Genomic DNA, 138,254 nt, shown 5'->3' with positions numbered 1-138,254 from the left:
AGTGTCTAGGGGTGAATGTTTACAGCTCCTGAAGCCCCAGTGGACATGTGTTAACAGGGTGCTCTTTTAGTTCTGCCGTCTATAGGCGGCTTGTGTTAACCAGCTCAATTAGACCCTCTACTTGTCGCGTGGACAGAGGGCTTTCTGTATCCCGGGTTCTCGCCTTGGTGTACCAGAAGAATCAGATCACACCTGGGCTTGGAGAATGAGTGCAAGGTTTTATTGAGTGAAATAGCTCTTAGCAGAAGCTGAAGGGGAAGTCAGAAGGGGATGGAGTGGGAAGGAATTTCCCTGGAGTTGCGCTGCTCACCAACCCTGGGCTTTCCTCCAACTGCCCTAGCCAAACTGCACCTTATTGAGCTTCACCAGCGCGCTGGTGCCTGTCAGTGCCTTCCTCTGGATGTCCAGCTACCTGGGTATCGCTCCCCTCCCCTCAACGTCCAGCGACCTCTGTGTCTGCCAGCTAGGGTCTCTGGGGGTTTTTATAGGCACAGGATGGGGGCGTGGCAGGCCAGGGTGGTCTTGGAAAATACAACACGTGGGCAGAAAATGCCTGTCCTCGCCTAGGTCCGTGGGGGTGGAACCCTAGCCAGGGACCACGCCCTCCTCTACCCAGCACTTCCCTTCCCCTCTTCCATAGCATTTAAAGGGACCACATCCTTCTCTACCCAGCACTTCCACCTCAACATTAGGCTGGGCGCGGTGACTCACGCCTACAATCCCAGCACTCTGGGAGGGCAAGGCGGGCAGATTGCTTGAGGTCAGGAGTTCGAGACCAGCCTGGCTAACATGGTGAAACTCCATCTCTGCTAAAACCTGTCTCTACTAAAAATACAAAAATTAGCTGGGCATGGTGGCGCATGCCTGCAGCCCCAGCTACTCAGGAGGATGAGGCAGGAGAATTGCTTGAACCCGGGAGGCGGAGGTTGCAGTGAGCTGATATGGCACTACTTCACTCCAGCTTGGGCAACACAGAGTGAGACTGTCTCAAAAAAGAAGGGAAGGGAAAGGAAGGGAGAAGGGAAGGGAGGAAGGAAAGGGAAGAAGGGAAAGGAAGGGAAGAAGAGAAGAAGGGAAGGGAAGGGAAAAGAAAGAGAAAATAATGACATTGGCAGACAAACAAGATCTGAGAAAATTTGTTGCCAAAAGATCTAAACTAAAGGAAATACTAATGGGCTTTTATCACGTAAAAATAAAATGTTCTCAAGTGGAAGCTCAGAGATAGAGAATGGATGAAATTCAACAAAAAGGATATATTGGTAAATCTAAATGAAAGTTAACTGTATGACACAAAAATAATAAAGCCTTCTGGGATTACAAATATGTCAGAATTTAAATATATAAAATCTATAATAAGTCAGAAGTGGGGTAATCCAGGCATCATCTGAGAAAGGGGTATAAAAAAGGTTAGATTTGTAGTTGATTGAATAATTGGTCTCAAGTCTTAAGGCCTTGTGAGAGTTCTATTCCTCTACACTCTTGCCATGGCTTTGTGGTGGATTGCGGGTGCCTCTTCACCCCTTGGTTCCAGGTTTCACCCTGTGCCTTGCTTCAGCTCACTGGATGTTAGAAGTGCGATATGAACAGAAATTTAACTGTCCTGCATTGTTTGGGTTGCACTCTTGCACTTTTGTTGTATCTGTGAGGAGAATTTGTGCCCCCTAGCCATTGCCTTTTGAGCTTGGAGCTCAGGATGGCATGTGTAAAGTAGATCTCAGCCCAGTCTGCATCTTGGATGCAAGATTAGCTAAGATTGGCCAAACTCCAACTGAACCACTGACCTGTGAGTGAGAAAAGATAAATAAATGAAATTATAAACCACAGAGATGCGGAAGTTGTTTGTTATGTGAAAATAAGAAATTAAAAATCAAAGTGGTTGGAACTTTAAATTATTTTGAGCCTTAAAGAAATGTGGTTATGAGACCCAAGTCACATGACAGGCAGCTGTAACCTTTGTTCCTTTAATTATGGATTAACTTTTTCTTTACCTACATTGTTTTATAAAATGTTGTAAAAGACTAAAGGATGCCGGAGAAGACCTTTTCCCTCTTAACTGTTGATCTTCATTATAGATTAGCTTCATTCTTTCTTCTCTTACACAATGACCTCACAACTATCACACTGTCTACAATAAAATGTTAAATATACTTTTTTTTTTTTTTTTTTTTTTTTTTGAGACGGAGTCTCGCTCTGTCACCCAGGCTGGAGTGCAGTGGCCGGATCTCAGCTCACTGCAAGCTCCTCCTCCCGGGTTCACGCCATTCTCCTGCCTCAGCCTCCCGAGTAGCTGGGACTACAGGCGCCCGCCACCTCGCCCGGCTAGTTTTTTGTATTTTTTAGTAGAGACGGGGTTTCACTGTGTTAGCCAGGATGGTCTCGATCTCCTGACCTCGTGATCTGCCCATCTCGGCCTCCCAAAGTGCTGGGATTACAGGCTTGAGCCACCGCGCCCGGCTAAATATACTCTTATACTCGTTTAAATTGGGAAAGAAAACAAGTTATAACTAATAAAATTGCATTAACTCATAAACTACCCTTGTATGAAAAATGTAATTCTGTTAAATTTGTTTGCTGCCTATATAAGTAAGACCATACTTTTTAGCTTTGGAGCACCGACCCCGTTCCTTTGGGGTCTGTATTTCTGGATATTCATCCTCAACTTTGTGCTTGAATAAACTCTTAAACTGGATTCTGATGCTTTAAATTATTTCAGGTTGACATACTGGTGACCCAGATGTGACCTGAAGTTAGCTTCTGCCACTGACTCCTGCTGTTTTGCTAACAGATAGGCGGTACCAGTACAAACTGTTGCTGGAGTTTATGGGAGCCCTAAGCAAGACCCCTCTTGCATTTTGAATCTCCTTGGCTTAGGTGAGATTCATACATTGTTCAAATGACCTGATATCATTCTCAATGGGGCTGGAATTGAAGTTCTACTTTAAAGCTTTAAGGTAGGAGTTTCATTTCTTACCTCTCTAGAGTTTCTGTTGTTTGCAGGTTTATGGCTTCACTCTTTTTTTAAGGTTAAGGTTTTGTTTGCCTTACTTGCTAAAGTTTGCTTTCCTCTCATGCAAAATCTGGTTAAAGGAAAAGCAGTTTCCCTTTAATAAGATGTGAATTTCTGTGGCTTAAGCAAAATTGTGACCTTAAATTAGCCAGGTTTTGAAGCTCAGTTCAATTTGGCACAATTAAATTCTTTTTTTTGAGTGACCAAAAATTTATAAAAGACCTTTATTGGCAGGGCACAGTGGCTCACTCCTGTAATCTTAGCACTTTGGGAGGCCAACGCTGGAGGATCACCTGAGACCAGGAGTTCAAGACCAGCATGGGCAACATAGTGAGACCCTGTCTCTGGAAAAAAAAAAAAAATTAATTAAAAAAAATCTTTATGAGAATGTGGTAAGTCCTGAAGCCCTGAAGGCAAGGGATACTATTCATCCTGGCCAAAAGACCTTAGGTGACTGAGATCTTGTAGGAGTATCAGAGCTTATCATTTGTGATGAGAAATGGTCGCATAGGGGATCCCCAAAGAAGAACATACAGGGAAATCTGCTTAAATACAGTAAACACATATAAGGTACTGATGTCCCAGTGCCTTAAGCTCCCAAAATTTCTGGGTTTCACTGAGACACATAAGAGGAAAGAACTGATGCAAGGGTAACACACTGGGGAGCTATTCCCATAAATAATACGTTTGATCAAAAACATCTTTCCCTTTCAGCTTTTGGTCACTTAAGAGGAGAATACAAATTATAGCTGATCAGCCATCTAAAACAGACCTCCTTGCGGAGAGGTCCATCTTTAGAGACTCCAGCTGGATTCATGTACGATACTTACGGTTCTACTTCCTGTCACTATTTAGAAAAAATTTTCTCTTGAAGAACTCACAAAGAACCAAAATTGCAATGGCCAAAGTAGGGTACTTTGAAATGCCTAAACTAATTTATTTGTGTGCTCAATTAGAAAAATCCGGTTCTAGCCGGGCACGGTGGCTCACGCCTGTAATCCCTGCACTTTGGGAGGCCGAGGCGGGCGGATCACGAGGTCAGGAGATCGAAACCATCCTGGCTAACACGGTGAAACCCCATCTCTACTAAAAAAAATACAAAAAATTAGCCGGGCTTGGTGGCGGGCGCCTGTAGTCCCAGCTACTCAGGAGGTGGAGGTAGGAGAATGGCCTGAACCCGGGAGGCAGAGCTTGCAGTGAGATGAGATCACACCACTGCACTCCAGCCTGGGTGACAGAACAAGACTCTGTCTCAAAAAAAAAAAAAAAAGAAAAGAAAAGAAAAAAGAAAAAAAGAGAAAAATCCGGTTCTGGCTGGGCGCGGTGGCTCATGCCTGTAATCCCAGCATTTTGGGAGGCCAAGGTGGGCGGATCACCTGAGGTCAGGCGTTCAAGACCAGCATGACCAACATGGAGAAACCCCGTCTCTACTAAAAATACAGAATTAGCCGGGTGTAGTGGCACATGCCTGTAATCCCAGCTACTCGGGAGGCTGAGGCAGGAGAATAGCTTGAACCTGGGAGGTGGAGCTTGCGGTGAGCTGAGATAGCACGCCATTGCACTCCAGCCTGGGAAGAGTGAAACTCCGTCTCAAAAAAAAGAAAAATCCGGTTCTAGGATAAAATAAGATAATCGGGAGATTTATTTTTAGAGGTATTTAGAAGCATCCAGAGAGGTTCTGATAAAGTTACTTCACTGCAGGAGGAAAATAAAAGATTGCCTAAAACAATTTCTGAATTAAAAAGGCTGCCAAGGCTTCTCTTTCTCGCTCAGCCTCTTTTTATTCTTACTGATCTGCCTTCTTTTCCTCCACTTCCCACCCCTGCTGTTCTGGCTCTGTTTCACAAACAGCCAGTGTCTGGTAGCGGGGGACCTGCCTTGGTTTATCAACCATGGTCAAAGGTAGAACTTATAGACATAAGGATTGTCCTGACCCCCATCAGGACCCTATTTGCTTTGCCAGGGAATTTAAACTAAATATTCAAACTTATGACTCTGGCTTTTCTGATTTACATCAACTAGTTCACATGTTAGTATCAGAAAGTAAAGCTAAAGTCGGGTGGGTAAAGTCCAACGGGTAAGTCCCCTGGAAGATTTCCATAAATGTTCAGGAGAAGGCCACAGGAATGCCCATTAAACTACAAAGGCTCTGTTTACAGCCATTCCTTTAGTCTTCCAAAAGATAGTCAACTGGCATAAAATATAACCATATGTACAAAATCCAGATGAGTCAGTTATGTTATACTTTGAAAGATGTGAAAAGACTTTTAGGCAATATTCAGGCTTATCTGAGGTGAGTTATGCTAATAATAAAAATGATACTTTCCTGGGCTGGGCACGGTGGCTCACACCTGTAATCCCAGCACTCTGGGAGGCTGAGGCGGATAATCACCTGAGGTCAGGAATTCGAGACCAGCCTGACCAACACGGTAAAACCCTGTCTCTACTAAAAATACAAAAATTAGCCAGGCGTGGTGACATGCGCCTATAATCCCAGCTCCTTGGGAGGCTGAGGCAGAAGAATCGCTTGAACCCGGGAGGTGGAGGTTGCAATGAGCCAAGTCACGCCATTGCACTCCAGCCTGCGTGACAGAGGGAGACTCCATCTCAAAAAAAAAAGATACTTTCCTCAACTCCAATTTTATAAATGTTCTAGATGAAGAATTCACTGTGATAGTAAAGAGACAGTGCCTTAGTTGGGCCACTTCTTAAACCCATGATTTAGTTAATCTTGCTGACCAGTTGTTGTGTACTTTAAAGAAGAAAAAGATAAAGAGGCCAGATAAAATAATAAAGGAAGTAAAGTTATGAATTTGCAACTAAAACAAGTATCCAACAAGTGTAGACGGTCAAAATACCCCAATAAACCTTTGAACAGGTCTAACCCTTCAATTTGTAATAACTGCAATAAAACTGGCCACTTTAAAAAAAAGATTACTGAAAACTAAAACAGAAGGAATGACAACAGATGAAGGAGGAAAATATGGAATAGAGGTGCTCCGATAAATTTAAAGGGAACTTTCCTTTTCTGCTTACTAATATTCTGGGAGAAATAGAATTTATTTATTTATTTATTTATTTATTTATTTATTTATTTGAGATGGAGTCTCGCTCTGTCTCCCAGGCTGGAGTGCAGTGGTGCAATCTCGGCGTCCTGCAACCCCCACCTCTCGGGTTCAAGTGATTCTTCTGACTCAGCCTCCTGAGTAGCTGGGATTATAGGCGTGTGCCACCACGTCCAGCTAATTTTTGTATTTTTAGTAGAGACGGGGTTTCACCACATTGGTCACGCTGATCTCAAACTCCTGGCCTTGTGATCTGTTTGCCTTAGCCTCTCAAAGTGCTGTGATTACAGGTGTGAGCCACCATGCCCAGCCTAAACAGAGATTATTTTAAGTAAAGAACAACCCCAAGTCCTTGTTGATACCGAGCAACATTATCTGTAATAAATCCCACCTTATCACAAAGTCCCATTCCTCAGGGTAAACACTCGGTCCAAATGGTAGGTGTCCTTCCATATCAGCACACAAGTCTCACCCTGCAACTTCTCAACTAGGTATCTCACAAGGGAATCATGTTTTCCTTTTGGTTCCATCAGCCCCCATCCATCTGATAGGAAGAGACTTCTCAGAACTATATAATACCTTTATTTTTTTCTCTCAGAAGCGGGAAATATATTCAGAATTACATGGTATGGATGATACCACAGAATTAACAGATACAAGCAAAACAATTTTCAAAATTTAATCCAGTTACTATCCATCTTGCCACTGAGGACACTGAATTATTAAGCAATAAAGAATTAGAAAACCTAATAAAGGTGGTACTTGATTGATTGTGGTCAAAGTCCTTCACTGACACAGAAACTATTGTTTCAGCTACTTCAATAACATCTCAAAAAATTTCACCAAAACCCCTTCCAAATATCAGGTACTATCCCACGATAACTGAAGCCTTAGAAGGGATAAAACCTATAATTTCAGATTATATAAAAAGAGGACTGATCAGGCTGTGCACAATGGCTCACACCTGTAATCCAAACACTTTGGGAGGCTGAGGCAGGCAGATTGTGTGAGGTCAGGAGTTTGAGACCAGCCTGGCCAATGTGGCAAAACCCCATCTCTACTAAAAATACAACAAAAACAAAAACAAAAACAAAAATTAGCCAGGTGTGGTGGCACACACCCGTAGTCCCAGCTACTCAGGAGGCTAAGGCAGGAGAATCACTTGAACCCAGGATGCAGAGGTTGCAGTGAGCTGAGATTGTGCCACTGTACTCTAGTCTAGTGACAGAGTGAGACTCCACCTCAAAAAAAAAAAAAAAAAAAAGAAAGGAAGGAAAGAAAGAAAGAAGAAAGAAAGAAAGAAAGAAAGAAAGAAAGAAAGAAAGAAAGAAAGAAAGAAAGAAAGAAAGAAAGAAAGATCCCTGATCATTCTCTATATAAGCCCTTGTAATACACAAACTCCCCTGGTAAGAAAACCAAATGGTAAAGGATGGGGGTTTGTACAGAATTTGATAGCAATGAACAACATAATTCCACAGCATCCAGTAGTGCCTAATCCTCACACATTGCTCATATCTATTCCATTGAATGCAGAATTTATTTTATTATTTTTGTGTGTGTGTGATGGAGTCTCGCTCTGTTGCTAGGCTGGAGGGCAGTGGCGTGATCTCTGCTCACTGCAACCTCCGCCTCCTGGGTTCAAGCGATTCTCCTGCCTCAGCCTCCCAAGTAGCAAGGACTACAGGCGTGTGCCACCACGCCCCCCTACAATAAAATTATTGTATTTTTAGTAGAGATGGGGTTTCAGTATGTTGGCCAGGATGGTCTTGATCTCTTGACCTCGTGATCTGCCTGCCTTGGCCTCCTGAAGTACTGGGATTACAGGTGTGAGCCACTGTGAATGCAGAATTTTTTATAGTCATAGATGTATGCAGTGCATTCTTTAGAATTCCTATAGATAAAACTAGCTAATTTCTCTTTGCCTTTACTTGGGAAGACAGACAATATACTTGGACACTCATGCTCCAGGATACACTGAAGGCCTCACTTACTTTTCACAAACATTAATAAAAGACCTCTCAGATGATAACTTCATTGAGAAGCCTGTCTTTTTTTTTTTTTTTTTTTTTTTTTTTTTTTTTTTTTTTGACACAGTTTTGCTCTGTTGCCCATGCTGGATTGCAGTGCCACAATCATAGCTCACCATAGCCTTGAACTCCCAGGCTCAAGTGATCCTCCTACCTCAGAGTACATGGGACTACAATACAAGCCACCATGCCTGGCTAATTTCTGTTTGTTTTTTTGTTTTTTTGTTTTTTTTTGTAGAGACAGGGTTTGCCATGTTGCCCAGACTGGTCTCAAGTAAACTCACAGGCTCAAGTAATCTGCCTGCCTTGGCCTCGCAAAGTTCTGGGATTACAGGCATACCACAGCTTTTCTTTTTTCTTTTTTTTTTTTTTTTGAGACAGGGTCTCACTCCATCGCCTAGACTGGAGTGCAGTGGCACTATCACGTATCCCTGTAGACTCAGCCTCCTGGGCTCAAGTGAACCTCCCACTCAGGCTCCCAAGTAGCTGGGGCCAGAGGCATGCACCCCCATACATGGCTGCTTTTTTAAACTTTTGTAGAGATGGGCTCTCGCTATGTTGCCAAGGCTGGTCTTGAACTCCTGACTGATCCTGAGTGATCCTCCTGCCTTGGCCTCCCAAAGTCAAAGTGTTGGACTTACAGGTATGAGCCACCATGCCTGGCTGAGAAGCCTATCTTAATACAATACATAGATGATTTACATATTTGCTTAGATAACAAATAGGCTTCCTCAGTAGATGGAATACACCTGTTACAATTGGCCCTAATGGATCATAAAGTGTCTAAAGAAAAACTTCAATTTTGTAAAAACAAAACAAAACAAAAAACCCAAAACAACTACTTATGCCACCTAATATCCAAGGAAGGATTTTCTATTAATCCAGATAGATTGAATGCCATTGCAGCTGTTCTGAAACTGAGAACCAAGAAACAGTTAAGGTTTTAGGGACTAGCAGAATTTTGTAGCAATTATATTCTAAACTTTTCCTTAAAAGCTCGGCCCTTATATGCTCTCTTAAAATAAGACATGCCAGACTCTCTAGACTGGACAGAAGAAATTCAACTAATATTAGAAATGATCAAAAATAGGTTGGGCGTGGTGGTTCACTCCTGTAATCACAGCACTTTGGGAGGCCGACGTGGGTGGATCACTTGAGGTCAGGAGTTTGAGACCAGCCTGGCCAATGTGATGAAACCCTATCTCTACTAAAAAGTACAAAAATTAGCAGGGTGTGGTGGTGCACTCCTGTAGTCCCAACTACTCGGGAGGCTGAGGCATAAGAATCACTTGAACCTGGAAGGTGGAGGTTGCAGTGAGCCAAGATCATGCCACTGTACTCCAGCCTGGGCGATAGAGTGAGACTCTGTCTCAAGAAAGAAAGAAAGGAGAGAAAGGAAAGGAAAAGAAAAGAAAAGAAAAGAAAGAAAAAGGAAGAAAAAAAATGATCAAAAATGATCTTGCGAACACTCCAGCTTTGGGGCATCCAAATGATAACACTTCATTATTTGTGTATGAAAGTGGTGGAAACACTTTAGGGGTCCTAACTCAAAAACAGAGCTCAAAATAGACCTATAGGGTATTAGAGCCAACAATTATAGCAAAAGGGACTCCCACCTTGTATGAGAGCCATAACAGCCACCACTTTGTTCATTAGGGCAACTGAAGAAATTGTCATGGGAACATCCCTTACTATCTTCGTCCCTCATTCTGTGGAGGTATTGCTATACTCACACCGTACTCAACATTACTCATTTAGTAGACTGACTTCATATGAGGTCTTGCTTATGTTAGCTTCTCATATCATCTCTAGTGTAACGATGTGAGCCCTGCATTCTTTTGCCTTCATTTTTACATGAAATACCACACAACTGCATAGCTCTAAGTGATCAATATTTTTCTTCTAGATCAGACCTCCAAGAGACTCCCTTTACAAATATTGATGTTTAGTTCACAGATGGATGTTATTGAAGGATGAATCTTGAATCTACCAAGCAGGTTGCACTATCGTGTCTTTAATTGAAGAAAATAGAAAGTGCCTGTTTTCTGAAAGCCATCTCAGCTCAACAAACAGAATTAATAGCATTGATTAGGCCTGTCAATTGGCAAAAAGAATATCCGCTAATATTTATACAGACAGTAGACATGCTTTTGGAGTAGCCCATGATTTGGAAATGTTGTAGAAGCAAAGAGTGTTCTTAACCTCTTAAGGTCAATCCATAAAAGATGAACTTCTTATTTCATAACTACTACAAAAAAATCCCTGGCCATTATTAAAATTTTGGGTCATTCCAAATCAGATACTCCAGAAAGCAGAGAATATCACCTAGCTGATAAGTAGCAAGTAGAGCTGCTCCAAACACATCTAAACAAGAAAACTAACCTGCGTTAACTTTTAAGGAAGCACCTGAATTTGACATAAAATTAGCTCAATTCAGAGCCCTAAAATCAGAACAAAAAGATTGGGAAACAAAAGGGGGGATAGATTCCCCGAAAGATGAGGTGTGGTATGGGCCAAACAAGTTGCCCATACTTTCTCCTGAATTTTAGTTGTCATTCTTTTTTTTTTTTTTTTTTTCTTTTTTTGAGACAGAGTTTCACTCTTTTTGCCCAGGCTGGAGTGCAATGGTACAATCTTGGCTCACTACAACCTCTCCCTCCTGGGCTTCAGTGATTCTTGTGCCTCAGCTGCCCAAGTAGCTGGGACTACAGGCACATGCCACCACGTCTGGCCAATTTTTTTGAATTTTTGTACAGATGGGGTTTCACCATGTGGGCCAGGCTGGTCTTGAACTCCTGACCTCCTGCTGTGGCCTCCCAAAGTGCTGGGATTACAGGCGTGAGCCACCGCACCCGGCCTATAGTTGTCATTCTTTTTTTTTTTTTTTTTTTTTGAGGCGGAGTCTCGCTCTGTCGCCCAGGCTGGAGTGCAGTGGCCGGATCTCAGCTCACTGCAAGCTCCGCCTCCCGGGTTTACGCCATTCTCCTGCCTCAGCCTCCCGAGTAGCTGGGACTACAGGCGCCCGCCACCTCGCCCGGCTAGTTTTTTTGTATTTTTAGTAGAGACGGGGTTTCACCATGTTAGCCAGGATGGTCTCGATCTCCTGACCTTGTGATCCGCCCGTCTCGGCCTCCCAAAGTGCTGGGATTACAGGCTTGAGCCACCGTGCCCGGCTAGTTGTCATTCTTATGTGCATGATCTCACTCACTGGAGTCCTGACAAAATGGTTGCTTGGGGAAAAATATTATTTTTTATTTTTTCAAGACAGAGTTTTGCTCTGTCGCCTAGTCTGGGGTGCAGTGGTACAATCTTGGCTCACTGCAACCTCCACCTCCCAGGTTCAAGCGATTCTCCTGCCTCAGCCTCCTGAGTAGCTGGGATTACAGGCACACACCACCACGCCCAGATAATTTTTGTATTTTTAGCGAAGACGGGGCTTCACCATGTTGGCCAGGCTAGTCTCAAACTCCTGACCTCAGGTAATCCACCCCCCTCGACCTCCCAAAGTGCTATGATTACAGGCATTGACAGGCATGAGCCACCGTGCCCGGACTTTTTGTTTTGTTTTGTTATTTTATTTTATTTTTTATTTTTGAGATGGAGTATTGCTCTGTTGCCCAGGCTGGAGTGCACTGGCACAATCTTTGCTCACTGCAACCTCCACCTCCCAGGTTCAAGCGATTCTCCTGCCTCAGCCTCCCGACTAGCTGGGATTACAGGCACCCGCCACCACACCCGGCTAATTTTTGTATTTTGAGTAGAGATGGGAGTTTCACCATGTTGATCAGGCTGGTCTCGAACTCCTGACTTCAAGTGATCCACCCACCTCGGCCTCACAAAGTGTTGGGATTACAGATGTGAGCCACGGTGGTCTGCCAAAAAATATTACTGGAAACCTTCTCCAACAATAGCTCATAAGATACATAACCACTGTCATATTTTCTGAAAGTGTAATCCAGGAAAACCATTACATGGTTCTCAAGGACACTTTCCTTTACCCCCTTTGAAATATGGCAACTGGAGTTTATCCAGTCACCACTCTCACAAGGCTACATACATGTTCTGGTAATGATTTGCATATTTTCTCATTGTATAGAGGCATTTCCGTGCAAAAGAGCAATGGCTTTAGCAGTCATTAAATTATTTTAGAAAAATTATTCCAACCTGGGAAGTTCCTCTGGAACTTTATAGTGACAGAGGCACCCATTTCACTGGACAAACAATTCAATCAGTATGTAGAATCTAGCCTATTATTTTTATTTATTTATTTATTTTTGAGACATAGTCTCACTCTGTCACCCAGGCTAGAGTGCAGTGGCACGATCCTGGCTCACTGCAACCTCCACCTCGGCCTCGGCCTCAGGTTCAAGTGATTCTCCTCAGCCTCCCGAATAGCTGGGATTACAGGTACACACCACCACGCCCAGCTATTTTTTTTTTTTTTTGAGATGGAGTCTCGCTCTGTCGCCCAGGCTGGAGTGCACCGGCACCATCTCAGCTCACTGCAAGCTCCGCCTCCCGGGTTCACACCATTCTCCTGCTTCAGCCTCCCAAGTAGCTGGGACTACAGGCGCCTACCACCATGACTGGCTAATTTTTTGTATTTTTAGTAGAGATGGGGTTTCACCATGTTAGCCAGGATGGTCTCAGTCTCCTGACCTCGTGATCCACCTGCCTTGGCCTCCCAAAGTGCTGGGATTACAGGTGTGAGCCACTGCACCTGGCCATTTTTGTATTTTTAGTAGAGAAGGGATTTCACCATTTTGGTCAGGCTGGTCTCAAACTCCTGACCTTGTGATCCACCTGCCTTGGCCTCCCAAAGTGCTGGGATTACGGACATGAACCATTGCACCCAGCCTAGCCTATTCTTTAACATTTCCATTGTGCCTATCACCTTGTCATCTGGATTAGTAGATTGCACAAACAGAATAATCAAAACCCAGTTGGCAAAATTAACAGAGGCTTTTAAAATTCCTTGGCCAGAAGCTCTTCCGTTGGTCTTGCTGAACCTATGATTGGCCCCTGTTGGTAAATACCAGTTATCTCCATTTGAAATTGTAACAGGCAGATGTATGAAATTATTTCCTGGAAATTGTGCCTCCTTAATAGTAAAAGGGGGCCAGGCGCGGTGGCTCAAGCCTGTAATCCCAGCACTTTGGGAGGCCGAGGCAGGTGGATCACGAGGTCAGGAGATCGAGACTATCCTGGCTAACATGGTGAAACCCCGTCTCTACTAAAAATACAAAAAACTAGCCGGGCGTGGTGGCAAGCACCTGTAGTCTCAGCTACTTGGGAGGCTGAGGCCGGAGAATGGCGTGAACCCGGGAGGCGGAGCTTGCAGTGAGCCGAGATCACGCCACTGCACTCCAGCCTGGGAGACACAGTGAGACTCCGTCTCAAAAAAAAAAAAAAAAATAGTAAAAGGGAATCTAGTCACCTACTGTAATCGTCTTATGAAACAATTACAAAATATGAATTGGTAAAAGAATATTTTTACTGCCGGGCATGGTGGCTCATGCCTGTAATCCCAGCACTTTGGGAGGCCGAGGCGGGTGGATCACGAGGTCAGGAGATCGAGACCATCCTGGCTAACACGGTGAAACCCCATCTCTGCTAAAAATACAAAAAATTAGCCGGCTTGGTGGCGGGCGCCTGTAGTCCCAGCTACTCGGGAGGCTGAGGCAGGAGAATGGCATGAACCCGGGAGGAGGAGCTTGCAGTGAGCCGAGATCGTGCCACTGCACTCCAGCCTGGGCGATGAGCAAGACTCCATCTCAAAAAAAAAAAAAAAAAAAAAGAATATTTTTACAGTGAGCTCCCAGGAGACAAAAATTTCAAGAACCATAGACTTCAACTTGGGCTTTTTTCTTTTTCTTTTTTTTTTTTTTGAGAAGAGTCTCACTCTGTCACCCAGTCTGGCATGCAGTGATCTCGGCTCACTGCAACCTTTGCCTCCCAGGTTTAAGCAATTCTCGTGCCTCAGTCTCCCGAGTAGCTAGGATTACAGGCAGGCATCACCATGCCGAGATAATTTTTCTTTCTTCTTCACCCTTTTTTTTTTTTTTTTTTTTTTGAGATGGAGCCTTGCTTTGTTGCCCAGGCTGGAGTACAGTGGTACAATCTTGGCTCACTGCAACCTCCACCTCCTGGGTTCTAATGATTCTCCCATCTCAGCCTTCCAAGTAGCTGGGATTACAGGCAGGTGCCACCATGCCCTGCTAATTTTTTTGCATTTTTAGTAGAGTAGGTCATGAGACATGCCTGAGCAGGCATAATAAAACTGTCATAGTTTGATTAACTGCCTTTGTTCTGCTTCTGTACACTTGCTTTGACACCACTACACTTCATGCCACTGTAAGCTTGTTTCAAAGTAGCCAACCCCTTTTCAGAAGTGTGTATAAAAGTCAAGTTCTGTCTTTGTTCTAGGCCCAGTCTTTGGATGTTAATCCACTAGGCCTGAGTGTACTGAATAAAATCCCCCTGTTCCACCTATTGGTCTCTCTAGTCTCCTGATTCCCGTAACAGTTCCACTGGATCTTTCATGGTCTTTGTAGTTTTACCTTTTATAGATGTCACTTGGGTGGGGCGTGGTGGCTCATGCCTGTAATCACAGCACTTTGAGAGGCTGAGGCGGGTGCATCATTTGAGGTCAGGAGTTTGAGACCATCCTGGCCAACATGGTGAAACCCTGTCTCTACTAAAAATACAAAAATTAGCCGGGCATGGTGGTATGCACCTATAATCCCAGCTATTCAGAAGGCTGAGTCAGGAGAATCACTTGAGCCTAGGAGACGGACGTTGTGATGAGCGGAGATCATGCTGCTGCACTCTAGTCTGGGTGACAGAGTGAGATCCTGTCTCAAAAAAAAAAAAAAGTCGCTTAGTTGGAATCATATTTTTCAAATTGGCTTCCTTCACTTAGCAATATCCATCTGAGGTCTTCCATGTCTTTTCATGGCTTGGTAGCTCATTTCTTTTCTTTTTTATTTTTCTTTGAGATGGAGTCTCGATCTGTCGCCCAGGCTGGAGTATATAGTGGTGCAATCTCAGTTCACTGCAACTTCAACCTCCTGGGTTCTCTTACCTCAGCCTCACAAGTAGCTGGGATTACAGGTGCGCACCACCACACCCAGCTGATTTTTGTATTTTTAGTAGAGAAGGGGTTTCGCCATGTTGGCCAGGCTGGTCTTGAACTCCTGACCTCAGGTGATCCACCTGTCTCAACCTCCCACAGTGCTGGGATTACAGGCATGAGCCAGTGTGCCCAGCCTGAGCCACCACCCCCAGCCGGCTCATTCCTTATCATTGAATAATATTCCGATGTACAAATGTGTCAGTTTGTTCATTCACCTATTGAGGGGATATCTTGATTGCTTCCAGTTTTTGCAGTTTTAAATAAAGCTGCTATAAACATTCGTGTGTAGGTTTTTGTGTGTATATAATTTTTCAACTAATTTTGGTATATACCTAGGAGTGAAATTGCTAGGCCATATGGTTAGGCTATGTTTAGCTTGGAAGGCACTACCAGATCATCTTCCAAAGTGGCTGTATTCTCAAGAGCAATGAATTAGAATTCCTGTTTTTCTACATCCACATCCTTGCCAGCATTTGATACTGTCAGGTTTTTGGATTTTAGCCTATCTAATAGGTGTATAGTGGTTTCTCATTGTTGTTTTTGTTATTTATTTATTTATTTATTTGTTTTAGAGATGGGGTCTTACTCTGTTGCCCAGGCTGGAGTACAGTGGTATGATCATGGCTCACTGCAGTCTCAAACTGCTGGGTTCAAGAGGTCCTCCTGTTTCTGTCTTCTAAGTAGCTGGACTACAGGCACATGCCACCATATCCAGCTAATTCTCATTGTGTTCTGAATTTGTAATTCCCTAATGACATATGATGTAGAGCATCTTTTCATATGGTTGTAGCCATACATATATCTTCTTTGGTGAAGGCTCTATTCAGATATTTTGTCCATTTTTCTTTCTTTCTGTTTTTTTTTTTTTTTTTTTTTTTTTTTTTTTTTTTTTGAGACAGAGTCTCGCTCTGTCGCCCAGGCTGGAGTGCAGTGGCCGGATCTCAGCTCACTGCAAGCTCCGCCTCCCGGGTTCAGGCCATTCTCCTGCCTCAGCCTCCCGAGTAGCTGGGACTACAGGCGCCCACCACCGCGCCGGGCTAATTTTTTGTATTTTTTAGTAGAGACGGGGTTTCACCGTGTTAACCAGGATGGTCTCGATCTCCTGACCTCGTGATCCGCCCGTCTCGGCCTCCCAAAGTGCTGGGATTACAGGCTTGAGCCACCGCGCCCGGCCCATTTTTCTTTCTTTCTTTCTTTCTTTCTTTCTTTTTTTTTTTTTTTTGAGATGGAGTCTCGCTGTGTCTCCCAGAGTGGAGTGCAGTGGCACGATCTCGGCTCACTGCAAGCTCCACCTCCCGGGTTTACGCCATTCTCCTGCCTCAGCCTCCTGAGTAGCTGGGACTACAGGCGCCCGCCACCATGCCCGGCTAATTTTTTGTATTTTTAGTGGAGATGGGGTTTCACCACGTTAGCCAGGATGGTCTCGATCTCCTGACCTTGTGATCCACCCGCCTTGACCTCCCAAAGTGCTGGGATTACAGGCGTGAGCCACCACGCCCGGCCTATTTTGTCCATTTTTAAACTGGGGTGCTTATTTTCTTATTTTTGCATTTTAGAGGTTATTCATATATATTGGATACAAGTCCTTTATCAGAAAAGTTATTTGCAAATATTTTCTCCAAGTCTGTGGGCTTTCATTCTCTTAACAATGATGTTCTCAGAGCAGCAGTTAAAAATTTCTGTCTAGATTGTTTTTTTTAATTTTTGCATGTGTAAAATGCAAAACTTCCTGAGTAGCAGGGACTACAGGTGCATTTATTAAAGCAGTATTTATTGAAAAGACTAATATTTTTCTATTGAATTGCCTTTGCTCCTTCATCAAAGATCAGCTAATTTCATTTGTTTGGGTTTATTTATGGGTTCTCTATTCTGTTCCTTCACCAATGTCACACTGTCTTGATTACTGTAGCTTCATAATAAGTCTCAAAGTTGAGTAGTGTGAGTACTCTGGCCCTGCTTGTCTTCAATATTGAGTTGGCTATTCTGCATCTTGTGACTTTCCATACAAACTTTAGAATTTGTTTGTCAATATCTGCAAAATAACTTGCTGGAATCATTATTGGGATTAAATTGAATCTATAGACTGGGAAGAGCTAACACATTAATGGCGAGTCTTCCTACCCATGAACATGGAATTTATCTCCATTTATTAATTTAGATTTTTGATTTATTTCATCAGAATTTTGTAGTTTCCCTCACATAAAGCTTGTATATATTTTGTTAGATTTATACCTATTTTGATTAGTTGGTGTTTATGTAAGAGGTATTAAATTTTCAATTTCAAATTCCAGTTGTTCAGTGTTGGTTTACATAAAAGCAATCAACTTTTGTATCTTAACCTTATATCCTGCAACATAACTATAATAACTTACTGGTTCTCAGAGTTTTTTGTTGATTCTTTTGGATTTTGTACATAGTCATGTTATCTGCATTTTTTATACTTTATTTCCTTCTTCCTAATTTTTATACTTTTATTTCCTTCTTTGTCTTATTAGCTAAGACTTCTAGTACAATACTGAACACGAGTGGTGACAAGAGACGTCCTTGCTTTTTTCCTGATATTAGGGGAAAAGCGTCTAATTTTTCACCATTAAGTATTGTATGATGTTAGCTGTGGAATTACTGTAGATGTTCTTCATCAATTGAGAAAATTCCCTTCTATTCCTAGTTTGCTGAGAGTTTTCATCATGAATAGGTGTTAGATTTGTCAAGTGCTTCTTCTAAATGTATTGATGTAATCATGATTTTCTTTTTTAACTTAATTGATGTGATTGATTACAATAATTTATATTCAATCATTAAACAAGTATGCATATCTGGAATAAATCCCATTTGGTCATGTTGTATTTTTTTCATACAATGTTGGATTTGATTTGCTAATATTTTTATCATGGATAAAAGGGGTGTTACATCACAGTGGAAACTGAGATAGTAAAGGAATATTATGAACTACTCTATGCTCAAAGGGGGCATGATCCCTATGACAAAGGGATCCATTCTTCAAGAAGACATAAAAGGCTGGGCATGGTGGCTCATGCCTGTAATCCCAACATTTGGGTAGGCTGAGGCAGGAGGATCACTTGAGCTCAGGGGTTCGAGACCAGCCTAGGCAACGTAGTGAGATCCTGTCTACAAAAAAAGTTTAAATTGGCCAGGCATTGTTGTACCTGCCTGTAGTCCCAGTACTTACAAGGCTGAGCTGGGAGGATCAACCTGAGCTTGGAAAGTCAAGGCTGCAGTGAGCTGTGGTGACACCACTGCACTCCAGCCTGGGCGACAGAGTAAGATTGTCTCAAAAAAAGGGGGAAAAGACATGACAATTATTATGTTTCACTGAAGATTTATGGGTTGCAAATAAGCAGATGAAAAGACGTTGAACATTATTAGGTATTACGGAAATGCAAACTAAAATTACACCTGTCAACATGGCTAAAATTAATAGTGACAACAAATGCTGACGAGCGTGTGGAAAAACATGATCACTCATCTGTTGTTGGAATGTAAAATGGTACAGCTTTGTGGAAAATACTTTGTCATCTTGAAAAAAACTGCACATGCAGCTACCATAAGACCCAGTAGTTGCCCTCTTGGGAATTTATTCCACAAAATCAAATGCTTATGTACACACAAAAAATTTAATTTCAGGGTTTAACTGTAATCACCAAAAACTGAAATTAGCCCTGATGTCCTGAGCAGATGAATGGTTAAATTAACAGCACAGCAAAACCATGAAATACTCATTAGCAATAAATAAAAAATAATGAAGTAATACTATATACAACAACTTGAATAAACTCCAGATAATTATCCTGAGTGAAAAAGAAAATTCCAGTAGGTTAGGTAGGCATGACGTTGACAATTGTTGAAATCAGGAAATTACAGAAGTGGAAGACAGATTGGTGGTTAGCATGGGTTACGAAAGTGGAATGGTGAAAGGGAAGCAGCGTGGCCATACGTGAGCAACATAACCCCACTTAGGTAGAATACACATCTTCTCAAGTGGACATGGAACATTCTCCAGGGTACAGCATATGCTAGGTTGTAAATCAAATGTCAGTAAATATAAAGGATAGAAATAATACAAAGTATTTTAAAAAACATAATGGAATACAATTAGATCAATAACAGAAAGTTGGGAAGTTGGGAAACCCACATAGGTGTGGAAATTTAGCAGCACACTGTAAATGACCCATGGGTCAAAGAAGAAATCAAGAAGGAAATTAGAAAATACTCTGTGCTTCCAGGCCGGGTGCAGTGGCTCACACCTGTAATCCCAGCACTTTGGGAGGCTGAGGCGGGTGAATCATCTGAGGTCAGGAGTTCAAGACCAGTCTGGCCACATGGAGAAACCCCGTCTCTACCAAAAATACAAAAATTAGCCAGGCACATGCCTGTAATTAGTGGCTCATGCCTGTAATCCCAGCTACTTGGGAGGCTGAGGCAGGAGAATCGCTTGAACCCAGAAGGCGGAGGTTGCAGTGAGCTGAGATCATTGCACTCCAGCAGCCTGGGCAACAAGACAGAAACTATGTCTCAAAAAAAAAAGGAAAGAAAAAGAAAAAGATAAGAAAAAAGAAAGAAAATACTTTGCACTTCCCATGGCCTGGGTAATATTTTAAAAAATAAAAAAAGAAAATACTTTCAGGGCTGGGGGTGGCTCATGCCTGTAATCCCAGCACTTTGAGAGGCCAAGACAGGGAGACTGCTTGAGTCTAGGAGTTTGAGTCCAGCATGGGCAATATGGTGAAACCCCACCTCTACAAAACATACAAAAAGTAACTGGGTATAGTGGCGTGCTCTATAGTTCCAGCTACTCAGGAGGCTGAGGTGGGAGGATTGCTCGAGTCTGGGAGGCAGAGCTTGCAGTGAGCCAAGATTGTGCCATTGCACTCCAGCCTGGGCAATACAGTGAGACCCTGTCTCAAAAAACAAATAAGGCTGGGAGCGGTAGCTCACGCCTGTAATCCCAACACTTTGGGAGGCCTAGGCAGGAAGATCATTTGAGGTCAGGAGCTCCAGACCTGCCTGGCCAACATGGTGAAACCCTCTTTCTACTAAATAGTAAATACAAAATTAGCTGGGTGTGGTGGTGTGCGCCTGTAATCCCAGTTACTCAGGAGGCTGAGGCAGGAGAACTGCTTGAACCTGGGAGGCAGAGGTTGCAGTGAGCCGAGATTGCGCCATTGCACTCCAGCCTGGGCAACAGAGCAAGACTCTGTCTTGAAAAAAAAAAATCAATAAAAATAAAAAACACATTCATGAAATAGAAAATAGGAAAACAATACAGAAAGGAAATCAAAAACTGGCTATTTGAAAAGATCAACAAAATTGACAAACCTTTAGCTATACTGACCAAGCAAACAAGAGAGAAAACTTAAACTACTAGATCAGGTGTGAAAGAGAGGACATTACTATCCACCTTACAGAAATAAAAAGGGTTATAGCTGGGTGTGGTGGAGCACGCCTGTAGTTCCAGCTACTTGGGAGGCTGAGGTGACAGGATTGCCTGAGCCCAGGAGTTAAAGGCCAGCCTGGGCAACAGATCTTTAAAAAAAAAAGAAAGGATTATAAAGAAATATTATGAAAAAAATTTTTAATTAAAAAAATTAAAGAAATACTATTATATATATACAAGGAGGGTTAAAAAAAAAAGAAATACTATAAAAAATTGTAGCTTAGATGAAGTGAACAAGGCCAGGTGTGGAGGCTCATGCCTATAATCCCAACACTTTGGGAGGCTGAGGCGGGTGGATTACCTGAGGTTGGGAGTTCGAGACCAGCCTGGCCAACATGATGAAACCCCATCTCTACTAAAAAAACCCCCACAACATTAGCTGGGCGCGGTGGCAGGTGCCTGTAATTCTAGGTACTTGAGAGGCTGAGGCAGGAGAATCACTTGAACCCGGGAGGCAGAGGTTGCAGTGAGCCGAGATTGCACCACTGCACTCCAGCCTGGGCAACAAGAGCGAAACTCTGTCAAAAAAAATAAAATAAATAAATAAATAAATAAATGAACAAATTTCTAGACAGACATAAGCTTCCATAAGTGACTCAGAAGAAACAGACAATCCAAATATGCCTATAATAACACATAATGAGATTGCTTTAGTAATCAAAAAACTACCCACAAAAAACTGTGGGCCCAAATGGCTTTACTATTGAATTCCACCAAATTTTTTTTTTTTTAAATACCAATTCTTCACAAACTCCTCAAAGAAAAATAGAAAAGGAGGGAATACTTCCCAGCTCATTCACGGACTCTACAAGGCAATATCACCCTGACATCAAAACCAAAGACCTAACAAGAAAATAACTCTTTAGACAATATATTTTATAAATATGGACCCCCAAAAACCCTGAAAAATACAATGACATGTAAAAAGTATTGTATACCATAGCCAAGTGGAATTTATCTCAGGAATGAACAGATGGTTCAACATAAAAAGTCAATTAGGCTGGGTGCAGTGGTCACGCCTATAATCCCAGGCCTTTGGGAGGCCGTGGCAGGAGGATCACTTGAGCCCAGGAGTTCGAGACCAGCCTGGGCAACATGGTGAGACCTCACCTCTACAAAAAAAATCATATTAGCTTGATGTGGTGGCACAAGCCTGTAGTCCCAGCTGCTTGAGAGGTTGAGCGGGAGGATCACATGAGCCCAGGAGGTCGAGGCAGCAACTGAGCCATGGTTGCACCATTGCACTCCAGCCCAGGTGACAGAGCAAGACCCTGTCTTAAAAAAAACAACAACAAAAAAATCAGCCAGCCACGGTGGCTCATATCTGTATTCCCAACACTTTGGGAGGCCAAGGTGGGTGGATCACCTGAGGTTAGGAGTTTGAGACCAGCCTGGTCAACATGGTGAAACCCCGTCTCTACTAAAATAAATGCAAAATTCAGCTGGGCATGGTGGTGTGTACCTGTAGTCCTGGTTGCTCGGGAGGCTGAGACAGGAGAATTGCTTGAACCCAAGAGGCAGAGGATGCAGTGAGCCGAGATGGCATCACTGCACTCCAGCCTGAGTGACAGCAAGACTCCATCTCCAAAAAAAAAAAAAAAAAAAAAAAAAATCAGGTAGAATTAGAAGGGAACTTCCTCAGCCTGATAAAGGGCATCTGTGAAAAGCACACAATTAAATATAATACTTAATGGTGAAAGACTGGATGCTTTCCTCCTGAAATCAGTATTCAGACAAAGATGCCTACTCTTAGCACTTCTATTCAACATTGTACTAAAGGTTTTGGCCACAGCAATTAGGCAAGAAAAAAAAGGCATCCAGGTAGGAAAAGAAGTAATACTGTCCCTATTCACAGATGACACGGTCTTGTATAAAGAAAATTCTAAAGAGTCTAGGAAAAAACTATTAGAACTAATAAATGAGTTCAGCAAGATTGCAGGATACAAAATCAATATACAAAAACGAATATATTTTTATACACTTGTAATGAACAATCTGGAAGTGAAATTTTAAAAACACTTCCTTAGCCAGGCGTGATGTGTGGACCTGCAGTCCCAGCTACTTGGGAGGCTGAAGTAGGAGGATTGCTGGAGTTCAGGAGTTCAAGACCAACCTGGGCAACATAGCAAGATTCCATCTTTTGAAAAAACCAAACACCTCCATTTACAATAGCCTCAAAAAGAATAAAATACTTGGGAATGAATTTTACAAAAGAACCATAAAACTTGTATTCTGGAAACTTCAAAACATTGTTGAAAGAAATGAAAGAAAATCTAACTAAATGGATAGATGTTTATGTTCATTGATTGGAAGACCTGATATTGTTAAGATAGCAATCTCCCTAGATTAATCTATAGATCATCACAACCCCTAGAACTGCAGTTGATTTCTTTCTAGAAATTGACCAATTGGCCGGGCGCGGTGGCTCAAGCTTGTAATCCCAGAACTTTGGGAGGCCGAGACGGGCGGATCACGAGGTCAGGAGATCGAGACCATCCTGGCTAACACGGTGAAACCCCGTCTCTACTAAAAAATACAAAAAACTAGCCGGGCGAGGTGGCGGGCGCCTGTAGTCCCAGCTACTCGGGAGGCTGAGGCAGGAGAATGGCGTAAACCCGGGAGGCGGAGGTTGCAGTGAGCTGAGATCCGGCCACTGCACTCCAGCCTGGGCGACAGAGCGAGATTCCGTCTCAAAAAAAAAAAAAAAAAAAAGAAATTGACAAATTGATCCTAAAATTTATAAGGAGACTCAGAGGCCCCAGAATAGCAAAAACCACCTTGAAAAGAACAATTAGATCGGAGGACTCACACTTTCTTATTTCAAAACTTTCTATAAAGTAACAGTAATCAAGACAGTGTGCCATAGACATATGTTTCAACAGAATACAACTGAGAGTCCAGAAACAACCCATTGTGTCTGTAGTCTTCTGATTTTCAACAAGGGTGCCAAGACCATTCAATGGGGTAAAAATAGTCTTTCAACAAATGATGCTGGGACATCTGGATTGCCACACGCAAAATAATGACGTTGAATTCTTCACATAACATACAAAACTTTACTCAAAATGGATCAGAGTATTCAATGTAAAACCTAACATTATAATTTTTTTTTTTTTTGAGATGGAGCCTCGCTCTGTTGCCCAGGGTGGAGGGCAGTGGGGCAATCTTGGCTCACTGCAACCTCCACCTCCTGAGCTCACGCCATTCTCCTGCCTCAGCCTCCCGAGTAGCTGGGACTACAGGCACCCTCCACCGTGCCTGGCTAATTTTTTGTATTTTTAGTAGAGACGGGGTTTCACCGTGTTAGCCAGGATGGTCTCCATCTCCTGACCTTGCGATCTGGCCGTCTCGGCCTCCCAAAGTGCTGGGATTACAGGCGTGAGCCACCGTGCCCGGCTGCTGTTTTTTTTTTTTTTTTTTTTTTTTTGAGACGGAGTCTCGCTCTGTCGCCCAAGCTGGAGTGCAGTGGCCGGATCTCAGCTCACTGCAAGCTCCGCCTCCCCGGTTCACGCCATTCTCCTGCCTCAGCCTCCCGAGTAGCTGGGACTACAGGCGCCCGCCACCTCGCCCGGCTAGTTTTTTGTATTTTTTAGTAGAGACGGGGTTTCTTTCTTTCTTTTTTTTTTTTTTGAGGCGGAGTCTTCACTCTGTCGCCCAGGCTGGAGTGCAGTGGCACCATCTCGGCTCACTGCAAGCTCCGCCTCCCGGGTTCGCGCCATTCTCCTGCCTCAGCCTCCCGAGTAGCTGGGACTACAGGCGCCCGCCACCGCGCCCGGCTAATTTTTTTTTTTTTTGTATTTTAGTAGAGACGGGGTTTCACCGTGTTAGCCAGGATGGTCTCGATCTCCTGACCTCGTGATCCGCCCGTCTCGGCCTCCCAAAGTGCTGGGATTACAGGCTTGAGCCACCGCGCCCGGCCTGTTTTTTTTTTTTTTTTTTTTTAAGTAAAATATGAGTCATCCTTTTTTTTTTTTTGAGAAAGAGTCTTGCTCTGTTGCCCAGGCTGGAATGCAATGGCATGGTCTCGGTGCACTGCAACCTCTGCCTCCCGGGTTCAAGTGATTCTCCTGCCTCAGCCCCCCAAGTAGCTGGGACTGTAGGTGTGCGCCACCATGCCTGGCTAATTTTTTGTATTTTTAGTATAGACAGGGTTTCACCATGTTGGCCAGGCTGGTCTCAACTCCTGATTTCAAGTAATCCACCCGTCTTGGCCTCCCAAAGTGCTGAGATTACAGGCGTGAGCCACTGTGCCTAGCCATAATCTTTTTTTTTTTTTTTTTTTCTGAGATGGAATCTTGCTCTGTCACCCAGGCTGGAGTCCAGTGGTGCAATCTCAGCTCACTGCAACCTCCACCTCCCAGGTTCAAGCGATTCTCCTGCCTCAGCCTCCTAAGTAGCTAGGACTATAGGCACCTGCCACTACGCTTGGCTTTTTTTTCTTCTTTTTTTGTATTTTCAGTAGAGGCAAGGTTTCACCATGTTGGCCAGGCTGGTCTCGAACTCCTGGTCTCAAGTGATCTGTCTGCCTTGGCCTCCTAAAAGTGCTGGGATTACAGGCGTGAGCCATTGTGCCTGTCCTGAGCCATCCTTCTCCTGAGGAAAACATACTCTATCTTGAGAAAAACCAACAGACCTAGGAATAGAGTACCTAGGTTATACAGCAAGTATATGTTTAATTCTATGAGGAACAATCACGCTGTTTATCAAAGTAACTATTCTTCCTACCAGCAATGCGTGTGAGTTCCAGTTGCTCCACATCCTCACTAATACTCATTATTGTCTTTTTAAAAAATGTAAGCCATTCTGATAGATATGTGTTGGTACTGTTCTTTTGCTGTACAGAAGCTTTTTGGTTTGTCTAATTTGTCTACTTTTTGTTGTATTTGCTTTTGAGTTCTTAGTCATAATTTTTTCTTTTTTTGAGACAATCTCGCACTGTCACCCAGGCTGAAGTGCAGTGACATGATCTCGGCTCACTACAACCTGTCTCCTGGGTTCAAGTGATTCTCATGCCTCAGCCTCCTGAGTAGCTGGAATTACAGGTGTGTGCCACCATGACTGGCTAATTTTTTTTTTTTTTTTTTTTTTTTTTGAGGCAGAGTTTCACTCTTGTTGCCCAGGCTGGAGTGCAGTGGTGCAATCTTGGCTCACTGCAACCTCCACCTCCTGGGTTCAAGTGATTCTCCTACCTCAGCCTCCCAAGTATCTGGGATTACAGGCATGCGCCACCACACCTGGCTAATTTTGTATTTTAGTAGAGAGGGGGTTTTACTATGTTGGTCAGCCTGGTCTCAAACTTCGACCTCAAGCGATCCACCCACCTTGGCCTTCCAAAGTGCTGGGAATACAAGTGTGAGCCACTGTGCCCAGCTGTAGTGATAAATTCTTTGCCTAGGTATTTTTGTATTCTTATACATCATGTCAAACTTTGCTTTGCAAAGTAATTAAGTCACTTGGAAACAGTGTGATCACTTTAGGTCTTGCTTTTATTTTTTGTTAGGTGGATCTGAAGCAGTGCTGCCTTAGTCTCCTTGGACTCTCAGCTCCATTTCCTCAGCTCAAGTAGTCCACTGGGCTCTACCTCAGTTCTGCCTTCTCTTGCTGTGGTCCAGAAATTCTCTCTGGATATCAGAAAACAAAGGACAGTAATCCCTGCCAAGATGGGATACAAACAAGGCGAGCCCCACGATTGCCCAAGCGTACTACCTGGGATATCTTTTTCTGTTTTTTCCTTTTTCTTTTTTTTCTTCAAGATGGGGTCTTCCTGTGTTGCCCAGGCTGGAATGCAGTGGCGTGATCATAGCTAATTGCAGCCTTGAACTCCTGGCCTCAAGTGGTCCTCCCACCTCAGCCTCCCACGTAGCTGGGTCTCCAAGCACATGCTACTGTGCCCAGCATGGTATTCAGTGTCTTGAAACCACCATTGCATGTATTTTGACTGGCTCCTTTGGTTGTTTCAGGTAGAAGGGTCAACCTGGTCCCTGTTACTCCATCTTGTCTGTAAGTTGAAGGCCTTGATGTTTTTCTGCTTATCTCTTCATCATCTCCAGTGGTGGTAGAGTCACTCACGACTGCCATTTCCTTCAAGGGAGGAAACGTGCCAAGACTTTGCCCACACAATCCCAATTTGTCCTCATAACGATGCAGATTTTCTTTTTTTTTTTTTTGGAACAGAGTCTTGCTCTGTTGCCCAGGCTGGAGTGCAGTGGCGCGATCTCGGCTCACTGCAACCTCTGCCTCCCGGGTTCAAGCAATTCTCCTGCCTCAGCCTCCCGAGTAGCTGGGATTACATGTGTGTGCCATCACGTCTGGCTAATTTTTGTATTTTTAGTAGAGACGGAGGTTTCACCATATTGGCCAGGCTGGCTCGAATTCCTGACCTCGTGAGATTAGAGGTGTGAGCCACTGTGCCCAACCCCAGTGCAGATTTTTTTAGTCTCAATCTCTGTTTGACAGCTAAAAAACTGAGGCCCAGACAGGCCTGTTGGCATATATTGCTTCCTGGAGCTCCACAAAGCTCTCAGTGTCTTGCTGCATAGTTGCTAGGGGAGCTGCCTGACCTGCACAGCAAGTCTCTGGCTCTTCATTCCTTAAGGAAAAGTCCTGCGTGCAGCCTGGCTTTTTATGTATACACACACACACACACACACTATGCTGGCTTTATTTGGCATGCACATGTGCCTGGGTCTCATCCAGTCACTTGACATCCGAGTGAGACATGGAGTAGAATGGCTGCTAGGCCAGAGATCAGTGGTCAGTTACCCAGGCCTCTGATTCCAAGTCCAAGGCTCCTTCCCCAGACTCAGACCCACACACTAGGTGGTGGTGATAAAGATCAGGACCCAGGAGTGGGTGGTACTCAGTCCTCACTGTGCTTAAAGATTCTGTGATTCTATCTCTTCTCCTGTAGATCATTTGGATCACTTTCTAATAAAATTCTAACTTTCCTGATAATTCTCCAATATGTCCAAGACTGTAAATACTGATTTCCTTTCATGAAATTGTCCAAACAGCTGCAACCCTTGGTGCACAGTATGATCTGAACCTGGGACACAGCAAGACCAGAACCATGAACCATGATGCCTTGCTTGGGAGATGACATGTGCAAGGTAACCTGTGGTGCTGTGTGACCACAGAAGTGACCACTCTACACTGTGAAATGAATTTCTGCATGGGGGATATATTAGGGTTCTCTACAGGGACAGAACTAATAGGAGATATATATAATATATATGTAAGTTTATTAAGTATTAACTTACACAATCACAAGGTCCCACAGTAGGCTGTCTGTAAGCTGAGGAGCAAGGAGAGCCAGTTCGAGTCCCAAAATTGAAGAACTTGGGAGTCCAATGTTCGAGGGCAGGAAGCATCCAGCATGGGATAAAGATGTAGGCTGGGAGGCTAAGCCAGTCTCATCTCTTCATGGTTTTCTGCCTGCTTTATATTCGTTGGCAGCTGATTAGATGGTGCCCACTTGATTAAGGGTGGGTCTGCCTTCCCCAGCCCACTGACTCAAATGTTAATCTCCTTCGGCAACACCCTCACAGACACATCCAGGATCAATACTGCATCCTTCAATCCAATCAAGTTGACACTCAGTATTAACCATGACAGGGGGGAATGAGATGACACAAAGGATCCCTTCTGGCTCTCATGTTCTGTCACCACCTACTTCAGGAGAGAGATGCACAGTGCAGGGAGGATGAAAGTTAGAAGGAAAAGGCAAGAGAAATCAGGAGGGTTTGGTATTCAATGCGTGTTCATTTATTTTACACTTACAAAAGAAATCGCCCACCCCTTTGCCCCATTCCCCCAAAACAGTCTCTTTTTACAAACATTTAAAAATTAAAACCAAATGAAGATAGACAAGTTAATTTCAGTACAATTATTTTTCAGTGTAGCTGTCATAATTAGAGTTTAAATTTCCTACAAGTGACCAATGTCCAAGTGACTTATAGGGAAATCCTGATTATCGGCCAGAGGAAATTCCATATTACAAGTTAGCAAATTCTAGTACAAAAATAGTCCGTGTGTTGGAACAGCTTTCCTTTTACATAGGTCTCAGGTCAGTCTGCTGACTGCATAATACCTAATGTTTCCAGATTCTCTCTCACAAATGGCTCAATCGTCACCGCTGAAGCAGCACGGCACCTGCAGCAGCAGGGGCTAGTGTCCACCTTGGGGCCGTGCTGGAGACGGCAGGCCTGGGAGTGCCTTGCTGGCCCCAGGGCACCTGGGTAGAGCTCCAGCCCTAGCTCCGCACGCGGGGCTAGGAGGGAGGGACAAGCTTCCCCCTCCTGAGGCAATGCCAGGCCCAGGACACAGGGCACATCTGCCCAGGGAGCTGGGCTGGCGCTGGTGCAGGACAGCACATCTCCTGCCAGTGTCTCCTCCCCCTACAGCCTGGTCAGGTGAGAGGTGGCCCTGCGTGTCATCAGCGGCGAGAGTGTGGCCCTGCCCTTGCTGCAGCCAGGGCAGGCCGGGGCAGGCTACTTGTCCCTCAGGATGTCGAGCTGTTCCTGACACTCGGTGAAGAGGCGCTGGAATCGGAGGTTCTGCCCGATGACTGGCAGCAGCTCCTTCAGCAGCTCCCTCTTCCGCAGACCCTGTGGACAGAGTGACAGCTGAGTGCAAGTGTCAGTGAGGAGACCTAGATTGTGGGGACTTTCCTGGCCTGGCAGAGAACCTTGTGTCTGCTCACGGGAGAAGGAAAGAACAACTCCTCTGCAGGTGAGAAACTGTGAGAGAGCTGTGGGGCAAATGTGCAGGATGAAGTGGCAGGTGGAGTGGGAGCAACACAGCGTGGGGATAAAGGAGGATGAAACCAGTGCTCCTCCATCTGTGGGCACAGTCACTGCTGACCTTACAGTGACTGAGCAGGGCCCTGACCATCCAGGGCAGGATGAGAGTAGAACATCAAGGCTTAGGGTCAGGTGGCTGGCCATTCAGGAGGGGCTGTTCCCTCATGCTGATGTTTGCCAGGGGTTTGGGGTCAAGCCCCAGGGCAAGGACATGCCTGGGGGGCACTGACTGGCTTTAGTTTTCCAGTAAAACAAATGAGGTACCAGTATCCCCTGATGTGGAGGATGTTTGGATGCTGACGAAACTATGTTTAGTTGCCCAAACATCCTCCACGTCAGGGCATATTGGCACACCACAGTCTGAAACAAGCATTGCCAGTTGGGGTCTCTGCTGCACAGACCAAAAGAGCAGACTCCTGAGCAGTACGGCTGCTCCAAAGGGAAAACTACCAGTCAGACAACTTTAACACTGGAAGAGAAGGCCTAAGATCTTGAATTAACAGTGACAGATACACTTGCAACAAGACTAGAAGTGACAGTAAAGAACAAGTGTAAATAGGAGGTTTGAGTAACACAGAAGTTGTTAGAGATGGGATAAGCAGGAGAATGGCTGCTGCTGACAACCAACTTTGATGGAGAAGCAGCCCACGCTCCAACAGGGAGGCTCTGACACCAGAGTGCTGTAGTCAGACCAGAAATTGTATGGTTTTGCAAAGCCTGAAATGTTTACTATCTGGTCCTTTACAGAAAAGTTCGCAAACTCCTAAAATACATCATGTTTTCTGACTAAAATAATTGAGTAAAACTCACAAGTCAAAGGGGAATTCAAATTAAGTGAAATTAAAAATGACTTACAAGAGAATGGTTAAAAAAAAAAACACAAAATACTCCAAAAGTGGCGAGACTCAGCAAAAGTGGGCACTTTAGAGGCATTTAGAAACAACAGCTTATACTGTATTAGAGAACATGAAAGAATGACAAACCAAGACTCCAACCTAAAGCCATCAGGGGAAAGGAAAAAAAAAAAAAAAAGACTAAAGAAAAAAACAACACGAAAAAAACCCCATTTTTTAAAAAAAGGAGATAATAAACATTGAAATAAATAAATATAAAACAAAGATTTAATAGAGAAGATTTATAAAAACAATTTTATTTTATTTTTTTGAGACAGGGTCTAGCTCTGTTGCCCAGGCTGGAGTGTAGTGATGCAATTGTAGCTCACTGCAGCCTCAACCTCCCAGGCTCAAGTGATCCTCCTGCCTCAGCTACTCGAGTAGCTGGGACTATACTTGTGTGCCACCATGTCTGGCTAATTTTTATATTTTTAGTAGAGCGGGGTTTCACCATGTTGGCCAGGCTGGTCTCAAACTCCTGAGCTCAAGTGATCCTCCTGCCTTGTTCTCCCAAAGTGCTGGGATTAAAGGCATGCATGAGCCACTGTGCCTGGCAAAAGTCATTTCTTGAAAAGACTAATAGAGAAACGTCCGGCAGGATTAATCTAGAAAGAGAGAGAAAGCTTAAAGAAATAATATTAGAAATAAAGAAGAGACATACCTACAGATATAGAAGAAAGAAAAAGTTATGATTACTATCAACTTTATGCTAAGAAATTTGAACATTTAGAGAAAATGGAGAGATTCCTAGAAAAATATAATGTATCAAAACTAGCTCACAAAGAAATAGAAAGGAAGAGTTAATTACTACCACAAAGAAAACATCAGGAATACTATTTTAAAACTGACATCTAAGAAACTTCCAAGGATGAGATTTTCTCTTTGTCTTTCTCACAGTTTGACTATAATGTGTCTCAGTACAGGTTCCTTTGGGATTTTCCTACTTAGAGTTCACTGAGGCTCTTGTATTAGTAGATCCACATCTTTCCTCAAATTTGGAAAATTTCAGCCAGTATTTCTTCAAATACTCTCTCTCTCTTACACTTCCAGAACTCCCATTATGGATACATGGGTATACTTGGATGGTGTCTGATAAGTTTCTTAGACTCTGTTTGCTTTTATTCATTCTATTTTCTTTTTGCACCTCATACTTGACAGTTTCAAATGACCTATTTTTAAGTTTGCTGATTCTCCCTTTTGCCTGCTGGAGTCTGCTGTTGAACCCTTGTAGTGAACTTTTCAATTCAGTTATTGTATTTTTAAACTCCAGATTTCTGTTTAGCTCTTTTTTTGGAATTTCTTTTTTTTTTTTTTTTTTTTTTTTTGAGACGGAGTCTCATTCTGTCACCCAGGCTGGAGTGCAGTGGCCGGATCTCAGCTCACTGCAAGCTCCGCCTCCTGGGTTCACGCCATTCTCCTGCCTCAGCCTCCCGAGTAGCTGGGACTACAGGCGCCCGCCACCTCGCCCGGCTAATTTTTTGTATTTTTTAGTAGAGACGGGGTTTCACCGTGTTAGCCAGCATGGTCTCAATCTCCTGACCTCATGATCCGCCTGTCTCGGCCTCCCAAAGTGCTGGGATTACAGGCTTGAGCCACCGCGCCCGGCCTTTTTTTGGAATTTCTATCTCCTTGTTGATACTCTCATTTTCTTTTTTTTTTTTTTTTTTCCTTGAGATGCAGCCTCGCTCTGTTGCCCAGGCTGGAGTGCAGTGGCCGGATCTTGGCTCACTGTAAGCTCCGCCTCCCGGGTTCACACCATTCTCATGCCTCAGCCTCCGGAGTAGCTGGGACTACAGGCGCCAGCCACAAAGCCCAGCTAATTTTTTTGTATTTTTAATAGAGACAGGGTTTCACTGTGTTAGCCAGGATGGTCTTGATCTCATGACCTTGTGATCTGCCCGCCTTGGCCTCCCAAAGTGCTGGGATTACAGGCATGAGCCACCGTGCCCGGCCCTCATTTTCTTTTTTCTTTTCTTTTTTTTTTTTTTTTGAGACGGAGTCTCGCTCTGTCGCCCAGGCTGGAGTGCAGTGGCGCGATCTGGGCTCACTGCAAGCTCTGCCTCCCTGGTTCAGGCCATTCTTCTGCCTCAGCCTCCTGAGTAGCTGGGACTAGAGGCGCCCGCCACCTTGCCCGGCTAGTTTTTTGTATTCTTTTGAGTAGAGACGGGGTTTCACTGTGTTAGCCAGGATGGTCTCGATCTCCTGACCTCGTGATCCGCCCGTCTCGGCCTCCCAAAGTGCTGGGATTACAGGCTTGAGCCACTGCGCTCGGCCTCATTTTCTTTATATATAGTTTTCCTGACTTTGTTTAGTTGTCTGTATTCTCCTTGAGCATTTTTTAAGACATTTATTTTAAAGTCTTATGTCTGCCGGGCACGATGGCTCATGCCTGTAATCTCAGCACTTTGGGAGGCCAAGGCGGGCAGATCACTTGAGGCCAGGAGTTTGAAACCAGCGTAGCCAACATGGTGAAACCCCATCTCTACTAAAAATACAAAAATTAGGCCAGGCACGGTGGCTCATGCCTGTAATCCCAGCACTTTGGGAGGCCGAGGCGGATGGATCACTTGAGGTCAGGAGTTCGAGACCAGTCTGGCCAAAATGGCGAAACCTCATCTCTACTAAAAATACAAAAATTAGCCAGGACAGGACTCCATTTTCTCTAAATGATCCACCTGCATTGGCCTCCCAAAGTGCTGGAATTAAGGCATGAACCACCGCACCTGGCAGTCCTTTTACTTTTAAGCTATTATATTATTACATGTAAGCTGGGTTTCTTATAAGCAATGTACAGCTGGTTGTTTTTAAATCTGATCTGATAATCTATGCTTTTTAATTTAGACTTATATTTAATGATTATTGATATATTAGGGTTTAAATCTACCATCCTATGTATCTGTTTTTCTGCCTTCTTTTGAATGAATTTATTATTTTTCTATCATTCCATTTTGTCCATTTGTTAGCTTTTTGGCTATAGTTCTTTTCACTGTTTTGGGATTTGCATGTGTATGTGCATGAGTTTTATGTTTTGTTTTTTTTGGTGGTTGCTCTAGGGCATATAACATACAGTATATAACATACGGTACATGGCTTTACTTATCGTAGTCTCTCTTCAACTATTATGATATCACTTTGCATAATGTGTAAAAATCTTTTAATGGTATACTTTCATATCCCCACTCCTGGCCTCTGTGATACTGCTGTCTGCTGTCATGCCACTTCACTTCTACATATGTTATAAAATACAAACTACATTTTCATTATTTGGCTTAAAAAGGCAGAACTCTTTGACTTTTTTTTTTTTTTTTTTTCTTAAGACAGGGTCTCGTGCTCTGTTGCCCCGGCTGGAGTGCAGTGGCATGATCTTGGCTCACTGCAACCTCTGCCTCTCAGGTTCAAGCAATTCTCGTGTCTTAGCCTCCTAAGTAGCTGGGATTACAGCTATGTGCCACCATACCCAGCTAATTTTTGTATTTCTAGTAGAGATGGGGTCTCGCCATATCGGCCAGACTGGTCTTGAACTCCTGGCCTCAAGTGATCGGTCCACCTCGGCCTCCCAAAGTTCTGGGATTACAGGCGTGAGCCACCGTGCCCAACCAGAACTTTTTTACATTTTGACATTTAGATGAACACTTTTGACATTTAATTCTTAACCCTTTGGAGGTATATTTTTATGAACTGAAGATCTACTTCTCAGTTACATATAAATAACCAGTTTGCCAAACTCCATTTATTATTGAATAGCTCCCCCCAATTTTCCCCATTGTATCTGTTTTGTCTTCTTGCTCATATAGCAAAGTGTCTAAATTATCCCTGCTTCATAATAAACCCAAATATCTGGTAGCATAGTGAATGTCTCAACTATTCTTGGCTTTCTTTTTTTTTTTTTTTTTTTGAGACGGAGTCTTTGCTCTGTCACCCAGGCTGGGGTGCAGTGGCGCGAACTCGGCTCACTACAAGCTCTGCCTCCTGGGTTTACGCCATTCTCCAACCTCAGCCTCCCGAGTAGCTGGGACTACAGGCGCCCGCCACCTCGCCCGGCTAGTTTTTTTTGTACTTTTAGTAGAGACGGGGTTTCACCGTGTTAGCCAGGATGGTCTCGATCTCCTGACCTTGTGATCCGCCCGTCTCGGCCTCCCAAAGTGCTGGGATTACAGGCTTGAGCCACCGCGCCCGGTCCCTATTCTTGGCTTTCTACACCTACGTATAAATTGTAGAATTAGCTTGTCAAGTGTCACTGAAACCTCTAGCTGGCATTTGATTAGAGATGCATTGAGTCAGCAGGTCTATTTAGAAATGGTTGGCATCTTTACTGTACTGCACTTTCTCATCATTTGTCCAGGTTTTCTTTAATGACTTTAAGTAAACGTTTATAATTCTTAGCATATAGGCTATGCACATCCTTTGTTAGATTTATTCTTAAGATACTTTATTATTCTCAAAAGAGACAATCTTGAAAGTGGCGAGAGAAAAGTGACTCATGAGAGGAATTTGAAGTTTGTGAAGAACTACATGCACAATTGCTGGCTTCAAGAAGATGGAGGAGGCCGGTGGAAAGCTAACAAGGAAATGAATTCTGCTATTCCAATAACGACTGAGCTTGGAAGAGGACCTTGAACCCTAGGTGATCTCATCTGGTCAATAATTTGAGTGGAGAACTCAGGAATCACTGCAAAAGCAAACCAGGAAAACCGAAAGAAATCACAGATCCTTTGAAAGAAGTGGCAGGCTGCTATAAATTCCACAAGACAGGTGAAAAACTCTGGTGCTCTCTCAAAAGTGCCACCTACTGGCTGGAGGCCAACCAACTCAGGACATTACAGCAAGTCATAACAGAACAACCCTACTCCAAGGAAGGACAAAAACAACAGCTAATTCCACTGCCTGCAACATCCTTGCTAACCAGCGGTCCCGAGTGTGTCCACGTGATAACTTCACTGGTAGCACAACCAGCATTTGAGAAAGCCGGCACACTAAACATATCTACAAACAAGGACACTCACAGAGTCTATGCCATTCCCCTGGCACCTCCACTACAGCAGGTGCTGGTTATCTACAGCTGGGAGACCTAAAGATGGATCACATCACCAGATTCCTTGCAAATGTTCCCCAGCATCAGCCCAGAGCCAGGTAGCCCCACTGGGTGGTTAGACCCAGAAGGGCAATAATAATCACCACAGTCTGGAAGTAACCAAATCAAGGGATTACCCTGTGGGACAAAATAATCTGAACAGCAGCCTCTGAGTTCCAGATTTTTCCACTGAAGTGTTCTACCCAAATGAGAAGTAATCAGAAAAGTAATTCTGGTAATAAACAAGGTTCTATAATACCTCCAAAAGACCACACTAGCTCCCCAGCAATGGATCCAAACCAAGAAGACCAATTACAAAGTAGATTTTCATTATTTGGCCTAAAAAGGTAGAATTTTTTGGTTTCTTCTTTTTCGTTTTTTTTTGAGACAGGGTCTCGCTCTATTGCCCAGGCTGGAGTGCAGTGGCATGATCTCTGAATTGCCAAAGAATTCAGAAGGCTGATTATTAAGCTACTCAAGGAGATACCAAAGGTGAAAATCAACTTAAAGAAATTTTTAAAAATATATAGGATATGGATGAAAAATGCTCCAGAGAAATCGACATCATAAAGAAAAAAATCAAAAAATCAAAAATCGAAACTTCTGGAAATGAAAGACACACTTGAGAAATACAAAATGTACTGGAAAGTTTCAACAATAGAATCGAAGAAGCAGAAGAGAGAACTTCAGAATTCAAAGACAAGACTTTGAATGAGACAAAGACAAAGAAAAAATAATTTTTTAAAAAAATGAACAAAGCCTCCAAGAAATTTGGGATGTTAAATGGTCAAACCTAAGAATAAAAATAAGTGGTATTCCTAAGAAGAGAAATCTAAAAGGTTGAAAAACATATTTGGGGGATAGTTGAGGAAAGCTTCCCTGACCTTGCTAGACATCCAAATCCAAGAAGCTCAAAGAACACCTGGGAAATTTATCACAAAAAGATCATCACCCAGCAGTCATCAGGTTATCTAAAGTCAAGACAAAGGAAAGATTCTTAAGAGCTGTAAGGCAAAAGCATCAGGTAACCTATACACAAAAGCCTATCAGATTTTTTTTCTGAGATAGAGTCTTGCTTTGTCCTCCAGGCTGGAGTACAGTGGTGCAGTCTTGGCTCACTGCAATCTCTGCCTCCTGGGTTCATGCAATTCTCCTGCCTCAGCCTCCCGAGTAGCTGGGACTACAGCTGCCTGGCACCAGGCCTGGATAATTTTTGTATTTTTATTAGAGGTGGGGTTTCACTGTGTTGGCCAGGCTGGTCTTGAACTTCTGACCTTAAAATGATCCACCCACCTTGGCCTAAGTGTTGGGATTACAGGAATGAGCCACTGCGCCCGGCCAGAATACCTATCAGATTAACAGCAGATTTCTCAGCAGATACCCTACAAGCCAGAAGGGTTTGGGTTCCTATTTTTAGCTTTCTCAAACAAAATAACTGTCAGCCAAGAATTTAGTGTCCAGCAAAATTAAGGGTCATAAATGAAGAAGGCATAAAGTCTTTTTCAGACAAACAAATGCAGAGAGAATTTGCCACTACCAAGCCAGCAGTACAAGAAATGCTAAAAGGAGTTCTAAATCTTGAAACAAAACCTTGAAATACACCAAAATAGAACTTCCTTAAAGCACAAACCTCACAGGGCCTATAAAACAATAACAAAATGAAAAAACAAAAAAACAAGGTATTCAGGTAAAAACAAGCATGGTAAATAAAACTACCTCACATCTCGATACTAACGTTGAATGTAAATAGCCTAAGTGCTCCACTTAAAAGATACAGAATGGCAGGATGCATACAAATCCACCAACCAAATATCTACTAACACATATGGACTCACGTGAACTGAGGGTAAAGGGGTGAAAAAAGATATTCCATGCAAATACAAACCAAAAGCGAGCAGAAATAGCTATTCTTATATAAGACAAAACAGACTTTAAAGCAACAATAGTTGAAAAAGACAAAAAGGGACATTACATAATGATAAAAGGATCGGTCCAACAGGAAAATATCACAATCCTAAATATATATGCACCTAACATGGGAGCTCCCAAATTTATAAAACAATTAGTACTCAACATAAGAAATGAGATACACAACAACACAATAACAGTGGGAGACTTCAACACTCCACTGACAGCACTAGACACGTTATCAAGACAGAAAGTCAACAAAGAAACAATGGACTTAAACTATACCCTAGAACAAATGGACTTAACAGATATATACAGAACATTCTCCCCAACAACTGCAGAATATACATTCTTTTCATCAGCACATGGAACATTCTCCAAGAAAAACCGTATGATAGGCCACAAAACAAGTCTCAATAAACTTAAGAAAATCGAAATTATATCAAGTACCCTCTCAGACAACAGTAAAATAAAATTGGAAATTAACTCCAGAAGGGACCCTCAAAACTACACAAATACATGGAAATTAAATAATCTGCTCCTGAATGATCTTTGGATAAACAATGAAATCAAGATGGAAATTAAAAAGTTTTGTGAACTGAATGATAATAATGACACAGCTTATCAAAACCTCTGGGACACAGCAAAAGTGGTGCTAAGAGGAAAGTTCATAGCATTAAACGCGTACATCAAAAAGTCTGAAAGAGGCCAAGCACGATGGCTCATGTCTGTAATCCCAGCAATTTTGGAGGCCAAGGCAGGAGGATCACTTGAGGTCAGGAGTTCAAGACCAGCCTGGCCAACATGCCGAAACCCCGTCTCTACTAAAAATACAAAAAAATTAGCTGGGTGTGGTGACGCATGCCTGTAGTCCCAGCTACTTGGGAGGCTGATGCCTGAGAATTGCTTGAACCTGGGAGGCAGAGGTTGTAGTGAGCTGAGATGCACCATTGCACTCCAGCCTCGGCAACACAGCAAGACTCCGTCTCAAAAAAAAAAAAAAAAAAAAAAAATCCAATTAAGCTAAATTAGAAACAAAATGGAAGATATTACAACTGATACCACAGAAATAGAAAAGATCATTCAAGACTACTATGAACACCTTTATGCACACAAACTAGAAAATCTAGAGAAAATGGATAAATTCCTGGAAATATATAACCCTCCTAGATTCAATTAGGAAAAAATAGAAACTTTGAATAGACCAATAACAAGTAGCAAGGCTGAAACAGTAATTTAAAAATTGCCAACAACAAAAAAAGTCCAGGACCAGATGGATTCACAGCTGAGTTATATTGAACATTCAAAGAATTGGTACCAATCTTACTGAAGCTATTACAAAAGATAGAGAAAGAAGGAATCTCCCTAAATCACTCTATGAAGCCAGTATCACCCTAATACCAAAACCAGGAAAGGACATAATAAAAATGAAATCTACAGACCAATATCCCTGGTGAACATAGATGCAAAAATCCTCAACAAAATACTAGCTAATCGAATCCAATGGTGTATCAAAAGGATAATACACCATGATCAAGTGGGTTTCATACCAGGGATGCAGGGAAGACTTAACGTACTCAAGTTAATAAATGAGATACATCACATAAACAGAATTAAATAAAAATCATACAATCATCTCAATAGATGCAGAAAAAGCATCTGACAAAATCTAGCATGCCTTTGATTAAAACCCTCAGCAAAACCATCATAGAACGGAAATACCTCAAGATAATAAAAGTCATCTATGACAAACCCAGAGCCAACTTTACACTGAACGGGGAAAAGATAAAAGTGAGAACTCAAACAGACAAGGATGCCCATTGTCCCCACTGCCATTCAACATTGTACTGGAAGTCCTAGCCAGGGCAAACAGACAAGAGAAAGAAATAAAGGGCATCCAAATATGTAAAGGGGAAGTCAAAATATCGCTGTTTGCCAATGATATGATCGTATATATAGAAAACCCTAAACACTCATCCAAAAAGCTCCTAGATCTAATAAATGAATTCAGCAAGGTTTCAGGGTACAAAATCAATGTACACAAATCAGTAGCATTGCTGTATACCAACAACAACCAAGCTGAGAATCAAATCAAGAACCCCTTGTTACAATAGCTGCAAATAAAATAAAATAAAATACTTAAGAATATACCTAGGCCGGGCGCGGTGGCTCAAGCCTGTAATCCCAGCACTTTGGGAGGCCGAGACGGGCGGATCACAAGGTCAGGAGATCGAGACCATCCTGGCTAACACGGCGAAACCCCGTCTCTACTAAAAACACAAAAAATTAGCCGGGCGAGGTGGCGGCGCCTATGGTCCCAGCTACTCGGGAGGCTGAGGCAGGAGAATGGCGGGAACCCGGGAGGCGGAGCTTGCAGTGAGCTGAGATCTGGCCACTGCACTCCAGCCTGGGCGACAGAGCGAGACTCTGTCTCAAAAAAAAAAAAAAAAAAAAAAAAAAAAAAAAAAAAGAATATACCTAACCAAGGATGTGAAAGATCTCTACAAGAAAAACTGAAAAATTGATTGCTGAAAGAAATCACAGACAACACAAACAAATGGAAACATATCCAATGCTCATGATGGGTAGAATAAAAAATGACCATACTGCTAAGAGCAATCTACAGATTCAATGCAATTCCCATCAAACTACCATGATTATTCTTCACAGAACTAGAAAAAAAACCCTAAAATTCACATGAAACCACAGCAGGGCGTGGTGGCTCACGTCTGTAATCCCAGCACTTTGGGAGGCTAAGGTGGGCAGATCACTTGAGCCCAGGAGGTCGAGACCAGCCTGGGTAACATTGTGAAACCCTGTCTTTACAAAACTTACAAAAATTAGCTGGGTGTGCTGGCACGTGCTGTAGTCCCAGCTACTCAGGAGGTTGAGGTGCAGGATCACTTGAGCCTTGGAGGCAGAGTTTGCAATGAGCCAAGATTGTGCCACCGCACTCCAACCTGGGTGACAGAGTGGGACTCCGTCTCAAAAAAAAAAAAAAAAAAAAAAAAATCATATGGAACAAAAAAGAGCCCAAATAGCCAAAGCAAGATAAGCTGGAGGCATCATATTTACCCGACATCAAACTATACTACAAGGATATTGTTACCACCAAAACAGCATGGTACTGGTATAAAAATAGGCACATAGACCAATGGAACAGAATAGAGAACCCAGAAATAAAGCCAAATACTTACAGCCAACAGATCTGCAACAAAACAAACAAAAATACAGAGTGCAGAACAAACACCCCATTCAAGAAATGGTGCTGGGATAACTGGCAAGCCACATCTATAGAAGAATGAAGCTGGATCCTCATCTCTCACCTTATACAAATATCAACTCAAGATGGATCGAAGACTTAAATCTATGATCTGAAATCACAACAATTCTAGAAGATAACATCGGAAAAACTCTTCTATACATTGGCTTAGGCAAATAGTTTATGACTACGAACCCAAAAGCAAATGCTACAAAAACAAAGATAAATAGATGGGACCTGATTAAACTTAAAAGCTTCTGCACAGAAAAAGAAATAATCAGCAGAGTAAACAGACAACCCACAGAGTGGGAGAAAATTCTGCAAACTATGCATCTGACAAAGGACTAATATCTGGAATCTACAAGGAACTCAAACAAATCATCAAGAAAAAAACAACCCCATTCAAAAGTGGGCAAAGAACATGAATAGACAATTCTCAAAAGAAGATATACAAATGGCCAATAAACACATGAAAAATATGCTCAACATCACTAATTATCAGGGAAATGCAAATCAAAACCACAATGACATACCATCTTACTCCTGCAAGAATGGCCATAATTAAAAAATAAAAAAATGATAGATATTAGCATGGAGGTGGTGAAAAGGGAACGCTTTTACACTGCTGATGGGAATGTAAACTAGTACAACCACTATGGAAAACAGCATGGGGACTCTTTCTGGAGACAGATTCTCACTCTGTCACCCAGGCTGGAATGCAGTGGCACGATCTTGGCTCACTGGAACCTCTGCCTCCTGGGTTCAAGTGATTCTCCTGCTTCAGCCTCTGGAGTAGCTGGGACTACAGGCACGTGCCTCCATGGCTGGCTAATTTTTTATATTTTTAGTAGAGACAGGGTTTCATCATGTTGGCTGGGCTGGTCTCGAACTCCTGACCTTAGGTGATCTTCCTGCCTTGGCCTCCCAAAGTGCTGGGATTACAGGCATGAGTTACTGCACCTGGCCAGAGATTCCTTAAAGAACTAAAAGTAGAACTACCATTTGATCCAGCAATCCCATTACTGTGTATCTACCCAGCGGAAAAGAAGTCATTATGTGAACAATACACTTGTACACACGTTTATAGCAGCACCATTTGCAATTGCAAAAATACGGAACCAGTCTAAATGCCCATCAACCAATGAGTGGACAAAGAAAATGTGGTATATATACACCATGGAATACTCCTCAGCCTTAAAAAGGAATGAAATAATGGCATTCACAGCAACCTAGATGGAGTTGGAGACCATTATTCTAAGTGAAGTAACTCAAGAATGGAAAATCAAACATTATATGTTCTCACTTATAAGTAGGAGCTAACCTATGAGGATGCAAAGGCATAACAATGATGTAATGGACTTTGGGGACTCAAAGGGAAGGGTGGAGGGGGTGAGGGATAAAAGACTACACATGGGTACAGTGTACACTGCTCAGGTGATGGGTGCACTAAAATGTCAAAAAAAAAAAAAAAGAAAAGAAAAGCAACTTATGTAAATAGGATATTCAATAAGATTATCAGTATAGTCAGTGGGAAGACATATTTAAAGGAAAGAAAAGAGGCCAAGTGCAGTGGCTCACACCTATAATCCCAGCACTTTGGGAGGCCGAGGTAGGTGGATTGCTTGGGCTCAGGAGTTCGAGACCAGCCTGAGCAACACAGCAAAATCCCACCTCTACCAAAAAAAAAAAAAAAAAAAAAAAAAAATTAGCCAGGCATGGTGGCACACATCTGTGGTCCCAGCTACTCAGGAGGCTGATGTGGGAAAACTGCTTGAGCCTGGGAGGTGGAGGTTGAAGTGAGCCGAGATTACGCCAATGTACTCCACCCTGGATGGCAGAGTCAGACTCTGTCTCCAAAAATCTACAACATCGTGGAAGCTGGAAAACATATTGTTCCCATCTGTATAAAAGATACAAAAATTAGCTGGGTGTGGTGGTACACGCCCGTAGTCCCAGCTACTCAGGAGGCAGAGGCAGGAGGATTGCTTGAGCCAGAAGGTTGAGGCCACAGGGAGGGAAAAAAAAAAAAGAGAGAAAGACAGTCTTGCTATGTTGCTCAGGCTGGTCTCGAACTCCTGACTTCAAGTGATCTTCCCACCTCAGCTTCCCAAAGGGCTGGGATTACAGGTGTGAGCCACCACGCCTGGCTGAAAAAACACACTATTAAACAAAGTGAGACAAATGAAAATGAAAATACAACATACTAAAACAGTATGCAGTGAAAGCTGATCTCAAATCAATAATCTAACATTACACCTTAAGGAACTAGAAAAAGAACTATATCCAAAGCCAGCAGAAAAAAATAATAAAGATAATGCAGAAATAAACAAGATAAATAGAAAAATAATAATCGATGAAACCAACAGTTGATTCTTTGAAAAGATGAACAAAATTGACAAACTTTTAAGAGAGACAAGATCCAAATAATGAAAATCAAAAATGAAAGCGGGGACATTACAACCAATGCCACAAAAATAAAAAAGATTATAAATAAGAGAACAGCATGAACAACTATATGACAATAAATCTGATAACCTATATAAAATGGAGGCAACTTACCAAGACTGGCTCATAAAGAAATTAAAAATCTGAACAGATCTCTAACGAGCAAGAAAACTGAATCAATAATCCAAACCCTCTCATAAAGAAAAGCCTAGAATCATATAGCTTCTCTGATGTATTCTACCAAACATTTAAAGAATTAACACCAATCCTCCTTCCAAAAACTCAAATAGGTAGGAACATTTCCTATTTCGTTCTATGAGGACAGCATTACCCTGACAAAGCCAGACAAAGATACTACAAGAAAACTATTAGACCAATATCCTTTGTAAACAGTGATGCAAAAATCTTCAACAAAATGCTAGCAAAGAGAATTCAAAAGCACATTAAAAGAATTACACACCATGACTAAGTGGGATTTATTCCTTGAATGCAAGAATGGTTTAATATATGAAAACCAATCATTGTAATATATCACATTAATGAAATTAAAGAAAATTTTTAAATGATATGATCATCTTACTACAGAAAAAGCATCTGAGAAAATTCAACACTTTTTCTTGGTAAAAGCACTCAACAAACTAGGAATGGAAGAAAACTACCTCAACATAATAAAGACCATAAATAAAAAGCCCACAGCTAACATCGTACTTAATGGTAAAAGACTAAAAGCTTTTCCTCTAACATCAGGAACAAGAGAAGGATGCCTGCTTCCAGCACTAATATTTAACATAGTATTAAAAGTCCTAGACAGATCAATTAGGCAAGAAAAAGAAATAAAAGGCAACCAAATTGGGAAAAAAGTAGTAAAATTATCTCTGTTCAGAGACATTATCTTATATATGGAAAACCCTAAAGATTCAGCGAAAAACTACTATAAACAAAGCAAAACATTCTGCCTGCCTGTGGTACTAGGAAGAAGCTGCAAGAGCTGCAAGAGGACTTGCCCTCTGGCCTGAAGTCAGTATAAAGAGCGACCAAGTATGATTGATATTTCCTCACCCTTCGGCTCTCAGTAAAGGATGGTTTTCTCCACTGTTTCAGGATGCGATGTATAGCTCTTCGTACGGCCTGCAACACACAACTTAATCACCACCTCTCTGGTCACTGCCACAGGTCTTACAGCAGCAGTCCCTAACCTTTTCAGCACCCAGGACTGGTCTTGTGGAAGACAATTTTTTCATGGACCAGCGGGGTAGGGGAAGATGGTTTCAGGATAAAACTGTTCCACCTCAGATCATCAGGCATTAGAGTCTCATAAGGAGAGCACAATCTAGATCTCTCGTATGTGCAGTTCACAATAGGGTTTGTGCTCATTAATGTTGCTGCTGACTGGTCTGTGGCCCAGGGGTTGGGGATCCCTGTCTTACACTGAAGACCACACCAAAGGAAGGCTTCCTAAGAGCAGAGCCTGGCTGGGGAGGCTGGAGCCAGAACAGAGCCCAGGAACCTGAAAGGTGGTTGCTTAGTGCCCCAACCTTCTGCTTCCCATTTTCCTTCCATGCACACTGAACCATGCAAACGATCCTTGAAGTTGAAAGAAATCCGAACCTTTGGCATCCCTGTGGTACACTGGCAGCTCAAATCAGAGTATATAAAGACCTCCTATAATATATAAAGAGTTCCTACAAACCAATGAGAAAAACAAATGGCAACAAGTATTTCAACAGATAGTTCAAAAAAAAAGGAAACACAAGCAGCTCTTAAACATATGAAATGATGCTCTCCTAAGAAGCCTTCTTGGGAGGGCTGCTGAGTCAGCATGGCTGGTTGGAAGTCCATCCTCCAACCACAGCTATATTTTCCCAGTTATCTGAAGGATCAGCTCCACTTGAATGACCAATTCTCACCATAAGAGTGTTGACAAATCAGGCCGGGCGCAGTGGCTCGCCCCTGTAATTCCAGCACTTTGGGAGGCTGAGGTGGGCGAATCACCTGAGGTCAGGAATTCAAGACCAGCCTGGCCAACATTGCGAAATCCCGTCTCTACTAAAAATAGAAAAATTAGCTGGGCATGGGTGGCGCGTGCCTGAAATCCCAGCTACTCGGGAGGAAAATCGCTTGAACCCAGGAGGCAGAGGCTGCAGTGAGCCAAGATCACGCCACTACACTCCACACTCTAGCCTGGGTGACAGAGAGACTCCGTCTAAAAAAAAAAAAGCGTTGATAAATAAACCCAACAAGAGCACAGAAGGCTCATGCTCACTCATCTCCTCTGCCCCAATATCTAGATGAAAAGACAGTAAACAAAAGAAAAAAAGGAACAAATTCAGAATAGTGTTGAGATCAGGAGAGGATATGGCAGAAGACACTGGGATTGGCTATGTCTATGTCTGCTCTAAATTCTCTTCTCCTACATATTCTTTGTACAGAGGCAGAAAAGCTGCTCATTTTCCCAGCCTCTCTTGCAGTAGAGGTGGGTGCCCAAGTGATTTAATCATTGCCTGAGAGGCACAGACTAGTTTCTGGGAGAGCATTTCTTTTCCGATGACAGGGTGAATGTTGCTGTTGCCAGATTTCTCCTGTTCTCTCTCCTTCCCTGATCTTGGACATGGAAGCCACCTTGTAACCATGAGGGAAGGGCTAGGAGACCTTTACAGAGGGTGGAAAGCAGGTGGTACATACTGACAGGTGACTCTGGGAGGGGAACCACAGATTCTCTTAGGCAGAGCCTCAGTGAAGTGTCCTGTTTGGAGTTGGTAAGAACAATCAGCAGGAAGGAGGGGAGAAGAAGAAATCATGGCCATCAAATGGTAGCCTGTTTGTGGCTCCTTCTGTCTGTACCACCATGACCCAGAGTGCTTACTTTCAGGCTAAGAAAGAGAACTACTATGGTGAGCTTTGGCTGGCATCTTGGGCTAAGGCTGACAGAATGAAGCACCACAACCTGCCCATGATGGGGACTCGTTGGGCAGGTGTCTGCCTGCCTCCCACTCTAGTAGATGGCTCATCGGCCTGTCCTGAAGGTGAGATGTGCTAAGTAAACAGCTGTACTCTTGAAAAAGAAACCTGAGTGTACTACCAATCTGGGTCCTTCACTTGTAACTACAACCTGATAACCAAGGATTTCCAGATAGGGTAAAATGTCCTAAAGGAAAGACCACAATGAACAAATCAAAGATTGAACCCAGAAAAGGCAGATAATTCAGGGAACAAGTTATTTTAGAAAATGTTAGCATCTGCAGCTGATATCTGAGAAGATATCACAAAGCTTTCCTTCTATTAACAGACCATGCAATTCACAACAGGCTTCCTCACTGACAACAAAGAAAAAAAGGTGGACAAATAGAAGCAAACTTCTGAGAGCTAATGCGTTAGTGATAAATAACTGAGCCATGGTGTGGGGAAGACAGAAATCCAAAGAGCGATGTCTTTGCTTTGGAAATATTTGTCCATGAGGAAGAGGCTAGGCAGAACTTCTACCAAACTTGAGGGTCTGGGTTGGGCGCGGTGGCTCATGTCTGTAATCCCAGCACTTTGGGAGGCTGAGGTGGGTAGATCACCTGAGGTCAGGAGTTTGAGACCAGCCTGGCCAACATGGTGAAACCCCGCCTCTACTAAAAAAATAAAAGTTAGTTAGGCGTAGTGGCATGTGCCTGTAATCCCAGCTACTTGGGAGGCTGAGGCAGGAGAATCGCTTGAACCTAGGAGGTGGAGGTTACAGTGAGCTGAGATTGTGCCACTGCACTCCAGCCTGGGCGACAGAGCGAGACTCTGTCTTGGAAAAACAAACAATAACTTGAGGGCCTAGGGGGACCAAAGCAGGGGCTAGGGCCCTGTTAACTTACCCCTCCTTTGTCCTGGTATTCCAAAGGTATGCAACCTAGAATAAGTGTCAACTGGAAGTAAACCAGCATCTACACCAGCTAGCACCCAGCTTTGAGTTCCAGGCAGTCTACAAAACTTCAGTCCCTGAACAGGATCATGGCGTCCCTACAGTGCTACTGCCAGGAAGTCGGCAGAAGCAAACAGAAGTGTTCTGTAGAAGAAGATAACATCATCTTAGGCCTCAAACTATTTCTACAATAAATTTTTCAAATACTATGTCCACCAGACAGTAAAAAATAACCAGGTACATAAGGAGATAAGACAATCTGAATGAGAAGCAGCAGAAATATTTATAGGCAACAGAAATAGATCTGTGAAGGCTCCCAATACTAGAATTATCAGACATAAAGCTTTAAAATAACTAAGATTATTATGCTAAAGTAGATAAAAGACTAAATTAAAAATCTGGCGAAGAACTGAAAGCATAAAAAATGATATAGCTGATTTTTTTTTTTTTTTTTTTTTTTGAGACGAAGTCTCACACTGTCGCCTGGGCTGGTGTGCAATGGCGTGATCTCACTGCAACCTCCACCTCCTGGGTTCAAGTGATTCTCCTGCCTCAGCCTCCCGAGTAGCTAGGATTACAGGTGCCCGCCACCATGCCTGGCTAATTTTTTGTATTTTTAGTAGAGATGGGGTTTCACTATGTTGGCCAGGCTGGTCTCAAACTCCTGACCTCATGATCTGATCCACCTTGGCCTCCCAAAGTGCTGGAATTATAGGCGTGAACCACTACGCCTAGCCTTTTTTTTTTTTTTTTTTTTTTTTTTTTTTTTGAGATGGAGTTTCACTGTTGTCGCCCAGGCTGGAGTGATCTTGGCTCTGCCTCCTGGGTTCAAGCAATTCTCCTGTCTCAGGTGCATGTCACCAAGCCCAGCTAATTTTTGTTTTTTAGTAGAGTCAGGGTTTCACCATGTTGGCTGCGTTGGTCTCAAACTCCTGACCTCAGGTGATCCACCCACCTCAGCCTCCCAAAGTGCTGGGATTATAGGCATGAGCCACCACGCCTGGCCTGATACAGCCGATTTTACTTTTTTTTAACTTTTTCTTTTCCTGAGACGGAGTCTTGCTCTGTCTCCCAGGATGGAGTGCAGTAGCGCAATCTTGGCTCACTGCAGCCTCCTCCTCCCGGGTTCAAGCTATTCTCCTGCCTCTGCCTCCCCAATAGCTGGGATTACAGTCATGTGCCACCACACCCAGCTAATTTTTATATTTTTAGTAGGGACAGGACTTCAGCATGTTGGCCAGGCAGGTCTTGAACTCCTGACCTCAGGTGATCTATCTTGGTCTCCCAAAGTGCTGGGATTACAGGCATGAGCCACTACGCCCAGCGATACAGCTGATTTTAAAAAGAGAGGATATTACATCTCTCAGACGATAGGAAAAATGAAAGGGAAGAAATAATCAAATAGGAAAAGCGAAGAAAATCACTGGTCTCTATCTCTATTTCCACAGAATGAATGAGCTTTCTGAATCTTCCAAACACCAAGATAGAATCCCAAAGTACTTACAAAGCAATGGAAATTAGATTTTTAGCAATAAAACTGGATGCAAAGTCTATGGAACAATGCCTTCAGGGACCTAAGGGGATTTGACTTTGAACCTAGGATTCAAAGTACGTAGTCAATTAAGGTACACCACAGTCAAATTTAAAAATGGAATAAAAAATTAGGCCTCTTGTACACACCAAGGCCTGTGAGGGTTGACCCTCCAGCCTTTTTGATGTCAACTCCTTTCCCCCTTCCATTACCATCCCGTTGGGCTGTTCCTTTTAAATTCTAAACTCTTCCACCTCAGGCCTTTGCACTTTCCTTCTGCCTGGATATTCTCCCAAATATATGCATGGCTTCATCCCTCACCTTTTCTGGTCTCTGCTTAACTGTTAGTTTGGCCTTTTCTTTTTTTTTTTTTTTGAGACGGAGTCTCGCTCTGTCGCCCAGGCTGGAGTGCAGTGGTGCGATCTTGGCTCGCTGCAAGCTTAGTTTGGCCTTTCTTAATTGCCCAACATGAAACAGCATCCTGCCAGTATTCTGTATCTCCCTGCCCTTTTAACTTTTTTTCCATGGCATCCATCACTACTCAAGACACTACAGATACCTGTTCTCATTTGCTTAGTCTGTCTCTCTCCATAAGAAAGCAGATCCACGAATGCAGGGACTCAGCCTGCCTTATTCACTGCTGCCTGCCCCATGCCTATACCACGCCTGGCCAGGGGAGGTGCCCCATCGGTGATTGTCAATGATTGAATGAAACTGTGAGCTAACTCTTAGATCCATACCTTCTCCCACCCCCCACCAATCTGTTCCTTTCCTGATTTAATCAATGGTTCCGGCATCCATTTTTTGCAGCTACACCTGGAGGTGCCACATGTTCATTACGCTCTTTCCTTCCACATTCAACCAACCATCAAATCTTATTGGTTCTGCCTCCAAAATACATCTTGAACCTGTCTCCTTTCCCCTCTCCATGGCCACCACACTGATCCAAGTCACCTTCATCTCTTCCTGGGACTCTTACAGAAGATACTCCCTGATTGCTTTTCTATTTTAGTTCATGACACCTCTGCGCCAACTCTGCCAAGAAGAAAACGCTAGCTCCTCGAAAGGTCTCTGTGGTCCACCTCCTGCCTCATCTCATACCACCCTCTCCTTTTGCCTTCTATGTGCCAGCCACAGTGGCTTCAAACAAATCAAACACTCTTTACTTTTACTCTCACTTCTACTAGGAAACACTTTCTCCAGGTCTCTATATGGCCGTCTCACTCTTCTCCTTGGGTTTCATCTGCAGTGTCCTCTCGCGAGGCCTTCCCTGGTCACTCCTTCCCAGGCACTCTCATCTGAAGACCCTGCTTATTTCCTTCTTAGTCTGAATCTAGTCTGAAAATATTTTGTTGACCTAACTGCCTCCCTGCTTATGTGTGCATCCCTACCAGACTGAGCTCCATGAAGGCAGGGAAGTACCTTCCGTCTTTTGTCTTCACAACCAAGCCCAGAGCCCATGCAGGCAGCCTCCCTCAGCATACGCATGTGGAGAAGCACTCTGTGGCTCCTGATGTCCAGGGCCCACCTCCTGCCAGGTTCTGGAGGGCAGGCATGTCACCCTCTCACTGATGCTGGGACCTGAGGCTGGGTGCTGGAGAAGTCTAATGGGACACAATTCAAAGCCCTTTGGCTTATTTAAAAAATCTCCACCTTCATGTTTCAAGAAAGAATTCTTGCAGCAACAATGAAAGAAGCACCTACCACTACTGTTGACTCCCACTGGCTTCCAGTGGAGTAGTGAACCGGACCCAGTAAGTCCTTGCATATTTCTCGAAGTCGGTATTCAAACCCTAATTATAGAAAAACAAACAAACAAACAAAAAAACAAAACAGAAATAGGAACACATTACAAAAAGAAATAAAAATCAAGAATATGCTATGTTGTTGTGTCTATCAAATCAGAATAAACACATGCGTATTTTATTGCCTACTACGGGCAAGATACCCCTGCATGTCTCTCAGTGTGGGGCACTGAGACCCTTCACAGATTTTCACTCATTTGCTCACTCCCCTGACGACATCTGTAACTTCTCTGTGTGTTGCGCCCAGAGGAAAAACGAGATGTGGCCAATTCTGTGATAAACTCCTTAAGGTGATGGGAAAATATGGGAAATTGTGGGCTGGTAAGATCTGTCTTTGAGAATATGGGCTGGCAACTGGTGTTAAGAGGAGGTCAGGAAGGTGGGGAGGCCAGCTCGCAGGAGGTAAGAGATGGCAAAGGTATGACTGAGGAGGGGCAACTGAGTGGAGGGGGCATAGGCCCATTAACTCAAGGGTTATGGGCATCACCCAGTAGGGTTGCTAGAAAGGCTGGAGGTAGAGTGTCGGGGTTTGTCAGCACTTGGGGCAGCTAAAGCAATAGCGAATGGATTAAATTGTCCAAAGAAAAGGGTGGAGTAAGAGAGGTGAAACTGGAATCTGAGGAATTTTGGAAGTGAATGGGGTCCACTTTTACACTAGATTCCTCCTTTTACAGCCAAGGAAACAAGGGACAGAATGGAGGATGGGTAACTGGTGTATGGACACTGGAACAGGCATGTGGAGGATGGAGAAAGAGAAGCAAGCAGCAGAAGTGATCCCAAGATGGGTGGCGGGGCCGACAGGAGGTAGGGACTTGATGTAGGGCATCAGAGCAAGTCCCAATCAACACCTAGGATGAAGCAAACCAGAGTGGAGTAAGAGGAGGGGCTCCCAGGGAAGATGTGACTAGAGCACCACAGGAGAGGTATGAGGGCCTGGGAAGGCTGAGTATTCAGAAAAGCTGGGGACCACACATTATGGCAACCACATAGACCTGGTGGGAAGAGTAAACATCAAATTCATCATTGTGGTCTGCAGGGAGGGAGGGGAGGCTTCAAGCTGATCAGTAATATTTGCTGTCATTTACAAGTGTATGTACACACACACATACACACTCATATTTACACAGCCAGAGGCACATATGACATATTAGTTCTGGGAATTACATTCGTGAAGGTCTGATTATGATTTTCTCTGTCTTTTCTGTACTTGATTTTTTTTCTAAATTATAATCAAAATGGGGAGGGTGATGACAAAAATAAAGCAAAAAGGCCAGGACGCAGCACAGGAAGAGCTCTGGGAGGGCCTGCCCATGCCGCACCCTGAAGGCTACACTCAAGTGGGAGGAAAAGCTGGTAAGGCTGTTGGAGTCACTGTGAGGACAGTGCAGCCACCTCTTCCAGCATACCTGGCTTTCTGCAGGGGAGGCAGCAGAGTGAGAGCTCTGGCAGGAAGCACCAGGAATGGAGGGCCTCAGTAAGTGCAGGACATCAGGCAAGCCTGTCCAGGGCAGGAGGGGCTGGGAGGAGGAAGAGAACCACTGCTACAAGATACCCTCACTGATGAGCAGCACTGCTAAGGTGTGGTGTAGGGCAGGAGCCAGAACACAGAATCTACTCCTTTAGGCCATGTCTTTCCACCCAGGCATCTATTCCACCCTCCTGCGGCCTGTCCTGCTGCTCCTCTGTGGGAACACCCTCAGGGCCACTCTATTCAGAGCCTCAGAGCCTATTAAGGGGCTGGGTGCCTGCTGAGCTGCCTTAATTGCAGCTCAGGCTGGGAGGTAGAGGCTGCTGGGCCCACCTTGTTGATGGGAGAGCAGCAGGCTGGGATCTGGGCCATCACACCTTTTCCCTGATTTCACAGGGACTAAGCCAGGCCTGGGAGGATGGAGGGGCAGAAGGAGAAAGCTGCTTAGGGCTGCCAAGAGCCTCACCTTCGTTTACGAGGTACCGTGCGTAGAGGAGGAGCCAATGGCGGTACTCGTGGCTGGACTGCAGGGTGAGTGCTGCTGCCACCTGGTTCTCTAGGTAGGCCAGGGTGGTCTCTTGCTGCACCACATGAGGCACGGAGAAGAGCCGGGCAGCCTGCCTTCCCGAGCTGCAGAGACCAGGAGAGTTTCCATGATGAGGCAGCAGGCACTACAGAGTCAGGAACTGCCCCCATGTGCAACAGGCAAGGAGCTGGCAGGAGGCAGGCACCAGGGCTGCCAAGGCCTCCCGTCCACTAGCTAGTCTGTTGGCAGATGCCAGATCTGTTGTCTGCCCATCCCCACATCCCAGCCATGTGCCTCCTGGCACCCTTGGGGTATCTCACCCAGCACCTGCCATCTGGGCCCCTGAAGTGACAGGGCCAGTGACTGCTGCCCCCAACCCCAAGATATTACCTGATGCAGGACCACTACCCTCGGCACCCCTAGTCTGTCCTGCCCAGCCTGCCTGTGCTGACCAGCACCTGGGGCACAGGGGAAGGGCAGGTGGATACAAGGCCTGGGTAGGGACTGTGTGTGCACTGACCCAGTCACTTCCCCAGGGCAGGATTAAGGACAGAGGCCATGGCACTGGGGTCACGTACTTGGAGGTGCGGCCCTGGATTATGGCTAATGGTCCTGAGCACAGCATGGCGTCCTGGGATGGCAGGCTGCTCCTAAAGTCTGCACACTGAGCCAGTGAGTCCTGCTTGTCAGAAACCAGGTTCCTGGGGAGGCAAAGGCAGGAGCAGAGCTCAGGAAAACCAAGAGATCTACCAGAGGAGGCTGGCAAGGAGGCCACAGAGAAGCAGCCCCTATCGACACAAAGCCAGCAGAGGCTGAGCGCCCCTGCACTTCCGCACAGGCGCCTATCACTGACAGGTTTCATGGTAATGGGTCTGATAGATCATTGTTCCCGAGGAAAAATGAATGAGGCGAAGGCTGTGGATAGGGCCCTTGCTGGGAACACTTCAGCTCCATATGTTGGTTCCTGATGACTGCAGGCCTCTGAGTGCAGTGTGCTCTGATGCTCGGCTCAAATACTGCCATGGTCTGCCCAGGGGCCCACATGGCCTGGGTCCTGTAGCTGGGGAGTAATGCCAGGCCTCTACCTGCCTTTATTTCTACAGCTATCCCAGATTGGCAGTCCTTCCACCTACTCTGGACCCTTTTCATCCTTGTGAAGAAAAGACTCTTCACACACTTTTAGAACAGCTGGATGTCTTTGTAAATGTGTCCAAAATACAAAGATGCCTATAGAGAGTCAATATTTCTCTTCTTAAATAATCAGCTTATTTCCATTATTACAGCAATCACATATAATAGACAACATTTTGCAATTTGGGGGAGCAGGCAGTGGAGGTGTTTTTTTCCTTTGAGACAGGGTCTCACTCTGTTGTCCAGGCTGGAGTGCAGTAGTGTGATTATGGCTCACTGCAGCCTTGACCTCCTGGGCTCAAGGGATCTTGTGCTTCAGCTTCCCAAGCAGCTGGGACTACAGATGTCTGCCACTGCACCAGGCTTATTTGATTTTTTTTTTTCTTTTTTGGTAGAGACAGGGTCTTACTATGTTGCCCAAGCTGGTCTCAAACTCCTGGGGTCAAGCAATCCTCTCAGCCTCCCACAGTGCTGGGATTACAGGTGTGAGCCATCGCACCCAGCATTTTTTTTTTTTCCCAAATTCAAGAAAGAAGTCTCAGTGTGAATGTAGACTTCTGCATGGCAGTTCTTAACAGAAAACGGGCTAGGAGGTAGCAAGCTTTGGTTCTTAAGGACCAAAGGTATAGACAGAAGAAAAAAACTTGGAGTGGCTGGAACACAACGTACATATTTCATGTGTCTGGGTTAAGAGCTCTGTGTATAAATTATTTTGCAAGTACAGAAAAGGGCTCCAAATTCCTGAGTGGACAGAGGAAAAGTACAGACCATTATGCCTAGGTAAGTGGATGAGCATCCTTACTAATTCACTGAGGAAGTCTGAAGTACTTACTAAGCTCACAGAAATTGACTAGTCCTGGTAAGGCTCCTGTAAAGCCAACTCACCTATGCTCATGGTGGCTAAGGGGGCCACAGCAAAAACCATAACAATTTTGGGGCTTTTTCAAAAAGTGGCTCCTGAAAATAATGCAGGAGGACAGTGCTCCTGCACATAGGCTCTGAGGGTAGAGGCCACAGGCTGCAGTGTCCTGCTGGGACAGGAAAGCATGCACAGATAGTCAAAGCAGCCTTCACTCCAGGGCCTGACTCTCAGGAAAAGCAGGGCTAGGCAGCCCTGTAGGCCACGACCCTTTGCTCTGCTGTCTAGAGCAGACAGACACTCATCCAGGGAACAGTGCTGGGGGTCAGCTTGCTTACCATGTAGAAAGTGACGGATTAAAGCAGTACGCCTTCCCATCAGACAGGTTCATTACTGGGATTCCATGCTGCGTCAGCAAGATCTGTGATACCGTCATATCACTTCCTGGGGACAGCACGGAAATGAGTTCTGGGTGTGTTCTGATCAGCAAGTGTTTGCAAACACATCAAAGGAGAAATCTAAACTCTAGGCTCCCACAGTCCCAGCAGCAAATGCGTCAACACTGCCTTGGCAAATAGGGAGGGCAAGCCATTCTCCTTGCCACACACCAGGCTCTTGTCACCTCTTGGGGACCCATTCAAACATGTCCCCAAAAAGTGTGTGTCTCCTGCAGCGTAACCGCACCTCCTGCCTCATTGAGAGCTCTGTGCTGAGGCCAGAGCCTGGCTCTCTGAGCGGGGCCCTTCTGCAGCATCAGACATGAACTTGGGCCCCCAGGGGAGTAGGGGCAGCCTGTTGCCTGCATTACCTGCCAGAATGGAGTGTAGAGACTCTTCTTTCACCACAACCACCTGTCTGTGAACATCCCTAGGAGGGAGACAGGGAACAGTTTACTCACCAACCAAGTAAACACATCAGAGTGTGCCTCAGCCGCTCAGACACCCTGGTCCCTACTGCATGCGCCCCTAACCCTGGCTGCTCCTAGTGAGAGGGACTCTGGGCTACGAGTGGCTTCTGCTCTCCATGTGCCACTACACTCCCTCTGCATAAGGATGCAGCACACAGCCCAGGCAACAGAGCCACAGGGAACCCTCAGCGCCCATACCACTTTGGGGGAAGCTGGGCCACAGCAGCCACATCAGGAACATGGCCACACTCTGCCAGCTAAGACTCCATTTATGATGAACCCCACATAGAACCCTGGTAATGCAACTGGTTGCATGAGCTGCTCCAGTAAGGAGATAATCGAGCAGGCAAGCTGCCTCCATCCCCATTGCACAACATCCCTCAGCCCTCAGCCTAGCCAGGGCACCCAACACAAGCAATATCACTAACTGCTCAGGGCCTCCTCTGGGGCCTGATGGCCAGCCTTGTCCACTGCCTTCCCTGCCCCTGCAGTGAGGTGGGGCCTGCCCAGCCCTGTCCTGCCCTAGCTGGAGCCCACCCCACCCTGCGCCTGCCTCTCACCAGACAGACAGTGTGGCCGCAGCAGTAAGCGCCATGACGTAGGAGCCTGTGCAATGCAAAGTAGAGATCGGGGACGGCAGGAGGATGGGAGAGAGGAGACGGCGACCACAGGTGGAGAACACTGACAGCATCCTTTTTTCACAGGCGACACACACCACGTCACTGAGAAGACAGAGTGGGGGCAGGTGTCATGGGGGCTGGGTGCTGCAGCCAAGACAGTAGCCCTGGATGTGTGGGCCTTTCCTCTGCCTGGGGCCAACAAGAGCCTCCCCTGAGCAGGTACAGTCAGAGGGTAAGGTGGATTGGGTTAGGGTGGGGCTGGTGGAGCCTCCCTGAGATCTTGGATGAAAGAGGTTTCTGTCCTCTTTTCACAGGCTGCCCGTGCTTTCCTAAGCTCACGCTGATGCTGACCAAAGGGTGTGGGGGCTTTGGAGAGCAATGCCTCTGATGATCACCCAGGAAACATGCCTTGCTTATCGGATAAGGCCACATAGTACCCGCAGGACAGTCTCCTGGCTGCAACTAGTCAGACCAGTCCTGAGAAGGTCTCTAACAAGGCAGGCTAAGAGAAGTGCAGGGATGACAGCATGCACCCCTGTGTCCAAGAGGCTGTCTGGCTGGCGTGGGAGATGCATGTCGCTCTCAAACAAGGAGTGCCTTACAGAACAGTCTGGACACTGTCCAGCTTCTCCTCTGAGTGACCACCAAGCCCCTGGAAGGGCCCTGCACAAGCAGGCTGCTGCCTTCCCAGAGAGAGCCCCCTAAGGCCCAGCCACAGGCCCAGGGTGAGGCTGGAGCTTAGACCTCAGTCAGCAGTAGCAGATGTGCAACCAGTATAGTGAGATCCTGGCCACAGTAGCCACCCAGAGCCCCACTTTGTGTCAATTCTATCCTGCTAAGCCAGTTACCCCAGCAGGCTCAAGGAGGTCAGTTAAGAAAGGAGCTCCGCCAACCGCTTTCCTAATGAGACACTGTTGCTACTGGCTCCAAAAAGGGAGAGGCAAGTGAGATGCTTTTGTTTACAAATGTTTACTTGGAGAGTATGAATCAGAGAACACTCTAAGCAGCACGGGCAGCAGGGAGCTCTCCGAAGTGCTGTGACTGAATTCTTATTTCTTCTGAGACAGAGTCTCAGTCTGTCACCCAGGCTGGAGTGTAGTGGCGTGATCTTGGCTCACTACAACCTCCACCTCCCCAGTTCAAGCGATTCTCCTACCTCAGCCTCCCGAGCAGCTGGGATTATAGGCACACGCTACCACGCCTGGCTAATTTTTGTATTTTTGGTAGAGATGGGGTTTCACTACGCTGGCCAGGCTGGTACTGTGACTGAATTCTATCTGCCCATCTCTGGTGGTCAGAGCCTGCCTCAAGTCAGTCCACTGCAAAGAAAGTCATCATTTCTGGGCTGTAACAATGGGGAGCAGGTCTGCAGGCTGGGCCTGAACTGGGCAGGACTGAGCAGAAGGGGAGGTCCCAGGTGGTCCAGCAGGCTTGCCCCACAGCTGCTATGTCACTGTGGGAGAGGCTGTGCTGACACCCCTTAGCCCTCAGCTGGGGAAGCCACCTGCCTTGGGGGGAGGGACAGAGAGTGGGAGCCTGTGGCAGTATCTGACACACAGGTGCCTGGGACCGGGAGTTTAGCTGGCTCATCCAGAGGGGGAATTCGAGGGAGGAACAGAACAAACAGTGGGGTCCCCTAGGCCTAACAACACAAACTCACTCAGGGACCACAAGAATTGTGGTCTAAGACCTAAGGCCACATGCTTTGACACAAGTAAAAGCATTTACATGGGACCTCATGGCAGATGATTAAGGGTGTAATTACGATGACTGTATCTAAGTGGTCATGTCTATAAACCTCTTCTGAGTGTCTCCCACATGGTCCTAACTGGGACGCTATATCAGGCAGGAAACTGAGGAGAAACACTGGTTCCCCTTCCATATTGAACACAGGCAGGGACAGGGATCACGTACAGTTCCAGGAACCTAGGGGAAGATACTGGGTGACTAATCACTGAATCAAGGTGCCCCTCACAGTGCAGAATCTGGAATGGGCTGGGATGGGGACTTCAGGGACAGTCAGAAATTCATCCTGACCAACTTGGATGGAAATCTGGGATCCAAAAAAGGAACCAGCTCAGGTCAAAGTGAGCCAGGCACACCTTAGCGTGGAACTCGAGACTTTGGGGATCTGGCTGGACGAGGGAATCAGGCCATCAGGTTCAAAGCCTGGCCTGGGTAATCCTCAGGGGCTCAGTTTCCCCATCTATAACACAGGCATACTGACGCTGACCTTGCTGGGTGCTGCAGGGACAGAGATGGCGAGCACATATGCCTGGCCTGGAGTGAAGCCTGGTGTGAGCCTCTGTGGGAGCTGGCGCTCCCAGGGTCATGCACGTCCCCTAGACAGACCCAGGCCCAGAATGATGGCATGTGTGCCTGTGTCACCTGGGCCGGCTAAGGACCTGCCCGCCCTTACCAGCTGCCCGCAGCAGTGAGGATCCGGCTGGTGAGTACCGTCTCCCACTCCTTCCCTTCCCGGTTGCACTTCAGGCGGCTCAGCTTCACGCCCCCCACCACTGTCACTTCATTCTCCACCTCAATGTACATGGAGGGATCGGAGCTGACCTGGATGAAGTAAACACACGGGCCTGCTCAGACAAGGGCCGCAGCCCAGGTAACATGCTCCAAGGCTCTATAGCCTGGGGCCCCAAGGCAGCAGCAGGATATAGAGGCAGACTGGCTGGCCAACAGAGGAGGTGGAGGACAGGCGGGGCAAAGGGGCTGAGCGGGAGGCCCAGAGGGCCACACATGTGGCCCCCAGGGCAGTGAGAATGCTGGGAGCTGGTTTCTACCCTGTCATCTGTGTAGTTGAACAGCCAGAGAAGAGAAGCAGTGCCAAGTTTAAAGACCCCAAAGTCACCCAACCCTGCCACTTCATCTCACAAGGGAGTAACGTGTCCAAAAGCACACTGCAAAGGACTGAGCTAGGACTGAGACTTGGGTTTCTAGCCTCCTACTTGAAGAATCTTCAAAGATGGCAGTGTTTGGCAAGATTAGAGACCATGTCAGTGCGTGGAGGGAATGTCTAGAAAACCCCCAAAGGGGCTCTCCAGTTCCTGTGGTGGTGTGAGACTTGGTCTGCTCAAATGAGACTAAACTGGCAGGGGTGTTTATGGCACAGCATGTATGAGAAGCACCTAGTTCAGTGTCTGGCACCAAATGGGCTCAGCCGCATGCGTGTGTGGAGAGCTGAACAATAGATTTTCCCTACGGAAAAATAGGCAGAACCACCAGTCTGTGCTTGTGCGGCCACTCAAGTGGGTGAGCTGGGCCGAGGGACGACTGCCCCCTTCACAGACCCAGAAACGACAGTCCCAAGCAGTGCTTGGAGGGGAAGATGCCTAGGGGAAGGGCTGGAGGAGTTTGGGAGAGTTCTGTGCTGAGAAGCAGGGCACCCAGGAGGGAACCTGCGTCAGAACACCTCTGAGTGCAAGAGCACATCTGAGCGCTGCTGACCATGGGAGGGCCCCTGCCTCCATTCACACCAGCAATAAGAACAAACCCTGTGGCTGTGGGTCCCTACCTTTTGGCTTCCCCGCTTCATTCCTCTGCACTGTGGCCCAGAAGGACCTATGGTAGGAAGGGCTGACGCCTGCTCTCTGGTGCCCTGTGAGGACCAGCCTGGGCTCAGAACAGTGTGCAGCCAGTGGAAAGTGACCCGCACACAGGGTCCCAGAAGGCTGCTCGAGGATAGGCACCTGAGCTGAGGTACAAGGGTATGCACACAGGCAGCAGTGTGTGTGACGGCACCACGGCAGGAGAGGCCTAGATACTGTGCTGGGCCAAGTGACCAGGAGGGCTCTGGGTATAAAGGATTATTTACTCCAGAATTGTGTTTTGGATAACCACATGCTTACAAGCTTCCATTCCAAGAGCTCAAACAACTCTGATGATGACTGCGCCGGACACTGAGAAGACAAAGCTAGCAGGATGGCTGGGAGATAGACCACGACTACACAGTCCCACAGACACCAAGCCTGAGGGTGCCCACGGCTGTGTGTGGAAATGGAGGTGGCTTCCAGTCAGGAGAGGATTCCTGAAGAGCATCAGAACATGTGGTGGTAACGGCAGCCCCAGCAGCTGGGACCCCAAGGGCAAAGCCAGACGGAGGCCATGGGTGGGTGAGAGTGGAGGCTGGCAATTTTGCTAAGAGTTGGTGCGTACCCCGATCTGCTGTGACTTCCCCTAGAAGGTGATGGAGAGCCACTGGAAACCAATCTCCAAGGAAGTGACAAGATTGGGTTTGTATGCGGTAGGGGACAGAGAATCTCTGGGTGTGCCTGACGGAGAACTGGCAGGGTCCCAGAACTTACCTGGAGGGTGAATGCTCTCTGGGGGCCTGGAATTGGCAGCTTCAGTGCAAGTGCTGGTGCAGAGAGACACATGGCCTCCTTCTCTGCGGTTAGGGCAGCTGGAGACTGGAAGAGCCAGAAACATTCCTGAGCCTTGCTCTAACACTACAGGATAGCATTTGGTAAAGGCAAGTCACCCAGAAGTGAGGCTGGGCCTACGACCAGGGCATTTCCACCCTGGGAGGGAGGAAGCAGAGGGGAATGCTACAAGAATCCTCACCTTACAGACAAGCCAGTTGATGCCAGGGAACCTGCTCAAGGGCCCTGGGTGAGTCAAGGGCAGGTCTGAGGGAGAGTGTGGCCTCCATGCTACATTCCAGGGGCTGCATGTCTAAGCTAGCTGGTTCCCAAGGTGCCCCACCCAGCTGGGGCTTACTATGCACACAAGGCCTTCAAGCTCTAAGTGCAGAAAGGTGGGCTAAAGAAGGCAGAATGGACCCACTGGCCTCACCTGGACAGACAGAGACACAGGCATGAGACGAGAGTCCTTCCGAGGCCGCCCTTTCTTCTTCTTCTCTACTGTCTCTACCTCAAGCTCAAGTTTTCGCTTGGACAGTGAGGAAGGCTTAGCCAAAGGGACTTTCTCATCGCTGTCACTGCTGCTCTCCAGGAGGTCTCGGGGCCTCAGCTCTTTCACAAGGTTCTGCTCTTTTAACCTGCACAAAAACATTACATCACACTTCCCTTCAGAAACCATTCATGCAAGAAAGAATGAAGTGAAATATTTAAAGTGCTTAAACAAACCTCTTGCCAACCTAGAATTCTGTGTCCAGTGAAATTATGCCTCAAAAATAAAGGAGAAATAATGACTTTGTCAGACAAAAATAAACAAAGAGACACGGGAATCTGTTGCCAGAAGACCTGCCTTGCAAGAAATGTTAAAAGTCTTTCAGAGAGAAGATAAATGATGCAGGCCAGAAACTCACATCTGCATGAAGAAAGGAAGAGTGTTAGAGAAAAAAAAAACGAACATAAAATAGAATATTTTATATTTCCTATTCCCAACTGATCTAAGAGACAACTTTCTGTTCAAAGAAATAACAGCCACCATGTCTTGAACGACTAGTTTATGAATGAGTGAAATAAGTGGTACCAATGTCATAGGGCAAGGAAGGAAAGAGAGGGGAACTTTTTCTACTACCCATGAAGTGGTATAATATTATGTGAAAGTAGAATTAGGTTATAAATGTTTAAGGTAAACTCTAGAGCAATCACTAAAAAATTATTTTAAAGCATAATTAATAATGCTGAGAGAAGAGAAACTTTATTTTTATTTTATTATTATTTTTTTGGAGATGGATTTTCACTCTTGTCACCCCGGATGGAATGCAATGGCGTGATCTTGGCTCACTGTAACATCCGCCTACCAGGATCAAGTAATTCTCCTGCCTCAGCCTCCCAAGTAGCTGGGATTACAGGTGTGTGCCACCACGCCTGGTTAATTTTTATATTATTAGTAGAGAAGGGGTTTTACCATGTTGGCCAGGCTGGTCTCAAACTCCTGACCTCAGGTGATTTACCTGCCTCGGCCTCCCCAAGTGCTGGGATTGCGGGCGTGAGCCACCGTGCCTGGCTGAGAAAACTGAGTCATATAAAATACTCAGTTAAAACCAGAGAAGGCAGAAAAAGAAGATAAAAAGAAGTGAAGATTAAAAAAAAGAATAAGGCCAGGCATGTGGCTCACGCCTGTAATCCCAGTACTTTGGGAGGCTGAGGTGGGTGGATCACCTGAGGTCAGGAGTTCAAAACCAGACTGGCCAACATGGCGAAACCCCATCTCTACTAAAAAATACAAAAATTAGCTGGGCATGGTGGCAGGTACTCGTAATCCCAGCTACTGGGGAGGCTGAGGCAGAAGAATCACTTGAACCCGGGAGGCAGAGGTTGCAGTGAGCTGAGATGGTGTGCCATTGCACTCCAGCCTGGACAACAGTGAGACTCCATCTCAGAGGAAAAGAAAAAAAAAAAAAAAGAATAAATGCTAAAACATGGCAGATATTAATACAACTATATCAAACAACTTTAAATGTGAAAGCTCTGAATATACCAATTAAATACAAAGACTGACAAAATGGATAAAAAAGCAAAATGTTTTTAAGAAATGGGTTTATGTGGCCGAGCGCCATGGCTCATGCCTGTAATCCAAGCACTTTGGGAGGCCGAGGCGGGTGAATCACCTGAGGTCAGGAGATTGAGACCGTCCTGGCCAACACGGTGAAACCCCGTCTCTACTAAAATACAAAATATTAGCCAGGTGTGGTGGTGTGCACCTATAGTCCCAGCTACTCGGGAGGCTGAGGCAGGGGAATCGCTTGAACCCAGGAGGCAGAGGTTGCAGTGAGCCAAGATCATACCATTGCACTCCAGCCTGGCGACAAAGTAAGACTCCGTCTCAAAAAAAAAAAAAAAAAAAAGAAAAAAAAAATGGGTTTATGTTTTTTAAAATTTAATTTTAACTACAAAAGACAAAGACAGATTAATAGTAGATGTACACAGTGGCTCATGCCTATAGTCCTAGCTACTTGGTAGGCTGAGGCAGGAGGATCGCTTGAGTCCAGGGGCTTGAGAGCAGCCTGGGCAAAATAATGAGACCCCATCTCTAAGAGTAAAAAATAAGTAAATAAATAAATACAAGAAAAGGGGTGATTCTAACTATATGACAACCTGGAACAGGCAAAACTATGGAGACAATAAAAAGATCAGTGGTTTCCAGGGGTTGGGGAGAAGGAGTATCTATATGAAGCACAGGATTTTTAAGGCATTGAAACTAATCTGACTGGGTTTGGTGGCTCTTGCCTGTAATCCCTGCACTTTGGGAGGCCAAGTTGGGCAGATCACTTGAGGTCAGGAGTTCGAGACTGGCCTGGCCAACATGGTGAGACCCCATCTCTACTAAAAATACAAAAATTAGCCAGGTGTGGTGGCGCACGCATGTAATCCCAGCTACTCGGGAGGCTGAGGTAGGATAATCGCTTGAACCTGGGAGGCGGAGGTTGCAATGAGCCAAGATGTGACTGTGCCACCACACTCCAGCCTGGGCAATAGAGCGAGACTCTGTCTCAAAAGAAACCAAAAAACTATTCTGTAAGATATGATAATGATACATATATGTCATTATACATTGGTTAAACCCATACAATGTACAACATCGAGAGTAGACCCAAATGTAAACTATGGACTTTGGGTGATGATGTGCCCCATTCTGGTGGGGGATGCTGACAGTGGGGGATGCTATGGGTGTGTTGGGTGGGGGGCATATGGGAACTCTTTGTATTTCCTGTTCAATTTAGCTGTGAACATAAACTGCTCTAACAAATAAAGTCTATTTAAAAAAAAAAAAAAAAGCAGGGACTGGAGAAAGACATGCCATAACACTAATCAAAAAAAGCTGGTGTAGTTACATAACATAAGCAAAGCAGGCATCAGAGCCAGTAAAGTTATCAAGGATAAAGAGGGACATTACACAGTGATAAAGATGAAGGAGAACAATTCTGAATAAGTACAGAAGCACACCTCGTGTTACTGTGCTTTACTTCATTGTGCTTCACAGAGACTATGTTTTTTTTACAAGTTGAAGGTTTGTGGCAACCCTGCATCAAGCAAGTCTATTGGTGCCATTTCCCCAACAGCCGGTGCTCATTTCATGTCTCTGTGTCACATTTTGACAATTCTGACAATATTTCAAACATTTTCATTCTTACTGTATCGGTTTTGGTTATCTGCCATTAGTGATCTTTCATGTTAGTTTTGTAATTGTTTGGGGGCACTGTGAACCACATCCATGTAAGATGGTGAACTTAATCAATAAATGGCATTTATGTTCTGATTGCTCCACCAACTGGTTGTTCCCCTGTCTCCCTTCCTCTCCCCAGGCCTCCCTATTATCTGAGACACAACAATATTGAAATTAGGCCAGTCTATAACCCTACAATGGCCTCTAAGTAAGTGTTAAACCAAAAGCTAAAAATGATTAAGCTTAAAGAGGAAGGCACATTGAAAGCTGAGACAGGCCAAAAGCTATGCCTTTTGCACCAGTTAGCCATGGTGTGAATGCAATGGAAAAGTTCTTAAAGGAAGTTAAAAGTGCTACTCCATTGAACACATGTTTGAAAAGAAAGCAAAACAGCCTTATTGCTAATATGGAGAACGTTTTAGTACTCTGGATAGAAGATCAAACCAGCCATAACACTCCCTTAAGCCACAGCCTAAGCTAGCAGAGGTTGGCTCATGAGGTTTAAGGAAAGAAATGGCAAGGTGAAGCAGCAAGTGCTAATGTACAAGTTGCAGCAAGGTATTAGAACATCTAGCTAAGATCATGGATGAAGGTGGTAACACTAAACAACAGATTGTCAGTGTAGGTAAAACAGCCTTCTATTGGAAGAAGATGTCATCTGGGACTTTCCTAGCTAGAGAAGGGAAGTCAATGCCTGGCTTCAAAGTTTCAGAAGACAGGCTCGTTATCTTATTAGGGATGAATGCAGCTGGTGATTTTAAGTGGAAGCCAATACTCATTAACTATTCCAAAAATCCTAGGGCCCTTAAGAATTATGCTAAATCTATAAATGCAACAAGAAAGCCTAGATGACAGCACATCTGTTTAGAGCATGGTTTACTGAATATTTTAAGCCCAATGTTGACACCTACTGCTCAGAAAAAAAGATTCCTTTCAAAAGATTCCTGCTCACTGGCAATGCACTTGGTAAACCAAGAGCTCTGACAGAGATAAATGTTGTTTTCATACCGACTAACACAACACACATTCTGCAGCCCATGAACAAGGGGCATTTTCATCTTTCAACTTTCATTACTTAAGAGGTACATTTTTGCCTGTAGTCCCAGCTACCTGGAGGCTGAGGCAGGAGGACTGTTTAAGTCCAGAAGTTCTGAGCTATAGTGCGCTATGTCAATTGGGTGTCCACACTAAGTTTAGCATCAGTATAGTGACCTTCTGAGAGCAAGAGACCACCAGGTTGCCTAAGGAGAGGTGAACTGCCCAGACTGCAAACAGCAGGTCAAAACTCTTGTGTTGATAAGTAGTGGTACTATGCCTGTGAATAACACTGCACTCCAGCCTGGGCAACATAGCAAGACACTATCTCTTAAATAAATTAAATAATAATTAAAAAAAAAACATTTTGTGGGTCGGGCGCGGTGGCTCACGCCTGTAATCCCAGCATTTTGGGAGGCCGAGGCGGGCAGATCACGAGGTCAGGAGATTGAGACAATCCTGGATAACATGGTGAAACCCCGTCTCTACTGAAAATATAAAAAATTAGCCGGGCGTGGTGGCGGGCACCTGTAGTCCCAGCTACTGGGGAGGCTGAGGCAGGAGAATGGCGTGAAACCGGGAGGTGGATTTATTTATTTTTATATTGAGACAGGTTCTCATTCTGTTGCTCAGGCTGGAGTACAGTGGCATAATCTCAGCTCACTGCAACCTCCACCTCCTGGGCTCAAGGAATTCTCATGCCTCAGCCTCCCCGAGTAGCTAGGACTACAGGCGTGCACCATGACAACTGGCTAATTTTTTGTAATTTTAATAGAGATGGGATTTCACCATGTTGGCCAGGCTGGTCTCGAATTCCTGACCTCAGGTAACCACCTGCCTCGGCCTCCCAAAGTGCTGGGATTACAGGTGTGAGCCACTGCACCTGGCCTTTATTGGCATACATTGAAATATCATGCCATCGAAATCCTTTTTGTACGGTTGGTACTAATGCCCCTTTTCATTTCTGATTGTATTTATTTATATCCTAATCATACTTTGATTCAAGGACCCCCAGGAGTATCAAAATCCAAGGATGCTCAAGTCCCTTATATAAAATCATTTAGTATTTGCATATAATGTAGGCACAGCTTCCTATGTACTTACGTAACTTTTTTTTGTTTGTTTGTTTGTTTGTTTGTTTTTGAGACGGAGTCTCACTCTGTTGCTCAGGCTGGAATGCAGAGGTATGATCTTGGATCACTGCAACCTCTGCCTCCCAGGTTCAAGTGATTCTCCTGCCTCAGCCTCCCAAGTAGTGAGATTACAGGCACGCACCACCACATCCCGCTAATTTTTGTATTTTTACTAGAGACGAAGTTTTGCCATGTTGGCCGGGCTGGTCTCGAATTCCTGACCTCAGGTGATCTGCCTGCCTTGGCTTCCCAAAGTGCTGGGATTACAGGCGTAAGCCACTGAGCCCGGCCAACCTCCTATATATTTTAAATAATCTCTAGATCACATATACATAGTAAAATGCCTACAAATAACTTTATTTGCATGGATTCATAGTAGTACTTGGCTTGTAGCAAATTCAGTTTTTGCTTTATGGAACTCTGTGGATTTTTTTTTCCCAAATATTTTTGATCCATAGTTGGTTGAATCCACAGATGTGGAACCCATGGATACAGATGGGCACCTTTACTTATAAATATTAAAGAGAGGCAACATAATGAATAGCTTACTTCCTCAACACCTCTCTTTTGAAGAAGTGGGTAAATGTTTCTCATAATGCTGTGTTAAACATCTCTAAATGTGACAGACTCCCTGGATCACAGGTGCTATCACTGATCTTATTTCCTCAAGGAGTTCACCATGAGTCATGCTCCTGTCTAGCATCCAAGAGCCCTCATCCCTGCCTGCCTTCCCACTGCTAACCAGCCTCTGGCTGTTAGCCCTTCCCCTGGGCACCGTCTCCAGCTGTTCTCCCTGCTAGTCACTCCGGGGCACAGAAATGTGGGCAGGTACACACACACCAGCGTGTAGAATCCTGGATTGCACTGTCTTCAGCTGTTCTCCCTGCTGGTCACCCCGGGCCACAGAAATGTGGGCAGGTACACACACATACTAGCGTGTAGAATCCTGGATTCTTTTCATTTGTATCCATGTGAAAAACTGGGAAGACAAGAGGCCCATGACACTGCTCTGTGAAACTGAAGAGCCTGTTCCCTTTTCTTCTAATGTCCTACAACGGGGCAAAGCATCCACCTGTGGGTGTAGTTTAATATTTTGGAAGCCCTGAGTCAGTGCTTCTCAAAATCCTTTTTAAATTATTTTTTTTAAAATGTCAGGCATTTGCCTCTCCAAAGAACTTGTTTTACTCTGTTGTAAAAATCAGGTCATGTACATTTTCATATTAAATTTTTTGTTAAATAAGCTTTTGGAACAGTCAAAAATGCTTTCTCTCAGATGTTCTGAATATGGAAATAGAATATTAGCTTGTTCGAATTTTTTCTAACATGAATTTTCCTGGTTCAGACTGATCTGAAAGGGTTTCATGTATTAAAATGGAAGAATCCTATTGTGAAACATGGAAAAAAGTCAGACTTTCATGTAACTATCATTTTGTAAAATACAACAAGAATGTCACGGCAACATCCTACTATCACCTAAGTTTCCAAGGTGTGCGGTGGCTTCCTGAGCTCACCGCAGCACTGGCCCATAACATTCACTTGCTTGGCGTTGCCGAGCTCCAGCTGCTCCACCCTCTCTGGTTGGGACCCGTGAGAGCCCTTAGGAGTCTCCCCACCTCCTGCCTCTGACAGATGCCCCATTCAGGGACCCTGGGGCCAGTGGCCCACTGGGAACTGCACCTCCCCAGCCTGCATGTGGGCTTGTACCAGTTGTTACAGTATCCCTGGGAGCGTCAGGTAAATCGATCTACAGCATCTGCCCAGTGGGTCTAGGCATCTGTGAAGCAAGAGCACAGCTGGCCAGGGCTGCCCCGCTTACAAATGGGCTCCATCCTAGGTTCTGTCTGCTCAGGACTACTTGCCCTGTAGTCACTTACCTCAGGTCCCTACGTTCCCCAGTGCTTCTGCCTGACACCTGGCCTTAGGGGAGGGTGGAGCAGAAGACCCACAGTTTCACCCAGGGTTGCTAACCTGTACCTGGGAGGCTAGCATTTGGCTCCCAACCCACCTGAGGCTCTTGGCTAGGAAGTGCCAGTCAGGTTGCAGGGGTCTCACTGCCCAACTACTGTGACGCACAATGAAGGAACAATAGCAGGAGCTGACATGTGCTGCTCACCGTGAGACAAGAACCAAGATACGGCTTTACAGGCCTAAGGTTAAGGGATACATCCTATGAGGAGGGTTTTCCTGGGAGGTCCATTCTGCCTGAGAGGAGAAGGACTCAGAAACACCATGTGTCTCAAGATCATCCCTGCTCCCTGAGGAAGTGGGGACCTGGGCCTAACCTGCAAGGTGTATTACTTTGTGCACCACCCCTAACCACTGCATGATACTGTGCCTCAAAGAAAATCTCCACTGAAGGTCAGGTGCAGTGGCTCACACCTGTAATCCCAACACTGGGAGGCCAAGGTGGGCGCATCACTTGAGGTTAGGAGTTCAAGACCAGCCTGGCCAACATGGTGAAATCCCGTCTGTACTAAAAATACAAAAATTAGCTGGGCATCATGGCACATGCCTGTAATTCCAGCTACTAGGGAGGCTGAGGCAGAACTGCTTGAGCCCGGGAGACAGAGGTTACAGTGAGCAGAGACCGCGCCACTGCACTCCAGCCTGGGTGACAGAGCAAGACTCTGTCGCAAAAAAAAAAACAAAAAACAAAGAAAATCTCCACTGATGGGTGTTTTTTGTTTCATTTTGTTTTTGTTTTTTGAGACAAGTCTCGCTCAGGCTGAAGTGCAATGGCACAATCTCAGCTCACTGCAATCTCTGCCTCCTGGGTTCAAGCGATTCCTCTGCCTCAGCCTCTCGCCACCACACTCCGCTAATTTTTGTATTTTTATAGTAGAGATGGGGTTTCACCATGTTGACCAGGCTGGTCTCCAACTACTGAGCTCAGGTGATCTGCCCACCTCGGCCTCCCAAATTACAGGCGTGAGCCATGGTGCCTGGCCTGTTTTGTTTTTGTTCTTGTTTTGAGACAGGCTCTCACTCTGTTGCCCAGGCTGCAGTGGAGTGATTTCTGCTCACTGCAACCTCTGCCTCCTGTGTTCAAGGAATTCTGTCTCAGCCTCCCGAGTAGCTGGGACTACAGGCACGCACCACCATGCCCAGCTAATTTTTGTATTTTCAGCAGAGGTGGGGTTTCGCCATGATGACCAAGCTGGTCTCAAACTCCTGGACTCAAGTGATCCACCCGCCTCGGCCTCCCAGAATGCTAGGATTGATTACAGGCATGAGCCACTGCACCAGGCCTCCACTGATGGGTGTTTTAAAGGGCTCCTCTTGGTTTTCACTGAGAATCAATACAAGAAAACAGCCACATCAAGAAAGTATCTGCATTTTCTGTAAGGCCTTTGTTAAAGATACTGGGACTTGTTTTATTTCATTTTCCTCATATAAGAATCTAACCCAACCTGAGAATTCAGCACCAGGCTCCTAGAAGCTCACTATACTCATTCTGTCAGGAAAGCAGGAAGCTCAGCTCGAAGTGAATGCTCACTCACTGCCACTTTCAAGTGAGAAGCTGAGGATGACAAATGTGATGGCAGCCCCTTATTATATAGATCTTGCTAGAGCTGTATTTATGGCTGGACAGTCTTGTGAGACCCTGTGGACACAGCTGCTGAGAGACCAACCCTTGTAGCACCAGGACTCAAGATGTACAGTCAAGATTTTGTCTCCAGAAGCCAATCCAAGGGCTGTCCTCCTGGCTTCTCATTCAGGGTATGCACTACATGAGAGATAAGTGCCACAGAAAGCCGCAAAGCAAACATGAGTGTCTTCCTCAGTAAGCAGGACTTTCTGTCTGTGGCACACTGTAGTTTCTCTCAGGTGGGGAATTCGTTTTATTTATTTTGTTCAGAACTTGCTCCATTTCAAAATCTGAGGTTTCTTCACCTTCTGGGAAGCCTCTTAATTCCCTATTGGCAACTGCCCTGCAGCACATCCTCTTGGGGGGACTCCTCTCCATTGCCCTGTTTTCAGCTCCACCTCCTCACCTCTGTTGCACTCTGGCCAATTTTGTAGACTGAATGTTCTTTTCATCTGGCTCTGATCTGCTCTCTGAAATGCTTGTTGACTTTTAAACTGCAATGATTATTACTTTTCTTTTCTAAAAGTAATTTTTTTGGTTCATTTCCAAATCTGGTCTTTTTTGATGGTGTATTATTAATTTTTATTGAGATAAATACATATATCATAAACTTTGCCACTTTAAAGTATAGAATCATCAGCTTTTAGTATATTCATAAGGTTATGCAACCATCAAGACTGTCTAATGCCAGAGCATTTTCATAATTCCGAAAATAAACTCTGTACCCATTGGTAATCACTCCTTATCCTCCCTCCCCCAGACCCTGGCAACCACCATTACTCTAATTTCTTTATGGATTTTCCATTCTGGACATTTCATATCAACGAAATCATACAACCTATGATCCTTTGTGACTGGCTTCTTTCTCTTAGCATGTCTTTAAGGTTTATCGTTATTGTAGCACATGTAAGCACCCCCTTCCTATTTATGGCTGAATAATATTCTGTTGTATGGGTAGACCATATTTTGTTTATCTATTTATCAGCTGATGGACCTTTGGGCTGTTTCCCCTTTTTGGTTATTATGTACGGATGTGAACATTCATCTATGAGTTATTGCATGGATATATGTTTTCAATTCTCTTAGGTATGTATCTAGGTGTGGGAACTGCTAGGTTGGATGATAACTCTGTATTTCACCATTTAAGGAACTTCCAGACTGTTTTCCAAAGGTGCTAAAAGACTTTACATTTCTACCAGCATGTATATGAGGGTTCCCTTTTGAGTTAATTTTTGTTTACAGAATAGAATATTAATCTTTCCTCACATTTTGTTTTAGCTTTCATGTCCTTCAAGACTTAAGCATATTTTATAGCACCATCTGACAATTCTATGATCACAGGTTTATAGGACCAACACTTCTTTTTTTTTTTTTTTTTTTTTTTTTTTGAGGCGGAGTCTTCACTTTGTTGCCCAGGCTGGAGTGCAGTGGCACCATCTCGGCTCACTGCAAGCTCCGCCTCCCGGGTTCGCGCCATTCTCCTGCCCCAGCCTCCCGAGTAGCTGGGACTACAGGCGCCCGCCACCACGCCCGGCTAATTTTTTGTATTTTAGTAGAGACGGGGTTTCACCGTGTTAGCCAGGATGGTCTCGATATCCTGACCTCGTGATCCGCCCGCCTCGGCCTCCCAAAGTGCAGGGATTACAAGCGTGAGCCACCGCGCCCGGCCAGGACCAACACTTCTTATTATCTGACCATCTGATCTTTTAATTACAGACCTCCAAATGGGTATGAAGTATTTCACTGGAGTTTTGCTTTGTATTTCCCTGATGGCTAATGATGTTGATTGTCTTTTTATGTGCCTGTGCTTTGTATATATTCTCTGCAGAAGTTTATATTCAGATCTTCTGCTCATTTTAAAACTGTGTTATTAGTCTTTTTATTGTTGAACTGTAAAAGTTCTTTATATAATTTAAATTCTGAACTTTAATTAGATGTGATTTGCAAATATTTTCTCCCATTCTGTAGGTTGTCTTTCCATTCTAATAGTGCCTTTGGAAGCACAAAAGTTTGCTTTTTTTTTTTTTTTTTGAGAGATGGGAGTTTTGCTCTTTTGCCCAGGCTGGAGTGAAGTGGCGTGATCTCTGCTCACTGCAACCTTTGTCCCCTGAGTTTAAGCAATTCTCTTGTCTCGACCTACTGAGTAGCTGGGATTACAGGCCCCCGCCACCATGCCTGGCTAATTTTTGTATTTTTGGTAGAGATGGGGTTTCACCATGTTGGCCAGACTGGTCTTGAACTCCTGACCTCAGGTGATCCACACACCTTGGTCTCCCAAAGTGCTAGGATTACAGGCGTGAGCCACCATGCCTGGCCAAGCTTTTAATTTTTAAAATGGTTTTGTATAGATGAGGTCTTGCCATGTTGCCCAGGCTGGTCTTGAATTACTGGGCTTTCTGTCCTGGGCTCTGAAATTGCTAGGATTATAAGCACGAGCCATTGTGTCCAGCCAAAAGTTTTAAATTTTGATGAAGTCCAATTTATCGGTTCTTTCCTTTAGTCGTTTGTGCATTAGGTGTCATATTTAAGAAACAGCTGCCTAATCCAAGGTCACAAAGATTTCTATCTATTTCTTCTAAGAGTTTTATAGTTTTTGCTCTCACATTTAGTTCTTTGTTCCCTTTTGAGTTAATTTTTGTTTATAGAATAGAGTATTAATCTTTCCTCACGTTTTGTTTTAGTTTTCATGTCTTTCAAGACTTAAGCATATTTTATAGTACCATCTGACAATTCTATGATCACAGGTTTATAGAAACCTAAGTCTCCCAGTAAGTATGTCTCCTGACATTTGCGCATGACACGCTGTTTCTTCTTGTGACTTTGGATTTTATGATCATCTAAGCAGTGCTTTATCAGTGGTAACGCTGTACACCCTGGCCCAGGGAATGTCACTGCAGGGTGGATATGCATTTCTGCCAAGGGCCTCTGGATGTCAGTTAGACCAGGATCTCCTTTGTGTTCATTTCTCGGCTTGGTGATTTCTAGACAACACAGGTAGTGTTAAACTGGCCCTGAATCCACAAGACAGCAGGCCTGTGGTTACACAGTCTCAAGGGTTCTCCCAACCCAAAAACAGGCTGCGACATTCCAACTTCTCTGCTAGTTCTTGTGCTGCCAGTTGGGTTTTCCCAGTGTCTGCCTCAGTCCTTTTTTAAGCAGCTTGACTTTATGCTGGTGACTTAATTCCAGCTCCTACATGGCTTAGACCCCAGGCTTTGTCTCAAGTCGATGTGGTCATTAAAACTCAAGGGTCCTCAGTCAAGACCCCTAGCCATGCACCCATGGTGCAGTTCTGCCCGCTGCTCTTTTTTGTTCACTCTTAGATTTTAGGCTCTGGGGACTGCCCTTTCTTGTGAACCAGTCATTCATTTTAGGGACAAGGGTTACATTTAATCCAGCATTTCAAAGTATTTAGAAGCAGGGAGGCCAGGCGCGGTGGCTCACGCCTGTAATCCCAGCACTTTGGGAGGCTGGGCGGGTGGATCACCTGAGGTCAGGAGTTCAAGACCAGCGTGGCCAACATGGTGAAACCCCGTCTCTACTAAAAATACCAAAAATTAGCCGGGTGTGGTGGCGGGCGCCTGTAATCCCAGCTACTTGGGAGGCTGAGGCAGGGGAATCAATTGAACCTGGGAGACAGAGGTTGCAGTGAACGGAGTAGCTAGGACTATAGGCATGTGCCATGACACCTGGATAATTTTTCTGGTAGAGATGGGGGTCTCACTATGTTGCCCAGGCTGGTCTGAAACTCCTGGCCTCAAGCGATCCTCCTGTCTTGGCCTCCCAAAGCATTGGGTTTACAGGCATGAGCTACCGCATGTGGCCTGCACTGAGTTAATTATGAAACAAGCATGATGAGATTACAGAGTAGACCAGAAGATTCCACACCAAGTTTACAGATATAGCATCAAACTTGCAGAAAGGGTCCTCCCATGCTAGCTTCCAGGAACTGTTTTCCAAGGAGAATAAATCCTGTCCAGACATGCAGTTTTGGACAGAACTTTTCATAAGCAAAGCCCCAGAGATAGCATGCTGTGGCTTTAGCTCCAAATCACCATCTACTGCAAGGACAGGTCACATGCAAATGCTCCTTTTATTGGGCACCTGCTGGCTGTGTGGCTACTACAAGTTTCTGACTAGTGTCCTTGTACTTGGCTGATGGTGACACAGGCTAGGTTGTGTCTGCCCAGGGCTGCTGAGCCCTATAAACCTCGCAGTGGGGTGCAACTCTTAAGGGACAGCTCTTAAGCCACCAAAGCCCAGCCCACAGCTGCCTCTCCTCTCCTAGGCTCTGACTCATTGGGATGTGAACTTAGCTCTTTGTCGAGTCAGGCTTGGAGGAAGGGGCCCTCTCAAGAGGCAGAGAACTTCAGGGCCAATGGCAGAGGCTGCAGACATTAGCTCTGGCCACCTCAGGAGGATGCACTACCGCAAAACTCCAAGAAATAAAGAACTACAGCCTGCATGATGTCACAGCTGTGTTTGAGGGGAGACCCAGAGAATGGACAAGCAGCATAGTGTCCACAAAAGCTCAGAAGCCAATCTGATAAAGACCTTACCTACATCATTTTTATTGTAGCTGTCTACCTCTGGTCAGTTTCTGAGTGGAAGGCCATCACTTCCATGATGTATCAATATCAGAGCCTTCACCTCTCCAACTAATCTCACACTCTCTTCTGGGCAAACTCTGGGGTCCATCTAAACACCATTATTCTCAGTCCAGCCTCTGCACTGACCAATCCTTGTGCCTTTGCCCATGTGGTTCTTTTGCTGTGTCCTCCCCACAGCTCCTTCCAGCCACCCTCCCACTTGAAGGAGCCACCTCTTTCTCCTGGTGGCTCACTAAGGGCTCTGCAGTCTTGCTCCCATGTATTGAGCGGCTAGAGTCTTTTCCCCAACAGGAAGGCATGTTGCTTGGTGGAAACACTGCCACTGTGCTGCTGACCCATGCCTGCACCCTCCCTGGTCCTTCAGGGTCCTGCAGCTATCACCTACCTTTCCGCGGCTGTTGGAGTCACGCTGGTCAGGGCAGGAGCACCTGGCGTGGCTTTGGACCGCTCTGTGAACCGGGAATCAAATGCTTTCATGGGTTCAATCTTGGACGGGGTCGTTAACACAGAAGGTGACAATGCAGCAGGAGTAGAGGTAGCATTCATACTGGGGTGAAGAAGAGGGGAGGCATGTCAAGCACAATCCTGAAAGGATCTGGAGGTCTAGTATTTGCATTATTTGGAGCCTACTAAAAAAGGCACAAACATCAAACTTCCATAAACACAAAAAATTTCAAGATACAATCTACTACTCCCATTTCTTTAAAATTTTCATGTGTTAAAATTATGGACACTGAGAAGGTTGTGAGCAAATGCATACACATTTCCCCCCTTTGCACTGTTCTGAGAGCTTTTGCGTGAAACATGAGGCCTAGAACATGGTTCTTACAGCCCTTTTCTCTAGTCATACTGCCCTATCTCCAAAACTTAAATACAGCACCTCTACCCCAAACCACTCCAACTGCTCACCTTTCCCACTTCAACAATGAGTCTCATGAGATAAGCCTGCACCTGGGGTGCTGAAGCCATGGTCTGCTCCTGGCCTTTACCCTTAGTCAGGTATCCTCCATCCTGGGTGGCCCCTCCCATATCTCCCTGTGACAGTGTCACATTCTTGGCATTATGCTCCAAGTGCTCATCGCACAGCTTTCGTCTTCTATTCCACAGAGAAAGGAGAGGCCAGGCAGAAGCCTGCCCGGTCCATCCTTCATGTCCAAGCCCACATAACATGCTTTGGGACCATGGCTACTGTGCCTCCTCCTAAGCACACCCAGGCAAACTTCCACTCCCACCTGCCCAGACACCACACCACATGCCTGGACAGCCCCATTTTTCTCCTCCATGACCTGTGGCCACTAGAATGGGCCATCCCCGAAGCAGTTCTCAGATCTGGCATGGTCTATCCTTCCCAGGCCCCCTTCTTCCTGGCATGCTTTGCTTCCTCACTGGTCTTGCTGCTCAGTCTTTTCTTCCTACCCTCTCAGGATCCCCCCAGGACAGTGACCTAATGTTTGGGCATGCCTCCACAGCCATGGTGCTAGCACACAGAAGTAGGAGCCTGCAGTAACACAAGACTCCATTCCACCAATGGAGAATTGCTCTAACGGTATCAGCTGTATCCCAGAAGCAGGGGGCTGCAGTAACACAAGACTCCATTCCACCAATAGAGAATCGCTCTGATGGTATCAGCTGTATGTGCCAGGGAGTGGCCAATTTGGGGCACCACCACCTAATAGAGTCACTCTCCTAAAATGGAGGTCTCAAAGCCTTCTATGTCTCCATTCTGGGGAAAAGCCCAGACTACCTGATCCAGCACAGACACCTTGGCCTTCTCCCTCTTCTTGGCCTTCCTGAGGGGATTGGGGGGCTGCTGCCCCTAATACCCAGGCCTCCTCCCCTGGTAGGCCTGTATGAGCCCTGTGGAGGGTACCCTCTGAGGCACCTCCCTGACCCTGAGATACCAGCCCCTCTTTGGATGGCTAGCCATTTCTACCCAGGGGACCTGAGGGGCCACCTGCAACCCTGTGGCTGCCTCTCCCCTACCAGCCTACACACTCCCTGAGGATGAGGACCCACCAATTAAGCCCCTGCGATGCCTGAGGCCTAGCAGGGTATGTAACCTAGAGCAGGTGCTGAGCAAACATTCACTCCTGGCTTTCATTTGTGCTTGTCTGGTTCTGATTTCTAATTTGGTTTCCAAGTAAAGATGGATGAAGACACAGGCTCTGTGAGTGAATATAATTCTGAGAGTACGAGGGGAGTCTATGCCTTTCCACAGGAGCACCCTGCCTAGGATGGATGCTCTGTGATGTGCTCAGCAGACTGAAGTGGAGGCTGAGGCCCCAGAAATGTGAAGGACCTCCAATGTAGAGCTGCCAGGTGGGGCTGACTCTGCAGCATGTAGCATTTCACTGATAGCTCCCACCCTTAGCAGCCTGACCCTTGGTCGGCCTTGATACACTCTCTGTGAAATCCTCATGGTCCTGTGCATCAGAGACTCACTGAACAAGTCCTCCCCTCTGAGAAGTCCCCATTTCAAATCAAGCATTTTTTTCTTTCTTTTTTCACTGGAGGGGCCACAAAGTGCAAACAGAATAAAATTCTCTGTCCTCAAAACCATGTGCAAACCTGAACTTTCCCCAGCGACAGGAACAAGCCTTGGCACCCACTAACCTGTCTTTATTGACAGAATCGCCTGCAGGTCTGGCACTGGCAGCCACCACAGGCTCTGTGCAAGGCTTCGAGGCGCCGAAGGAGTTAGGGGTACTGGAGTCCAGTGGCAGTAGCTGTGGACTGCTGTGAGAAGAGAGCATGGTGCCCGCCAAGGAGCCCGAGAGGGGGATGCTGTTAAAGAATGCCGTGGAGAAGTCCCTGTCATCAAGTAAGAACAAAAGTCAGCCTTGAAAGTCAGGTGCCACATCCAGTACTTTATACATTCAAATAACTTTTTTCTAGGTCCAAAGGCAGTAGGTTTTCATGACAGAAAATCTGCAAAGTTACAGAAAAGTAAAAAGAAAATTAAAGCCACTTAATATACTATATATTTAATTGAATCTAGGATTTACAGGTTCTATATGTACTACTAAGAAAGAAAACAATGCTACTAATTGTCAGATGCCATTGATTGTACAACACACCCAAATCTCAGAGGTGTTAAACTGTGCAAACACGTCTTAGGAGGAATGAAATGCAGCAATACAGAAAGGGCCTCCCTTTCATGAAGGGCCAGGGGGCATGCCACTAGGTGGGTGTGCCATAATATACCTAACCCAGCCTCTACTGAGGGACCACAAGACTGTCTCCAGCTTTTTCTATAACAGATGCTGCTACACCAGGACGCAAGGTATTGCAGTGTCAAAACTGAGGATTCTGGGACAGCCAGGTCTGACTCCTCTGCTATTTGCAAGCTTGTGACTTGCTCCAACTACTCTTGTGCCTCCAGTCATGTCTGCAAAATACAAAGTGTCAGGACTCTCCCCATGGGGTTGCTGTCAGGACTAAAGTAGTTGGTGTAGGACACTCTTAGAACACACAGTAGCTGCTCAAAGAATTATGAAATTCTAACAATTGTCATTACACCTAAGATTCACATAATACATGGGATAAATTCTTAGAAGTGGAATTGTAGCAGCAAATGAAATGTTCACTGATGATTTGGAATAAATATTTCTAAAGTGCCCTCCTCAGAGGTTTAAATTATAAGCCATGTATGAGAGCACCTATTTCTCCACATAGGTGCTTAGTAACACTTTTATCAAATTTCTTGACACTTAACAATCTGACAGAAGAAAAATGGTATCTTACTTTAATTTTCATATGAGTGATGTTGACATTTTTTCTTTTTCTTTTTTTTTTGAGATGGAGTCTCACTCGTCACCCAGGCTGGAATGCAGTGGTGCGATCTCGGCTCACTGCACGTTCCGCCTCAAGGGTTCATGCCATTCTCCTGCCTCAGCCTCCCAAGTAGCCCGCCACTATGCCCGGCTAATTTTTTGTATTTTTAGTAGAGACGGGGGTTCACCGTGTTAGGCAGAATGGTCTCAATCTCCTGACCTTGTGATCCGTCTGTCTTGGCCTCCCAAAGTGCTGGGATTACAAGAATGAGCCACCATGCCCAGCTGACATTTTTTCAAAATAGAAATACTTGATTTCCGGCCAGACGCAGTGGCTCATGCCTGTGATCCCAGTGCTTTGGCAGGCCGAGGCAGGTGGATCACTTGAGGTCAAGAGTTCGAGACCAGCCTGGCCAACATGGTGAAACCCCTGTCTCCACTAAAAATACAAAAATTAGCCGGGCATGGTGGTGGGCACCTGTAATCCCAGATACTTGGGAGGCTGAGGCAGGAGAATCTCTTGAATCTGGGAGGCAGAGGCTGCAGTGAGTTGAGATCACACCACTGGACTCTAGCCTGGGCAAGAGTGAGACTTCACCTCAATTAAAAAAAAAAAAAAGACAGAAATACTTGACTTCCTTCTTTTTGTGAACTGCATGTTCATATGCTTTGTCTACTGTTTTGTTATTGGTCTTTATTACTGATTTGTAAAAACTATTTACATATTAAAAAACATTCCTTATATGGTAGGAAATATTTTCCCTGGGATATTGTGCTTCAACTATTTATGGCCTTTTTACTTTTAATTTTTATTTTTTGAGATGGAGTCTTGCTCTGTCACCAGGCTGGAGTGCAGTGGCGCAATCTTGGCTCACTGCAACCTCTGCCTCCCAGGTTCAAGCGACTCTCCTGCCTCAGCCTCCCAAGTAGCTGGGACTACAGGGGTGCACCACCACGCCCAGCTAGTTTTTGTATTTTTTAGTAGAGACGGGGTTTCACCATGTTGGCCAGGATGGTCTCCATCTCTCGACCTCGTATCTGCCTGCCTCGGCCTCCCAAAGTGCTAGGATTATAGGTGTGAGCCACCACGCCCAGCCAGTCTATCTTTTAAATGCACTAAAATTTTTAAATTTTTGTGTACTCTAAATTGTCACTTACAGAAAATAATTTTTTGACCTCTGATATTATAAAAAATACTCTTCCAGGGAATCTTCTAAAAGTTTAAACAAAAATATTTTAAACAACAAAAAGTTAAACGAACTCTAAGCTGTTTAGAATGTATGTAATAAATTGTGAGGTTGGGACCCAACATTGTTTCTAGCAGTGGGGCGGGGGCATGTAGTCCTGTCTTCCATTTACTGAATTAGCTAATGTTTTATCACTGATGTGAAAAGGTACCTTTAAAATTCCCATAAATACTCGGGCCTATTTTCTGATATTCTATCATATTCCACTGCTCTATGTATTCATGTGTCAGTATCTCACTGTTTTGAGTATGACAGCCTTTAAGTTTTAATTTCTGGTGGGGCTAGTCTTCCCTGATTAATCTTCTTTTTCAGAAATATTTCAGCCATTTCTATTTATTTTTCCACATAACTTTATTTTATTTATTTATTTATTTGATACAAAGTCTTACTCTGTCACCCAGGCTGGAGTGTAGTGGCACGATCTTGGCTCACTGCAACCTCCCAGGTTCAAGCAATTCTCCTGCCTCAGCCTCTGAGTAGCTGGGACTGCAGGCGCGCCACCACTCCCAGCTTATTTTTATATTTTTAGTAGAGACGGGGTTTCACCATGTTGGCCAGGCTGGTCTCAAACTCCTGACCTCAGGTATCTGCCTGCCTTGGCCTCCCAAAGTGCTGGGATTATAGGTGTCAGCCACTGTGCCCAGCCGAGTTTTCCGCATAACTTTATAGTTACCTTGTCTGATTCCAAAAATTCCTATGGTTATTTGTACTGGTTAAATTTACAGGCTGCAGGAGAGCTGACATCTTTATGATGCCATCCTAGCTAATCAATGGTATGAATTTCTAGTTATTTCTTTAAGTTTTCTTTGAAGCCTCTCCGTAGGGTTTTAAATTTTTTCTTCATTAAGGTCTACATCTCTGGTTGCATCCTAGTTATTTTATTTGTGAATGTGACTTATTTCTTTATGCGCTCTGAGGATAGTTGGTGCTACCTGACTTCATGTTGATTGTATCCAGCCACCTGACTATCTTCTTTCATTGCCTATGGCAGCTTTTCCAGTTGATTCTGTTATAAACCGTATCATCCTTAAATAATTATCCTTTCCAATTTGTTCTTTCCTTTGACTAACTACATGGGCTAGGACCTATAGAACAATGTTAAATTATAGTTGCAAGAGTAGGCATTTATTCAGTTTTTGAACTTAATTTGAAATAAGATAATTTATCGAGTTAAGGAAGCATCCACCTACTCCCATTTAACTGAGTTTTAAAAATTACGTTGAATTTTACCAAAATGCCTCTTAAGCATCAATGAAAGAGATCATATAATTTTTTTTCTTTTGATCTACTGATATGTAGAACTAAATAGTTACCTAAAATTTGAACCTCCTTACTTTCCTAAAACAAACCTCACTTGGTCATGGTATATTAGCCTTTAACAAGCAGTAAGGTTCTGTTTGTTACTATTTCACTTAGATTTTGCATTGACGTTCAGAAATGAGAGTGATCTTGAATTTATTATGTTTTATCCTTGTAAGATTTTGATATAAATATTATGTTCATTTCAAAATAAAAATTTGCACATTTCTTCTCCATGCACTAGAATATTTAAAATGGTGTTAACGGTTACCTGAGTTACCTGTTCCTGAAAAGTTCCTAAAGTTTCCCTGTGAAGCCATCTTAGTCTGGTGGCTTTGGTGGGGTTAACTTTGTCCTCTATTTCTTCCACAATAATTTTTCACTTTTAGTAATTTTATTTTCTTCAAAAACTATCCATTTTCTGTGCAAATTTATTTGCACAGAGTTCAGCAAAGAAGTCTCTCATCTTTTTGATTTGTCTGCTATTATTTCTTACTTATACCTACTTTGCATATTTATGCTTTTTCTTTTTTCTTGATTAGCTAAGCTAATAAGGACCTATTCTGTTGCTACTTGTTTATTAGAACGTGGGAATCGGGAGGGCAAAAAGCTTTTAATACCAAAGGAATCAGGTCCTGGTGCCAGAAATATGCACCCTATGTCAAAAGTTGGCCCCAGACCAGACCTACCCCTTCTCACCAGGTAAGGCCTGGAAGGATCCACAGAACAAAGTGCCACCATCAACACCACCACCTCCCCATCCCACAGGCCCAGTGTGCTCAGAGCTCAACCACACATTGGGTCTCACTTGGTCCTAGTAAAAGGTAGGTAGGGGCATTATCACCTATAGGGTCACAATAGGAAAAAGATTTAGTCAAAAGAAAATGAGTGCTCTGTGGGGAGTCAGCAGACCTGGTTCTGGCTCTACTCACGGGGACCTCAGAGCCAGCACATCTAACATGAGGAGACTGGATCTGTACACTGTACAAGAGAAGGTTTCTTCAGACACCAAGGAAGATGTGGAATAGCTTGTGGATGGACAACTGCAAAACGCAGAGGCCTAAAGTGTGTGGTCTCTATGAAGGGCTTACAAATGCCCTGAGCAGATAGGTGGAATGAGAATAAACCCAGAGTGAACTGCCTTGACAGTGGGGGTCTATTTCTTTTACATAGGGCCTTATCATTTTTCTTTCTTTTTTTTTTTGAATCAACACACTTCATTTTGGGAAGAATAATCAATTCAAAAACAATCCTCACTATATACACTGGGACAACAGCAAGTGGTGAATGAGTCTCTTCCCCATCTCTGTCCCCAACAGGAAAATGTGTTTCAGAGCCCTACCCTCTGCCCAGTAATTCCACTTCTAGAAGTTATCCTGAGAGAATCACAGGTGAGCTCAAAGACTCATTTATAATCATGAGAAACTGGACACAATACAAGTCCACAGTGAACTGGCTAAGCAAATCCTAGGACGGGAACCTGGATAATCAGACAGTAAACGCCTCAGAGTACTAGTTATTAAAATGGATGAATGGGCAAGAAACAGTAACAAGTGGGGTAAAAAAGACTGGAAATACAGATATCAAAATGTTAACAGTGACTGTATATGATTATGGATAATGTTTTTATCTTCTTTGGGCTTTTACTATTTTCTAAATTTAACCATGTGTAAATATACCTTTCATAATCATAAAAATAACTTTATGAAAGAAAAAAAAGAAAAAAAAAAATCAACCTGACTGACTGCCTTCCTTGTGCGTCCTCTGGTGCCCTGGCAACAGTGAAGTGCAGCAGATGTGCTGGCTGCCTTAGCACTACCACCCACCACATGATTCAGGTGCGCACAAGGGCTCCAGGAGGAGTATGGGCTTTGAGACTCTGGGAAGCTGAGCTCGACTTCCTTGCTTCCACGTTCTACCAGTCAGGTTGTGAAGGGCCTATGAAGATCCTCACCGTGAAAGTGTTAACCGCTGAAAGAAGACAGGAAGATCTCACCAGATAAGATCATGAAAGGGGAATGAACCAGTACCCAGTGTCCAGCTGTGCTATGCAGAGAGGCGTGATTCTTCTCCGACCATCTGCCGTCCGAGTCTCAACTTGTTTCTTCAGAAGATTCTAGCAAAGCGGAGTTACATAAATGAATGCAAAAGTTTCTGCCAACTATTTCCAAATATTAAAAAATAAAGTCTATTTTTTTCCTGGTGATAAGAACACTGAGCATAAGATCTACCCGCTTAGCAAAGTTTTAAGTATGCAATATCATATTGTGAACTGTAGGCACTCTGCTGTAGGGGAGATCTCTAGGACTTATTCATCTTCTATAACTTAAACCTTATACCCTTTGGCTAATAACTCTCATTTTCCTCTGACCCCAGTATTCACCATTCTATTCTTTGCCTCTGTGAGTTTGACTATTTTAGATTCCTCATATAAGAGGTATCATGCAGGCCAGGCGCGGTGGCTCATGCCTGTAATCCCAGCACTTTGTGGAGGCCAAGATGGGCGGATCACGAGGTCAGGAGATCAGACCATCCTGGCCAACATGGTGAAACCCCATCTCTACTAAAAATACAAAAATTAGCTGGGCGTGGTGGTGTGTGCCTGTAATCCCAGCTACTTGGGAGGCTGAGGCAGGAGAATCGCTTGAACCAGGGAGCTGGAGGTTGCAGTGAGCCAAGATTGCACCACTGCACTCCAGCCTGGTGACAGCGACACTCCATCTCAAAACAAAAAAAAAGAGGTATCATGCAGTATTTGTCATTCTGTGTCTGGCTTATCATTAATTTGTACACATTAAGTATGTATAACTTTTTATATGTCAATTATACCTCAACATGGTAGGTTTAAAAATAATAAGGCTTCTAAGGAAATGTATTCTAAATTCTCCTTCTAAGCCCTTCTGGTACAACTAAACAAGACACCTAAGCAAAGAACAAGCAGTGGGTGCATGCCACACTAGCCGCCCCACACAACAGCCATGGAAAGGGCTAAAGGCCTGAGCCCTGCACCCATGAACCACACGTCTGTCACTGAGCTAGGGATTTTCTTTCCTTTTTTTTTTTTTTTTTTTGAGACAGAATCTCACTCAGTTGCCCAGGCTGGAGTGCAGTGGTGCAGTCTCGGCATACTGCAACCTCCACCTCCTGGGTTTAAGCAAGTCTCCTGTTCAGCCTCCCATGTAGCTGGGATTACAGGCATTCACCACCACACCTGGCTAATTTTTGTTTTTTTTTCTTTTAAGTACAGACAGGGTTTCATCATGTTGGCCAGGCTGGTCTGGAACTCCTGACCTCAAGCGATCTGCCCGCCTCAGCCTCCCAAAGTGCTGGGATTACAGGTGTGAGCTGCCATGCCTGGCCTGAGGTAGGGATTTTCAAACTGACTTTCAAAATAGAATCCTTCCTTCCACAGAAAGCTCGTAACTAGGGGTTTTCTCTCATTCTTTATATCTGAATTGCCTGGAGGAGGTTTGTCAGCCTACATAGGCTCCTGGAGATGGATTTAACTCCCCAAGCAATAACATTCCCTACCCTTTTCCTGCCCCATTTCCAACCCCTTCTCATCAAACATGGCTTCCAGATGAAGAAGGGGAACCCACAGAAGTCTCCTAAGGGCAGGGACCGAAATCCACTGTTGTTAGCATCTAGGATTTCCTAGAAAGGCCAGCAGGATAAAGTTCGTAAGTTCTCACAAGAGATGACCTCCTCTGGGCTCCTGGGGATAAGGTCTTTGATAAAGGGGATCCAGGGCCCATGCAGCAGTTGGCAAGGGGCCAACAGGCCCGAGGCTGGCTAACCCATGGATCCCGTGCCAAACTAAACAAATCCCTTCCTTCCTACCACTGGTGTCTGCCCTTCACCCTGTCCCTGGGCATATGTCCATGTCTTCAGTGCCATCAGGCAGGGCTCTCACCTTCCTGATATCTTCAAGACTCTCCCCATTGACGACACCTGCGACTGAGGTGGCTGAGCCCATCTCCCTGGTTGCGGCACTCTTCTGGTCCAGCTGCTGCTGCTGCTGCCTCCGTTGGTACTTGAGCATCTCAGGGTTCTCAATGACGGCTGTGGAGAGCTGGGCCTCGGTCATGATGGCCAGGCTCTTGCCATAGGTGGACTGGTGAATGCGGCTCTGGGGAAGCAAGAGAGGCAAAACATGCCAGAGTGAGCATCAGTGTGGCCAGTGCTGCCCACCAGCAGGCAAACCACAGCAGGGCTCTCCTGGCTCTGAGCAGAGAAGGGACCCAAGGCCAACTCCCCATCGCCTCCCACCCTATTCTGCCTGTCCCTCATTCGACAGCTCTGTTGATGTCTCATGCTCTCCCTCGATGTTTATGGCCTCCCTTGTATCCGTAGCTGGGATGACAGTAAATGAGACAGCCAACAAGACAACACTGCCCCACAGTCTGGTGCAGAACAAATAACAATCCACAGTGCTTCAATGGAAAGGAAGATACTCAAGGTGCTAACTTAAGGCTCTTAAGGACCCAAATGCATTTGGGAATCAGATCCTAGAACAAGAGTCTACTTTCACAGCTCATTTGCAGCCATCAGCCCTGTGGTTGGAAGTCCCCATTGGCCTGCTTACAGTGTCTCTAAGAGTATGGGAAGGCCTGGCACAGCAGAGATGGGGAGCCTCCTTTACTCCCACCCCTCCTAGTATGTCATCATACTCCCTTCCTCCTAGGCCCTCGTAGTCCTGTCCCCTAACAAGCTAGACAGAAGCCTCATGAGAGCAGAGATGGTGTCCCCAGCACACTGTAGTAACGGCTGTACATGAAAGTGCATGAGGAGCAGACTTCCGTGGGATGTGCAAATGTCCAACGTGGGATTCTGCCCAAGAACAGGGACTGTGGTTAACAGGACATCTGCTTTACACCAGAGTATGGGTTAAAAGGCAGCATTCCAAGAGAGGTGCCTCGGGACTCGCTCCTGCAGGGCTTGGATGTGGCCAGGAACCTCCTTCTCTTGCCATCTTGGCTCCTGCCCTTCTCTCCTGAGTCTATCCCCTGGAATCTCGAGGCAGAATTCAGGGTTTGGCCAGAGTTTCCCTGGTGTTCCTCCAACATGGAGTCCTAGCCTGTGACTTGGGAAATGGTAAGCAGATGGGTTATTAGGCTCCCAGAGTGACTCCAAAGGAGTGCATAGTGATCCCCAGGTACCTGATGACAGTGACAAGATTGGAGGAGGACCTGAGGCCACTGAGATACTCATTCCTTCATGGAAAAATGATGGGGTGGCAGGACCCATTCTATATGCAGTCACTAAGGCAGACCTCTCCCCCAAAGGGGTTCACATTTTAGTGGGGAGGTCACACTGTAGGTTAAGAGGAAGCTTCCACCAGCAAATAAGGTCATATGAGAGAGCTGCCAGCCTGCTCTGGGCTTTCACAGAGCTCCCTTCAGACACATACACACATCCTACCAAGCAGAGGCAGGTTTCTAAGCCTATGGTAGGTGAAGCAGGGTTTCTCTCAAAGCCTGGAAGAAGGACACAGAGACCCCATCAACCTGGCAGAGCACAGAGGGGAGGTGGCCTGGCCCAGAGGCAGCAGGCCTGGTTCCCTCTTCTGACCTAAGGGTCACACACAGTCTGGGCAAAGAGCCATGCTATTTTCTGAGGCTTAGTTTCCATATCCACGAAATGTATGAGCCCTGCCTTGAAGGGTTTTGTGCAATTTAAATGAAATCATATATGCAAAACACATTCCCAGAGCCTGGCAGACAATACGTTCTAAGAAATGACCAATATTACTACCATGAAGGGGAAAATGACATGAGCAGGGGCCCCTGAGGAGTCACTTCAGCTCTTTCCCAGAACAAAAACCTCCCAGTGGATGGCCTATTATCAGCTCAAGAAGAGATGCCTAAAATAGTTCTACTCTTAACTCCAGGACTTATTTCTGAAATGGGAACTCGTTTTTTAATTGATCTATTTTGTAAAGAAGGATTACAAGATATAAAAGACAAATATCCCATTACATGTTAAGAAATGACGTGTCTGTGAATCCCACAAGAAGAGGGTGTAGTCAAAGGGGTCTCTCAGAGCTATTGTGGCTATGGTCACAGAGCACCCAGCAGCACAAGGGCCGTCAGCCTACCTTCTCCTCCTCGCTCAGGGGATCACCAAGCTCATCCTGGGAGAAGTCGAGGAATGCCACAGAGCCATCCATAGAGCACACCAAGATGCCCAGCCCATTCAGAGTCCTGAAAGACATGGCCATCAGCAGCCTGGTAGCAAGAGCCCCAGGCAGACACATATGCCATAGTAGCTGGCCTGTGAGGATGGTGGGCAGTGTTCTAGGGAGATGCTGGAAACTCCTGGTTCCCTTCTGTGGCCTGAGGGTGGGGGGGCGGGGGGCAACAATTGTGTCCCAAAGGGCCCTGGTGTTCTTTAGCTCTAAGCAGGTGTACAAAGTATCCCTTACCATATGTTCTGTAAGAATTTTCAATTTCACTTATCTTACTTTTGAAACTATTAAAATTAAAAAAAAACTTGACAAAGTATACATATAAATCAGGTCACTGAGAAGCAGAAAGTGTGCTTCTGACTTTGGTTCATGCAATGACGGAGTAAAGTAGAACCCACTAGGATCACGTCATTCTCCTCGTCTTAGACAAATCTTGAAAAGGCATTTTCCAGTAGCAAATCCTGCACAGGCAGGACATTCTCACAGCAGCAGGTACACTGCTGCCAGTTTCCAAAACATGTGCAAACAGCACTCTTGGTCTGGGCCACTATGACACCTGGGGAGGGGTCGCTGGCCACCTGACCCTAGTCACATCCAGGAGGCCTCACGTTCCAATGTGTGGCTTCTCCCTTCTTAACCTATTCTTGTAAGTAGAATCCACCTTACCAGGAAATATCCATGATGGATTTGTCAAACAGTTCATGGATGACCACCAGCGGCCGTTTTAGACATGTGAGCTGGAAGGAAAGACACAGCCAAGGTTAATGAAATTACTAAAATTCCCTTCTGTATTCAGCTCAGTTAACATAACCAACCTAGAAGCTTTGGTCAGAGCGGCTGCTGATATTTAAGGCATCTTCAACTCTATTCAAACTACAGCTGCAGAGATCCCAAACTGTGGGTACCAAAGCCTGCCAAAAATGTGCATGCTACCTAGAGTGGACCCTGCCTCCAGGGCTTGCTGTGGTCTGACAGAGGAAATAGCTTTATACACAGACAACGAGCAATGGAGAAGGCAGAGTGGGAGCGGGTTTCTGAAGGACTATGGTCGGAGCAGAGGGACAGCCCCAGAGTGGACCTCTGAAAGAGTCTATGGAGCAGGAGACAGGATAGCAAAGCCTAGACAGGGGATGAAGCACCCTGAGAGAGAACACAACACATTTTCCCTGGGCCCAAGGGACTCTGGTACACATTTATCCAAGGCTCATTCTACACTATGTGCAGGTAGTACAGAAATACACACCTGGGCCCTTAATCTAGGCCCAGTTACTGACTATTAATACTTTGATGAATTATTTTCTTCTATTTTGTGCAAATATTTATTTTATTCTTCAAAGAATTTATTTTATTCAAATTTATTTTATTCTTCATGGTTGTGTCTGCTTTTTCATTTAACACACAATAAGTATGTCATTAAATATCTTGTAAAAGTCTCTTTTGGATGACTGCATAGCATGCACTGTGTGCATATTCTCTATTGAGTCACTCATTTGCTGGCATACATGCTGACTGCACATTCCAACGGCTATGGTAGGCTCTTCCTCTTGTGCACAAGTGCCTGGCTACCCTGCTGGCTAGCCCTGAGCTGCAGGATGATGGGCTGGGAAGAAACACACTTCCTCACAGGATGGTGGGCTCCCACAGGTGCTGCTGTAGCTTCTGGGAGGCTGTGGGGCTGAGCGTCCCAATGCAGCCTGAGACTGCTGTGTGGGGAAAGAGAAGCTGTGTCTACCCTAGTGCTGGAGAGGGGGCTGAAGTCTGAACTATCTGGAACCCACATTAAGAATCTTGCCTCCACCTTAATTCCACTTCTAGAAAAAGCTGCCTTGTCCCTCCTCCCATAAATGTGCCTACAGACCCCTCAGAAATCTGCAGGCTGTGTGACTGCCTGACCTGAGCATTCTAAGAAATATGGGCATCACAGTCAGTGATGTTTTGGTTGCAGCACCACAAACAGGGCCTCTGGCTGGGAGGAAACAGGGAAGGTCCCCTGAACGGCTCTCTGTGGTACTGTGGTTCAGGTTCCAGAATGGGTGTTAAGTGAATACTGGGCCTAAAAAAAGAAAAAAAATCACAACGCACACAGTAATAGATTTCTCTATAACAAACTAATAAATGCAGCCAGAGGATAACCTTCAAACCCAGAACACTTCAAACTTGCTCTGCTTATAGGGACACTTTTTTACAAAACGAAAAAAAAAAATTTAATGTGTATGCACTTTGCTTTATCAAACTTTAAATATATTGGCACCTTGATGCTCAGCAGCAAGACTGCTCCCTGCACTGCATGTAGAGGTGTCTCTCACCACACAGTCAGGTCACAGCACACCAGTCACTGGCAGTGAGAAACTTAACCCTTCAAGAGCTCTCACTTAGAAATGGCCACAGTTCTTACTCTTGGGTTCTCACTCGCCAACTACCATTGAACATATCTGCTGAGAACCTACTCTGTGGAGGGCACTGAGTTAGGAAGGTGAGAGGAACAATGAAACTGAAGACACATCGGGCTGGGTGTGGTGGCTCACACCTGTAAGCCCAGCACTTTGGGAGGCCGAGGCAGGTGGATCACCTGAGGTCAGGAGTTTGTGACCGGCCTGGACAACATGGTGAAACCCCATCTTTACTAAAATTACAAAAAAACTAACCGGGTGTGGTGGCCTGTAATCCCAGCTATTCAGGAGGCTGAGGCAGGAGAATCGCTTGAACCCAGGAGGCGGAGGCTGCAGTGAGCCAAGAAGCCAAGATCGTGCCACTGCACTCCAGCCTGCTGGGCAATAGAGGGAGACTCCGTCTCAAAAAAAAAAAAGAAGCTGAAGACATCGCCTCCTCTCAGGGGATGCAGTGAGGAGCACCAAGCTCATAACCTTACCCATCACAGCATCACCCAGGGGTGAAATGGACTAACAAATGGAGGCGTCAGCTTTCTGTGTGTCTTTTTCTGTTGACATAAGCATTTATCTGTCTTGGTTATATGCCTAGGAGTGGAAGTGCTCCAGGTCATATGCCCAGCTGTGGTAGAAACTGCCAAACAGTTTTCCCAAGTGCTCATGCCAGCGTAAACACCTGTCAGCAACATCTGTATCAGTTCCAGCTTATCATGTCCTTGCTGACACCTGGTACTATCTTTTTTTTTTTTTCCTTTAATTTTAGCATTCTACTCGTAGGTATGTACTCACAAATAAATGAAAACATATGTCCACATAAAGACTTATACAAGAATGTTCATATCAGCTTTAGTCATAATATCTCAGAACTGGAACAACCTTAATGTCCATCAACAGGAGACTGTATAAACAAATTGTAGTGTATTCATACAGTGGAATGCTACACCGAAATTATAAGGAATAAAATATTGTTAAGTGCAGCAACATACACGAATCTCAAAAACACTGTGCCAAGCAAAAGAAATGAAGACACAAAGAAGCAAGCACCACACAATTGCATTTATATGAAGTTCAAGGGCAGGCAAAACTCATCAATATAACAGAGGCCATTAGAGTGGTTGCTTTGGTGGTGAGGAAGGTCTTGACTGGGGAGGGACAAAGGGACAAAAAGGAGTGCTCTAGGGAGTGATGACACTGGTGTGTAAACATGTATGACAACTCACCAAGCTGTACCTTTCAGGTGAATACACTTTATATAAAGATTTTTCTTTTTTCTTTTTTTTTTTTTGAGATGGAGTCTCGCTCTGTCGCCCAGGCTGGAGTGCAGTGGCGTGGTCTCGGCTCACTGCAAGCTCCGCCTCCCAGGTTCAGGCCATTCTCCTGCCTCAGCCTCTTGAGTAGCTGGGACTACAGGCGCCCGCCACCAAGCCTGGCTAATTTTTTGTATTTTCACCATGTTAGCCCGGATGGTCTTGATCTCCCGACCTCGCGATCCGCCTGCCTCGGCCTCCCAAAGTACTGGGATTACAGGTGTGCGCCACCGTGCCCGGCCATATAAAGATTTTGGGAAGCAAGCCCAAGATGCTGCTCATGGCATTGACCACTGAGGGTGCTGCCCGAGCCTGGACACGAGAGTTGGTCTAGCTGGGGGTCAAGGTGGCCTCTCCTGGCTGGACACAGACCCAGTCTTCAGCACTTCCTTCTGGGAGAGCAGGAGAGCCTGTGAGCTTCCAAGGAGGGGCTGACCCCGGGTGCAGAGTAGAAGTACACTCTGAGCATCACCCAAAGCAGGTCTCTCTTTCCTCCACTCGCTACTTTGCCAACCTACACCTCCCGTCCTGCAACAAAAGCTCAGGGTAGCAGGCTCACCCAGACAGAAAGCGAGCGGTCCTTGCTGCCAACAGCGCAGCAGCAGTACGGGCAGCTGGGCTTGGCAGAACTCCCATTCTTCTGCTTCTTTTTGAAGATTTTTGGGTTGAATTTCTAAAGCCAAATAACAAATGTTAAAAATAATTAATCAAGCTTGAGGCATGTCCCCTGTGCCCAAGTCCCAGCCCGCTGAAAGGAGTCTCCCACAGACATTCTCTGAGTCCAGGCACTGAGCATGCATTTCATCTTCCTGACCACCTATGAGGCATCTGGCTGATGATGGAAAGGAGGCTTAGGGAGGTCAGAAAGTACGTGCAGAGGCAACAAATGAGTAAGCTGGGAAATGTGCAGATTTGAAACTAGCGCTACCAAACTCTCCATTTCTGAAGCATGCCAAGTAGAGGGGATGGGTAGCTATTGAAACTAGCCTTCTCAATTCCCTCTGGCCTGGCAGGGCCAGCCCTAGGACCTGCAGAAAAGCTGAGCCTGCAAGGGGGCTTCAGAAACAAAGACCTTCTCACTCCCTATTTCCTAAGGGAGGCCAAGGGGATGGGCAGGAGGGGTGTGAACCTCTGAATTCCTGAATTTTTTCTTGCCTCACTGCATGTGTTGTTCAGTCATAACCGTCTAGCAGAGATCTGCTCAGTCAGAGAGTCATTTGTGATCTCCCTGGGCCAGTGGCCACGGCAATATCACACAAAGGTGCCTGGTTGGCTGCTTAGCCCAGGGAGCTACCCCCAGAGTAACTTGTCTTTCTTTTTGGAAAGGATGAAAGCACTCACTGAGCTCCCAGCCACCTTCCTGGATATAAAGCGGATGGGCGCTCTGGGAATCCTCAACCTAGGACAACTGAGGGCAGAGGAAGGAGGGTTCTTGAAAGTCTGATGTCAGGTAGCCTAGAGATGTTTTAATTCCAGAGGGTAGGCAGGAATGGTCGGGGTGCACAGAGACTGGAGAATATGGAACTCAGAGGCATGTCCCTGGGCTTACTGTTTCCAACACCAATGAGGCTGCAGGGCCTTGGGAGCTCTGTGAGCCATAGGCAGGTGGCGTGATCTCCCAGAGCCACTAATGAAGTGGTTGTGAGGACTGCATGGGAGAATCATGTAGAGCACTAACCATGAAGCAGTGATTTCCAAAGACTTTAACAACAAAGCTCTGGTTCAAACAAAACCCTACATGGACTCCAAAACAAAAAAATGTAATATGTAATATTTTATTTATACAAAATTTGTGTTTTAAGGTACAATATATAGATACTTATTATCTTTTTTTTTTTTGAGATGGAGTCTTGCTCTACTGCCCAGGCTGGAGTGCGGTGGCACAATCTTGGCTCACTGCAACTTCCGCCTGCTGGGTTCAAGTGATTCTCTTGCCTCGGCCTCCTGAGTAGCTGGGATTACAGGCGCACGACACCATGCCCGGCTAATTTTTATATTTTTAGTAGAGATGGGGTTTCACCATGTTGGTCAGGCTGGTCTCGAACTCCTGACCTCGTGATCTGCCCATCTCAGCCCCCGCAAAGTGCTGAGATTACAGGCGTGAGCCACCGCATCCGGCGGATACTTATTATCTATTCAAACACAGGCAAAAATGAGTCCATTTTCATCAGGGTCTTAGATGATCCTTAAGTTTATATCAACCTTAGCCCATCAATCTGTTTATTTTATTGGCTGCCCAGTGTTGAGAAAATCCTGGTTCTCACAGATTATTTGCAACTACTTAATGGCTTGCCTTGGGCTCTCTCAGGACACTATTTAATTAAAATCATAGAGAAGCATAAGACGAGTGGCCAGACAACTCTCACGCCTAAGGACTGACAGCAGCTTCCAACTCAGTGATCTATGGCATGGCCTTGCACCTGTGGTTGATGCTGCCAGGTGTGGGGACAAGTGCAGTGCTTGGTGGGTGCACCAGAATCCTACCTGTAATCACTGGAGCCAGGTGAGGGGGGCACTGTGCTTGGGCACTCCTGAGCATACCTGAGTGTGTAAAAGGCTGATGTGGAGCTACAATGTTCCTAACCCAAGACTGACTTTGGTGATGTTCACCATGTAAAGTTTGCCAATAAATCAACCAAGTACATACTCTATTTTGTAAAATTAGTTTTTAAATATTTAAGTATAACTATTCAAAATAAACCAAGAATTAATATTTGCTGAATCTTGGAGCCCATCTTCCTTCAGTTCCCTGGGCACTCACCACGACAGTCACAGCTTTCCGGTGCCCAACAAAGTCCATGTTGGTCTTCCATCCCTCCCGTTCGATGATCTGGGCAGTGGGGCCTGAGTTGTTCATGGCATGGGCAGACACTAGGTAATGCCCATCAGGTGACCAGCTGAGCCGCAACACATGGGTCGTTCCTCCACACTGAAAGAAGCATCTGCACTTGAAAGGAGCTCATGGTCACCGTTGTGACCAAAACTCTGGCCTCAAGGATAAAGTTAAACTTCAATTTATAAATGTGTGATGGTGGAGCATGCACCCCAAGCTTCTGGCTACACTGACAGTTTCTGTGTCTCCAGATGGCCCAACCAAAAAGGGCTCTGTGAAATGAATTTGGAAACTGCAGCATCCTACACTCCCCCAGAGGAGCTGAACAAAGAAATACAGTACAGAAGTGTAGGCCCTGAGATCTGCAGGAAGGCTACCTGTTTGAACCATAGCCTCTGTGTGGGCCAAATCTCTCTGGCCACTGACCCAATTCTTCTGTGTAGCACCTGTTAACCCACAGCATGGCATCTGCACAGCATCCTCAAGATATACTCTGGTGGGGAAAAAGCTCTTTTTAACCCAGGAGCCTGGCAGAAGCCTGTGTCTGTAATGTAGCTGATGACCATAAGGCACCACCTACTCTCTTGAGCCTGTTGCCTCACCCAAAGGGTGGTGAGGACACCTGCAAGGGACAAGAGGTTTGTAACATCCTTATAAACTATAAAAGGAACAGTAGAAAGGCACTGTTCCCCCAACCTGGACTGGAGACTGAGGCAGAACATCCCTTTACATTATTCCTCCTGCAAAATGAGATGACATGGGTCCAGAGCCAGCTCCCTGAAGCTCAAGGTGGGCCCAGGGCAGTTCTAAACACTTAAGGGTTAAGATCATGATCTTACAGCTCTAGAGCAGGACAGGACAAACCAGGGCCTGAGTGTAGTGAAATCACCCACTTCAGCTCCCAACCTAGGCCATAGATCCACCCCCTACCCGGAATGATGGGCCCACCCAGTGGAGGCTGAAGAGTACTACCAGCTCCTGCTGGTACTCACGACACTCCTAAAGCCGTCCCTAGGAGTCCACCTCATGGGACCCCAATGCCTGGCAGTCAGAGCCCTGAGGAACTCCAGAAGGAGCAAAAGCTCTTCAGGGCAAGACTAAGTAAGGTAAAAACCAGTAGTCATATATCTAGCCCAGGAGGTGGTGTTGTGCGGGGAGAAGTGAACATATGACTATCACCTTACTTTTGCAGTCATCCTGACCAGTGGGCAAATGCCTGCTCTTCCTGCAAACCTTCACGCATGTGTCCCTCGCTCTGTGAAGTCTTCCCTGATGCACTCACCTCTCCTGGGTTGTTTCTGCACTGTGGACCACTCCATCATCATGCAACTAATGGGAATGCCTGTCTTTCCTAAGCGGCTTTAAGCTTCAAGAGAAGAGACTCCATCTCAATCCACTTTTATCTTCCTGTGCCCAGTTACTGCCTTCTATACAACAGACACTTAATAAATGTGTAATGAACAATGGTGATCTTGAGCTTTCATTCCATTTGAAATCAGAACTCAAATAAAGGAAGAGTAAAATACTAGAGAAGCTACTGCAGTCTGATTTCCAAATGTGCAAACTGTACTGCTAACTCTAGCCAGGAAAAAAGGCCCCTGAACTGCAGGGTGCATATCAACAAGCACAGGGGATGGAACAAGAGTCTCCTCCATCCTGCCCTGGCCCCCAGCAAGCTGCACTGCGGGAGGCTCAGAGTAAATTCCACACTATAAGCAGCAGTTTTATCCATGTCTGTGGGAGTGAGCTGGGTGACAGAATGATGTGGAGACATCTCTAAGGTTCACTTCAACTTTAAACCTATAAATCTGGGCCGGGTGCAGTGGCTCATGCCTGTAATCTCAGCACTTTGGGAAGCTGAGACAGGTAGATCACCTGAGGTCAGGAGTTCGAGACCAGCCTGGCCAACATGGTGAAACCCCGTCTCTATTAAAAATACAAAAATTAGCTGGGTGTGGTGGTGGGTGCCTGTAATACCAGCTACTCAGGAGGCTGAGGCAGGAGAATTGCTTGAACTTGGGAGGCGGAGGTTGCAGTGAGCCAAGATCATGCCACTGCACTCTAGCCTGGGCAACAAGAACGAAACTCCGTCACCAAAACAAAACAAACAAAAAACAACAAAACTATAAATCCCTTTCATTTCAAAGTTGGAAATTAAACAGTATCTCAGAAATGAAGGATTTTGTATTATCTGACTCTTAGGGCCAGAGTCCCACCCCAGAGAGCCTTGGTGAATCCGCTCAGGCTCCCAGACTCGATGCATTCCCCAGGTGGCCTGGCCCATGGCCAACTCCCTCTCTGCACACAGAAGTCAGGAAGGGGCTAGGGCAGTTGCTGGGGCTCAGCTCCCTGAGCTGTCCCCACTTACCTCATCAAAAGGCTTGGTGATGCTGGTCTCCAACTGCCAGTCCAGCGTCCTCCACACCTTTAGGCTGCGGTCATCAGCTTGAGAGGCTATGTATTTACCAACAGGGTCCCATGTCAACCCTTTGACCAAGCCAGAATGACCTCTCAGAGTAGCTAGAATTTCTGTGAAGAAAAAAGGAATGTGGAGAGGTGTCATCTGGGGAAAATGTGACCTCAATCCATGGGCTATAGGATGGATATGCAAGAGAGCGGACTCAGCAGTTTGCCCTGGCCAGCCCCCACACCAGGCAGAAGCAGAAGGGCCTCCTTATTTGATCTCCACCAAGGCAAAAGCCAATTAAAGAAATGACTGCATCAAGGAGGCAGGCACCAAGGGGCCAGTTCTGATCCAGGTCTTATCTGTATCTAGCGGCCCTGCCTATGGCTGCCCTTCCTGGGCTGTGACACCAGCACTTCTGACGTTAGCCTCCCTGGTAGCTCCCTGATAAGAAGGAGGCCTACCAGCTCAAAGGGCCACACAGTGGCTCAGTCTTTTGTAAGTTATGGCTAAAGACAAAGGTGTGTACGATGGTACCCCATATAGATCTGTAATCCAAATGCTACTCCAGTCTCTAAAGTTGCCCTCTCCATAGCCAGACTGAGTGTTTCCATACATGCTGGTGGCTTTCAAAGAGTTAAAATGACCTGGATCCATGAGGAAAGCATACTTCAAACACAGAGCTGAAATATGAGAAGAATTTTACTAGTTATAACTGTGCCAGGTTATGCCATCTGTTGTGACTTTAGAAAAATCAATCTTTTGCAAAACTGGGTTTGTGTTAGCCCATATCTGCTCAAGGGTTTCACGGAGGAGATGGTGACTGAGCTGAGCCCAGAGCCCAGTGGTGGGGGTGCACATAGCAGGTTTGGGAGCACCAAGGTCCCCAACAACAGCTGCCCATCCACTACCCTCATGATCTGTGGCATGCCATGCTAGCACTCAGTTACTATTTTTCTTAAGCATTAATCTCTTTTTAAAGCTTAAGCAAATGTTACTGATAAAGAAAAACTGACAAGACACATAAATCCTAGGCCACTGTCATACATCTGTTGTCACCAAGACTACGGAGACAGCCCAACCCTTGCTCCAGAAACCGACAAGAAGTACTGCTCGCTGTTAACCAGTCAGAGGAGGCCCCAGACCTGGGAACTTTACAGCATTCCAGATGACGACAGTGTTATCCACGCTGCACGAGGCTAGCCAGGCGTCATGGGGAGACCATGCTACATCCATCACATCTGAAAGAAGACAGAGGGTTCTGGTGAGATCTTTTACCCGGCAATGCCCTTGTCTATTAGCTTGGCCAGTGCCCCTGGGACCTGGGACCTCATAACAACTCTGGTATTTTTTAACCAACCTGAAAAAACTCCCCCCAAAATTTTTCAATTGGTCATAAATTTAAAGCATCTAACCGACCCCAGTGCCTCACTCCTTTTACAGACAAAGCAACTGAGGGTATGGTTCAGAGCTTGGGCACCGTATGGCACCACACCCATGCATGAGAGCCTGCTACTTCGTGGGTCTGTGGCCTGGAGCATGCTCCTCAGCCCTGCTGACTAGATTCGCCAATCATAACAGGGCCTTCCTCCAAAAGCCTTCTGAGCATGAGACACGGTGGGTAAAGCACATGGCAGAATGCCTGGCACAGTCAGAACTCCAGGGCTGCTGACAACTGAACACAAGTCATCTTGAGGCCCTTGTCTGGTTCATGGACTGGGTCTCATCTCCCAGACCCTGATTCGCTACGGAGCCTCCAAACAGAATTAATCACATTCACTTCTTTGTGACTCTATTTTATCATTTGTCAAGTGCAGATCAAAAAACAAAATCTAGACCAGGTGCAGTGGCTCACGCCTGTAATCTCAGTATTTTGGGAGGCTGAAGTGGGCAGATCACTTGAGCCCAGAAGTACAATACCAGCCTAGGCAACACGGCAAAACCGCATCTCTACAAAAAATTGGCTGGGCATGGTAGCACATGCCTGTATCCCCAGCTACACAGGAGGCTGAGGTGGGAGGATCACTTGAGCCCAGGGAGGTCAAGGCTGCAGTGAGCCATGATTGCGCCATTGCACTCCAGGCTGGGCAACAGAGTAAGACCCTGTCTCAAAAAACAAACAAAAAAACCAATGAAACAAAAAACCCCAAAACCTATCTTCATAGGGTCATTGTAAGGATTAAATGTGATAAACTGCTGCAACACCATGCCAGGCACACACCAAGGCATCGATGAGGGTCCGCTGTGACGATGGTGCCAACCTTGCCTATCCTGCCATCAGGGGTGAAGGGCGCAGTCTTAGTTATTTCTCTAACCTCAGCGCCTGGTGCAGTGCTAGGTATACAGAAGAATGATTGGTGAGTTGAAGAAACAAACATAGCAGCAAGGTAACAGCTATCAAGTGCTTTCTTTGTACAAGAGGTTTAAACAAAAATATTCCAAGTATCTATTGTATTTTTTCTAGTTTAAAAAAAATCTAGTGACAGTTTAACAGGTTTTTTTTTCACATTGTCTCACATGCTGTGGTTCACATTTTGTAGTCTAAATGCCTATGTGATCTTCACAGCTTCTTTCCTTTTTTGCCCTGCATTCTATGTGGTTGAGAGCATTCACTACTATTAATTGACCTAATATAACACTGAAGGTTAACTGGATTCCAGTTTTTTGGGCCCGTGTGTATGTGTCACTCTCCACATTCTGGATTATTTCTCTGAGATGCATACCCCAGAGTGCGAATCCTGGGCAGAATATCTGAGCATCCTCACAGGTCTGGATTCTCATAAAACTGTAGACTGCTTTTCCAAGATCCCTGTGGTTTTATATTTCTACATGCAGACTGTTTGCTCCAAAACTCCCTTAATTAGCATTGAGGATGATGACTTTTTCCTCTTCCAACTTATTTATTAAGTACGTTTTTATATTTTAAATTTTGAATTAGATTATTAGTGAAAGCATTTGTCTCTTACCTAATGTCTTTTTGGACTGATTTGCTGACTTATTGTGGCTATTTACTGGGAAGTGTTTTGGGCAGTGGGTCTAACAACATAAACACAGTGCCTACAAAAATGAAGAAAACAACAACTTTCTCTAGGAACTGAGAGTCCTGAAGGGGCAGACATGCAAACACCAGGACAGCAGGGGAGTGCCCACATCCTAGAACAGAGAATATGTGGTCAGGTGGGAGTCCAGAAAAGAGAAGGGATTTTCTTAGCAATCTCCACAGACACATATAATGCAGCTATTAACTGCAAATTTCACCTCTTTACCTTTTTATACTGTAGGAGTTTTATGGAGTAAAATCTGTTATTCTCCTTTGTGATTTCTTCTATTGCCTTGTTAACCTTGAAAAATACTCTCTCTGCTAGAGGTCTGGTAAATATTCAATTCTATTTTTTCCTTGTGTAGTTATTTAGAATGTTTCTCTCTTTAATATCTGGATTTATTTTGGTATGTGCTGTATTCGGTGAGGATCGAAATTAATTTCTCCTCACTAACTGTTTAATAGTTACTACGCCCCATGTGAGGAAGAATCCATTTTGATAAGTGATGCCTCCTTTCACATCACACCAAATTCTTAGGTACACTGTAGCCTCCTTCAGTGTTGTGAGTTTACCCTCAAACCCATGATGTTTCTATCACTGGAACTTTGAATGTTTTTATCCATAACATTCTTATCCTTCCAGATGTCCTTTACAATCACTGCTGAGTAAATCCACACACATGACATAATTTTCTCCTAAACTCCCAGTTTGGAGATTCTGTCTTCAGACTATATAGCACCTCCTTTTTGTTGTGCATCTACACACACAGGAGACCCCTCCCCTCACCTGTGGATTTACATTTCTGGCCACTGTTCTCACCATCATTCTTGGTGACCAGGAGGATGATTCTTCTAACACCCCAGGCTCTTGGTTCCTTAAATTCCTCCTTCCCTTCTGATGACCTTGGTTTCTACTACTTTCACCCCATGGTCATATCTAGAGGCCTTCCATGACAAATCACTGCAATCCGTCTCAATTCCAACCTTCCCACAGGCCAGCCATCAGCCCCATGCTCCTAGCTCACCCTCAGCTCCAACAGCACTTTCACACCACCAGGAACTCCGATCTACTGATGCTGCTGTCCTCTCACCACCTGCCACCCACCTGGTCCTTACCTCGCTTCTCCAGCTGACAGCCCACCACCACTCCCCCTTTTCTTCTCCTCCATCTTCCCACACACCTGACAAAGCTCAGCTCCTCCCCTAGTGTTTTTTGAATATCCTCCAATGACACCTCTGGCCCAATGACACCACATGAATATTGCACTTGCCTAGGCCCCCAGCAGCCTCCATGCTGTCAAGCCTAGCAGTCCATCCTTGGTCTTCACTTTGCCCCTCAGCAATAAGCAGTATGCTGCCCGTTCCCCTCTCCTTCAAACACTCTCTTCGCTGCCTCTTTTGTTACTGTTGTTGAGACAGGGTCTCACTATGACACCCAGGCTGCTGAGCTACTGGCCTCAAGTGACACTCATGCCTCGGCTTCCTAAAGTGCTGGGATTACAGGCATGAACCACCATGTTTGGCTTCTTTTCACTGTCTTAACTGGCCTCTCCTAGCTTCTTTTGCCGGTTTCAGCTCTCCAATCCCTAGGCTCATCCTTGGACTCTGCTCATACCCAGAACCTCATATTTCCAAGATTCATATATCCAAATGTCTACACAGTATGTCCCCTTACACTGGCAAACTTACCATGTCCAAAACCAAACTCCAAAACACTTCCCTTAACAAACATTTCTGTCCCACCTGCAGACTTCCTGCTTCAGGTTACATTCACTGCATCCTTTCCTCTGTCTGGACCATAGTCTGGGAAGCCATCCTGACTCCTCTGCTTATCTCATATCCCATATTCAATGCACCAGGAAATCCGCCTCTGACCACTTCTCACCACCTCCGTGTTATGCCCCAAGTCCAAACCACCATTGTCTCTCCCTAGTTTTTCGGAGCGGCTCCTTTACTGGTCTTCCCAGTGCAGCCCTGAGCCCCGCATGGTAGAATCCACACTGCTGCCAAAGGTCTCAACTCCTCTGCCCAGATCCCTGCTGAGCCTTCCTATTCTTGCTCAGAGAAGAGCCTTCACCATGGTCTCGAAGGCACACTCCCTCTCGCACCCTCCTCCGCAGCCCAGCTCCCAGGGGTTCACTGGGCACACTAAGCACATGTCCATGCTCCAGGGCCTTCACACTGGCTGTCCCCTCATCGCCGTCCAGTGTTCCCTCAAATGTCATCTCCTCACTGAGCACTCATCTTCCAGCTCCTTACAGGACTCTGCCCTCTGGGCTAACCTTCAAATCTCCTATACTACTCACTCGTCAGTCTCTTTTACAAGAACAAAACTCCTTGAGAGAAGAACAGTGCCTGGAACATGGCAGACATTCAATAAATGTTTGGTATATGGACAAGTAAATATTAATTTGGGGAAAAATGTATTTCATTTAGCCTTTGAATTTACGAAGCCATTTTCTGTCTCTCAATGTTTATATCTTAAAACGTTTGTGATTTAAGTTGTAGAAATCTAATTCATTTCTTGGTAAGATTACTTGTTCCTGGATATTTATAACTTTTGATCCCACTATGTATAATTCTCTTTTTATTATGAGTTATTCTAATTGGCTATTAGTAGCAAAAGATAAATAATTTAAAATTGTTCTGAGGCCAATATAAAGACTCATTAGTTCTAAGTATTTTTCAGTGCTTTATTTGTTCCAGGAGCTTTATTATCCTATGGTTTTTCTTAATGTGAAATAATGTCACCTTCATTTCCTTTTTGTCTTATTTTCCAGTTTCTGTTTAACTGTGTTGCAGAAATTCCAGAGCAAGAAATTAAATGACAACACCCATCACTGTCTTTTCTTGATATAAACCACAACCAGGCTTAACTGTGAACTGTAATATTTGCCACGGGTTTGAAAAAGACTAAGGACTCTACCATGTTAAGGAAACAGCTTTAGGCCAGGTGTGATGGCTTGCGTCTGTAATCCCAGCACTTTGGAAGGTGCAGGTGGGAGGATCTCTTGAGCCCAAGAGCTCAAGACCAGCCTGGGCAACATAGTGAAACCCATCTCTACAAAAAATAAAAAAAATTAGCCAGGTATGGTGATGCATATCTGTAGTCCTAGCTACTCGGGAGGCTGAGGCAAGAGGATCACCCGAGCCCAGGAGTTCAAGGCTGCAGTGAGCCGTAATTGCACCACTGCATTCTGCCTGGGTGACATAGTGAGACTCAATCTCAAAAACAAAAAAAGAAAAGAAATATCTTTCTATAGGCATTTTTAAAAAAGCATTTTTAACAGGAACTGATATTGAATTGTCTAATGTTCCTTTTAAAATACCTAAGATGACTGTAGCTTTTCCTATCTAACTTCCTAGTATGTAAAGTTACATTAATAGATTATCTTGTACTACACTTATATTATGTCACATTTAATCATAATAAATTACTGTTTTCTGGCCGGGCGCAGCGGCTCACAGCTGTAATCCCAGCACTGTGGGAGGCCGGGACAGGCAGATCATGAGGTCAGGGGATCAAGACCATCCTGACTAACATGGTGAAACCCTGTCTCTACTAAAAATACAAAAAAAATTGGCCGGGTGTGGTGGCATGCGGCTGTAGTCCCAGCTACTCAGGAGGCTGAGGCAGGAGAATCGCTGGAACCCCGGAGGTGGAGGTTTCAGTGAGCTGAGATCACACCACTGCACTACAGCCTGGGCAATAGAGCAGGATTCTGTCTCAAATAAATAAATAAATAAATTACTGTTTTCAAATGTTATATTTACGAGTATCACTTCTGATTTTTCTATCTTTATTCATATTATTCTATGCTTTTGTTACATTATTGTTCTTAGGTTTTCTTGTATTTTCCAGATATAATAATCCTGGCTTATATCTCCTTTTCAATTATAAATATTGCTATTGTTCTGTATAATTTTTCTTTTTTTTTTTTTTTTTTTTTGAGACGGAGTCTCGCTCTGTCGCCCGGGCTGGAGTGCAGTGGCCGGACCTCAGCTCACTGCAAGCTCCGCCTCCCGGGTTCCCGCCATTCTCCTGCCTCAGCCTCCCGAGTAGCTGGGACCACAGGCGCCCGCCACCTCGCCCGGCCAGTTTTTTGTATTTTTAGTAGAGACGGGGTTTCACCGTATTAGCCAGGATGGTCTCGATCTCCTGACCTCGTGATCCGCCCGTCTCGGCCTCCCAAAGTGCTGGGATTACAGGCTTGAGCCACCGCGCCCGGCCTGTATAATTTTTCTTAAAAGCTCAAAACAATGCATCTACAAATAATTTAGGACTAAGAAGCATTTCTGAAGACAGCCTTCCATTTCTTCATTGGTTATTATTCTGTTCAGTTTTTCCTAATCCTATGGTAATCCTAGAAAACGATTTTTTAGTATTTTTTTAGCTTAATAGTACAAACATTATATTGTACTGTTTGATGATTTTTTTCTGTCTGGGTTAAATGTTTTTCTAGATCTTTAACCTCTAATTTTGTCTAGGCTTTTTCTTCCCAACCCCCAATTAAATATACCAAGTATATATTTCTCACACTTTGCTTTTCAAAGATCCAGTTCTTTCTTATTCATTTACTTCTGCTTGTCATTGATTTTTCTTCTTGAATGGTTCTGCCCACACCTGCTACCAGGACCAGTGAGTAATGAGTGTCAACCCTACCTGTCTGGTAAAGGAGCCCCACTGGGGGGTGGGGTAAGACAGAGAATGCAAGGCTCTGGCTAGGGCCTTGTAGTTCTCACTTGAGGCCTACCCCATGCTTGGGCACCCTTATAGACATGTGCACCAAGTTCCAGAAAAGTTCAACTAGACTTCACTGTTAGTACTGTGACACAAATAAGGGCAAATTACACAATTTCATTATCAAACAATAATACAACACTACCGTTTCAACTTTCACAAACGTGGACTCAATCTATGGCTGCCACCAAGATGGGTTTGTTCTCCTTTAAACTGTCTACAGAGAATCTGCTAAGCATACACTGCCAATGGATTACAGGTGATGCCACCTCGCACACCTCTCACTCCTGCCCTGTCCTCGCCCAGATCTCCAGGCTCAATTCCAAGGTTTCTTGACATTTCTTCCACTACCCCTCAAGCCAGGGGCAAGCCCATTCTGAACTGGTATCCATCCCCATAAGCCTGTTGCCCTTAAGGTCTCAGCAGAGGTCATACCTCTGACTATCTAGGCATCCAGTCAGGAATCTATCTCATACCTCTCTGTGCCCAGTCCTAAGTATTCCCAAATCGATCTCCTCTTCTCTACCTCAATTATCACAGGCCTAGCTCAGGCCCTGACGGTGTCCATCTGAACCACTGGAAGAACCTCCACTTCACTGAGCTGTCACAATTACCTCTCTGTTATGCTTCAAAGCTTTTAGTGGCTCCCTATCTCTTCCATGATAAGGGATTCCCTCAGTAACAGGGAGCACAAGCTTTCCATGATCCAACCCTGGCATACCTGACCAGCCTCACTTTGTGCTGCTCCCTGCCTTGTCTATAAAGATCCACCCATGGTGAAATGCCTCCAAATCCCCATTCACACCAAGACTTTCTCACTTATGCTGTACCACCCTGCCTGGAAAACCCTTTGGTCCATTCCTGGACCAAATGGACTCAGTCTCCTGAGTCAAGTCTAAATTGCACTCAACCTGGCATCCTTGACACCGGAGTATACAGTGCATGGGTACCTTTCCCCCTCAGTCTAAATTCATAAAATGTGCTTTTTTCCATACCAAGTTTATTTAAACCACTGCAAACATACTCAAGTTCAAGTTGAGATCTTTTCAATGGGCATCTGTGAGCTGATTTCTGGGGAATAAACAAAGTGTGCTTACGGACTTAGTGATCCGCTGATGAAGGTACTGATTCTGTTCAGCAGGACAAACAGCAGAACGTGGGAAGTTCTACATTAAAGATATAAACATATACCCCATGAGGGCAAGAGTGGGGAGACTGAATGCAGCTGGAGACAGGTAGTGGAGCCGGTGACTGCACAGATCGTAAGGGATAGGCAGGGTGTGACTGACTGTGATGGGGAGGGACAGCCCAGACATAGGGCTGCTTTAAGGACCAAACAGTCCCACAGGGGACATGGTGGTGCTGCTGATCTGAGCCAGGTGTCAGGGGCCCGCCCACCCCAACAGGCAGTCCCACTCACCGCCTGAATGACTCCGGAGGATGGAGACACACCGCCACTGCTCCACATTGGCAAGCTTACCACTGGAGCCGAACACGGTGCTGGGGCCGATGTACCTGTGTGAGAAAAGGGCCAAAAAGGCACTCATGGAGTGCTCTGGGCACTGCCCAGAAATGCTCCCTGCAGCCAGCTTATCAGGGCAGACAGAACAAAGCAAAAACAAACAAGAACTGGAAAGCACTGGGTTGCTGAATAAAAGGGGCTGATTAGGTGAATTATGATCCATGCACTTGATGAAATACTACACAGCCATTACAAATCTTGCATGGAAAAATGTTCACAATAAGAGAAAGAAGCAGGCCACAGGACATCACATACAATATGATATCACTTATGTAAAGGAAAAAAAAACACATGACATGGATAGCATCTATGCATGGAAAATGGGTCAGGAGGACATCCCAAAATGTCAAAATATTAACTGTAGCTTTCTTTAGGTGGAGTGATGAGGGATATTTTTTCTTTTGTATTTTTAGTTTTCTAAATTGTATACTAAATGTTATTTATGTTGGCTATTTAAAGAAGCAAAATCAACAGTATTTTATTTTTAAGCGTCTCACAATGAATCAAATGGCTTTGACATCTGAGGCAGAGAAACCATGTGATCTACAGGTACTAGCCCCCACCAGAGGAGCCAGAGGAGCATCAGTCACCTGGGGCCTGGTGGAGGCAGTGCTGACACACCAATGCTCAGAGCCTTTGATAACAACCTTTTGCTCTTGTAGAGCTCATCACAAATCCACAGAAAGAGAGTGTGCTGAGACAGCCAAGTAGGCTAAAGAGACAGCCTCTGCCTCTGCTCTTGAAGCCACAGCCACAGGGCCACTCTTGATGAGCAGTGGTGCAGGGTCTGGTTCCCCAGCCTGACTGGCCCAGAGACCTGGGAGCAATAGTTTTCCAGGTGATGGTTAGCTTCTTTTGAGAGTAGAGCAGAGGCTGCCCCAGGTGGGGACCAACAGAGAATAAAGAAATGGCAAAGAGGTTGGACTCTGGATTCCCTGCCCCAGATCCTGGGCAAGAACCAGAACACCCTGACTTTTAACCATTTTGTATACTGGGCTTCCATGTGAAATTTCATTTGAAAAAAAACAAAAGCAATGAAGCTCCACCCACATCAGCACTAGAAGAGATCAGCCTTTCCTTTTCAGGTGAGAGCCTGCAGTCCCGTGAGGGGGCAGTTGACTAGGTCTCCTGAATCCCTCGTCAAGATCCACCTGCTCCTGACCTACATGCACTTCCTATTACTTATGAGGTCAGGGCTATGGGAACTTCAGTGACAAGGTGGGGAAAGGTGACTTTGATAAAGACCAGCAAAGCAGCTTCTAAAAATAAAATGTGAAGAAAGGAAAATGATGCTTACGTAGCCCGCTTCCACACCATAATCAGTTTGTCATCTCCCCCAGAAGCTAAATACATCCCACTGTTTGACCACCGCACACAGTTCACACATGCTGGGAAGAAAAAAAAAAAATAGGGTGATGAAAATCCAATAGTCATGCCCATTTGCTTCATGTAGAGTTTGGCAAGATGTAAAGGGTTTATAAAATCTAATCTATCTAATCTATTTAAGGCATCTACTGTGTCACAGCCCCAGAAAAACAATTCAGTTTAAGTACTAACCTACTTGTGCTATAAAAACAAATTACCAGAACAGTCTGGAGGGTGGAAAAATATACATTCTCTGAGAATCGTTAGTGCTGAATGATATAGTCAATAGAAGGCTTCTTTCCAAGAAAATAAAAAAATGATAACCAAATCTCATTATTTCAAAAGGGCCATCTATTGATGAGATGTATTTCTGAGTAGAGATTATTCTCAAAAAGAGAGTATGTGCTAAAAAAGGGTCAGATGCTTTTTCTAGAATTTTCAGGTGAGCAGTCTGTTAGGGTATAAAACTCTGACTTCATCTCATCTGTCAGAGCCAGCCCTTTCACATTCGGATTTTCCAAACTCGCCAGCACTGCAGATTGATTGACTCTGCGCTTATAAACTAAGATCAGCAGAAATTCCCCCAGGCCTCTGATGGGCCACAGCCTCCAAGAGTACTCACAACTTGGCCTTTGGGAGACCTGAAAGATGGCTATCAAAGTTGTAGCCCCCACATGGCCTGTGAGTAACTTATGCTCCAAGTCTGAAGATGCTGAGAGGCATGTTGAGAGGACAAGAACACACAGAGCAAAGGAAGGAGCTGATGTCCAAAGGTCAGTGACTGTTCATTAAGCATCTCAGGGGTGGGAAACTAAGGCACTACAGCAGGAAAGGAAACCATGACACTGTCTGATGGCCAAAAGGGTCCTGGCAGAGAGCCTCGGAGTGACACAGTGCCAACCTGAGATGTTTTGGTAAACTGTCTCTTGCGCACCCTTCCCTAGAACCCTATTGTGTCCAGGTCGCTGGCCCCAAAGCCCCATGGAATCAGGCAGTAACGACTCATGAGCAGGAAATCACCAGAGGTACCTGCAGACTGTCCAAAGATGGTTCTGTGGGCGGGCCGAGTCTTCTGCCGAATAACTCACCCAGGTGTGCAGCCAACATCTGTGCCTTCAGACAGCAGGCCGAGGGGAGTTACCGCCGCACGGGGCCTTATCTTTCTAATTACAAACACATGTGCTAACCTTGGGCACTCTGCCAACACGCAAAGCCTGCAAAGGGCCACTCTGTAATACCTAAGTGATTGTCCATCTGGCAAAGCATCTTGGGAATATTTTCATCCTTCTCGTCATCCTCCTGGAGGACTGGAGACATATTCCAGATCACAACCTTCCCAGAATCCTGCCCTGGAATGAAGGAGCAGAAATTACTGAATGTGCAAGGAGTAGAAATTTGATATTAATATTTAATGTCCAATTAAATGAGAAGTCCTCGCTTAGCTTCCATAAATAATAATTAACTAGATCTAAGGAGACTGAATTTAAATTACTAATTTAAGTTACAGAAAAGATGATAAGTACTCATGGGGACCAAACAGAGAGGACTTAGCAGTCAGCAGAAGTCAACCTGACTTTACAAAAAGAACTTTAGCAATCAGGAGGGAACTGAGCTCTGGTCTAGCCTCTAACACGGATCCACCAGGATTCCCTAGAAGGTCTTCATGCCCCCCCAGCACCTAGACTCTGACTCCTTGACTCCTCATCTGTGAAATGAGGAGAAGGGAAAGTCAATGTCACAAGACCTTTTCCGTTCTATGTACACCCCAAAAGGAAAAAGAAAAGCACACCACAGCCCCACACAGTGGGGCTCGCCTTCCAGGGGCTGCCTGGAATTTAGGCTGTTTCAGAGCTGACTGTTTTGAGACCCAAATGCACCCTGAACACAGGAAAAAGGGCTCATTATCTTGTTATCTACCCTTTGCAGTTACCTACAGATGAGAGACCAACCAAAAGAGGGGATTTAGGGCTCCTGTGCATGAGGTGATGTATTGCTTGGCTGAAAAATATACCCATGCCTTTTACTAATGATTTCTTTTCTTTCTTTTTTTTTGAGATGGAGTCTCGCTCTGTCTCCCAGGCTGGAGTGCAGTGGCATGATCTCGGCTCACTGCAACCTCCGCCTCCCAGGTTCAAGTGATTCTCCTACCTCAGCTTCCTGAGTAGCTGGGATTACAGGCGAACACCATGACACCCAGCTAATTTTTGTATTTTTAGTAGAGATGGGGTTTCACCATGTTGGCCAAGCTGATTTGAACTCCTGACCTCACATGATTTGCCTGCCTAGGCCTCCCAAAGTGCTGAAATTACAGGTGTGAGCCACCATGCCCGGCCTTAGTAATGATTTCTAAGCTTTCCATCACTGATATCTAACAAAGTTTAGCCCCTCACTTAATTTCCTATTATAATGGGGCCAAATCCAATGAACATGCCAAAATTACCATAAAGCATGTTTGAAACTGCCCCTTGGCCAGTATGTAAAAATAGTTCCAAACATTTCTGCTGGACCAACGTGGTAAAATGTGTGTCTTCTGGGTACAGGTGCAAACCCTCTAATTCCTCCAGCTAAGTCCATGTATTCTCTCTCATGTGCTGCACCTCCTCTTGGGTACAGTCCACAGCATGGAAGGAGAGAAAGGCTTCCCTGCCCACAGCTTCCCTACACTCCCTTCCAGCTCCTTGACTCTGGGTGGAACCATCTGCTGGAAACCCACCCTGCAGCACCTGGCCCGAGGACCTAAAGCTCATAAAGTCACTCTCTAAGTGCTGCCTGGGGAGGCCTGGCTGGAGGGAGGCCCTGTTCTGGGGTGAAGACGACAGGGGGCTGGGCTCTGTGGAATGCTACATTCTGTCACTATATATACACCTTGGTGTCCTAGCATGAAGAACAGCTCTGTCTTTCCAAATAGAACCATGTAACATTGCAAAAGATGCTGGCTGCAGCAGAAGGGCAATACTACCAATAACAGTTTCAAATGGTGTGGGCTTTCTTACTTGCCCACAGTGTACTTTCTCCTTAACCTAGCTGAATTCCTTTGACGAGAAAATGGGCCTAATAACTACATGATTGCTTTAGAAGCTTAAACCACTCTCATTCCCTTTTTTCAGATAAGAAAAATACTGACAGAGCCCTTGCCTCTGGGGCTGGGCTTTGCCCACTGCACCACCTGCCACTCTCGATGCTCAACAAGCTTGGGGATACAAACTTATTTTAATATTAACCCAATAAACAGAAATTAGAATGATAAACCTGCTGCCAAAATATTTACAGAGAGCACACTAAAGCCATAAAAGGATTTTGATTTTATCCATTTAGATAACACATTATAACTATACATTTTAAACAGCATTGCATCTGTACTGAAAAATAGCAAGTATTCCCTCTACAGTTAAATGGAGAGCAGGAGAAGAGCAAGGTGCCAGGACTGCTAAGTTTTCCCTTTCATTATTCCATAAACATACCTTGTCCTCCAGTTGCGAACTTGGTCCCGTCAGGGTGAATATCAACTGAAAAAATCGGCTTGCCTGGAAACAAAGAAAAAAAAAATACAATATCTAAATTGGCTTTTATTCATTGAAGAGTATCAAACTCAACAGATTCAGTTAAAGTCTAAACTGCTAGAAGATTCTCCAAACATTAGACTGCTGAAAGTCCAACAGTGGGAGGAAGCATTCCATCACTGAGAATGGCTGAGCCCACAGGATGCCTGGGCATTTGTCTGCCATCTTGCAGGGATGTGTGTTTGTAAAGGCTATGAGCTGTTCATGATTAAAGTTCTGAGTCACAGGTACTTAGCGAAAAGGGCACACAGCTATAACTCCAGACATCTCCCTATTGTGCAGATCTGCACTTGACTGGCAGCCTGGACAGAAGGAGCACTATTTGTCTTTTCTGGCTGACAGCTGAGCAGGACCAGGGCTGGCTGCAACCAAGGAGCATTTCTTCACTTGTCATACTTCTGCTTCCAAACAGCCCTCTTTTGTTTGTGCTGTGAACTTCACATACAGTCTGCCATCTCAGCATCTCCTCTGGCTGAACTTCCTTCACAGTTTGTATTCTATGTTAAATTAGCTGTTCAATTCCTCCAGGAGAAAGGACTGTGGCTATTAGTTCTGAGGCTTGCACTAGGATCCCATGAAGCTAGCTGGCTGGCTGGGTGGGTGGATCAGACTGGCAAAAGCACTGCAGGAGCTTGAAACCCAGCAGACCATAGAAGGGACTCACGCCTGGTGGGCATTTGTCCAGCTCCCTGCTTCTAGGACAAATGTACAAGAGCTACAAGTAGTATGTCAGTTGCTGTTGAGTTCATCACATCTTCTCCCTCTGGCGTAGTACCCAGTGCATGGTAGCGCAGCAATATTTGTTCGGTGGCAAAGGAGATACATGACAATGAACTAAGCATCAGCAATTGCTGATATAGATGGGCTGCTGCCAAGAGTCTCTTAATTGAACATGTTCTGTCTCTGTCACCCAAGAGGCGGCAATGTGGATACAGTACCAGAGTCACCAGCCCTAGAATCACTTAGCAAGTACTGGGGTCAGGGGTGTGTGGAATTGAACATGTTCTGTCTCTGTCACCCAAGAGGCGGCAATGTGGATACAGTACCAGAGTCACCAGCCCTAGAATCACTCAGCAACTACTGGGGTCAGGGGTGTGTGGGCAGGCAGTGGCTGCCTGAGAACTGTGAAGTCCTGCCAGGGCTCCCATGCAAGTGTTGAAAATTAAATGCTGATGCCCAAAAGGCACTGCCCAGCATGGGACCCAGGCAGCACCCTGCTGTGGAGAGCCGTAGCCGTGCAGTCAAATCAAGCATGAACTTGAGAGAAAATACACTTTCCTTCTTACTGGTCATTATGTAGTACAGGTTGAGTATCCCTTATCTGAAACACCTGGGACCCGTTTTAACCAAAGGCAAATGACAGAAGCAATGTTGCTCCAGTTCCAGGTGTAGGCCTAAAGAGTCTAGCCGTTCAACTTTGGCTCTCTGGAGAAATCTAGTTGCCATGTGCGAAGTCCAAGTACCCTGAGACCACTATGTTTTGAAGAGGCCCAAACTGGCCACATGTAGAGCATCAAAGAGCCCGGACAAGTGAGAATCAAGGCCACAGACACAGGCCTGGTGAGGTGTTCTATCCCCAAGCTATTCGAGCCATCCCAGCAGATTCCATAGAGCCAAGATGAGCTGGACCTGCTGAGTCCTGACAAGCTGCAGAACTATGAGCAAATAATAAAACTGTTATTGTTTTAAGCCAGCAAATTTAGGGGTTTGTCATATAAGAGATAACCCAAAATGCCAATTCATTTGCTTTTCTGCTTAAGCCAACTTTAGCTGGGCATTTGTCATTTTAACAAAAAATATTCTAGCTGACAGCCTTGGTCTTGACAGGCAATCAGGGAGGAACATTCCCCTCCCCTTGGAGTGCTTTTCAGTTCCATAAGTCTGTGAGACATTGTATGATATGAGTCCCCTCAAGAAGCACATCAGAAACCCTTACCTGCAAGTCACAGTTCCCCCGACTATCCAAGAGCACACACAGGCTGAGCCAGGCTCAGCTGCACAGGTACCAATTAGAGCCTGTGCGCTTTAGATCATGCCCACTCACAGCATCGACTGCATGTTTTCTCACTCAGTCTCTGTTTGCAGATTTCTACTATGTGCCAGGCATTAAGCTAAGCAATGAGAAAGTAAAGATATATAATCATACAAACTCCCCTAGTAAGATGTCCGCTGATGGACACTTCACAAGTAGAAAGCCACCTGACTCATTCAGCCTCGGGCTTCCTGTAAATATAATAACTGAATTGGGTCCCAAAGGTTGAGTAAGAGTTAGCCAGAAGATCGGGTGAGGGAGAGGGATTTCAGGCTGAGGGGATGCACAGCATGGAATCAAGAAATAGGCTGATGTGCTGCTGCAGAGCAGAGTGCAGGTAGGGTATGAGAAAGAAGAGGAGACAGAGATGGCCAGGGCTCAGCAAGCATCAGTAAGGAGCCCAGACATTTCTCTAATGGTACTTTTAAGGCAGGGTAATTCCAAGGTCATATTCACATTCAGGCTCCACAATAGCAGTGTGGAAAATGGGGGTGGGGGCCTCCAGGCTCCAGGGGAAGGCAGGGATGGAGGCTGGCAACAGGTTTTGGTTTTGGCATTAAACATCATGGGCTGAATCTTCAGCCCTGCCACTTACCCAGCTGCAAAGCCTTGAGATTTTATTTTTTATTTTATTTTATTATTTTGAGATGGAGTCTCGCTCTGTTGCCTAGGCTGGAGTGCAGTGGTGCGATCTTGGCTCACCGCAACCTCTGCCTCCCAGGTTCAAGCAATTCTCCTGCCTCAGCCTCCCGAGTAGCTAGGACTACAGTCGCACGCCACCACGTCTGGCTAATTTTTGTATTTTGTATTTTTGTATTTTTAGTAGTTGTTGGTCAGGCTGGTTTTGAACTCCTGACCTCAGGTGAGCCACCTGCCTCGGCCTCCCAAAGTGCTGGGATTACAGGCGTGAGCCACTACGCCTGGCCACACCCATTTCTTAATCTGCAAAAATGTGGAGGACACATTCACCATTACAAGCACCTTGTGAGACAGATTAAGATGCTGTGTCACGTTACTTCTAAGATTCATCCATTTCACACGATGAGGACACACCTTGGTGGAAGGCGTGCCTGGTTTGTTGGCACCATGTTTCCTTTCTTAGTGTTGTGCAGTAAATGAGATGAAATATGGTAGGGGACCTACACAGACACCAGCGCAGTGCTGGCTCCCCACCTCCTTACAGCACTAGACCTTTCCGTCCCAAGGAAAGCAGTCACTCACATTCCATCATTGGGAATGAACCTCTTCTTTTTTTATTTTTTTTCGAGGCAGAGTTTCACTCTGTCACCCAGTCTAGAGTGCAGTGGCACGATCTTGGCTCACTGCAAACTCCGCCTCCCGGGTTCACACCATTCTCCTGCCTCAGCCTCCTGAGTACCTGGGACTACACGTGCCTGCCACCAGGCCCGGCTAATTTTTGTATTTTTAGTAGAGACGGGGTTTCACCGTGTTAGCCAGGATGGTCTCGATCTCCCGACTTCATGATCCAGCCGCCTCGGCCTCTCAAAGTGCTGGGATTACAGGCGTGAGCCACCGCGCCCGGCCAGGAATGAACCTCTTCTAAAGGGGTCTTTGAGGTGGAGCTGAGGAAAGGGACCTTCTGGCCGAGCTAGTTAGAAAACTCTTCCTGCGGCACAGCATGATGATGACAAAGATGAGTTCCCAACTACCTCCAGTGTCTGGACTTTCTTTGTAATAGAGACAGAAAGAAAAGACAAATTAACACACCCTAGACTCTGGAGACACCAAGCAATCACCTATCCTTAGATCAACCCCAGATCAGAATGTTGTCCCTGCACACCTAATACAGAGCCAATATAGTCAGTCACTGTCTACTGTCTGGGGGTTTGCTGATTTGACAAGAGCAGCACGAATGCTTCCCATCTGGCAGGGAATAAAGAATACATTAAGGAAGCTGGGATTATGACAGGGCATGCTTGGGTAGAATCGTACCCTCCTTCACACCAGGGGAAAGATTCCTAGAAGAGGACTAAACATGGGAACTTAAACTCTGAGCAGAGAGAGGTGGCCAGAGGCAAAGCAAAGAGGGCACAATGGAGAGCGCTGGCCCTTCCCTCTCAGCAGACCTTCGGCTTAGCTCCAGAAAGTCTCTGGGCTTTTATGCTCTGATAGTTCATTGGGTAGAGCTGACTGGAACACATGTGCATATGTCCTTTTGGAATGAAGCTTGGGAAAGTTGAGGCCTTTGCCCAGTGAATGTTGCTCCTGGGAACACTTTTCCTGTACCGCCCAGCAGAACTTGGTTTTAACCAATGTTGACAAATATAGAATTAAAAATAAGAAAATGTTTGAAACATTTATTAAATGAAACAGTTACAAAACAATACTAAAATATAAGGTGGGTCTGGTCACGGTGGTTCACGCCTGTAATTCCAGCACTTGGGAGGCTGAGGCAGGTAGATCACTTGAGGTCAGGAGTTTGAGAACAGCCTGGCCAACATGGCGCACCACTGAACTCCAGCCTGGGTGACAGAGTAAGACTCTGTCTCAAAAAAACAAAACAAAACAAAAAATATATAAGGTGGGTGCAAACAACACAAACTTACTTACTTATTCATTTATTTTGAGACAAATTCTCACTCTGTCACCCAGGCTGGAGTGCAGCGGCACAATCTTAGCTCACTGCAACCTCTGCCTCCCAAGTTCAAGCGATTCTCCTGCCTCAGCCTCCCAAGTAGCTGGGACTATAGGTGTGTGCCACCATGCCTAGCTAAAAAGTGCCGGAATTACAGGCTTGAGCCACCCCGCCCAGCCGCAAACAACATAATCTTAAATGTAGAAAACTCTAAAGATTCCGCAGAAAAACTATTAGTGCTAATAAATGAATTCAGCTAAGTTGCAGATAAAAAAATCAACAAACAAAAGTCATCTGCATTTCTATACACCAACAATGAGCAATCTGAAAGGGAAATTAAGAAAACAATTCAATTTACAACAGAATCAAAATGAATAAAATTTGTAGGAATAAAGGAGGCGAAAGACTTGTATACTGAAACTATAAAACATTGCTGAAGGAAATCAAAGACACAAATAAGTGAAAAAACAGTATGTATGTACTCATGGACTAGAAGATTTAATAACTTTAAGATGTTGGGCTGGGAGCAGTGGCTCATGCCTGTAATCCCAGCACTTTGGGAGGCTGAGGTGGGCGGATCACATGACGGCGGGAGTTCGAGACCAGCCTGACCAACATGGAGAAACCCTATCTCTACTAAAAATACAAAAATTAGCCGGGCATGGTGGCACATGCTTGTAATCCCAGTGACTTGGGAGGCTGAAGCAGGAGAACTGCCTGAACCTGGGAGGCAGAGGTTGCAGTGAGCTGAGTTTGTGCCATTGCACTCCAGCCTGGGCAACGAGTGAAACTCCGTCTCAAAAAAAAAAAAAAAAAAAAAAAAAAAAAAGTCAAAACTCCTAAAAGTGATTTGTAGGTTTAATGCAATGCCTGTGAAAATCCCAATGGTACTTTCTGCAGAAATAAAAAAAAAAAAATCCATCCCAAAATTCACATGTAATCTTAAGGGACCCTGAACAGTCAAAAGAATCTTCAAAAAGTACAAAGTTGGGGATCTCACACTTCCTTCTTTCAAAACTTACTACAAAGCTACAGTAATCAGAACAGTGAAGTACAGGCATAGACAGACACCCAGAAAAACAGAATACAGAGCCCAGAAATAAGCCCTTCTGTATATGGTCAAATGATTTTGACAAGGGGCCAAGACCATTCAATGGGGAAAGAACAGTCTCCTTCACAAATGGTACTGTGAAAACTGCACATGCAAAAGAATGAAGTTGGATCCCTATCTCGTACCATATACAATTAACCCAAAATGGATCAAAGACCTGCATATACATCTTAGAAGGAAACACAGGGGAAAAGCTTCACAAGATTGGATTTGGCAGTAATATTTTTTTCTTTTTTCTTTCTTTTTTTTTTTGAGACAGCACCTCATTCTGTCACCCAGGCTGGAGTGCAATGGTATGATCTTGGCTTACTGCAGCCTCGACCTCCCAGGCTCAAGCAATCCTCCCACCTCAGTCCCCTGAGTAGTTGGGGACTGAGTGCACCACCATGCCTGGCTAATTTTTGTATTTCTTGTAGAGATGGGGTTTCACCATGTTGCCCAGACTGGTCTCAAACTCCTGAGCTCAAGCGATCTGCTACCTTGACGTCCCAAAGTGCTAGGATTACAGGCGTGCACCACTGCATCTGACCATGGATTTGGCAATAATTTCTTAGATATGAGACCAAAGGCACAGGCAATAAAAGAAAAATAAACTGAACTTTATCAAAATTTAAAACTTTTGTGCATCAAAGGAAAATATCAACAGAATAAAAAGGCAACCCATAGAATCGGAGAAATATCTGCAAATTACATATCTGATAAGGGATTAATGTCCAGAATATATAGAGAAATCCTAAAACTCAACAACAACTAAAACTTCTCAACAACATGACTCAAAATTGGGCAAATAACTTCAACAGGCATTTCTCCAAAGAAAATACATAAATGAGGCAGGGTGCGAGGGCTCACATCTGTAATCCCAGAACTTTGGGAGGCTGAGGCGGGTGGATCGGCTGAGGCGGGTGGACCACCTGAGGTAAGGAATTCAAGACCAGCCTGGCCAACATGGTGAAACCCTGTCTCTTCTAAAACTACAAAAATTTGCCGAGCATGGTGGTGGGTGCCTGTAGTCCCAGCTACTCTGGAGGCTGAAGCAGGAGAATCGCTTGAACCCAGGGCGCAGAGGTTGCAGTGAGCTGAGATCGTGCCAATGCACTCCAGCCTGGGCGACAGTGTGAGACTCCATCTTGAGAAAAAAAAAAAAAAAAAGGATATACAAATGACCAACAAGCACATGAAAAGATGTCAACATCACTAATCAGTAGAAAAATGCAAGTCAAAACCCCAATTACGTATCACCTCACATCCATTAAGATGGCTACTGATGGCTGGGTGCAGTGGCTCATGCTTGTAATTTCAGCACTTTTGGGAGGCTAAGGTGGGTGGATCAAGAGGTCAAGAGATCAAGACCATCCTGGCCAACATGGTGAAAGCCCATCTCTACTAAAAATAAAAAATTAGCTGGGCACGGTGGCGTGTGCCTGTAGTCCCAGCTACTCAGGAGGCTGAGGCAGGAGAATCATTTGAACCTGGGAGGTGGAGGTTGCAGTGAGCCAAGATCCCACCACTGCACTCCAGCCTGGCGACACAGTGAGACTCTGTCTCAAAAAAAAAAAAAAAAAAAAAAAAAAAGATGGTTACTAACAAAAAACCTCAGGAAAGAAGTATTGGTGAGGGTGTACAGAAATTATAACCCTTGTTAAAAATACAATTACCATGTGATCTGGCAATTATACTTCTGGGTATATAACCAAAAGAAAGAAGGGTCTTGAAGAGCTATTTGTACACCCATGTTCATAGCAGCACTATTCACTACAGTAAAGAAGTGGAAGCAACCCAAGTGTCCCTTGACCAATGAACGGATGAACAAAATGTGGTATATCCATACAATGGAATATTATTTAGCCTTAAAAAAGAAAGTAGTTCTGATGCACACTACAATGTGGATGAACCTCAAAGACACTATGGTAAGTGAAAAAAGACAAATATTGTAGGATTCCACTTATATGAGCTATCTACAAATAGTCAAATTCATAGAAACACATAGTAGAATGGTGGTTGCCAGGGTCTGAGTTGAGGGGAAAACAGGGAGTTGTTGCTTAACTAGTATAAAGGTTTGCAAGATGAAAATGTTCCAGAGATTGGTTGCACAATAATGTGAATTGTGACAGTACTGAATTACATACTTAAAAATGATCAAGATAGTAAATTTTATATTGTGTGTATTTGACCACAATTTTTAAAATGCTAATAAAAACCAAACAAAACCAAAATAAAAATAAATAAAATGGAGGAGTGTAGGAGGGAGGTGGGTGTAATTATAAAAATTGTAGGCGGGGTGCAGTGGCTCACGCCTGTAATCCCAACACTTTGGGAGGCTGAGGCAGGCGGATCATGAGGTCAGGAGATCAACACCATCCTGGCTAACATGGTGAAACCCTGTCTCTACTAAAAATACGTAAAAAAATTAGCCGGGCATGGTGGTGGCAGGCACCTGTAGCCCCAGCTACTCAGGAGGCTAAGGCAGGAGAATGGCATGAACCCAGGAGGCAGAGCTTGCAGTGAGCCAAGATCACGCCACTGCACTCCAGCCTGGGCAACAGAGCGAGACTCCGTCTCAAAAAAATAAAAAATATATAAAAATTGTTGGAACTGTTCAGCATCTCGACTGCAGTGGTAGATACATGAACCTGCACAGGTGACAAAATTGTATAGAATTAAACATACACATGTACAAATAAGTACAAATAAAACTGGGGAAATAAATTTTTAAAAATAGGTAGCATATGTCAATGTCAACTACAGTTTTGCAAAATGTTACCATTGGGAGAAACCAGGCAAAGGCCAGAAGTGCCTTCTCAGTATTTCATACAATTGGGTGTGAATCTATAATCATCTCGATAAGAAATAAACACACACACACACAAGGCCTGTTTTTAAAAAACGATATATACATGTGTGTACTAACATATAAGGCAGTAGAGGTAAATATCCAAACACCAGAGGTTAGGTCATAATAAAAATGATTCTTTTCACGTGCAGGTGACAATATGCACACTCTATAAGCAGCAATCCCTCTGGAGAAACTCATCAGCGAAACACACTAATGTGACCTATATGCAAGTAACTCCTATGGCTGACTGCCTTCTAGACACCTCACCCTGATCTTCTCTATAACGGTCTGATCTTTCCACCAAACCTTCTCTACCCACTGTCTGCCCCAACACAGTTAAGGCCAGACCTTGAGAGGAGAGGCCAACAATCCTTGCACAATAGCCACCCCACCCCCACAACTTTTCTGACCTCATCTCCTACTAACCCCCACCATCACTGGTCCTACTCTTTTCTTGGACTGTACCAGGTGCACTCCTATCTTGGGCCTTGTACTGACTCTTCCTTGCCTCCTTCAGGTCTTTGCTCAATGTCACCCTCACACTGAGGTCTACCCTAACAACTCTGATTTAAAGGATTACTTCCCCAACACGGCACAACAAATCCCCTTAGTCCTGATCTACTTGTTTCCTCGGGAATTTCTTACATACTAATTTCCTTTATTGTATCTGTCTACTCTGCCCACTAGAATGTAAACTCCAGTAAGTAGATCGGCTGTTTTGTCTGTTTTATTCACTAATTCATCTTCAGGACCCAGAGCTGTGGCTTGGCACATAACAGGCACAACAATAAATACTTGTTGCTGTTGAATGGCTAGAGAAAGCTCATGACAGAAGCACTGCATTCAAACACACCTTCAGTATCACCTGTGTAACAATCTTTGGAAGGCAGGCTCCTGATCTCCTGCTGTAGGGACTCAGATTTCACCAACTGCCTGCAGGTGGGAAGCACACCCTTGGCTGGTTCACAGAGTCATCTGCTGCTGTTATCTCTACCACTTTCGACCACAAAAACTATCCCTATCTTCTTTAGTAAGCACAACACAATGATATCTCATAGGTGTCAGATGCCTAAGAGACTGAAAACAGCACAGGAAGGAAGCTGTTGCACCATACAACCATTGTGTGTGTGTGTGTGTGTGCGCGCGCGCGCGCACACCACAAACTAAAGTGGAAAAATGTCACAGGTATATCATGTAGGAGACCTTAATCACTTCTCCTGAAGCATCTGCCAACATATGATCAACAAAGTTTTGAGACTGGGCACAGTGGCTCACTCCTGTAATCCCAGCACTTTGGGAGGCCAAGGCAGGCAGATCACTTGCTCTGAGGAATTCGAGAGAATTTGTAGAGATGGTGAACCCCATCTATTCAAAACAAAACAAACAAATTCAAAACAAAACACAAAAATTACCCAGGAGTGGTGGTGCAAGCCTGTAGTCCCAGCTACTCAGGAGGTTGAGGCGGGAGGATCTATTGAGCCCAGGAGGTTGAGGCTGCAGCGAGCCGTGATCACGTCACTGCACTCCAGCCTGGGCAACAAAAAGAAACTGTCTCAAAAAAAAAAAAAAAAAAAGAAAAAAAAAAAAAAGTTTTGGTAAAAGGCATTTCTGTTTCTTTATACTTCTTTCCCCTCTCATTTTGCGGAACAGAGGTATTCCCTAAAAACTATCTGCACAGGAGGACTACTCGAGCCCAGGAGCTCAAGGCTGCCATGAACTAAGGTCATGCCACTGCACTCCATCCTGAGCGACAAAGACCTTGTCTCTTAAAAAAAAGTTATCTGCAAGGGTACAATGTATATCATGGTTGCACTAAAAGCCCAGACTTCACCACTAACCAACATATCCATGTAACAAAACTGCACTTATATCCCTTAAATTTAACAACAAAAAGTTATCTGCAAAATGTACTCCTATAAATCTAGTCCCTTCCACCTACTTCCACTAGAAAATTAAAAGCTACATTTCCACAGGGGAAAAATCTGCCAGCTCAACAACAACCACAATTAAGAAGACAACAAACCTACACTACTATTTAAGTGAAAAATGCACAGCAGGCTGGGCGCAGTGGCTCACGCCTGTAATCCCAGCACTTTGGGAGGCCAAGGCAGGTGGATTACCTGAGGTCAGGAGTTCAAGACCAGCCTGGCCAACATGGTGAAACCCCATTTCTACTAAAAATACAAAAAATTAGTTGGGCGTGGTGGCTCGTGCCTGTAATCCCAGCTAATCGGAAGGCTGAGGCAGGAGAATTGTTCAAACCCTGGAGGCAGAGATTGCAGTGAGCTGAGGTCGCACCATTGCACTCCAGCCTGGGCAACAAGAGCAAAACTCCGTCTCAATTAAAAAAAAAAAAAAAAGCACAGTAACATTTTAGCTATGCCAGTTACCTGTACAATGCAAGGTCTGTAAGGGAGGCTATACACCAAAGACACTGGATTTGCTACGGTGACTGATGGGGATTTGGCTAAAGTCTTAAAAAAATTCAGACAGTTGTATAATGTGTCTTCTAAAATCACAAAATCACCCAGTTGTTTTTTTCCAAATGGTCTGAAAGACCACATTAAAAGTTTTAACAATGTGTTTTCCTTTGTGCATTTTCTAATTTTTCCTAACTTCTTTCACAGTCTTACTGAGCTCAGTAGGCAGCAACTCTGCCCTTAGACTGGAACTCATCCTTCTGTTCTCTCTTATCTCTTTTGTGTATGTGTGCGTGTGTGTATGAGATGGAGTCTTGCTCCGTCACCCAGGCTGGAGTGCAGTGATGTGACCTCGGCTCACTGCAGCCTCCGGCTCCGGGTTTCAAGCAATTCTCCTGCCTCAGCCTCCCGAGTTGCTGGGACTACAGGTACACACCACCACACCTGGCTAATTTTTGTATTTTCAGTAGAGACGGGTTTTTGCCATGTTGGCCAGGCTGGTCTCGAACTCCTGACCTCAAGTGATCTGCCTGCCTCAGCCTCTCAAAGTGCTGGGATTACAGGTGTGAGCCACCGTGCCTGGCCTGTTCTCTTTTATCTCATACCCCATATTTGACACAACCTTCCCAACATACCCATAACTCAGACTTTCTGGAGAGATGCAAATGTTCCTTATCTTTATCAGGGAACAGGTTACAAAGTACATTAATTTGTCAAAATTCAACACATTATACATTTAAGGTCTGGACATTTTATTATGTAAATTATACCTGAAAAGAATGTGTTTTTTATATATATACATAAAAATACATATAAAATACATAACATATGTTATATACATTATATATAATATATATAAAACACACATATAAATATAAACACATATATACATGTAATGTATTACATACACATACACACACACACAGTCTCCTCCACCAGCTCCAACCATTTCTCTCCATCACAGCCATCACCATCCTGATCCAGACCATCTCTTGCTTGGATTACTACCAGTAGTTAGCGTTATAACTGGTCTCCTGGCTCCTCTCTCCCCCGGTCCCCCACAACGAATCTAGTCTCCATGTAGCAGTCAGAAAGATCTCTAAAACCCACGTCAGATCACAGTCATCCTCTACTCCCCTTGCAGGGAGAATCAAGGCCTTCTAGTAGCCTACTAGGCTCTCCCAGTCAGTCTGGTATTCTCTCTCTGGCCTCCTCTCTCACAGCTGTTGCCTTGCTCCAACCACAATGACATCCATGCTACTGCTCAAACCCTCCAGGTAAGTTCCAGCTTTTCTTTCTGCCTGGAATGGTCTTCCCTCAGATGGCACCTTCCTCATCTCCATCAGGCCTGCAGTGAATGCTGTGGTATCATGCCCAGGTCCCTACCCTCCAGGGACTAAAGCACATTCCCACAGCTATCTGTGGAGTGTTGGCAGCCCCAACAGCTCCCTGCATAGTCTTTCTCCAGGTCAGACCTGCCCTCAGTGGAAGAACTCCTTTGGCAAGGTCAGGTATCCTTCCCAAAACAGCCTATATCCAGGCTGTGGACACAGGAGTAAAGGGCCTGGGTCCCCCACCCCAATCCAGGACAACTCTAAAGGGCTTCCCCAGTGCCAGAACTCCCAGCAGGGCTGGCTGTGGCTTTCTCTGTGCTTACATCACAGCTTGCCTTCTCCCTCTGTCTGGTCCTGCTTCCCTCCCTCCTTCATTGGTGTGGATTCCAAGAGCCCTCTCCAATAATCCTGCATGCAAAAATCTCCAGCTCAGAATTTGACTCGTGCAACAAGGTCCTTGCTCAAATGCTACCTTTTCACTCAGGCTTTGCCAAAGCATCCCATTTAAACCTGTCTATCCCCGGCCTCTGCCTCATCATTCCTCATCTCTAAGTCTGCTGTTTCTCCAATTCACAGGATCTTGTTTGTGATTCCGCTGTGTCTTACCAGGAAGCTCCCCTCCCACATCTCTTTTCCACTTACACAGGAAACCCCCAGCAGATCCCATCTCAGTCTCACTGGCCAGGATGCATAACAGGCTGCTCCTCAAGAGCCTGGCATGTTGCTTGGTTCACTGCTGTTTTAAGAGCTGAAAACACACACACACACGCGCGCGCGCGCACACACACACACACACGCACACATGCACATACATTTTCAGTTCTTAAAACAGTAGTGAATTTATCAAGTGTCTTTTCTATGTGAGACCTTCTGTTAGAGAATGAAGCAGACCTGGAGTTCGCTCCAATGTAGGTCTATCCCTGGACCTGTCCCTTCTGTCTGGTCGTCACCACAACGGTTTTTGCCAGGGTAGCCTCCCAGGGAATTGGCCTACCCTAGGTTTTTTAATGCATCGAGGCAGATAATGCTTTGAGGAGCAACAAATGTTAATCTAAATGGGTTTTCTTTTTGCCAGGAGTGTTTTAAAACCATTTGCTATCTGTTTCATCCACTTCCTTTCCTAAAATGGAAAGCTCCAGAAGACAGAATCATGTAAATGAACTCCTTGGGTAAGGCTTGGGTAGAGTGTTTCCCCTCATCATTGGAATTGCCAGCAGATTCCACCAGAAAGAGCCAGCCAGGATGAACAAGAAGTTTATGTGCAGCACATCAACTCTACCAGCCAAGGACAACAGACACTGTTAGCAGCCCATCCATTAGTCACTTTCCATCACCAACTTCCAGCACTCAGCACTCCTTCAACATTTACTGAGTGACTACTATGGTGTGTACCAAGTACCATTCCTGGCCCTGGGAAAAGGGCATGAGCAAAGACAAAGTCTGTTTTCCAGGAGCGTATGTTCCCCCGGGGAGGTATCTAATACAACTCCATTTTTATTCAGATATCCACTGTGTCCCTTATGTAAGCCAGTAGGCAACGATGACTGATGCAAGAGAGGGCACATGACCTAGTTGGACCAATCAGGCCAATGGGGAAGACCCAAAGTCCAAGGCTGGGGCACAGACCTCTCCCTTGGGCTTCTCACTGAAAACATTCTCGATACCCCACAACCAGAGAACTCTTGAAAACCAAATGCCAGAGAAGGCTCACCAAGCACACTTCAGGAGAAACCTACCAGGTTAGAAGCCCCAAGGCACTCAGAATGGCTACAGAAGCAGTCAGAGGACAAGCTCCAGGGACCAGACTCCTGGTCCCATGTTGTACCACATGGTTTCTGAAAGCTGTCCTTCTGAGGAGGAAATGGGCTTGCAGTTCTCCAGGACAGAGTGGCCAGTCTCAGCACAGAGGCCAGTGCTTAGCAAATTAGAAAGAGTAAGTCTGGGCTTGGGTTGGAATCTAAGTGTGACTCTCAACACATCTCCATCACTTCTAGAGGAATCTTGGGGGTGGGGGGTCACCTCATCTCACTCAGCCTGTTTCCATCTGCAAACTGTACTGCTGCAAGTCATAGAGAATTTCAAGGGTAATTCTCTATCATATATAACAAGTCCTGAGATAGGTCAGCTTCAGGGTGCATTAATTTAGCAACTTAAAGAGACATGTCCCTCTGTCTTCCTCTCCTGTAATCAGTGTTGGCCCCATCCTCACGGTCAAAAGCTGGCTTTTACACACAGACCTAGTAAAGTCCAGCAGAAGAGACTGGTCTTTCAAGCATCTCCTCTTATCTAATTACCTAGGAGGTTCCAGCAGACGTCCCCTCCCAGTCTCAAGGGCCGAAATGGCATTACATAGCTGTTCCTCAACAAATCTTTGGCACTTAACCACACACCAGCTTAGGGCTATCAGCAGCTTGGCCTGCAGAAGGCAGACCAAAAAAATTGGGGTTCTGCTAACAAGGAACAAGGCAGGCAATCCTACAATATTTGCAACTCTCCTTTTGTGCTGTTTGACAATATGCACACTGTTCACAATCCCACTCACTTCCAGGTGTTGTTGCTGACTCTGGCAGGATGATAAAATGTACTTTGCATAAATTTTTGGTCCCCAGGGCCCATTCCATACCTCTGGTTCATGTGCTAGATACCTCTGCAGTCCCTAGGCAAACACCCCGGATGAACAGAACATGCTGGCAACCTCTGAGGAAAGGGAGGGGTCAAGCCAGACACAGAGCATCCTCTTCCTGGTCACCAGCAGGACCCAAGATCAGCACAGTGGCAGCAGGTCTCCTACTTGGCTTCAGTGGTCAAGGCCAGAACCTCCCCAGAAGTCCCTCCCAGCTGTGTAACTATGATTCTGCTCATGAAATGAAAATAGCTTTTCAACCACTTCTTAGAGTAAAACAAATGTTTAAGAAAATCCCATTTCCTAGCCTTCATCCATACTCTTTCTCCAGCGTATTAAAGAAAAAAATTCAGAGAGTGGCTGGGCGCGGTGGCTCATACCTGTAATACTAGTACTTTGGGAGGCCAAGGCAGGTGGATCACCTGAGGTCAGGAGTTCGAGACCAGCCAGACCAACATGGCAAAAATATGTATTAAAAATACAAAAATACTAAATACCAAATACTAAAAATACAAAAATTAGCCAGGCGTGGTGGCATGTGCCTGTAATCCCAGCTACTCGGGAGGCTGAGATAGGAGAAACACTCGAACCGGGAGGCGGAAGTTGCAGTGAGCCGAGATCATGCCACTGCACTCCAGCCTGGGTGACAGAGCTAGACTGTCTCAAAATAAATAAATAAAATAAATAAATAAGTAAACTCAGAGTGGCCCAAATCTACAGTCACCTGCCTATATGGCCAAGTCCCATTAATTCTACCTTTACCCTGTCTTTAAATAATTTGGGGCTAGACAGTTCTCCATGTGTGGGCTGTCCTGCATGCTATAGGATGTTTAACAGTAGATTTCTCCTCTACCCACTTGATGCCAGCAACACTTACCCTGCCCAACCCTGTTGTGACAACCACAAATGTCTCTAGACATTGCCTTGTAGAATCACTGATTTAGAGCAACTGCCAAGTTTATCTCTCAACCACTGCAATCATATAACCTCACCATTAGGATCCTTTCCCTGACAATTATCAGACATAGGTCTGCAGTGCCCTCCGGCAGCAGGCTGGATCTTACCCACCCACTCCTGACTTTATCATTATACGATTCTGCCTACATTTTCCCTTCAAGCTGAATTATTTAATTTTCATGCTGAGGTCTCAGTAGGACAGCTTCAAATCCTTTTCAGAATGACACAAGGTAGGGGTAAAAATAATCCAGTTGCAGGACAGGAGAAAACACACACCATAAGGTCATGTGATTACTGGGAAATTATCCTGTTCTTGAAAATTTCCCAAATCCCTTTTCATAACACTGCCATCAAAGTGTGAACCAGAGGTCAAAGGTGGACAAGAGTTCTTTCAGTCCTGGCCCTCTTGGTTAGAATGGGCTTCACCAAAGAGCTGAGCATGAGAGCTGTCTGCCCAAGCATGAATTCCAGAAAAAACTCAGGAGCAAAGGCCCAGAGTTGGGAAGAGTCATGAATCTCAGTGAGATTTTCTAAACATACAAACTCCATATTTCTACAAGCTTTAAAACCAGAAACCTAGTTGTTTTCACTTTCTGACCTTAATCTAACTTAGAAATGAAGCTTATTTTGGTCAATTCTAAAATAAAATATATAGAGAATACTATATCCAAGAACACAAAGTAAAATGTGTATGTATGAACAATACCTGACACACATAACTTCTATATAAATGATAGCTATTATTATATATCTCAATTTAACAATCTTTTATATTTGGTCACAGGATAAAATGGAAGAGGTCAGTTTTATTTTACCAAGGCCCAGAAGTAGAGTTATAAGTCCAAAAATTTACAGCTAGTAAATGATGCAGTTTTGAACCCAGTCTGATTCTACATTCAAGGCTCATTTCACTGCAATGTGACAACTTCAAGATAAACTTATTGATAACCTTAGACAAGTGCTTCTCAACTGGGGGTGATTTTGGCTACCAATGGACATTGGCAATGACTGGAGATATTTTTGGTTGATACAACTAGGTGGTGGTTGTGAAGTGCTACTGGCACCTGGTGGGTAGAGGCCAAGGATACTAGAAACATTCCATAACACAGATGACAATCACACAATCTTATGGCCCAAAACGTTAACCTGCTGAAGTTGGGAAACCCTCCCTTAGAGGTTTCTCTATTATCAGCCAAGAAAATGAAGACCATAGCACACCTACACTTCAACAAATACTTCTTTCCCTGTCATAGCTGCCCTCTCTACTTTGAATGGATTCTCTGCCACACCAGAGAAAAATGTTGAGCTCTCTGCTACTTCCCCCTTCAGACTCTCGAAAAACAGAAAAACTATGTTCATGCTGGGTGCAGTGGCTCACGCCTGTAGTCCCAGCTACTCAGGATGCTGAGACAGGAAGATCCCTTGAGCCCAGGCATTTGAGTCTGGGCAACAGTGCAAGATCCCATTTCTATTAAAAAAAAAAAAAGTTATTTTCATGCTTCATGAGATAGGAGACATGAATACAGTACGAGGAAGCCAGAAAGTGCAATGATGTGCTTTCCAAAAGCAAGCACAATTTTATTGGCCACTACCCACCCCTTAGGCTATTGGCTGAGCAGCCCCTGCTCCCAGCAGCCACCAATACTCCTATAGTCTTTAAAGGCCTGCTCAGCAGTGATTCAGACCAGCATCATTTCTTCCAGGGCAGTGGTAATTTACCTCTGACAGTCCTTCTGAACATTCCATGAAATTTTAAAAGAAAGGAAATTTGACAAAGAACAAGTTTAAAAGAAATTAAATCCCATCCTGCCAGAGTCGTCATATCTTTTTTTTTCCTTTGAGATGGAGTCTCGCTCTGCCAGGCTGCAGTGCAGTGGCGCAATCTCAGCTTACTGCAATCTCTACCTCTCGGGTTCAAGCAATTCTTTTGCCTCAGCCTCCCGAGTAGCTGGGACTACAGGTGCGCGCCACCACACTCAGCTAATTTTCGTATTTTTAGTAGAGATGGGGTTTCACCATATTGGCCAGGGTGGTCTCAATCTCTTGACCTCTTGATCCGCCCACCTCAGCTTCCCAAAGTGCTGGGATTACAGGTGTGAGCCACCATGCCCAACCTCTTTTTATTATTACTTATTATCTCAGATTTCTAAAGCACTTTACAGTTTGGGGAGTGTTTTTGTATCTACGCTCCCAACTGAGTATCACGAGCATACTGTGAAGTGGTTAGAACAGATATTATCATGCTCTATTCTAGGGCTGTAGAGAGGCCCTCAGCAACAAGGGCCACTGTTGTGCTTGCTCCGCCAGGCTGATGCACTTGGCTGCTGATCTGAGTGTAGTCTCTTATTCATTTGTACCTAGTTCATCACTTAAGCATGTTGACTTACTTATGTTTACACAGAATAAAACTTTTGGCCTACAAAGGAGCTTATCAAAAAGGAACAAGTTACCTGACAGTAGAGGAGAGGCTGGAGAAGGGTAGGCTATTCACACAAACTGATTTAGGTAAAGCATTTTAACATAAAAATTCCATCAGACCTTCACACAGTAAACTAGTTCATAATAACATTTTTCCTTTCCTAATCACAAGCATCATAATTCATAATTACAACATTTGTCCAGTTCTCCAGGGAAAGATCTGCACAGTACACATCAGGAAACGCTCTTGGAGATCAAGAGGAGAAATGAAACTGAAACTCAAGACTTCTGCTTTCATGCACTGTAAACCTAACTTCATCTTGATAAATTATGAAAACCTCACCTTTCTGACCTGTTTCAGCCAATATTTATCACATACCCATCATGTGGAAGAGGTTGCTCAATGCAGCAGGGCATACAGAAGGGATTGAGGCAGTCCCTACCCTGGGGGCATATGGAAAGTACCCCCCAACACCTTCCATGCAAGGCAAAACACACAGACAGTGATACAGCACATCTACCGGGGTAACTCAGGATGAACCGTTTCAAAAGAAACACGTGACCTCACCTAGTCCCTGAAAAATGGGAAAGACATCACATAAGATGGAAAGGGAGAGAGGTAGCAGGAGAACACAGACATTATCAGTTCAGTTTAGTTGTGGTAGTAGAGAGCATTCTGGGACCAAATTCAAAACGAAAAAGCCACATGTTAAAGTATCTATTCTTCTCGCTCTTAAAGAAAACGGTAGCACCCTCTAGTCGCATTGCAAAGTAGAAATGAGGAACAAGACAGCATCAGGGTGACCTGATCAGGGTGACTCTTGCCTGTCAAGAGTCAGAGACAGGCCAGAATCAGGCCCTGGGCTGCAGGAGTCTCCCTGGGTTGATTTCTGTGCTACAGTGCTGTCAGCAGAGTGGGGTGGGGGAGGGGGTGCGCTTTTTTTCATCTCCCTGGGGAGCAAACACCAACTCTTGCAGCAGTTCTGCCAACAAGGCAGAACTATGACGAAACTGATTACCACTAGTCTCTCTGTATCAGGGTCAAGATACGGGGCGGATGAGTCTGTTCCCCAAGGGTGTGCTTAGAGGCCACCGCCACAGAGCTAAGGAAGCCCCTCTCCTAGAACACACCTGTGCCCAACCCTAGTTCACCCTGACGTCCCAGCTCAGCATTAATCGTGGATCCTTCGGCGGGGACCCTGGGGCCCCAAGCCCTCCTATTCAGGGACCACAATTCCCCAACTAGGGGCACTGTCACCAGATCCAGAGGGGCAGTAACAGTCCCTCTTGCAGATTTCAGATCTTCACCCTGCCATTGAAAGGCCACAAGGGGGATTTCGTCCCGGTTTCACCTTCAGGACTGTCTGAGTACTTCCCGGGCGATGCAGACCAGTGGAAGGCACTGGCCGGCACCAAGGCCCGCTCCTGGGAGCCAGGCCGGGGCCCCTCCAGGGACCACAGGTGGGCAGCGGAAGACTCAGAGCAAGGGCCAGGGGCGAAGATGGCCTTCGCTGCGGTCAACCCGGAGCACGTGCTGGGGCTCACCGGCCTCCCCGCGCTGAGGGCAAAGTCCGCTCCCGCCGGCTTCTTGGCTTGGGCACCGGGTACCGGGCGTCAGGGGCGAGGCAGGCAGGACTTGCGCGCGCCCGGACTCGACAACAGACCCCGACCCGACTGCGGGCTCGGCCTCCCGGGACCCCTGCGCGCACTCACCATTGTGGTTGACCCAGGTCGGCTTCAGGAGCTTCATTGTTCGGCCGCCGCCGCCGCCGGGCTGAGGCGAGAGCCGGGTCCCTCAGCGCGCCCGGGCCATGGAGCCACCGCCGCCGCTTCCTCCCGCGCCGCCCGCCCTCCGGCCGCCGCCCGCCCCGCGCCCTCAGGGCCGCCGCGCCATCGCCGGCCCGCGCCCCCCTCCGCCGCCACAGCCGCCCCCCGCGCTCGGCCGCCGCCGCCGCCACCACAGCCGCATCCCCTGCGCCGCTCCTCCTCAGGCGGCTCCCGGGCAACGCCGGAAGTCACGGCGCGCACCTGCCAAATCGCCCCGGCGGGAAACCGCTCCCCACGCGGACTGGGCCGCCCCGGCTCCTCGGCTGGCAGGGGCTTCGGGTCGGGCCCGGGCGCGGGCGCCCCAGAAGGGGCGGTTCGCCTGGACGGCGGACAGCGAGCGGGGCCTGGAATTGCAACCCGGGCCGGTCGCAGAGGCAGGCGGGGCCCAGGTGGCGTGGACCGCCCGTCACCAGCTTTGCCTCGCCAGTCTGAGTCCGACTTATTCACTAGCTTCCGTCATTCATCAACACGCGCTATTGGGCATCTTGCGAGCGCCAGCCTCCGCGCCGGCGCCGGAATGTGACCCTGGCTTCGGACTCGAACGAATGAGGGGAACGAGCCAACCCTGGTCGGGGAGGCTGGGGCGGACGTGTTTATTGGAAGATCGGGGCCGTTTGCCTAGACGTGAACATTTGGACTCGGAGGAGCAGAGGGACGCCCCTCGGCCGCTCCGGTTGCACTGCAGGGTCGAGGCCCGCGCGAGGGCGCAGACCGACCAACCGGCTAGGGCCTGGCTGGCGGGACAGGGCCCGCTGCAGAGGCGCACTCGCAGCCCAGGGCGGGGACGGAAGGGAGGACCCTCAGCCGCGTGAAACGCTAGGCGCTCTTGTGTGCGCAGCGGACGCCCGAGGCGGGGCTGCGTCGGGGGCGGGGACAAGCGCGTCCCAGCCCCTGCTGCCGGAACGCCTGAGCGCTGGGCGGCTGGTCTGCCGGACCTCAGCAGGGGGCACCGCGGGTCGGACTGCGGAGGGGCGCACGCCCGGAAGCGGCGAGGGTAGCCATGACGGCCTACGTGCTGCGAGGTGTCTCGCTAACCCTGCGCCCGACGAGCGGGTGAGTGTGGACGTCGACCGGGTAGCGGAGTGCCCAGGGCGCCTGCGGGGTCTTTGCGCCTGTCCGCCGGGACTCGCCTGTGCTCCCTGCTCGCTTCCCAGTCCACGAATATCTCAGGGATGAGCCGTATCTGATCATGACTCTTATGCATGAAAATCTGAGCACCCTGGCGAGCAGGGGTCCTGCCCAAGTCCTCTGTGGTGTGAACGAAAGATTTTGAAAAATCTCTCACGTTGACCTTGCTGTCACATCAAGTAGTTACAAGTGCCCCGGGTTCGGGAGCATTGTAATTTTTTATTTTCCTGTGAAGTGGGAGAGAATGAGATATTTGAGACAAGAGTTTCTCACTGTCGCCTAGGCTGGAGTGCAGTGGCGCGATTTCGGCTCACTGTAACCTCTGCCTCCCAGGTTCAAGCAGTTCTGCCCCGGCCTCCCGAGTAGCTGGGATTACAGGCGCCCGCCACCACGCCCGGCTGATTTTTGTATTTTTGGTAGAGACGGGGTTTCACCATTTTGGCCAGGCTGGTCTTGAACTCCTGACCTCGCCATCCACCCGCCTCGGCCTCCCAAAGTGCCGGGATTACAGACGTTTGCCACCGCGCCTGGTCTCGAGAATCAGTATTTATACATACTCTTGTGTCTTTCAGGCTTCTGGGAACTTGGCAGAGGCAGATTAGAAATACTCACCAGCGAGCATCATTGTTGTCTTTCTGGGAACTCATTCCCATGAGGTAAAACTCAACCGCGGGCCTGACTTCTGGGGGTATAGGTGTCATTCGATGTGTAGAGAACAAAGCTAGACTGCTGGATGTGTGGTTTGCAAAATTAACAGCCTACAAAGTTTCTCAGTTCTGTCTTTCCAATATTTTCCATACCATAGGTTGCTGTTTGTAATTTTTAAAATTTAAGCAGTTTAAATAAGTATTCTCCTGGAAGGGATTCTTGTGTGGACACAGCTTAAGTTTCTCTTTCTCCATGAGCCTTCCTCTTCCCTGCCCATTCTGAGGCCCTGGAGAGTGTGGGGAAGATGCAAGTATTAAAGGTATTTCCATCTGGCACTCTTGACTCTTTCTAGTCAATCTTGATTCAGTCAATCTTGATGGTAAAGGATTTGATTCTTCCTTTTTTTTTTTTTTTTTTTTTTTGAGATGGAGTCTCACTGTGTCACCCAGGCTAGAGTGCAGTGGTGTGACCTTGGATCACTGTAACCTCCGCCTCCTGGGTTCATGCCATTCTCCTGCCTCAGCCTCCCAACTAGCTGGGATTACAGGTGCCAATCACCACGCCCGGCTAATTTTTGTATTTCTAGTAGAGATGGGGTTTTACCATGTTGGTCAGGCTGGTCTCGAACTCCTGACCTCAGGTGATCCACCCACCTCAGCCTCCCAAAGTGCTGGGATTACAGGCCACCCACACCTGGCCCACAAATCAATTTTAATAGTAATGAGCTCCTAATCCAACAGTTTGGTATTTTCACTTTTGAATGTAATCCCAAGGCACACCTGAATCCCAGCAGTAAAGAGGAACACTTCCCCTGATTTTATACTCTGATGCCCCTTGTTGCTTTTGTACTTTTTTTTTTGAGACAGTCTCGCTCTGTTACCCAAGCTGGAGTGCAGTGGCACAATCTCGTCCCACTGCAACCTCTGCCTCCTAGGCTCAAGTGATTCTCCTGCCTCAGCTTCCTGAGAAGCTGGGATTATAGGTGCGCACCACCACACCTGGCTCATTTTTGTATTTTTAGTAGGGACAGGGTTTCGCCATGTTGGCTAGGCTGGTCTCGAACTCCTGACATTGGGCAATCTGCCCACCTTTGCCTCCCAAAGTGCTGGGATTACAGGCGTGAGCCACTGCGCCCAGCTGCTTTTGTACTGTTTCTTGTAATTGATGGCACCCACACAGTTCTCACAAGTACTCTGGAGTGGAGTACCTCCTCACCACATTGAGCTCAGGAGTCAGTTATGCACAGCTCCTTCCCCCAGTGGAGAGGTCAATTTGGGGTACTTACCATTTTGTCTCTCCGTAGGTTCATGAGACTGAAGAGGAAAATGTTTAATATTTGCTTTATCTATTAGATCAGAACCTCTTCGAAAGAAGAAGAAGGTAGATCCTAAAAAAGACCAAGCAGCAAAGGAGCGCTTGAAAAGAAGGATCCGAAAACTGGAAAAGGCTAGTCAAGAGCTAATTCCTATTGAAGATTTTATTACCCCTCTAAAGTTCTTGGATAAAGCAAGGTAAGGATCCTTCTCTGGGGATGAAGTCCTCAGCACAAAGGAGTTCTATCAACTTCAGGTAGTGGTGTCTGTAGTTCACACCTGTGATAGTAATTGGTCAGTAGGCTTGAGCTGACTTGGCCCTAATGAGTCCTTGCTTCTTTTGGGAGCAGGAGAAAGCATCCTTGGGTGGTACTCTTGAATGGCTCTGGGTGGGAAAGAACTTAAGATATCTAATAATCCAGATGCTTAAGCACTGCTCTGGAGTTCATGTTTTTGCTGTCATGCATGAGGAGTCTTGGCTGTTTCTGATCCTTTGGGCCTGGAGTCTGAAGCCCTCGCCTCATCCTAACAGTAGAAAACACTTGGTCTCTTGTTTTATCATGCAGATACCTTTAGTTGGTATTTGTTGGGATTCTACTGTGTGCAGGGTTAACAGTTCCTGCTGCCATTTTGTAAGCAGTGTGCACCATCTATAAAGGGGCGGGTGTTAAAGTCACCTCTCATCCAAGGGAGTATTTGCCTGGGCAGAGGAAGTCCTACCAGTCTCCTCAGACCATCTGTTCTTCTGACAGAAAGCAAATGACCTTGGTTCCCAGCATCAGTTGCAGCTGCAGCCACATTCAACATTCCATTTCTTAATTTGTCCCAAACTTGTTTTATCTCCTAAGTCCTGTCTGTGTCTGGCAATGGGAATACTTGCGTCAGTTGCAGTCACAGACTTCCATGCCAGTGAGGTTGGTAACCCTTAGCTTCTTTGCAGACAGCGGCCTCAGGTGGAGCTCACCTTTGAGGAGACTGAGAGGAGAGCTCTGCTTCTGAAGAAGTGGTCCTTGTACAAGCAGCAAGAGCATAAGATGGAGAGGGACACCATCAGGGCCATGCTAGAAGCCCAGCAGGAAGCTCTTGAGGAACTGCGACTCGAGTCCCCGAAGCTCCATGCTGAGGCCATCAAGCGGGATCCCAACCTGTTCCCCTTTGAGAGGGAAGGGCCATGTTACACACCACCGATCCCTAACTACCAGCCCCCTGAAGGCAAGTACAGTGACGTCACCAAGGTGTACACACAAGTGGAGTTTAAGAGATAGACTTGCAGGCTGCTATCCTTAACGTGCTGCCCCTGAGAGTAGGAATGACCAGGGTTCAAGTCTGCTTTCCGCAGAATCAGGCATGCTGTTAATAAATACTGGTTGAATCAAAATGCTCCTTTGTCTTGTGTTAGAATTTTTTTTTAATTTTTAATTTTTTTTTTTGAGACAATCTCACTCTGTTGCCCAGACTGGAGTGCAGTGACACAATCTCGGCTCACTACAAACTCTGTCTCTCTGGTTCAAGCGATTCTACTGCATCAGCCTCCCGAATATCTGAGATTACAAGCGTGCGCCACCACGGGTGGCTAATTTTTGTATTTTTAGGAGACAGAATTTTGCCATGTTGGCCAGGCTGGTCTCGAACTCCTGACCTCAAGTGATCTGCCTCCCTTGGCCTCCCAAAGCCCTGGGATTATAGGTGTCAGCCACCACACCCAGCCAGAATTAAAATTAATTCACCAGGCTGGGCTCAGTGACTCATGCCTGTAATCCCAGCACTTTGGGAGGCCAAGGCGGGTGGATCACAACACGAGGTCAGGAGATTGAGACCATCCTGACTAACAGAGTGAAACCCCATCTCTACTGAAAATACAAAAAAATTAGCCGGGCATGGTGGCACGCGCCTGTAGTCCCGGCTACTCGGGAGGCTGAGGCAGGAAATGGTGTGAACCTGGGAGGTGGAGCTTGCAGTGAGCCGAGATCATGCAACTGCACCCCAGCCTGGGGGACAGAGTGAGACTCCGTCTCAAAAAAAAAAAAAAAAAAAGTTAATTCACCTGAGATGGATGGGGGTGACAGAGGCTGCCCTTCACCAGGTAATGGGAAGAAGATGACAGACCTCAACTGCTGCCCTCAAATGGGGAAAAAAAAAATGTAAAAAATCCCGAGGGTATAGTGAAAATACCACCAACAGGAGTCAAAGTAACAGAGGAGTGGTGGGAAAGGAAGTTGCCAGCTGGAAAGGTGAGCAGAGAAGCAGGGCCTTCCTGATGGGAAAGAAACACACCTTTGTGTGTTCAGCTGGGGTTAGGGGGAGGTAGAAGAGTGTGGAGCAGGCCAGGGACATACTAGTCAATAAAGATGCCGTGGTCCTCGAGGATGTGAGGCCTGGCAGGGGCAGCGGACTCTATCTCAAGTGCGTAGTCTAGAATGGTGAATGTATTAGTCTGCTCAGGCTGCCATTACAAAGTACCATAGACTGGGTGGCTTAAACAACAGAAATTTATTTTCTCACAATTCTGGGGGCTAGAACTCCTAAGATCAAGGTACCAGCAGGCTTGTTTTCTGAGCCTTTCTCCTTAGCTTGCAGATGGCCACCTTTTCCCTCACATGGTTGTCCCATAGTCTGTGTCCTAATTTTTTATAGACACTAGTTATACTGGAATAGGGCCCACCTAATGACCTCATTATAACTTAATTATCTCCTTAACAATGCTACGTCCAAATACCTCCAAATACAGTCACATTCTGAGGTATGGGGTTGGGGGGAGTGGGAGGGTCGTATGGGTAGGACTTCAACATAGGAACTGTAGGGGACACAATTCAGCCTGTCACAGTACAGGCCCAGTGTATGAATAGAGCCATTTTCCCCAGTGGCTTGGATCACAACCTCAGAAAGGATTTTTTTTTTAACCACCTTACTGCAGGTAAACCAGGGAAACATTTCATTGGAATAAGAAGTTAGGTTGTCTTCCTGCGTGTGGTTCACTTTTTTCCCTTTTTTAAAAATTGTGGTGGCCAGGCACCGTGGCTCATGCCTATAATCCTAGCACTTTGGGAGGCCTAGGCGCGTGGATCATCTGACGTCAGGAGTTCGAGACCAGCCTGATCAACATGGTGAAACCCCATCTCTACTAAAAATACAAAATTAGCCAGGTGTGGTGGCACATGCCTGTAATCCTAGCTACTCGGGAGGCTGAGGAAGGAGAATCGCTTGAATCCGGGAGGTGGAGGTTGTAGTAGCCGAGATCGCACCACTGCACTCCAGCCTGGGCAAGAAGAGCGAAACTCCCATTCAAAAAAAAAAAAAAAATTGTGGTAAGACACACATAAACTTTACTATCTTCATCATTTCTAACTGTATGGCTCAGTGGTATTGAGGACATTCATACCATCGGACAACATCACCACCATCCGTCCATCTCCAGAACTCTTCATTGCAAAACTGAACTCTACCCATTAAACTGTAATTCCCTGTTCCCCTCCTCCCCCAACCCCTGGCAACCACCATTCTACCTTTTCTGTGATTTTTTTTTTTTTTTTTTTTTTTTTTTTTTTTTGAGACGGAGTCTCGCTCTGTCGCCCAGGCTGGAGTGCAGTGGCCAGATCTCGGCTCACTGCAAGCTCCGCCTCCCGGGTTCACGCCATTCTCCTGCCTCAGCCTCCCGAGTAGCTGGGACTACAGGCACCCGCCACCTCGCCCACCTCGCCCGGCTAGTTTTTTGTATTTTTTAGTAGAGACGGGGTTTCACCATGTTAGCCAGGATGGTGTCGATCTCCTGACCTCGTGATCTGCCCGTCTCGGCCTCCCAAAGTGCTGGGATTACAGGCTTGAGCCACTGCGCCCGGCCCTTTTTCTGTGATTTTAACTATTCTTAAGTACCTCACAGAATTGGAATCATAGTGTTTGTCTTTTTGTAACTGGCTGATTTCACTGAGCATAATCCTCAAGGTTCATCCATGTTATAGCATGTATCAAATGTTTTTTTCATGGCTGAATTAATGTTCCATTATATGTATGCCACATTTTCCTTATCCATCTTTTGATGGACGCTTGGGTTACCTTCACGTTTTACTATTGTGAATAATGCTGCTATGAACACGGGAGTACAAATATCTCTTCAAGATTGTGCTTGTTTTTAGATGTACACCCAGAAGTGGAACTGCTGGATCATATGAGGACTCTATTTTTAATTTTTTTAGGAAGTACCATACTGCTTTCCATGGCTGCTGTAACATTATATTTTCCCAGTAATGCACAAGGATTCCAACTTTTTTTTTTTTTGGAGTCGGAGTCTGACTGTCGCCCAGGCTGGAGTGCAGTGGCATGATCTTGGCTCACTGCAATCACCACCTCCTGGGTTCAAGCGATTTTCCTGCCTCAGCCTGCCAAGCTGGGACTACAGGCGTGTGCTACCGTGCCCAGCTAATTTTTTTTTTTTGCATTTTTAGTAAAGATGGGGTTTTGCCATGTTGACCAGGCTGATCTCGAACTCCTCACCTCAGGTGATCCGCCCGCCTTGGCCTCCCGAAGTGCTGAGATTACTTATGTGAGCTACCGCACCCAGCCAAGGTTCCGATTTTTCTACATCCTTACCACACTTTTTTTTTTTTTTAATAGTAGCCATCCTAATGGGTGTGAGGTGGTATCTCACTGTGGTTTTGACTTGTATTTCCCTAATGGTCAGTGATGCTGAGCATCTTTTTATGTGCTTTTTGGCCATTGGTATGTCTATTCAAGTCCTTGCCTTTTTTTTTTTTTTGTAACAGTCTCACTCTGTTACCCTGGCTGGAGTACAGTGGCGTAATCTTGGCTCACTGCAACCTCCGCCTCCCGATTCAAACAGTTTAGCCTCAGTCTCCCAGGTAGCTGGGATTACAGGTGCATGCCACCACACCTGGCTAATTTTTATATTTTTAGTAGAGACGTGGTTTCACCATGTTGGCCAGGCTGGTCTTGAACTCCTAACCTCAGGTGATGCGCCTGCCTCAGCCTCCCAAAGTGCTGGGATTACAGGCTTAAGCCACAGTGCCCGGCCCCTTGCCCATTTTTGAACTTTTTTTCTCATTGAGTTTTAGGAGTTCTCTATAGTTCTATT

At 45.6% G+C, this 138,254-nt stretch overlaps 2 protein-coding genes and 1 long non-coding RNA gene across 15 annotated transcripts; 1 reads left to right on the top strand and 2 right to left on the bottom strand.

Moving 5' to 3' along the window:
* Window positions 1-28,430: 28,430 nt before the first annotated feature.
* HIRA (histone cell cycle regulator) lies at window positions 28,431-130,459 on the bottom strand. 13 transcript variants are annotated; one of them, XM_074004466.1, is made up of 25 exons: window positions 130,281-130,459; window positions 109,830-109,892; window positions 107,398-107,717; window positions 106,301-106,391; window positions 104,902-104,996; window positions 96,846-96,941; window positions 95,665-95,825; window positions 93,225-93,392; window positions 91,023-91,136; window positions 87,436-87,506; window positions 86,680-86,785; window positions 84,496-84,711; window positions 82,613-82,698; window positions 76,877-77,074; window positions 74,649-74,810; window positions 60,615-60,819; window positions 60,125-60,229; window positions 58,228-58,376; window positions 55,749-55,910; window positions 55,090-55,148; window positions 54,620-54,725; window positions 52,870-52,992; window positions 52,232-52,395; window positions 50,197-50,285; window positions 28,431-29,295 (listed from the first exon to the last, which is right to left on the bottom strand). In XM_074004466.1, exons 4-25 carry the CDS (start codon window positions 106,354-106,356, stop codon window positions 29,179-29,181), a joined length of 2,808 nt encoding a protein of 935 aa, XP_073860567.1. In that variant the 5' UTR covers window positions 106,357-106,391; window positions 107,398-107,717; window positions 109,830-109,892; window positions 130,281-130,459; the 3' UTR covers window positions 28,431-29,178. The 13 variants fall into 13 exon arrangements, 11 of the variants coding, with proteins under 11 accessions (XP_073860567.1, XP_073860566.1, XP_005568044.1 ...); XM_074004465.1 differs by having other exon boundaries at window positions 107,607-107,717; XM_005567987.4 differs by lacking the exon at window positions 130,281-130,459 and adding an exon at window positions 129,966-130,262 and having other exon boundaries at window positions 107,607-107,717.
* LOC135965483 (uncharacterized) lies at window positions 34,256-40,379 on the bottom strand. Its single transcript, XR_010578451.2, has 2 exons — window positions 39,841-40,379; window positions 34,256-39,513 (listed from the first exon to the last, which is right to left on the bottom strand). It is a non-coding gene; the product is annotated as an uncharacterized lncRNA (long non-coding RNA).
* Window positions 130,460-131,060: 601 nt separating the features above from the next.
* On the top strand, window positions 131,061-134,546 carry MRPL40 (mitochondrial ribosomal protein L40). The gene is made up of 4 exons (XM_005567984.4): window positions 131,061-131,132; window positions 131,780-131,863; window positions 133,208-133,366; window positions 134,109-134,546. Exons 1-4 carry the CDS (start codon window positions 131,080-131,082, stop codon window positions 134,431-134,433), a joined length of 621 nt encoding a protein of 206 aa, XP_005568041.1. The 5' UTR covers window positions 131,061-131,079; the 3' UTR covers window positions 134,434-134,546.
* Window positions 134,547-138,254: the final 3,708 nt, after the last annotated feature.

The sequence above is a fragment of the Macaca fascicularis genome, chromosome 10, assembly GCF_037993035.2.
Source record: "Macaca fascicularis isolate 582-1 chromosome 10, T2T-MFA8v1.1".
In the NCBI taxonomy this organism is placed as follows: Eukaryota; Metazoa; Chordata; class Mammalia; order Primates; family Cercopithecidae; genus Macaca; species Macaca fascicularis.
Note: the sequence above shows the minus strand (reverse complement) of the source record. Positions and strands in the feature narration are given on the sequence as shown.

Excerpts from the sequence above, each read along its gene's own strand:
- HIRA (XM_005567985.5), bottom strand. The coding sequence starts at position 130,002 with ATGAAGCTCCTGAAGCCGACCTGGGTCAACCACAATG. Across the intron at positions 82,699-84,495 it reads GTCTTGAAGATATCAGGAAG|AATCTTCTGAAGAAACAAGT; the intron begins GTGAGAGCCCTG and ends CCGCTTTGCTAG. Across the intron at positions 77,075-82,612 it reads ATAGCACAGCTGGACACTGG|GGACTTCTCCACGGCATTCT; the intron begins GTACTGGTTCAT and ends ACTTGATGACAG.
- MRPL40 (XM_005567984.4), top strand. The coding sequence starts at position 131,080 with ATGACGGCCTACGTGCTGCGAGGTGTCTCGCTAACCCTGCGCCCGACG. Across the intron at positions 131,864-133,207 it reads TGGGAACTCATTCCCATGAG|ATCAGAACCTCTTCGAAAGA; the intron begins GTAAAACTCAAC and ends TTTATCTATTAG. Across the intron at positions 133,367-134,108 it reads AAGTTCTTGGATAAAGCAAG|ACAGCGGCCTCAGGTGGAGC; the intron begins GTAAGGATCCTT and ends GCTTCTTTGCAG.